Here is a 121,896-nt window from a genome sequence, read left to right as displayed (position 1 = left end):
TCACATAATATTACGTGCCATCTGTACGGATTTGGGATGGAGTGGAGGCACAGTGGTAAGTGGACTGCATTACGAACCCAGCGAACTGCTTTTGATTCTTGGCTAGGGACTAACAGCGGCGAGCGATGTCATCACAGTGCAGCAAATTAGTTGTCGCACTGCACTATGACCATACTGAACATTATGAAAAAAGAGTTTCACAGCTCATCGCATACCTCCGGTGTAAATACAAATGTATTCTGATTCTGTGGTCCCCGCCTTCACGATCCTGCAATGACCATCACGTGAAGTATGGTCAAACAACCACCATGACCAACACGGCGTTGAGAAATGGGCTGTACGTTATACACGTGATCCTGGTTGTATAACGCTTGCAGGCCTGACACTTTTCAAAGGACTATAGTTATTTACTTGTGAGACTTAAATGCCTTGGTTCTCATCTAGACAGCCACCTGCAAAATAGCTGCAGTGAACTGATAACTGCACGCAAAAAGTACAATCAATTGCTTCGTTTGACATTTCCAAACGTCGAGTATTTGTTTGCCAGGGTCAGATCATTCACACCTATAGAACACATTTTAGAAGCTGTGGCAAGCTAGGCTATTCAAATGTCAGAAAAATACTGATGTCACTTTTGGATCGTTGCATGTTGTGATGTACCTATTTAGTGGCAGTTCGTTGCTCTCGGCTATAGAGGCAACAAACGTCCGTCTCGGGATGTGAGTCTCAGGTGCTAATGTGTGCAGTTGCATTCATTGATAATTGTACCACAGAGGCAGTATCTGGTGGTAATGCTGCACCATTGTTGGGCTCCCACCGGACCGGTTATCCTGGGAAGCTGCGTGGGCTGTTAGTGCGCCTGTCCGGTGGAGGAAGCGCTGATGGTGAAGCCACTTGCCAGCTCATTCCAATTTCTCAATGAATCCAGTCGAGGAAGAAGATAAGGCTCGAAAAGCCAAGGTGAACTTTTTTTGCCTCTTCAGCCGAGAGTGACACACCGACACTGGCTGTCTTAACACTTTTCTTGCAGAGGTTTGTGATAAAAAAAAAAGTGTGCATCATTCCCTGCCTATCTCGCAATAACACAATTGGAATATAATTGATTGAGAATTAAAAAGCAAAAAAAGTATCGCCCTTTTGTGTACAGTGTCTTGAGATGCAGTCGCTTTATGAACCAGATCTGCATTGTATTGCAGACATTTTCATGTACTTATGTATACGGATTTATGTAAATCAAGAACTTTTACATGATTTTTGAATGACTGATATTGTACCCCTGCTAAAGTCTTACCAACAATTCAATTTCCTTTCGTTTCGAAAATCAGACTCTCAATGGTTCAAATATATTCATAGTCGTTCTACTAATTTCTGAGCATGAGTGACCTTGATAATATAACTTCTCCTATCTACAATATTGGGCTTTGCTATAACGCTGTTATCGTGTTAATTTTATAACACTGTCCACTTTTGTCTCTCTCCACTTGTTACTTTTTCGTTCCGCTTTACCAATCATCAATCATTTCGACTTTTTTTACCATCACTCCTATAGCTTTGTGTCCAACATACTTTAGTTTCCATATTTCTAACTTCTAACTTTTTTCACCAGTATCTTTTACTACACCTGTACTGGTTCTTCTTGCTGTCGATTGGGTAAACAAATAACTGATCGTAAAACATAAAAAAACAGAGGCTTAATACAAAGCTGCCCAGAGGTCCCTTCCATCACGTAATAATAAGTTGGTATTTAATATAAAACACTGTGTACAGGTTTAGTTCAGCAAGCAATATTTACGTGACAAGGCTAACAGTGCCTCAGCAAAATCATGCTGTAGGTACCGGTCTCTCATGTCATTGCAAATTATATTCCTTCTGGCTAACATCATCATCAGTGAATCTTTACTTTTTTTCTGCCACCGGTGGAGATGTACGCTCCTGAAGGAAAGGTTCTGCAGTATAACCTTTAATTTTTCACGGTGACTTGGATTTTTTCCCCCCACAAATAATGGAAAAAAAATCTCACCTCAAATTATCGCGATTTCAGCTGATTAATCGAATGGCCATGGCTTTTTGTACGTTAGAAAATTGACACCTTATATAATTCTACATTAATTGACAGTAAAACAAAACAGAAATTAAAATAACATATCTTTATTGGTATTAGGTCGTTTTCAGGCTGTATATGGATTTTTTTACAACACAGCAAAATGAGACATGGACTGGTACGCTAGCTTTTTTATATTATAAGTGGTCCAGTGAGCTATTTTGAGAGATACCTTTCTGAAATGCACAAACTATGCATGGTACATTGAAATCAGATGGTTGTTTTGATAGCTCCATGTCGATTGTGTATTCCCAGCAAAAATTATATTAGACCCAGGTGCAGAAAACTATTTTTTAAGTATTTTATGTATATGTAAGGTTGCGGAATTTATTTTTTCCGTGGCTGCAAAATATTTTATGATGAACTTGCATCTCCAGAGTTGGGCATATATGTATCAAATTCCAAACCTTATACTATCCTGGTGGCTGCTGTGAAAGACAATTCAAAGTAAACATATGAAGCGATCATCAACAATCTTTACATGCAGCTTATTTAGGCCAGAGTTCAGGTTTTTCAATTTTACCACAAATGCTGCTTATTGCTATGTCGGCATGGAACCCACATACAAATCGCAGACGAATAATATTCTATTTCAGCTTTTAGAGAGACAGTCACAGAGGCAGTAATTCACAATACATTTTTAAGGTTAGGAAAAAAGTGTATATCACAGGATAAAAAAGTACAGTATAATAGACTGGAAAGGTGAAATAATATTATATTATGATTGATGTTAAGCTTTGCAACAAAATTAAAATTGAAGAAAAAAAACTTTTTCTTGAGATGTTTTTGAAATTTTTAAATGGAAATGTATACAGCTGGAAAAATAGTTCTTTAAAGCTTTGTTAATTTTATCTGATTGATACTTTTGCCTGTGAAATTTTATTAATTAAGCTATATACTGTTTGAGACTAGGCTCTAAAGAAAGCTGTCTTTGGTGTGGACCAATCGGTTTCAAAGACAATGCATCATATACTACCAAAGTATGTTTTTTGTTTGCATGTTCACCACAAGTACACGTGGTTAATTAAGACATGATTACTTGCAAAAGGTTTCTGTTTGGTGTTTCAACATCTTAACACCTGTTTTATTTCAAGAAAGGGTAAAACCTATTGTTATATTTTTAAACTGGCAAGGGAGATCCCATGAAGTAAACCATTAAAAACATTATGAACTGATTGGAATAAAAAATAACATTCTACAATGTACATCGCCACTCGGGAAACAAAGACGGTCGGGCGTGATGCTGGTCATCCACCCCGTCGTAGGTGGTGCCAGTCTTCATAGGTGCTCGTTAACAACACTTGACTCTTTAGTCTGTTAAGGCTATGTGGGGCATCTTTGTTTTGTATCTGTCTGAAAAGGGCCGAAAATGCTTTCCTGAAATTGTGATGGACTAATTTGCCTTTTAGCTGAAAGTTATGTTATAAGCCTTGAACAGACAAGAAAGACCCATTGTCTGCAACGTCAACTTGCATATATAGTTTATTTCAGTTTAAAGTAAGGCCAATTAAAAATAAACAATGCAAACCAAATATATTTGTCCAAAGTGAATGCAAAGGCCAAGTCCCAGGATTCTCAAAACTATGGGTGCTAATGATGCATCGATTAGTATCTATTCTTCCGTTCCCAATACCATGCATCAAATCCACACGTGTAACAATCATTTTTTCGATTTAATTTACCTGATACGTGATGGGGGTTCACTTGACCCCCTTATAGACACTAAAAGGCCGCTACATTTATCAAAATGTACAAAAATATATGTGTAGAATCAATTCTTGAATCGAATTGTGACTCGGATCGCGAAAAGGGGAGGAAATTGTTACACGCCAACTCAATACACGCTATGCACTCGTTTCCATAGGCGGAGTTAGACTGATGTCCTTAATCTAAGTTGTCTTGTGGTTGTTGTTTGACTTGCATCCCACTGGGATTTTTTGCACACAGCGTTGGTGTACGGTGCTTTTTTTCATGAATATTTTGCTGGTTTTTCATGGATTTCCTGTTTGCACAGTCACATAGTCACTTTAAGATGTTTCTCTTGTTCGTGTTTTTTGTTTGTTGTGGTTGCACCCGATTCAAGAGCCGAATGGCTCACTGGGCTATACCAAAATAAATAAACTGAAAACTGAAACTGTTGTTGGCCTTGGAGCAAGGCGCAGAAAGGCAACAAGCAGGGACTTTTAACACCAGCAGTGATTGCTCGGGCAGTTTGGAGGAAACTTAGGCAGCAGCACTCTTCAGATAAACTATTACTAAAAACTATACAACTATTTTTTTTACCAGGTAAGGCCCACTGAGCTATATATAGGTACTTGCTTCTTTGCCCGTCCTAGGACGGAAGCCATAATATTTACGACAAAAATTCAGCAGAGTATAATTGTATCTTGTGTAAATTTGATGGCAGTGAATCTTGCACAAAAGTATGTCACAAAACACCTCACTTCATGTCACTGTAGCACTGTATATAACTGACCTTCAATTTGTTCAAATTCACTGCTCTGATACTTTATTCTCTTCTGCTTTGGATCGCTGGGGTTGGAAAAAATAGGAAATCGATACAATATCTGGAAAATTACCGAGAAATGTCTATTTTACCATAATTTAAAAGCATAAATTAGACTTACCTCTTGTCTCAAGTGCTGAAGAAATAAATAAAGACACCAAATACATTTTGTTGCTGCGTAGAATTATTCATTAGATTCACTTTCAATTTGTGAAACGCCAAACTTAAAGCGAAATTGCGAAGAAAAATGTTCTTTCCGCTCGAGCGTCTTCTGAGTGAGTGTAAAAATCGACCCGCTCATGAATATTAATGACGGGGGTGGGGCGCGGTTCGGCATGTGGAGGAGTGACGTCACGCACGTGACACACAGACATTCTTGGCTCATTAAAGTAGTATTTTTTCAGAAGTGACCTGGCCACAAATGAGAGCTCAAGGAAGTGGCTTATCATGTTGAAATAGAAAGCAGCCAAATACTCTCAAGGCGTGATGTTGATTCTAAATGTGGAGGCAAAAAAACCGGAGGACCCTTAGAAAAATTCCATGCAGCCACGGGGATGAAATGAAAACTCCAAATATACAGCAGCAGGCGTCAGGGTCGGGGTAAAACCCACGACCTCCTGTATACCAGGCGAGGTAATTAACATCTCGCCAACGTGGCAGTGTCCCACAAGTGTATCTGCCATTTGTTCCCTAGACGATTACGAGGCATCCCTCTGTCTTTTGAATGTTTTGTATGGCAGGCATGACGATAAACGTGATGTGGCAGTAGATAATGGGGTGCAACGTGCATGGATTGACAGCACCGGCAACAATTTAACGCTTATTCGGCGTGGCGGTTTGTTATATATATTTTTATCCGATCTACAGAAGCAAAAGCACTTTTTACTCCCGCAATCCCATGAATGCAATTACAGGAACGCTAAAAGCACCATTAATATTAGACAGCTGATGGCCCCAATGTTTATTTATTATTCAAATCACACAATTAGCACGGACATGCTTCACAATGAATGGAAATTGGATTTTCATATTCATATCTATGCGTTTATAGAAAAACTAATGATAATAAGGATGCTTATCCAATCAACTTCTGCGTGAAAATCTTCCCACAGTGTAATTTGTGGGGGCCGTTTGACCATACTTCACACTGGTCAGTGTGGGTTGGTGTGCAGTAGGGTCTAGGACAGCACAGTGTGCCAACCATTGTGCCACCGCTTCACCATTATATAACGCTTTCCAACTAAAGTTGAAAGGATTTTTGCACTAGTTCAATCTCCAGCTCTCTTTCGGTAAGTCTGTCTGCCTGTTGCGTGCGGGTGGTCATGATAATTATTGTAAAGGTGAGCCAATATTTACGACATTTTAGCATCAAGCAGAGTTCCTATTAAGAACTTTCCCTATATAAAATGATTATTTTCACTCTTTCCGTTGTGACCATTAATGTTATAATTTATATCTGTATGTCAGAACAAGAAGTACTCGTTCATTTAAAAATTAAACATTTGCGAGCGCAAATGCATATTGTTAAAGCATTGCAGAGTTCATGCTTTTGCATACCTTTTCATCTTCGTCTGTAGATTTTTGTATAATGCTCCTGATGTGTAATAGTAGAAGTAGGGATGAATGTGGACTACAGTGTTCCCTCGTTATTTGCGAGGGATACATTCCGGAGATGCTTGTGAAAAGAACATTTCTCGGATGATATTGGCCGACAAACATTCTACACATGTGTAGTGGGTTCCACGGAGGCACACACTTGAACTTGGAGGCAACACGTTTGTTCTCACACCCCAACAGGGTAACTACATAAACGTACACTGGTTAACCAGACCACAACGAGGTAACTAGACCACAACGGGGTAACGACATATCCGGGTCAGTCAGTAACACACTGCCTGACCCACGATGCCGAGCGTAAATACCGAAGACCGAGGATCGAAAAGACGTAGCACCGACCGGTTCCATTCCAACAGACAGCCTGGATCGGCTCTCAGGACCTCCCTTTTATGCCCCTGAGCGTGGCCTGGCTCCGCCCTCGGCCACGCCCCCTTCTAGATCCTACTAGAATATTCTGGGCCATACATCACGTGTCCCTCTCGCCCACCTTTTGGCCCCCCTCATTATCCTGTCCTGGTCACGTGTCCTCTCGTATTCACCTAGACTGTCACGTCCTCAACTGCCCTCTCTCTGATTGTCACCAGAACCATGCCCCCTACGGTCCCCTTCCATGCCGTACATAATCTGGTGCCAGCGAGACGCACAGTTGCACCCTTCTCTCAGTAGCTGGCGCTAAACGCCGTAGTGACCCAATATCCGTCACTACATGTCTGCAGATGCTTCTAAAGCTTTGAGAAGCTATCTCTCATTTTTATTTCATCACTTTATTGCATCATATTCTCTCTCTCGTCATTTGAGCTAATCACTTGCTTTCTTTCTCTATCTCTCGATGTAGTCGTGTGGAGCTCCAGATGCGATTCGCGGATAGCCAAAATCGCAGATAGCAAGTTCGTGAATAACGAGGGGATTCTGAATGCAAAAAGTTTGTTTTGAGCGACCCTGCACATCATCGTAAGTGGCAAACATTAATCATGGATGTGCATCAACAATTATTATATATTTAAATAACAGACGGTTCTGGTAAGGAGTTTGGTATGTGTATGAACAAATAGTTCATAATAGACTATTGTGAGGAATGATAAAAAAAACTGCATTCATTTCAATATAAGCGCTTTTAAATTGTTAATGCCATATTATACGTTGTATGGACATACTGTATTTCCAATTATATTTGAAATTAATTCTGATTTAAATTTAGATTTAAAGCTTTCGTGACTGCAGTGATTCATATTCTTGGTTCTTTCGGTAAAGTCACGTAGAAGGGAAACAAAATAATAAAAATATAAAACAATAAAATTCTCACGACGTTTCGACTGTAACACAAACAGTCATCATCAGGATTTCACACCTGATGATGACTGTTTGTGTTACAGTCGAAACGTATTTGACCCCTCTGCAAAACATGACTTAGTACTTGGTGGCAAAACCCTTGTTGGCAATCACATTGGTCAGACATTTCTTGTAGTTGGCCACCAGGTTTGCACACATCTCAGGAGGGATTTTGTCCCACTCCTCTTTGCAGATCTTCTCCAAGTCATTACGGTTTCGAGGCTGACGTTTGGCAACTCGAACCTTCAGCTCCCTCCACAGATTTTGTATGGGATTAAGGTCTGGAGACTGGCTAGGCCACTCCAGGACCTTAATGTGCTTCTTCTTGAGCCACTCCTTTGTTGCCTTGGCCATGTGTTTTGGGTCATTGTCATGCTGGAATACCCATCCACGACCCATTTTCAATGCCCTGGCTGAGGGAAGGAGGTTCTCACCCAAGATTTGACGGTACATGGCCCCGTCCATCGTCCCTTTGATGCGGTGAAATTGTCCTGTCCCCTTAGCAGAAAAACACCTCCAAAGCATAATGTTTCCACCTTCATGTTTGACGGTGGGGATGGTGTTCTTGGGGTCATAGGCACCATTCCTCCTCCTCCAAACACGGCGAGTTGAATTGATGCCAAAGAGCTCAATGTTGGTCTCATCTGATCACAATACTTTCACCCAGTTGTCCTCTGAATCATTCAGGATTTCAGTCCTTCACGGCATAGTGTGTTACCAATTGTTTTCTTGGTGACTATGGTCCCAGCTGCCTTGAGATCATTGACAAGATCCTCCCGTGTAGTTCTGGGCTGATTCCTCACCGTTCCCATGATCATTGCAACTCCACGAGGTGAGATCTTGCTTGGAGCCCCAGGCCGAGGGAGATTGACAGTTCTTTTGTGTTTCTTCCATTTGCGAATAATCGCACCAACTGTTGTCATCTTCTCACCAAGTTGCTTGGCAATGGTCTTGTAGCCCATTCCAGCCTTGTGTAGGTCTACAATCTTGTCCCTGACATCCTTGGAGAGCTCTTTGGTCTTGGCCATGGTGGAGAGTTTGGAATCTGATTGATTGGTTGCTTCTGTGGACAGGTGTCTTTTATACAGGTAACAAGCTGAGATTAGGAGCACTCCCTTTAAGAGTGTGCTCCTAATCTCAGCTCGTTACCTGTAAAAAAGACACCTGGGAGCCAGAAATCTTTCTGATTCAGACGGGGTAAAATACTTATTTCCCTCATTAAAATGCAAATCAATTTATAACATTTTTGACATGCGTTTTTCTGGATTTTGTTGCCGTTATTCTGTCTCTCACTGTTCAAATAAACCTACCATTAAAATTATAGACTGATCATTTCTTTGTCAGTGGGCAAACGTACAAAATCAGCCAGGGATCAAATACTTTTTTCCCTCACTGTATGTGGCGAATGGATGACAACTGCGGACGCAGAACGTGTGCTCACCACTGCGCCATGAACACGGCGACCTGAGTTTAGTTCTCGGCCACGGTTAACATCAACGGCAAGCGGTATCGAAATTAGTGTTGGTCTGCCCCTTCACCAACCCATACTGACAAGCGTGGTCAAGTATGGGGCCGTCCATAAATTACATCACGCACTTAGAGGGGGGGGGGGCGGTCAGACATTTGTGACGATGTGTGACAAGGGGGGTGGGGGGTGAGAAATGTGACGTCACATAAAAATGCGCAACTTTAAATATAGGCAACACGTTCTACTTAATTAAATATATATATTTTTAAATGTTTTCTCCTACAACATCAGAGTGCAGTGCCACATTAAATACGCACTACAATGACAATAGTTTAAAGCGATATGAAGCATATTTTATTTGGGGGGGAGGGGGCAGAGCTTTGTGACGTCATATTTTAGGGGTCTGACTCTTTGTGACGCCGTGTGACGATGGTGGCGGGGTCAAAAATCGTCCAAAATCGCGTGACGTCATTTATGGACGGCCCCTATGGTAAAACCAAACCCCACGACTGACAACGACCGAGGGCCGTTAATCAACAATATTATGTTACAGGCCCAGGCTGAAACGGACAAAAGTGAGTGGGAAAACGGGCGCCGTACAGCCCCCAGGTGTGCACAAGCCTTGAGTGAGCCGACGGTGACAGGTAGAGTTCACGTGGGCAGCGGCAAATAAATCAAACGTCATTAGAGCACCCGTAATTTCTGCTAGATTGTCAGCGAACTTGGAATAAGTCGGACAATGTGACTTTTTTGTTGATTATTTTCTGGCCATTCCATTGCTGATGTCTGCCAACTCGGGATTCAAATAAATTATGCAAAGAAATAAAGAGCATGGGTGAACATGATGTCTTTGCAGCTTTGTCAGGACATCACACGCTCACATTCATAGGAATGATTAGATGATCCAGCACGTTTATTGTTTGGAAAGAATATTCTTAAGGTTAGAAGGATTGCCCCGTGATTGGATTCGGTGGACTCCCGGGAGATCCCAAGACACAAAGGCTGGAGATAATATCAAAGAACTCTCTATTAAGAGAGGACAATGGATGTCACATACAACGTTGTAGCGTTTATTTCTTTATTTTTGCATGACAAGTTTTATTTCAAACAGTGCTAGCACCATGATTTTACGTAAAGTACAGTGCAAAATAGTATGTCAGGAATACAAAAAAACATTTTAAAAATAATTGCTTTGCGGATGCAATATACGCGTGTGAATGCAAAAGATTATTGGTGTTCGATAAAACTAAAACGAAAATGTCCAGAGTAGATTGATAACAAGGCCTCAAGTATGTGAACGGTAAGTTTTAAAAAAATGTAAAAAAAATGTTTACTTGATTAAAATTATAAATGATGATTGACATAAAAGTTTACTTTTTTTTTAAACATCATCACTGGCATGAATATCACCAGATTAAAGTCACTACATTTAATTCGCATGCCATAATTACTTCAAAGTGTGAGATTTCATTGAGTGCATATATCTTTTTGAATACAAACCAATTAGGCCGTTGCAGTTGCATAATTTTAAATAAACGAAACACCTGTACGGGAATTAAAGCACACCGACAGCATAATGGCATTCTGTTGAAAAACACAGATGCCAAAAAACATGTAATTTTCAAAGTCCTCATAGACACTATGACCAAACATTTCAATGGCTGAATAGCACCAAAAGATGTGGCCCTAAGGCTGATGATATTCACCTATAGAACAGAAGTTGGGAACCGATGGCCCTGCGTATTGAATAGTACCAGTGAATTTATTTCACGTGGCCAGGCCTACCATTGCGCAAAGGCCGCACAAACAATAATTATCCACCACTCCAAGGATTTTAGCCACACTAATCGGATGCTAGAGGGGCATATTTTTGACCCGGAAAAAAGCAACAAGTTTTTAGTTTTAGCACGTTTAGCCGCCCTGTTGTCTTTCAAGATGTGCCGCGCACGCACATTCGATGCATACAGTCCTAGCTGTGTGGTGCCAACCAACGTGCGGGCGCAGCAAATGAGTTTGAAAGTCATATTCGGCTCGCAGTAAAGACACGGTTCCACAATTCTCTGCTATAGAATGATTATTGTTTCGGATATATAATTCCACTTGATCAGTGCTGGCCTGCCAGCGTCTTGCACAGCACACATCACATTCATGTCTACAAACGAAACAGTACCTTTGTACCATGTGTGCAATAAATGAACCTTACCACTCCTCCCCCCCCCCCATCAAAAGAACAACCCCAAAACAGTAGCACAACGAATTATACATTATGTGCATAGCTTTTGCATTGACATATTTAAAAAGATTAAAGCGATTATAAGGTAATGAAAATGGTGACGAACAGAAAAACAAACGTGATGCACAACATAAAACAAATGTCAGTCATGCTCTGTGCATGAAGGGAATTTGTTCACATATTTTACAAATTGCTAAATTTTAGTTTCTCCTCACTTGGCAGTATTATGGTCCCTCCGACGTATGTACACATGCCCTAAGTATGAGCATGTTGTGTGTCTGTCATAGGTGCTAGCTAACAACACTTGCTCCAAGTCTCTGTAGCCTCCACGGGGGATCTTTGTATGGGTGGATCAGTGGCGTCGTGGTGATTGCACTACGCTAGATACTCGGCAACCCGAGTTTGATTCCAGTCCACGGCCAGTATCAGTGTTGAATATCTAAAGCAATCCCGGGCCTCCCCTTAGTACGTGAGTATATGACGTGATGCACAAACATCACAGGGGGGAGACAAAGACGGCCAGGTGTTGTTCTGGCCACACCATCCCCTTATCCGTTGCACTAACGGCACTTGCCCCAAATAGCCTTTGTTTTGTTTGTGGACGAGTGTATACACAGACACGTGTGCACGTCACTTCTCTCCTTCAAGGCCACAAATGTTACCGCAGTCTTGACATAAACGCCTCCGGCTGTGCTTCCCGCAAAACAAAAATTGAGAGTAACCGCCACCTGATGGGCCTGAAGAGATAGCAACAACATTGAGGTGCAGCAAAGATGACAGAGCACCTAGCTCTGCAGCCATCTCGGAAATGAAACGTCCCTGAGACCACACGGTAGAACTTTGACCTTCAGAGAGCAGTGAAGCTGCTCGGGAAGAGCGACCGTGTCTGTGTCGGGATGTGGCGGCGACTCGTGGGCTCCTGCCTTCGAGCAGGAAAACAAACTCGGCCCAGGTGGTGTCGACTCGATTACACTGAATCGCAAAATCGTCAACATTCGTCAATCAGGCTGTGTGGCCTTAAATGGAAACCCTAAATTAGGGCGATTTTTGGGGCAATGGACCTTCGTCATAGCACGTAAAACATGGCACGGGTTCTATGAAGAAGGACCATCGCCTGAAGCATTACCCATTATTTATTTTTCCTTTTAGGGCAACAGTGTTATTGACGAGTGTGTTTAGTTTTTTTTTAAATTGCATTTGTGCTTCTGTACCACCAAATAATTTTGTTAATTCAATAATTGGAATTTGGAGGAAGTGGCCTCAGAGCGTTTCCCCCAGCAGATTGGCCCCACTAATCGATGCAGCTTCCTCAAGAGTTCCCATCTGGTGTAAATCCAGCACCGGTGCATTCTTAATCCTTGTTCCTGCTTCTAATTACTGTAGTTAATTAAACTCCTTCCTGCATTGGGGGTGTAATGAGTCGGTGAATCATGCGGATTCAGGGCATGATTTGAATTAAGACGGTATATTTTTTGTATCTCGTTTTTTACGGTCTAGTTTGTATTGTTTTTCAATTACAATTGTTATGACGTTTTTACAGTTTTGTTCACACCATTATCCGAATTGAGACATTAGATTATAATTTGAAGGTAATTAGCATAAACCAAATGAACATTAATTCTTATGTGCACAATTTTTCATGTAACGTGAGCCTTAGGAATCGATACTAATCGATGTAGTTTCACTCCCATAATCCACACGTTTCGCATGAGAATTATTATGCTCACAGCCCCCTCTCTCCTCAGACTGAAGTTACGATGTCACCAGCTGTTGGATGTTTTTTTAAGCCAGACTGGTGACTGGGTAATGTCTCCGTTGTAACAGTTTTTCAGCTTCATGTAATTCATCTTGTGTTTTGACAGATTATAAACTGTTCTATTTCATGTTATCTTTTTCGTCTGGTGTGCAGGATGCCGTAAGTTCAATCCCGACCCTGACGCCTGCTGTATTTGTGGAGTTCTCACCGTGGTCGTGTGGATTTTCTTCTCCGGGTCCTCTGTTTTTTTCACTTTACATTTAGAAACATGCATTTAGATTATTTGACTGATATACATTTGCACATAAGCCACTTCGTTGAGCTATTATTTGGGACCAGGTTGCTTCTGAAAAAGAAGAAATAGCTCAATGGGCATTACCTCGTAAAATGAAAATTGTTTATTTGCCACTTATTCATTTATTTTCAGTGATTTGCTTACCTTTCCGATACTTTACACTCCTATCGGGTTTTTATGGTATTGTTTGTGGTTGTATCTGTCTGAGCCGCCCCCTACGAGACATATGTGGGAAAAAGGAGCTTCATAGCTCATCGGATTTCTCCAGGAAAAATAAAGATTCTAATTATATTTTGACGGAAATAGTTATTTTGTGTCATCGCTAAAAAAAAACCCCAAATAACACCCGGCTGATATAAGGAAAGCCACTGTAGCTGTGCACTTTTAAAATTTGGATTTAAAACTAATTTCTCGAGAACTGCTTTTTGTGTTTAGTTTGTTGTCCTGCCCCCGCACCTCCGATTAGTGCTGTTGGCTAACGCACGGTGCGAATTAAGTTCAACGTACGTACTCACTGCTAACACGCTTGCCGCAGTTCGTTTTTGAAATTGACAGCTAAACTGCGAATATAAACTGTGCAGGAATGGGCTTGGCTTCTGTGGTTGTCTTAATCTGTCAGCGGAAGAGGCTGCTTCGTGCATGACAAACAGGTGGCATTGCTTTAAACCTACGAATAATATTCCGGGTGCAGTGAATCCACCCACACCGGGTTTTTTCTTTGCTCTATAGAAAAAATTAATAAACTCAAACGTGTATTTAGACACTGAGGAAACAATAAAATGTTACATGCTGGTGCACACTAATATTGTTTATTTGGCCCCCCTACCATCGAGGGTCACTGTTGATTAATGTTACGAGCTTAGAGACCACAATGATACTAGGCAGATTCCGCTGAAAATTAATAATGGTATTACTGTGTGTTGTGTTTCAGCAATAAGCAGTGTTTTTTTTTTTAAAGCAAACCAATTTATTTCCTCCGATTGTTGTAGACCTGAAAAACAACCTCAATGTGACGTTTTTTTAATAAAAAAAGTCATCGTTGTTTGAATGCAAATGAATACCTACCAAACCGTGAAATAAATATGGTGCATCGTTCCACTGCATTTCTCATATAATGGATATGCAAAGCAATGTCTGGATGTGCACAATTTGTTAATGAACACTTCTGAGGTTGCTTTTATGATCGCTTACTGCTAACGCTCTTTGCAATTGGCGCCAATGCATCAGTGCACTTCTATAATCGTGAAGATATAAAAAAAACAACAGCTTGCCAGTACGATGAGAGTACACACCATACGGTGTGCTCTTTTGTACGCAATATGTTTGTGATGATTGCCAAATCCCGACGATGTAAATTCAAAGGTCCCCCATGTGCACAACTCGATGTGCACCCGTGTGGCGGCACTGATTGACTGTGCTTCTTCCCTTACAGCGCGACGAGCGGCGTTCCGCAAAGAGCAGCCGTCCGATCGGAATTGATCGACTTTTGACTAAATCGATTGATCGATTCAAACTAACACCTTAACCGGCAGCGAACAGCGAGTGCCGGTGGACTGCGAGTGAGCTGCCCGCTTGTGGAGGAGGAGGTTTGCATGCGATGTGTCCAGAGGTCTCATTTCCAATTTATTTGAACGGCCAGGAGCACCAGGAGGAAGGCCCTTTGCGGGCCAGAGATCGTTCGCTTGATGATATTACCGAATTTGACTATCGACTGCGTTGGTAGTCACATCATCATCGAACCGACATTTAATTCCAAAAAGTCAAGTTGAAACTAACAACAAATTACTCATTGGTTCTTTCGGTAAAGTCACGTAGTTAGAAATAAAATCAAATAAAACAAATCATGACGTTTCGATCGCTTGTGTTGCGATCGAAAAGTCGAGATTTGTTTTGATTTTATTTCTACCTACGTGACTTTACCGAAAGAACCAAAGAGCACGGATTCCTGCAGTCACGAAAGCTTCAAATCAAGATTCAACAACAAATTGGCCAACACTAGTTTAGACGAGGCTTATGTACATGGTGATTGAGGACACGTGAGATTTTGAAACGTACAACACACCGCTCCATCATCACCGGTGTCAAACCGTGCCCGTTGCCACCCTGTGGGAGGGGCTCCCAGCCGCCTCTCGGCGTCCCGTCGCGTCGCCTTCCCCGCCGGCGTCTCCGTGCGGGTGGGTAGCGGCGAGCAGGCGGCACGTGCTGCAGCACTTAGAGCGCACGCCCGGCGCGACGCAGCCCCCGGCGGCCGCCAGCAGCCCGCAGTGCACGGGCGGCATCGCGTCTTCGTGGCACGCGGACTCTGCACGCAAAACCGTCCGGTTGTTTTTAAAAAAAAAATATCACGCGCTTTTTACACGCTTTTATTTGACTCACTCTGTCTGTTGTTGTTGTTGTCGTCGCTGTTGTATCCTCAAATCTTGTAACTCAATTTTAACACACTTCCCAATGTGGTATCGACTGCAGACTTCGTAGACTTATGTCTTACTGATGACAATACTATATGCTATCATTAAAATATATTTTTAAAGCATCTTTTTATACGCTTTCTATTAACTCACTCTGTCTGTTGTTGTATCCTCAAATCTTGTAACTCAATTTTAACCCACTTCCCAATGTGGTATCGACTGCAGACTTATGCCATACTAATGACAATACTATAGTCTACAATAAAAAAAATACATATTTTTAAGCATTATTTTTTATATGTTATGTTTCGGCTTGGGTCTAATTGTCCACGCTCAACTGACGTTGGCTGTAAATCACCACGGTCCCCTTACGTTATGGCAAGCTTCGGGGCCACTTCCTGGAGTCGTGGAGTTATTCCATTACTAGTACGGTACATTTAATTAAAGCGTGTTTTAAAAAAAAGTTTTTTTAAATATTACTTTTTTTTTTGAGGACGGGAATACAGCACGCACTTTCCCGGTTTTTATTTTTGGGTTAGCCATCGAACTTTCGGGCTCGCAATCGAACAAAGGCGGTCGCCGCATAACGCGCTTTCAGATGCGCTTCTGCGGCCGTCTGGAACGCTCTTCCTTCCGATATTGCGAAGCCAATACGGAGCTGTGCACTTTAAAATCTCGATTGAAAACTCATTTCTTTAGAACTGCTTTTCGTGTTTACTTTGTTGTCCTTCCCACCCACCTACGACGAGCGCGATTGGCTACGTACGGTGCGAAAGAAGTTCAACATGAATGCGTACTGCATGGACAATGGGGTTGCCACCTCGAAAAGTACAAAAGATATGTCATGGGAAAGAGAGTAACGCACGACACCCGAAAGATGGGAGCACGACATGTCAGTGCATTGTCTTGAGTGGTGAATCATGATGCAACTGACAAAGTGGGGACTTTCAGTGTTCTGGGAAGACTTTAGAGATTTTCGTATTAAAATCAAGCTCTGTACATTGTAGTTATTTTTTTTTTATTTGGAAGCAATACAAGGGACGTGACTTACACCCCTCAGCATTGGTCTCGGTTCATCATTATTACCGTCACCAGAGAAGAATTGTAACGTGAGCAATTAATGTTTTGACACGCCTTTGGCACAGTTTACAATACCTGCGCTGCATACATTCACCAGAAGAAGAGAACCCCAATCTATTTTGGCTCTCTATGATTTAAAGAGCGGGGTGGGTGGGAACATTGCCTGAGGAATTCGACTATTGTATACTTTCTTTCTTTTAGGGGGGAGTGTTGTTGACGAATGTGTTGGAATGTCTTTGTCATTTGTGCTCGTGCTGACGCAATACCGCACTATGATTTGTGCTGTATACGGTCATTACAATTTTATCATAAACCATGAAAACGATGAAGGCAGAAGCAGATGATTTCACCTGCTATACATTCACAAGCGGAGAAAAATAAAGACATTACAAAGAAAGCTGTCAAAAGATGGGGATTTTGAAAAACAAAGGGGCTTTGTAAATGCGTTTAATCTGTCCGTGATGACGAATTTACAAGCGGCATTTTTTTTTGGGCAGTGTGACTCATTGTTACTCTCCAGAGCGTCTGTACCTCCCTTCGACCGTAATTTCTTCAAGAGCAATTTACTTTCTCATTATCGACTCAATTGTGTTTAATGTATTACCTTTATGCAGTTTTCATGAGAAATATTGCACGCTCGGGGTACGTATATGCCATATATAAAATGGTTATAAAAACATCGCGTGATATTTTTTTTCAGGAGCGTAAAACCATTAGAGAAGCAGCAGAATAACGTTTCGCGGTTGATGTGGTTGTGCGTGCTCGTGACTCAGCTTCAACTGTTATGATGTACAAACGTCGCCACTCGGGAGACAAAGGCAGCCGTGCATGGTGAGGGCCACCCACCCCCTTATGTACCATGCTGGTCTTTATAGGTGGTCACTAACAAAATTTTCCCCAACAGGCTATATGGGGGAGCTTGTATTTATACGTGCATGCAATCTGTGTGACTGAATTGTTTTTGGACTTGCATTTGTCATATTCATACTGTAAATCAGAAAATGATTTAACAGCTCACACGCAGATTTATATTGCAACTTTTGCAATATCCATGAGAAATTGAAAACCGAACAAGTAATTTGCATTCCTAAAGTATAAACACATGATCGAATACCTTAACAAACAAGGCTGTAACTTTGGGCTCAAGATAAATATAAGTTGAATAAAAACGTTTCGCAACTAGTTTTGAGAAACAATGATTTGTTGGAGGGATACAACTGTAAAACATAGCAGATTACATAAGCCTAGAGTATCTATTGAAGACCAATCGGTATTAAAATGATGAAACAAAAAGAGAAACGAGTTGGATGGACAGCTTTTGGAAAATTGATCGGAAAGAGTTAGATGGATTGTGGCATCGCAGGACTGTGAGGGATGGAAATTCCTTCCTGTAGCAGTGGATTTAAAATTACCGATGACGGTGACCACGATGATGACGATGCCATACATTGAGTATTTCATTGAGCTCCTGAACACAATTGGAGTTACAATACTTTTTCAAAGGGTCCTGCTACATCTAAATGTTTGGCCATTTCCATTAACGAGCGGCTTTCATGTGGGAGAAACGTGGGAGTACCCAGATAAAACCCACACACGTACACACGCGAGCGGATAACACTCAAACCTCCACGTAGATTGAATTAACGGACCCAATAGATGCGAACTATTTTGTGCACTGAGCCCATTGTTTCGATTTAAAGCTTTCTGTCCTACCAGACAGTCTCGTCCCTTCACCTGATGAAGGCCGCTTGTGTTGTGGCCGAAACGTCTTGAGAATTTTATTGTGTTATTTTATTTTATCAATTTATGATTTTATTCTCATTCTACGTGACTTTACCGAAAGAACCAAAGAAGATGAGCCCATTGTGTTAACCTGTCATTTCATGGCCACCTCATAGACCACAGACTTGAACTTATTTTTAGAGCAAGAAGCAATGCCTACACAGTCATCCGTATATCTATTTATCTCCCAAAAGAATGAGGCTCGGTGCTTGGATATTGTTGCATCGCTTTGTTCTTCCAGGTAGCCCACAAAGTATGCTGACATATGTATGTAGGTTCAACGTCTTTCTCACCATACGGAGGCCACCGTGCTAATCGGAGCAGGGACAAGTGGGCAGGGACAACAAACAAAACACAACAATAGCACAACTCGTGCCCATGCGATTGGCAACAGCCACGCCACTGGTCTCGACGGAGCGATGCGACGCGATAATCAGTGCACGTCTCTCCAGAGTGCAGGTGCAGCCAGGATTGATCTCATCGGCTGCGTGTGCGAACCCATTGACTCTCCGTTCTGTCACTTTGACCGAACTGGGCAGTCATTGTTTCGATGTTACAGCCTGTCAATGCTGCCCATGGAACATGACATTGTTGTGATTGAGCAATGTCTATTAAAACACGATTGCTCACATGCTAACTTAAAATCGCCTTTTGCAACTTCATTCTCTTGTCGCATTGTTGTCAGGGTCCCACCGAGCACAGCTCAATCTTCAAACACTCAAGTTAGTCAACGTCTCTGCCCACTCTCACTGCTCTGAATAAAGGCCATTACACCAAAAGTAATTTTTTTACGTATTATTTCTGTGCGCTTGAGTGCCATTTCAAACACAGTCAATTTACACATGTTTTAAAAATATAAATGTATGCTGGCAAATGGTGCTTAATGTCTCAGCCAAACAACTTCCCGAAAGGCAATCTGTCAGTCTACAGCAGGACATTTTTTTCCTCTCGCTCTTATTAGAGCTCACGAACATGCCGTTCCAATTCATCTCCCCTGCACAAACGTGCACGTTGCCGCAAAGTTTGCTGGGTCAGCCGGGTACTTTCCGACGTTGCGTGTGGTTCGGCCACCACCAAGATGAATGAATGCACGATGCGCAGAATGAGACTTGCTGCTGTCGCCTCCATCATTACCAGCTGCAACTGTGACCCAAGGGCCCCTCCGTGAACACAGCTTGGCTTCGGACCAAGAGTAGCAGCGCTCACCGCACCACTCGTGGGAATTGTACTTATCAGTGAATGGCCAGGAATTGCAAATGCTACGGGGCAAAGAGAGAGAGAGAGAGAGACCTGCTGACAACGATAGCAAATAATGTGAAAGCTCCTCTCCGATGTGTTTCACGGTTGCGTGTCGTTCGGCACGTTTTCTGATTATTCGCTCCACGGTTACAGGAGGTGTCTTCAAGAACTAAATCAGAACCGACTGAGTCAGGATGCGAATGGACCAACGGAGTCGTTTCTTTCCTGAGGATGCTTACCCCGTGCGTGCAGTGACATCAAAATAAAAATCTTTATTTATCCTGGATAAATCCGATGAGCTATGAAGCTCTTTTCCCCAGTAGGGGTGGGTCAGAAAGTTACAATAACAAACAATACAAACAAAAAACGGTTGGAGTGCAACGTATAGGAAAGGTAATCAAATCACTAAAAATAAATACGGAAAATAAATAAAGTCTATAAGTACAAATTGCAAAAGTATGTCAATTCCTGCCAATTTTTCAACAATAAATACAAGGTTGTGCAAGGCAGCAAAACAACAACAGTCCCAGACATCACGCCGGACAACATGGGGTGCAGCCCAAAAACACATAAGAGAGCTGTAGAGCACAACCGCACGAACATTTACGCAGTAGCAGTAATATACAACGTTCGTAAACTACTCATACGCCCTCCTTTGAATGTTATTTCTACCTGCTATCAAATTTCTTGGGGAATTTCAATTCCAGATATAGAGAAAAAAGTACGAAGTTCTACCGTTGCTTCGAAGTACTGCATTGAAAATGATTGCGAATCCATTTGCCCGAGTGTAAATATTGAACAGGATTTGTGCTTTTCATCCACACATTCATACTGACAAAAAAATTCAAGTCATTAAAATAAAAAAATTAGCAGTTCTGTAATCATTGCTTTTTACTGAAGCTACATTATAACAATTTCACAAATAGAAAAAAACAGCAATTACATTTGCATGTTCTATTATTTCCCATTCCTCTGCAGTCAGAATTGACCAAAGGCCCAATGAATTGCATTTTAAAGTTAAATATGTAAGCATCGATTTTGCTATCTGTTGTATTCTTGTCATCAATCCATCTTGGAGTCAATTTTTAACCATAAATAACATTTACGTTCCAACGATTTATCAATTGCATTTATAATATTTTCACACATCAGATATGCCATATTTCTTTCTGTGTAACTTGTGTCATATCCAAATGTTTTTAATAAACTCTTATCTGCTGCTTTTGATGCAATGATTGACAGGAATTGGACAGAGAGGTGGTGCTGTAGCTCCAAATTAGGCAGGCAGTGAGCCCCACCTTGAGGTTTGTAATTCCAGGTTACATGAGTGGGTTACAATTTAATAGCATGGATAGAAAAGCTGATGCAATGTTTAATTAACTATGTCTGCTGAACTTCTTTCGCACTGTACATAGCCAACCATGCTAATCGGGGGTGTGGGCGAAGAACAACAAACTAAACAAAAAAAGCAGTTCTGAAGACATTCGTTTTCAATCTCGTCCCTAACTCCAGTGGCTTCCTAAAATCGTAAAGGAAGAGCGTTCCATAAAACTAGTTGACTGCTGGCAGACCTGTTATCCTTGTGAGGCCAAATCAATTTCTTCAGCTGGAAAAGCCCGACGATCACTGCCCGCTTGGCGTGAAGCCACGCCATCGCGGTATTAAGATGAAATGTATTTTAATCCAGCAGAATTTATTTTGAACGTAAACCTTTGGCCGAAGTTTTGCTCTTGTGGTGCTCGTCAGCAGTCGCATGTGCAAAACAAATGCAAATGTTATTGGGAAGTGCCATCTCCGTCATGGTTTGTGTATGCTTGTAGTCCACGGATATTAGTGGTGGGATGTCGGAAATCTAACCTATTCAACAAGAAATTTCATATTTGGACACTCAGTAAAACTGAACTTGCACTTTTTTTATATATCTCTATAATCTGAATAGCATAAGACTGACGATGTGTGCTTGTGTGTTTTTATGTGTTGGTGTGTGATGCTGTTCTGGCCTCAGGAGATGCTCAATGATATCACTTGGCTCTGCAATAGGGCACTTGTCAAAAACACCCACTAAAGAACAAACATCTTCCATTTAACCATATAGAACGTAAGGACAATTGCTGTTAACAAGCGCCTATTAAGGCTGGCACGGAGAGCCCAACACTTGCCTGGCCTTGTTTGTTTCCCCGAGTGGCAATGTTAACCATACAATGCCAAGCATCGATTTTAGGCTGAGTTGACCCAGGTCACGCACAGGATTAATTAAAATCACAATTACAATGGGCAATGTGTTTTGGCCACGAATCAAAAAGTGGATAAGTCATAGGAAGTGCAGCACGACGCAAACGAGCTGCCGTGGTACAACCCCTAGGGCCTGTCCATCACACGCTGGAAAATCACCACGTGCACGCAAATGAGAAAACAGGCGGGGGACGTTCTGTAACATCCAGCAGACTCCAATCCCTCCCTGCGCTCCCCGTAACTGCACACGCCACGGACAGAGCCTTCACACTAATGATCCCAGTGAATGCATTTTAACGCGATAAAAAAATTACGTTAAATCAAATTCAACAAGGATGGGTGTGACTTTAGGTAAATCAGCCAAATGTATTTCCACTCTCCACCACTCGCACTCTTAAGAACCACAACCCAATTATGTACAATTAGGCACAGCATCCGTTCTGCTTTTGAAAATGATAACTCATTGTTTCCCCTCCATCATTACCGTACGCGGACATCTAATCGGTCAGCTTTTATTAATGCTTACAATGTTTTTCTCTCCATGATAGTAAAATATGCCAGCGGTTTAAATACAGCGACGTGACAAATCGTCTGCCACCGAATAAATGTAAACCAAGTGTCAATGTTTATCAACATTTCTACAGTTACCTCTTTAAGGTCAAGTCACATTCGTGGCTCTAATCAATACATCAGCGGTGCGCTGAAACTCACGCTCAATCACATCGGAACGCCTTGAAGGACAATTTAGGAAGGGTTGCCAGCAACGTTGGAATTGTTCGCGCTCGGGACCCACCTTGTGAGCGAATGAAACACAGGGAGAACGTCCACCTATCAGGAGGTCCGAGGTTCTACAAAGCTGTACGATGAAGATATTTTAATCATCATCGTCACAATCCATGGGCAGATAGCCCCGAGGTGTCCACTGGACACTTTGTTATTTGTTTCCACTTGTCTCTGCCTTGTGCCAATATGCGCAAGTAGTGTCACATCTTTCTGGCACCAATCTCTGATGTCGTCAAGCCATTCTCTGTTTGGTCTTCATCGCTTTCTTGTTCCTTCCATTTTGTGCGAACAACACACTTTTAATTTCCCTGTTGTTGTCAATCCAACGTAATGTGTCCAAATAGTGCCGGCTTCCTTCTCATCACTGCCTACATCATCAGAGTCTTCTTCGACGTGCAACCTTTCACTTACCTCTACGGCGGTCACTCTTTGGGTCAGGTATGTTTTAAACATACATTATTTAATGACGTGGAAAAATTAAACAACTGCAAAATAAACTCCAGGAGAAGTGATGGATAATAAACATTTAGGGGGGTGGTGGGTGGGGAGTAATGGCACAGTGGTTATCACGCTGCACTCTGACCACAGCACCAACGTCAGTGGCAAGTGATACCTGAACCGGTCGTGCCAACCATTACTGGCCAGGATGGTGAAGTATGGTAAAAAAAAAAACCCTAAGAGCAACATATGAGATTAGATTGACAGAGGGCCATATATTTAGTGTATATATATTTATTTTTAAAAATCGTATATTAACGTATGTATGTACATGGAACTTCTTTCGCACCGCACATAGCTAACCGTGCTAATCGATTTTAACAATAAAAATGTTAAAAAGGTCAGCATACCACCTCAATTCAGAGAGGTGTTTCGAGAATAAAGGATTTTTAAAAAAAATTCCTGGTCGGTCACGTGACGGGGAAGAGACTGACGTTTGCAACATTCGGTTATCTTTGCCAATTACATCGCAACGTTTGCCATCGGGATCATGTCACGATGCAATATACATCATTTCAGAACTCCCATCAGTCAGAAGCACATCGCCTCGTGTCAGCCAGCATGAGACGACAACGCTGGCAGATGTCACCACGGGACTATGTCAGATCTCACTTCATCACCAGGCATCGCTCAGGCAACACGAGAAAGCAATCCTGCGCTGTCGTGTTGGCTGAGAGATGCCTGGTGCAATCCTGAGTCAATGCACCTGGCTGTGGAGCAGCTACTTTGCCCTGTGCATTGGAATGACGTGAGGACAACATGCGATTGTTTTTTTTTGCAGTTTTACTGGTGATCAATTTGAGACCATCAACTTGCTGCACTTGAGAACCTGATTTATTCATGAGCGGCTGCCCTGATTTGAACTCCGCATGTGAGCAGTGCTGGCTCAGCTATGCTCTCTCGCCCGGCTATTACGATCCCCCTCAGCCGCCTACCGCACCTCGAGCACTTGGCTCTTTTGTTAATAGAGTTTGAGACAACGATGTATCGACCAAAAGCCGAGAGTATTGCGCAAAAATGTCGATGGATTTAAAATTGCGTGTAATAATTCGAAACCCCAACAAAGTGTGGCAGGCAGTGGCTTCCTCTTGCCGTCGCTGTGAACGCGCGAAACTGAGACAACTAGAGATGAATCAAAATAAGCGTGGTCACAATGACGAGTAAAACATTCCAAATGAAATATTTCACATGCTCGTTCGATGGCGCCTTTAGGTTTCGTCCAATTATCTGTCATTTGTGAGTCGTGGGTGGAGAGGTGTGCGTGGGAAATTGTGAATATTCATGATTCTCCCAGAGAAGAGAAAGTTCTCCGAGATTCTCTGTCAATATGCGACGGCAATAAAACAAAAAAACTCTGGGGCAAATCTACGCGTCTTTTAAACATGAAAACGATCATTATATTGCATTAAATTCCCGTCCGCTTACATTGCCTGCATGTTCACGTTTCTGTGTTCCTTTTCAAGCGAGCGCAGCCTCTTCCTGTCTCTCATAATTAGGCAAGAATCAGCACTGATGAGCATCCAATTTTTCTCAAGATCTACAAGAGCCAAAATAACAGCTCGCAGATGAACAACCACGTGCCGTTACTTTGTCTACACACTGTGCCTGGCAAATTCATGAATGTAAGCAAAGTGTAAAAACCACACGTGGCAGAGTGAGATTTACAATTTGTCGGAACGTTCAGTGCTGATTTGTCCTTTTTTAAACGGTGATTAAATAATAAAGCGCAGGTGTTAAAAGTTATTCCGCAACACATTATAACGATACAGATCACTTCTGCGAGCACGCCCTTTCCTCAAGAGGTTTGGGACACCGTGCATTGTGCAGTCACATAGCTGCCCAACCACCACTCTGCCAGCCGTCTAAGCCTCAGCGTCTACAAACTATAAACTAACCTCTTTTTTATTTCACCAGGTAAGTCCCACTGAGCTATGTAGCTCTTTTTTTAGAAGCGACCTGGCCATCACAAATGATAGCTCAACGAAGTGGCTTAGCATATGGACATTTATCGCAGCAGCCAAAAGCTCTAAACGCACTTTGATAATAAATGTGGAGGGAGGGAAAACAACCGGAGGACCTGGATAAAAATCCATGCGACCATGGGGAGAAAATGCAAACTCCAAATATACAGGCGTCAGGGTCGGGATCATACCCACGAACTCTTGTGTCAGTGGAGGTAGTTAACATCTCGCCACCTTGACGAAAATGTTAACTGCGTGTGTACTGTGTGTACTGATCACAGCGTGAGGCTTTCCCCCCACAGAGCAAACACATTCTTTATACATTAGAACGCTGCCGTTGTAAGTTGACCGTTTCGTCACAGGGAGCTGCACTCTTAAGATGACCACAGTTCACCATCAGAGAGCGACTCGTGGCTACATGGAGCTGCCATAAATTGTGATAAATTTGCTCACCCGTCAATGCATCCCTGCCCTTCACTGACAATTGTCAGTCGTCAGTCGTGCAATGATACGGTTTTCTCGGCCACCATTGATAAAGATGTAATTGTCGAGTCATTTAAGATTCATTCAGGATATTGGATTGTCACAGTGAAATGTGAAAGATGCATACATGTTGATTTGAAGCTTTCGTGACTGCAGGAATCCATACTCTTTGGTTCTTTCGGTAAGGTCACGTCGATAGAAAAATAATAGATCTATTATTCTATCTACGTGACTTTACCGAAAGAACCAAAGAGTATACATATACGTATGTACTGTATGTATGTTGAACGTCTTACGCACCGTACGTAGCCAACCGTGTCTAAGCCTCATCTTAAGCCTCATCTTACAGTTATTTTTAAGTGGCGTAGGTATCAAGTGTGCAGGCGGTGCAACTGCCCCAGGGCTGTACGCAGGCGAGACAGGCCCAGGAGCTGGGCTACAAAGACCGGAAAAGGTAAACAAGGAGGGGGCAACGCTTTTCATTCCTTCCACCTGAGGGCCATGCCACGTGTTTAGTTTTCCCTGCACCACCGATTAGCATGGTCGGCTATGTACAGTGCGAAAAAGATCAACATGCATACATGCCACACCACAATGTATACATCTAAAATAATACGGTCGATGTAAAATTGTGCCTCGCACAAGTTGACAAAAAATAATCTGCACTCATTGGTCTTTTGGGTTTGCAAATCTTATTTCCCTTAAGATAACACATGCCAGCTTCATTGCACCACTATACAGTCCACTTTTGATACTTTCAATGATATCATCTCCTCCCAGATAGCCGCAACAATGAACTGAATAATTCACTTTTTTCATGCACTTAATAAGCCTATGTTCAACAATAGCCTATATTCTGGGCAAATGAGATTATATTTTGATTTAAAGCTTTCGTGACTGCAGGGATTCATATTCTTGGTTCTTTCGGTAAAGTCACGTAGAAGGGAAACAATAAAATAATACAAAAATAAAACAATAAAATTCTCACGACGTTTCGACTGCAACACAAGCAGTCATCATCAGGTGTGAAAACCACAGCAAGAAAATTTGAGATTTGAGATTCTGTCAGTGATTGAGCTTATCCAGGACATTGAAGGGGGTGTAATGCAATATATCTAACACAGAAACTATATCACACTGACCAGGTATCGTGTCGCAGGGGTGCATGCCGCAGGCTCTGATTGTCTCCGGACGCGGCAGAGTTCCGCACCACGTCCCGTTTCCTCCTTGCTGCCGCGTCGCCACAATCACGCACTGCACCATCCGCTGCTGAACCCCTCCATCGCAGGAGACGCTGCACTGCAAGAAGAAAAAAAAACATAAACGAATCAGGAAATATTTCCAAAAACTGTGAGCTTATGGTGGTGTTATTATGCCTATTGCGGCCATGTCTGCGGTTGTTTTGTCGAAATTTGAGGGGCGATGAATGGCCTGCAATTCCCCCACTCTATTACTTTGTCTTCCAAAACCGCAATGTTGCACACCCTCTGGTCGTAATTTAATTTAATGCTCTGCGACTCGCAGATGGCAGTGAGGCGGTGCTCGCTGACCTGTGTAAGTTTCGTTTTTGCCTGCTCTCCAGGTCCGGTCACGACCTCTCAAAAAACTAATTTGCATTTTGGAAACGGTAATTCTTTTTTTTTTAAGATGCTTTACTTGATTGATCATTCTTGAACTACTTTGAGTTATAACCAGAATCACAGAAAAAATTATATTTTAACAAAATCAATGATGATCCAATTTTGTACAGGTTACATTGGGTTTACTCAGCATATGTGGTTGCCAATGACTTTGTAATCGCCTTATTTGCATCTGGCCTCATTCAGATACTATTTGGCACTGCTGTTCACAAACAGAAATTGAACCTAGGTCAATGGGTTTATGTTAGAGTGAGATAGCCATCATACACATATGCGAGATGATAATAACAGTTTACAGCTCTCTGTCAGTCCACTTCGGGATGGAGGCTTCCCTACAATGTATCAGGCATGGGGTTGTTTTACCATACTTCACCACACTGGTCAGTGCAGGTTCCTGAAGGGGACTAGGACCGGTTCAGATATCACTCACCATTGATGTTAGCCATAGCAAGGACTTAAACACAGGTCGCCGGGCTCATTATGCCATGCAAAGCATCACTCCGCCACCCCTACTGTATGTGTGTATGTGTATGCCTAGATGTAAGATATATATTGCTGTGTTACATTATGACACGCAACCAATGAAAGTATTTTTACTGATTTACAAAAAAACAACTTTTACAGCAGACGTTTATATTGTTAAGATCCAAAACAAACCTCCATTTTAATTTGGTTTAGTTTCAGCGTACAGGGAATCCTCTATTTACGAACATTCGACTTACGAACTTTCAGAGATATGAACTAACATGTACGTATGTCCAGTTGCAGCTGTTCAGACCGAGAGTTCGTGAGTTCAACCACCGCGCAATATATGGTGGTTGTGGCATCTACATTTGCAGAACATCAAGAACCAGTGGCATCTACATCTACAGGAAATTATACAACTTTTAAAGCCATTCCCCGTGTTTAGTGTACATGCCGCACAACATGTTTGGAATCGACAGGAGTAAAGATGGACTTACGAACAAATCCACTTACGAATAGACCTCTGGAACCTAATTCGTTCATAAGTAGAGGAGTCCCTATATTGTATAGTCTTTAACCAACATAATAACCCATATCCCACACACAGACATTAATGCATATTTACAATCCGTGCCAATACATTTTTAATACTTGGATTTGCCTTTCAGCTTGGATGGGAAATTTAACAGATTACATTTGTGAACACGTAACCCCGCGTGTAAATGTGTGCTGCTGTGTGGGCCGGGCAAAACGACCCCAACCGCTCTCGGCAAAACTCAAAAAGAGAAACTCATCCAGTTAACCATCTACTTCACACGCGCAAAAAACTCAACACATCCGTCAATAGCACTCCGCACTCAGGCTCTCTTGACACAAACGCTCGCGGGTCTCTCAACAGACGGATGCCTCAAGCGCCAAAGACACAGCACCGGCATCTCTCGCAGCGCAATCGAGAAAATCGAGTCAGCTGGCGGAGAGGGCAGATGAAGCACAGAAGCATTTACAGCCACCACATATCGTTGCTCCATGAACCGCCTTCAAGTGCCATTTGTCTTCTGCACTTAGCGACCTCTCTTAACCACTTTGGTTAAACTCATGCGGTTGGATGGCCAATGCCCTTTGACGTGCGAAGATTGATCCGCGACACCCTATATATATATTTTACTCCCCTGCGACAGAGCTCACCTCTCCCCACCGTCCGACCGTCCACTCGAGACACGGTTGCGGATTGCAGGGGCGGAGTGCAATGGGGGGGGGCTTGGGACTGCCGTCGCCGTCATCGTCACACCGATGTCCCGGGGGGCACGTCACCGACCTGTGCTGCCAACCTCCGCCGCACTCCCGCGAGCACTGGGCCACGGGAGCGGAGAAGAGCGAGGGAAGGCGGAGCGTTGCTTAAGCAAAAGAAGACACGGGTGCTAAAAAAAATAATCAATCACGTCCTTAGGCAAGAGACCCGCCGAGATAATGCATCAGCTTTGTAAAGTGAGATTTTAAGAGACGAAAAAAGCAAGCTTCAGATGGAACGCAAGAGGTAAGAAAAAACAAAGCAGTGACCACAATAAACAAACGTTTAATAGGATACACCCACTTCAAATTCAATATCCACCGACACAAGAATAATTCCTCTTCCCAAACAATTCCGGCGCCACCACAGGGTGCCGCTTTGTCAGTACACAGTTAACATCTCGGCAAGGTGGCGAGATGTTAACTACCTCACCTGGTATACAGGAGGGCGTAGGTTCGATCCCGACCTTGACGCCCTGTATATTTAGAGTTTGCAGGTTCTCCTCATGGTTGCGTGGATTTTTCTCCGGGTCCTCCGGTTTTTCACTCCCCATTTAGAAACAAGTGTTTTGAATATTTGGCTGCTACAAATTTCAACATGATTATACACTTTGTTGAGCTATCATTTATGGACAGTCACTTCCAAAAAATAGCTATATATCTCAGTGGGCCTTACCTGGCAAAATAAAAAATAGTTTAATTTTATAAAAAATAAAAAATAATTTTCTTTAGTTTCCTTAACAACAGCACGATAAATATCTTCACGTTCAAAATCAATGTCCTCAAAGATGTTTCAGTTTTCAGTTTCATTTATTTGGTATAGCCCTGTGAGCCATTCGGCTCTTGAATCGAGTGCAACCGCAACAAACAAAAAACAAAAACATGAACAAGAAAACATCTTAAAGTGACTACGTGACTATGTGCAAACAGAAAATCCAAGAAAAGACAGCAAAATATTGCAGAAAAAGCACCGTACACCAACGCTTAAAAGAATAATCATAATTCGTAAGGTTTTGGCCAGGGGGTGAATGTTTTGCTTTTGTTGGTGTAATGCCTACCATGCACATTCTTCTAGGGGTTGTTTGACCGGTCATCATGCTTGGTGAACAACCGGTTCAAATATTACCACTGATGTTAGCCATGGCCAGGAACTTGTACGTGGGTTACCGGGTTCATAACACAGCGCACAACTAAACGAATAGATATCTTTTTCAGAAGCGACCTGGCCACAAATATCTCAACGAAGTGGCTTATCGTGTGGAAATGTATAGCAACCAAATACTCTAAACACATGTTTATAAATGTGGAGGGAAAAACCAGAGGACCTGGAGAAAAATACCAGATGATTACGGGGAGAGAGAGAGAACATGCAAACTCCAAATATACAGGCGTCACAGAGTCGGGATTGAACCCACCAGGTCCTGTATACTAGGCGAGATAGTTAACATCTCGCCACTATTGCATCCAAAACAAACCACTGTGCCCCTGTTTAACCCCTGCACAGCTTTTACTAATACAGCATCCGCAGGATGACAGGCAGATGGACAGACAGACAAAAAACAATAGAAACAGCAAAGACAAAACTAGCTTTAAAAAAATCAATGGTGGAAAATCCAATTCCATACTTGGCTCCAATTGCCGGTGCTCCACTCGGGGCAGGGATATGAGTTGCAGGCGAGGCTGGTGGGCGGCGTGTATCCCCGTGAGTGGCAGTGGAACGGACGCAAGGCCTGGCCGGGCTTGTGCGCATCCACGCACTGCACCACACGCGTCTTCACCCCGCCGTCGCCGCACTCCTCCGAGCACTGCGCTTCGATCGAGACCAAAATGCCGTCAAGACCAAAGCGGTTGATGCCACCGCACCTCGCCGACGCTTTCTACCCCATGCCATATGCCGTGGCTTAAGACTCCGCAGAATAGATTTAAGAATCCATCGCCATGTGACCATGTCATCAGTTCACGTGCAGGCACTGGATAGATTGTTGCATTGCAACCATTGTTAAAAGGCGGCGGTGGCGGCTCGGGGAGGGCCTTCATCCAGCAGTGGATTGATCATGGATGATGATGATGATGATTTCCATTTCTTGGCCACCTCGCAGCCTAACTCTACAATACCTGCTCTTCTCAGAAAGTCTCCCATCTAAGTACTAAACTAGGCTCAATCTTTTACGTGTGTGTATATATATTGAACTTCTTTGGCGCCAAAAGTAGCCAACCATGCTAATCGGAGGTGTGGCAAATGTTGCTTAGCCTCCAAGACCGGATTAGAATTTCAACCACTGGCTCAAGGCTGCCAATTTCATTGAGCACCACGCAAAAAAAACACATGCGCATGCGGATATATAAAACAAATCAGAGCTGCACATAATTACCCATGCTTTGGGCATCTTGGCACACTGTGACACATTTTCCTCTCCACAAACCCCTATGAGAGCACCGTGTTTGTTACGACATTTGTTTTGCTCATGAATAACTGTGCCGAGACAATAAACTCACATCACTTTAGGACCTTGTTAAACCTCGGTTGGCCGCTAAGATTCATAGCCATGATCTCAGTGGTGCTGGCTCAAGAGTCTCCAATAAGAAGGGTTGTAAAAATTCACCCCCCCCCCCCGCAAAGATTAGATGAATTGTAACTCTTCACGGTCGTGATTCGATTTTATAACTGACTGTTCTGTTTCATCCTCCATCGTGCCGTTTTGCACGACTCGCCTGGCTCCAGTTGCCCACGCTCCAAACGGCGCAGGGGCGGACGTGGCACCGGCGCGCCGGCTCCGGCCGCTTGGCCGCATCGCAGTCGTCGAGCCGCCCAGAGCTGCACCGCACGGCTCTCCACATGGCTCCCAGCCCGCAGCTCACAGAGCACTGAGCGAGACGCAGGGCAGCAGCAGCAGCAACAGCAATAGGCCTTTGCAATGCAGGCTCCAAACACAGCTTCATTCAGCAATACAGTATACAAGATAACTGGAGATTTGTGGGTTCTTAACATTCTGAAATTAAAATTTAAATCGTTTATGCATTCGATCCATCTGACTGTCTATCTGTCTGTTGTTCGAAGGCAAAATAAACTCTTGTAAACGTGATCCAATATGAACAAAAACATTACTGTCTCGTTATATTTCTATGAGGGCACTGAAAACTGGTCAGAATGATCAAAGGGTTTTCTTAAACTTAGAGATATAAACTGGAGCAAAAAGGACATTTTACATATGTGCAAACGCAATTTGCCCAGAAAGATGCCCTATCAGCTTTCGTACCATTGATTAAGTATTTTCGAGAACAAATGCATATTGGAAAGGATAAACCGTGCATTATTTTTCTTAACTGCAGGTATTGTGGTTAATGCAGACATGAATCCTTGTAAAAAGGTTTCAGTTTTGTTGCCAGAAAAAAGGGGAAACACCCTATTATTACATTTTGGTACTGGCAAAGGACGTCTAACGATGTATAATACAACTACTTTGCTTTTCAGGCTGCTGTTTAACTGCTACCAATTATCTAGGAATAGAAATTGTCACTCTCACTAAACTCACGCTATTGTACAAATAACTACAATCAACATATTATTTAGTGGAGTTTGTTGTCAAATATATTGGAAGTCTGAAATGAACGTAACAAAAATAAATTATCTAAAAGCCCCTGAAGTCCTTGAAATACATTTTTAAAAATACTCGTGCAAAAATTAAATTGGAAAAAAAAATGTACATACATTATTCCTTTGAGATGTAATGTGTTTCTTATCTTGTACTCTGGGAACGCATACTTACAAAGTTTTTTTTCCCCTCTACACCAATTGCATAAAAGCCAATCTCTTTTTCACTCGTTGCGGGAAATATTTCACTCTTGGTAATATAGTTCGTAACAAAAACACACACACACACACGTGTCACGTGTCACGTGTGTGTATATATACCTCACTCCAGACACCAACGAACCAGTGTCCAGGCAAAGCGGGACTTTCGTTTGCACGATTGGACTTCTCAAACGAGGAGGTAGCAGAAGGTTGCTTGGTGGCCAAGGGCGACGTTGTGGATGTGGTAAATTCATCCATTTCCATCCACCAGTCTCTTTCTGGAGGACTAGAATCACCATCAATTTGATCAATGTCAGTGCCACCACCACCACCCTCATCATCATCATAGCCGATGATATCATCAAATATACTTCTTTGGTTTAAAGAATCTTTAGTTGCAGCAACATCCACACTTGCGTTAGTGAGTGTGACTTTATTGAAGTCTTCCGCTGGTGCCTTGGGCCCCACTGTGAGACGTGAATTTGACCTTTCGGTTGTGGGGGTTTCCTCTGTGCTCTCATCGTCCACGCTCTCTGACATCGGCACTGCGCCCGGTGCTTCGATTTGTCCGGGGCTTTGTGATGAAGCTGACCTGAAACTGTTGCCGTCAGGCGCCGACGTGGCCACATGAACGCCCCGCAGCTCGCGCAGCCCTGCCACTGTCGTGGCTTCTTTCCCTGGACTCTTAACTGTGACGCTTCGAGAAACGTCAAGGGCTGGTAGCCTTTTACTCCTGGCCATCGGTGTGCTGCTGGGTGACGGCATCTCAAAGGTGTGTGCACCTGAGCTTTTCTCTGCCGTGGTTTCAGTGGGCGATGTTGGAGGGTAACCATGGGAATGCATGCGGCTGGGGCTCTCGAATAAAGTCTTCGCAGTGGCAGAGTCACTGAAGTGGGACTGAGCGGTATATTCATCGTTAATAATACGGACGGTAGAGCTTGTTTTTTGGGATTTGCGCGCAACATTCGTCACTATATCGGGCGGCGCAGTTCCAGATGCTCCGAGCCTTTCTTCCAAGATGAACATATCATCCGGAGTGCTGCTGATAATGAACTGCTCCTGAAAAACATTTCTCTGGTTTCGCTCTAAGTGGTCTGACTTGGGAACAGGACCAGCAACCTCAGTGGGTGATACGGCTTCATCTCTCAACAGCATTAATGGCGCATCTGACTGGGAGCCTTTCAATGGTGTCACCTGCAAAGCCGTGCTGGCCCCGGGTCCGTTCTTATAAAAGTCTTTGATGAGCAGATCTTCGTGAAAACCAATGAAGTTGTAGTCATAATCGAAGAGGTCCACCACCACGTTGTTCTTCAACTTGTTTTTCCCAATGCCCTTTTGATGCTGGTGGTAAAGCCTTCCTTTGATGGAGTTGTCGCCCTTGTCTCCCGAAGACTCCGGTTCGGCAGAAGGCAGCTGGTTTCTCTCGTGAATTTCCCCCGACCCATGACCCTGGCCGGTGCTCGCCGGTTTGCCGAAACTATCGAGGGGTCCGCCGTTGCCACTGGGCAGCAGCTGGTCTAGTGGTGGGACAAAATGTGGACGCGGTTGCAGCTCGTTGGACATGTCCCGCTGCCGCCCGGCGACGCCATGCTTCGGCACGCTTTGGTGCCCGTCACTGGCGGACGGGCACTCGGTGAGATTGCATTCTTCCATGGCGGCAGGCCGGGCCCTGCCCTCGCAGGCTGTCCTGTTGCGGCGATCGTCGCAGTAGGTGGCACGCGTCCTGTGGCCCCCACCGCAGGACACGGAGCACTGGGTGGAAACAAACACAGAGGTTGGCGTAACCGATGTTCCGCCTTTGTTAAAAATGGGTCATGTGAATGAAAAGCTGGCTTTTTGTGCCATTTGTCACTATTTGTTTACGGAAAATAAATGCGTCGATGAAAGCAACAATGATAACCCTGGTGTTTATGCAGTGTCGTTGATAAAGGAGGCATCTTTCAGTGAAATGTAACAATTTGGGTCTCTGAATACAACTAAAATATTTAACAAATTCGCACATTTATAGCACAAGGAACAATTTCGAGTTATTTTAATAATAACCATTGTGGTTGGAAGCAAAAATTAACAATTATCAAAATAAATTAACGTTTTTATAAATGCGTACATCATTAAAAATGGTTATTAAAAATTCCACATTTCCTCTCAGAGATTTCATCAGCATTCATTACCACAGTCAATAATTATATTTGCCTCCCCGGTGTACAGATTCACAGTTCAGTGAGAGATTGGGAGAGGCAGAGGCTGGGTAGCTCACGGAGTGAACCCAGAGCACAGAACCTGCACCTTCATCTGAACATAGCTGACCTATATTCTTGGTTCTTCCTGTACATTAAGTTTGCATGCATTCATGATGGCAATATAAAACCAGGCCAAGTATTCAATTAAGACTTAAGGTTGGGTTACAAGGTCAAGGCATTATTACGGAGCCACAGTAATATTTCCAGCACCTGGGACCAGTCGCCGACGAGCCAGCGGGCAGGGCAGGGCATCCCCCGGTTGCAGGGGGTGCGAGTCTTTGGCTTGGGCCTGTGGTAGCAGTGGGAGTCTGGGAGGCTGGGCTCGTGGGGCCCAGCCGCTCTGCCGCCACGCTCACACCGCACGCTCCGCTTGCTGAGGCCCAGCTCCCCGCAGGTGGCCGAACACTCCTGCCACTCTCCAGTCCACCAGCTGTGCTCCTCGTGGAAAAAAAAACAAACCCCCACAATGCAAATTCAAAAGTTGCAGAGGTCAGCCGCTGATGTCTGCAAGATGTGCACTTTTAAACTTTTTTGACACGATGAAACGTGTCAGTCTTGTGACGGAAACAATGGCTATCTTGTAGATTTCCTCCCAGAACCATTATTACGAAGGTGTATGTCCGCAATTAGGGCCAATGCGTGTTATTTGCAGCCTTCGTTGGCCAATGGGGTATTCTATAATAAAATAAAATCAATAAAATTACCGTGTAATCATTCTAGTCTTTTTTTTACCCCGCATTGCATGGTCTAAAAGCTTTACTTTAGATATTTTTTTCACAAATTAGAGAAGTAAATAAAAAAATTACAAAGATGCACGAATCCAGTACAAATTTTTGTGAAGTAGCTCCTAATTGTAAAACCAATTTGGTCAACCGAATTGATTGCTTTACGTCAAACAAAGCACAGCACTCAGTCGTATAAATTGAAAAATTACATAAAAAAAACAAAGACCATTAATCGTCAATATAAACATTTCGGTACCTCCTGATAAATGGATTGATGCAAACACAATTATTGATGCTAAGCGAGCACGCGCACACTTGTAATATTTGGAAAAAGCACGATAAAATGATTCAATGCCACGCAGAGCCTCACCGTGCAGGGCAGTCCTGTGTGTTGCATTCCTTCCGCGTGTCATTGGGCAGCGTGGCGGGGTCACAGAACCTTTTCTCGACAATCCCCAGCGACTCCTCCGTGCAGTGCGGCTCCCTGTACTGAACACCTACAAAGACAAAGACCCCCGCCCCCACCCGTATAGCCTTAACAGACCGCTGGGGCAAGTGGCGTTAGCGAGTATGTTACCGATGAAGGCCCGGCACGGCACGCGAGGGGGTTGGGTGGCGAGCACCACGCCCGGCCGCCTTTGTCTCCCCAGCGGCGATGTTTACACACCGCACCAGGTACTCATTTGAGCCTGAGTCAACCTAGGGGAGGCCCAGGACCGGTTCAGAAAATCGTCACTGGTGTTGGACGTGAGCGGGTATCGAACCCGGGTCGCCGTTTTTTTTTAGCGCAGCGTGCTCACCGCTACACAACCACTCCCTACTACGGGTTTGCACACACACACACAAACACGCGCACGAACATTCGTTAGAGTACAAATACAAGGCATAGGTTATCAAGGGCAAAGTGTCTCGTAAAACAGGTGTCTTGTATAGGTCCGTGAATTCAGTTAATCTTTAGGAACTAACTTCAGTTCATAATCTTAGTTTTTTCGGTAAAGTCACGTTGAAGAGAAACAACAAAATAATAATATATATATATAAAACAATAAAAATTCTCACGACGTTTCGACCATAACTCAAACGGTCATCTTCAGGTGTGTTGGTTCGCTTAAATTTATTTTTAAACGGCGCATTTATTTATTTATAAAAACGTTAGCGCCACGCGCAGCGATTTGGCAGTTTACCCAGGACTAGTCCATCTATTTCTTAGTTTTTTCGGTAAAGTCACGTTGAAGAGAAACAACAAAATAATAAAATATATATAAAACAATACAAAATTCTCACGACGTTTCGACCATAACTCAAACGGTCATCTTCAGGTGTGTTGGTTTGCATAAATTTATTTTTAAACGGCGCATTTACTTATTTATAAAAAACGTTAGCGCCACGCGCAGCGATTTGGCAGTTTACCCAGGACTAGTCCATCTATATTCTGAAAAGAGGAGGGGGGAGACGAAATTTTTTATAATGTATGCTGTCTGAAAGCCACTGTAAGCGTGAACAATCAATTAAGAACTGAAATGGTTTATCAAATCTTTCCAATGATTGCTAAGATAGAATCCATCTTCTCGGTTGAAATTGTCTCTGTGCTTGTATATGTGGATAGCCTCATGAACGAATCTCTCATGGAAGCCAGATGGCTTACAAAGAACCTCTGTCTTGGAAAAGTCAATGGCATGTGAGCCTACTGAATTAGAACAATGATCTGCTACGGCCGAGGTGTTGGTCCTACCGTGTTTAAGGTCTGCTTTGTGTTCACGAATACGGTCCGAGACATGGCGTTTGGTTTCTCCAATGTAACTACTACCACAGAGGCAACTTAGTTTGTAGACACCAGGGTATTGTATGTCCGGAATCACATCTTTTACAGACGGAACCAGATCACGGATTTTATGTAATGTGTTGAAAAAAAAATCCGTGATCTGGTTCCGTCTGTAAAAGATGTGATTCCGGACATACAATACCCTGGTGTCTACAAACTAAGTTGCCTCTGTGGTAGTAGTTACATTGGAGAAACCAAACGCCATGTCTCGGACCGCATTCGTGAACACAAAGCAGACCTTAAACACGGTAGGACCAACACCTCGGCCGTAGCAGATCATTGTTCTAATTCAGTAGGCTCACATGCCATTGACTTTTCCAAGACAGAGGTTCTTTGTAAGCCATCTGGCTTCCATGAGAGATTCGTTCATGAGGCTATCCACATATACAAGCACAGAGACAATTTCAACCGAGAAGATGGATTCTATCCTAGCAATCATTGGAAAGATTTGATAAACCATTTCAGTTCTTAATTGATTGTTCACACTTACAGTGGCTTTCAGACAGCATACATTATAAAAAATTTCGTCTCCCCCCTCCTCTTTTCAGAATATAGATGGACTAGTCCTGGGTAAACTGCCAAATCGCTGCGCGTGGCGCTAACGTTTTTTTATAAATAAATAAATGCGCCGTTTAAAAATAAATTTATGCGAACCAACAAACCTGAAGATGACCGTTTGAGTTATGGTCGAAACGTCGTGAGAATTTTTATTGTTTTATATATATTTTATTATTTTGTTGTTTCTCTTCAACGTGACTTTACCGAAAAAACTAAGAATATGAATTACTGCAGTCACGAAAGCTTTAAATCAAAATTTTACTTCAGTTCCTCAAGAAGCTCCCGGCACGTGGAGAGAAACGTCGGACATCATGCCGAACACGAGGGGACAATCCAGAAAAAAAAAAACACACTGGACAGCTATACAGCACAACCGTGAAAACCTACGTACGTATGTTGAGCTTCTTTTGCACCCTAAGTAGCCAACCATGCTCATCGGATGTGCAGTAGTAGCAACGTGTCTCGTCTTTGATCGGTGGTGTAGCATAGTTGTCATGTGCCCTGGAATATGGAATGAAATGTGGGCCCCTGTCAAATTCCTTCCCTCTTCATTGCCTGGCACTTGCAAATGGCCCGCGATCCCCTGATGCAGTCGCATCGTCTACACACTCGATCGCTACACCGCTGACTTTGATTCTGCTCGGGGAAGATTACCACCACGTCCTGCTGTAGGAATACTGAAGCGATTGGGCCCCGCGCAGATGTAGTTTGTCTGGTTGCAAGGAAGAGCTCGAGACAAAAGCCCACCACGCTTACGGATGTGTGCGATTGCAGAGCATCAGGTTGCGTGCAGTCTTCCATTGCCTTACTTTGCACATATACGTATACGGGGTGCTTAACATTTTTTTAACACTTCTAAGAATTTGCAACAACAGCACGAGAAATGTGCTGCTGCCTCCGGGCTCTGGAGACCACGTGGAGAATATTCCAGGGCCACGTGTTGACAACGATGGCGAACAAGTGGAGAGACTCTTTGACTTTTTGAAGCTATTAACATACATTTGTTATCGTGTTACAGTGTATAATCCGTTCTTTTTGCCATTAGAAACGGTAGTCCCATGTAAGTGTTAACATTTTTTGAAGCACCCTGTATAACGAGTGGGGGGTCCGCAAGGACTGGAGTTGAGACTGCTCTCTGGTCTAGCTGTGGGTAGCACGTGTGTTCTCTTGTACGTGTCTCGATATGCCGGGGTAGTTGACTCTGGTGAGATGTCCTTTATTAGTTTTGGTTGCTGGCTGCTTTGCATCGTAGACTCGCGGGCTCGGGATTAGCAACTGACGTTTAAAAATGTTTGAAAGTAAAAAAAAACAGAATGCACATAACATGTCAAGAGCCACGAGCTTGTGTTCTTCAGTCAGTCAATGTTGGCAGAAGAAACGTTAATGTGTTTATCGGTGCAATTCTGGATTCAAGTATGATCATTTACAATACCTTGTCACTCCACTGCTGGATGAATGCCTTGCTATGCTGTTATAGGTCAAGGGGGTTACCTGACCAAAGTTGACCGCACTGGTCAGTACAGGTTGATAAACACGTGGTCCGGAATCTGGTTAAATTTTCACTCGCCATTGAAAATATCCCTGGCCTTGATTCTGATGTCGCTGGAATTATAGCGCAGTGCGCTCAACCACCGTTACACAGGGCCCTTCCCAATGCCGGCTAAATCAGGTAGCACAAAATAAATGCATCCTGTTACGTGTGGGAAGTGAAACGGAGGGCAATGAAAGGATCGAGGTTAAAGAGGCGCATAATGGTTCCATCAATCAACCAATCAAAGTTCTTCATTTAACCAGGCGAGATATCATTAAAATGCATTCAAGGCAAACACCGGTAGCTATAATCGTGTAGGGTTATCTATTAACTCCTGAACTTTTGGTTATGACGTTGGCCCATGTACTATGATTAATTTCCAATTGCACGATGCCTCTCTAATGAGTGCACTTTATTCCAGTAATGTTTTTTTTTATGTTTCAGATGAATTCATTTGCGTCCTAAACTAAAATAGATTATGCTATAAATTAAAATATCATTATCATCATTAGCCACGATGTATGTACCTACGACTGCATGAAGGCTTCCTTCTGCAAGCCGTCACCGTTTCTCAGGGTCTCGCGATGCAACAATCCATCCAGGTCGCTGTGCAATTATGAAAGCAAAATGCTGCGAAAAGGATTTTAGAATATTAATTTCCTGGGTTTCCATTTGTAAGTGGGGTTAAGCATGGTACTAATCTAGATTTGAAGCTTTCGTGACTGCAGGAATACATACTCTTTGGTTCTTTCGGTATAGTCACCAAAGAGCATGTTACTAATATAAATATACAGTATATATTAAAGTGTTTAAAAGTTATTTTCAGTGCCATAGTCTCTGGACTATAAGATGCACTTTTCCCCCCGTGTGTTTTAAAATAAAAGTTTGGCTGCCTCTTATAATCCAGCTGCTGTGTGTGTGTGACAATATCTTTATAACTTTATTGACAATAGGCACGAATTTGGAATGAGTCTTACTTTCGGGAGCATGCTATAACCTGGAGGATATGGTACTCTTATTCATGTCAGGTAGAGTAATTCACTCTCGTTGATTCCTCCGACCCATGCTGAGCGCTACCAGGCAGACGTACTCTTTTTGTCTCATGCACACTGCTGTGGAGGTCACACCGGAACACGCCAGGATCGATTCACCGCAATCAACCACGACACTGCAAGGGCCAGAACACTTCTCTCTTCGTGCTTCTTCCATCACACTTGCTCGACTTTGGAATTCCCACCCACAATCTCTTTTTTTTTACCATGTCCTTATAACCATTCTGAATTCAAGAAAGTAATGAATTCACCTTGTACACATTGAATAGTGCTGTTTTTTGGCTGCCCGCTCAGCATCGTGGGCCATTGGGCCTCTGCTGTGCTCAGCAACAGTGATTTAAAAACAAATAGATATATAGCCTCAGTGGCACACGTGTGGTGTCCACGAGGCTACAAGGTCACCTGTCCACGCTTTTGGATATGACGAGAGGACAGGACGGCAGTCATCGTGGGGACCGGGGGTTTATTCCTCCCATTGGTAGTTGCTCAGCGGGGAGAAAACAAAAATAAACCTCAGCAGATTTGACAGGAATTCTTATTCTTCTTCCTCCTCCTCCTCTTCTTACTCGCCTTGTTTTTTTTTTTCCAGCGGCGCACAATGTGAGCCACTCGTAACAAGTCGGGTGAAAACCGTCAGACCCGGGCTTTGTCCGAGTGCTTTGAGAAGACGCCATTTTGTCAACGTGCGCGTCGTCCAATTAGTAAGCTGCGTTGTCGTCAACGCTGCAGCTTACTGGGAACGACATCGACTGTGCTTCGTGCGAGGCAAGTGACACACAGGCAGCACGCCCATCGCGGAATGAGCGACAACGCAGCTTGTGGAGCTTTCCGAAAGGGTCCTGTGACATGTATGCGTAAATAAATGTATTCATGTTTTGCAAAAGCGTCTGCGCATATTGTGAAAGTAAGTCGCGTGGTTTGTTTTTACCTACAGGATGGATTAAAACAGACACCATTGTATTTCTTGTTAAAGGGTGGTCAAAATGTTTTACACATACTTAAACGATTGTACTAGGCTACTCAGAGTGGTTCTACAGGTGTGGTTGATCATGAGGAATCATCATTCCCTTAAGCAGCAGCAGCAGCCCTGTAAGAATTGGCTCAGATGGCAGCTGGGTTGTGTGTTTACCCCTGATGAAGGTCCTTAAGTGCGGCGCTGATGAATGAATAAACCCACGTTGTTCCAAAACTGTCTGGGACTAAAACACAATGCATCGTACGGACATGCACTTCTCCCTTCTTCTGGTGTTCTGAAATATTCCATTTCCCATTTGTATGGCCTGGTTTTGTTCCTCACAGGTGGCAGCCTACATCTGGGGCCTGCAACTTGTTTCCAGGGTGCTCGTGAACATTCACGAGCACTCTGGAAGCTACGGATGAACATGCGCTTTTACTTAATAATGGAATTTCCCTTAACGGCAATACTCAGCCTGTTATAAGATTTAGCACGTACACAGATGGGCGTTCAAATCAAGCCCTCACACCATGCGAGTGCAACTTCTTAACATGTAACATTTCAAAATACGCCTCAATTCTATATTAATCATATTAAAAAAAGCTATTAAATTATTACAAATGCATTTTCCCCACGTTTTTGCTAGCATTGTGAATGGCTACGTATTTTGCTAAAGCTTGTGAAGGCACAGTGTTTACGCACCCGTGCAATTATTGACCGCCCATTAAGAGAGCTTACTGCTTAGGTCACTTGATAGAAGTGGAACAATGGCATCGAATGACAACGCAAGGGAGCACGGCTCCTTTAAATGAATAGCCTGCTCTTGTTTACAACGCCTCTTCGCCATCCCCCCCATCCAGAGTAAAAATTGCGATGATTGAAAATCTCACTTAAAAAAAAACCTTTCTTCTCGGGTTAAACTAAAGCTTTGATTGCCTCTGACAGTTACCTAATTATGATAACACATTGCGTTTATTTTTGACCCACAACTCTAGCTGGTGGCGTCACGGCGATACATTCACTCAGCACATTTCTCCATAAATACTTTACGACGTAAATATTTGATTTAGTATACATTATTTATTTGATTGACTTTCTTTTGGTGGTGAAGTGGCATTGCAGTGGCTGGTGCACTGCACCATGAACCCAGTGACCTGAATTTTGATTTAAAGCCACGACTAACACCACTGAAAATTATATCTATACCAGCGCGGTAATGAACAGGTCAAACAATTCCTATGACCTATAACAGCATGCAGAGGCCTTCATCCTGCAGTAGATCTATACGGGCGGTGGTTGTGGTGCGTGCCTGCAATCCAGGACTGTGGAGGCGAAGGTTTGTGGAACACACAAATGTTGGGAAACCCCATTCCTGTGGACGTTGAGGTACCACACCCTGGCTTTTTGAGAAGGAGTACAACAAAGTGCGGAACTGATATCATATCCCATCTGTATGGGTAGAGTGTTGCTCCCTAGCACTCGTGGATTTTCTCCAGGCGCTCTAGTTTCCTCCTGCGTGTATAAACACTCATTAATTTGCTGAAAATTCCTTAATCAACATGCGACTGTGTGTGCGTGTGTGTGCGTTACGATTTGTGTTGCGTTGTGAGATTCAGTTTGCCTACTATATAAACACGTTTGTTATTGTTATATTCACAAAGGGCTACACGTAATTATGATAACTATCATAACTGTTATTTGAGTGGAGAGTGTATTTTTCTACGAATTTGATGCATTTCCATTTCAACAAATGTCTTTTACAAATTACCGAATTGAAATCCCGCATGAAAATACAATTATTTTTATAGGGAGGAAAAAAACACACATTACAGTGAACCTTTTAAAAATACCACTTAAAGAAACAACCAACATTCCTTTCCAGAAAGCAGGACACATTTGTATTTTGATTACGGGATAAGCACAAGCCAGGCTTTTTGCTCACGTGAAAAAAATTCTGAAACCAGTCATTGAAACTTCGAAGCCAATACTTGAAGGTCAACGACAATTACCGGCCAAAAACACCCAATCTCCTTCAATAACACAACCTGCGCTCGCTAAAACTTCGAGCTGAGGCCGAATGCAATCGGCGCGTTGGTTAAAATGCAGTCCTCTGATGTTTGCGGCATACTAAGCATCGGAATAACGATCAAAGCAAACTGCCAGAAGCCCCCACTGCTCGTGGGAGTTCAGCGCGGAGGAGACCACCGGCAATAAGAGGGCAGCCTTTCCGGAGGAGAACCGCAATCTTCCCAGCAGCCACTGTTCATCAGCCTACATTGTCGGCGGCGTTACAAAGCCCGGCGGATAATTTGACATCGATAAATAAGCATTGCTCTTGTTATTATGTTCATTTGTTTGTTTCAGCTCCTGGCCACTGACCCCCCTCTTCGTGTGTTTCCTTGTGGGGGTAGTTTGTGTGTGGAATGGTTGGCGGAAGAGCAAGAATGAGAGCACTGGCTGTGGCCTTCACGGTATTGACAATCGGTCAGCCTTAGCCACAAGCCATTTGTCCCAGACATACTGAGCTCCGACACACTTTCTTTTTACTTCTTAACAACATTCCTGTGGATAAATTGGAGTGGTGGTGCAGCGATCAGCGCATAGCGACATGAAACTGGCGACCTGAGAATATGGATAAATGGGATGGGAGCAGTTGCGCAGTGATGAGGACACTGCATTATTAACTAGGCAACCTGAGTTAAATTCATGGCCATGGCTAACATCAGTCGCGGGTGATATCTGATGGGCCCATTCTTTACCAGCCCTCACTGACAAGCATGGTGAAGTATGGTCAAGCATGCCCATGATCGACAAGAAGTAGGAAGGCTTTTATCCAGCAGGTGAATAACCAAAGGGCAGGGAATTCATATTTGTGTTAGTTATTCAACAGATATGACAACTGTGGTGGTAATACATGAAATCTCTGCGTGATGTTGCGAAGAAATTGAGTTCTGAATTAACACATAACACGTCTCACTTGGCATGGGGTGGCCAGCAGTGGATTGAGAAAAGGCTGCACACACACACACACATCCACATTCCCTTTAGTTAGCACCGTGGGCAGGAGGTTTGGGAGATTTCTGCCCATGCTGGAATTTATTGTGTATGATGGAAAATGCTGAAAATGGGATGTCTAGTTTTGATAAACCACTGAAAGAGTAAAAATCTTGACTTAAAGCTTTCGTGACTGCAGGAATTCATATTCTTGGGGTCTTTCGGTAAAGTCACGTAGATAGGTTCAAAGAAAATAACAAAAAAGAACCAAAAGCTACGATGTTTCGATCGCAACACAATCTTCTTAAGGTAAACTGTTTATAAAGGTTTGAAATGGGCATAGCCCAAATGTCAGCAGCCAATTTTAATGTAATACCGAAAGACTCAAAGAACACTGAAAGAGTGTGAATACAATTGGCGGTCACACGCAGAAATAAATGTTGAAGATTAAGTTGAACAGGTTGATGGTGGGCTCGGCCTGGTCACCATGACATTGTAACAAAGATAATATTACTTTCGAAAGTAACATTTAAAAACAAGGATTAATTTTAAACGACTTGTAAAATGCAGTGAAGGTTCATTATTATTTTTTGCTACTAACGAAAACCGAAATTACGAAACAATGTTGCATTATATTATTTCACAAGGAAATAATATAAAAAACAAATGTAAAGAATTCCATTTTCCCTGCCAAGAATATAAGAACATTCCGTTATAAAAGCAAAAAAGGACACGAATAAAATATAACTGCTATGAGCCAGGATGCCAAGTTAAATACTTAAATAAATGCAATGTTACGATGAACATTTCAATAACGTTGTTTGCAAATTGTAATGATAGGCGAGAAAACTTTCCACCATTTCAGTCGCAAACACGTTATACATCGCCTGTCTGCTTGCTGTCTGGTTTGGTGTCGGGCGGGATGACAAATTGTTGCTTTTTTTGTGGCCGATGAGACCAAGAACCATGGAAAAAAAAACATTCAGAGCGGAATTCTCCCGCAAGCCACCGGGGCAAAAAACAACAAAGAAAAAAAGAGAGAGAAAAAAAAACCCTTCTAGCTCAATACCATGCCCCTATCTTTTTGGAATTCTCTATCCCTGTACTCGCTAAGCATATATCAATAACCCCCGAACACTCTTGACAGGCAAGGTAATGTGAGCTAGAAGATGGCTAAAGAGTGATGGTGGTCTCCCCTCTAAGCGATGGGACATGGCCTTACCTCAAGTGGCAGTAGGGAGGGTGATCCACGGATACCCACAGGGGGGTGGGGGAAAGCGTGGGCGGTGTGCAAAGTGTAGAGTATAATGAGCAGGTGAATAGCGTACAGTATTTTAAGGGTTTTTTTCCTTTTGTTGTGTTTTGGGACGCCAGCCTCTCCGACCCCTAAATGGTGAGCCGCCACTGCACACTGCGAAGCCACCGCGCAGGGGGTTACGCGAATTAGAAACGTGAGAGGAAAGAGAGAAGAAGGCAGGGTGTGTGCTGCACCATGTATGAGACCACCCAAAGCCGTTAAAAATATATAGGGCGCCGCGGTGGCTAGGAGATGTTAACTACCTCGCCTGGTATGCAGGAGGTCGTGGGTTCGATCCCGACCCTGACGCCTGCTGCTGTATATTTGGAGTTTGCGTGTCTCTCTCTCTCATCATCATCACGGTGGCTAGGAGATGTTAACTACCTCGCCTGGTATGCAGGAGGGCGTGGGTTCGATCCCGACCCTGACGCCTGCTGCTGTATATTTGGAGTTTGCGTGTCTCTCTCTCCCGCCGTGGTCGCGTGGATTTTTCTCCGGGTTCTCCGGTTTTTCCCTCCACATTTAGAATCAACATCACGCCTTTAGAGTGTTTGGCCGCTATAAATTTCCACATGATACGCCACTTCGTTGAGCTATCATTTGTGGCCAGGTCGCTTCTGAAAAAGAGCTGTATAGCTCAGTGGGCCTGACCTGGTAAAATAAATATGTGCTGGAAGAAGCCGATTATCAATTATGAATTTGAGTTTCATGGATCTCGGGCGACGGGTCTTAAAATTCCACATCAAAGTGGTGTTTACAGTTGATGGTGACAATGCAGTGAGGAAAGGCAGTTGGGGGTGACCTACTCGTGTACAATTAGAAAAGGACAATTTGCGACCCTTTATCGTCAATCTGATGCAAGATGAAGGCCTCCCCATGCCATGTTGGTCATCGACGTTGCTTGATCAAGCGTACACAGCCAACGGCCTGCTATTTACCCGTGGGCCACAACAGCATCGCCCGTTTGCAACCCCAGACGCGATATCGGTTTGCCAAGGAAAACACACGTGTTCAGTTGTTTTTGCGGAGTGATTGTGGGTCGCATTGTGTGATAACACACGGCCGTTTGTTCATCAGCTGCTGGATGTTAGGCCTCCCCGTGTCGTTTCAATCGTGGGGGTTGTTTTGAGACTACTTCACTACGCCGGTCGGTGCAAGCTGGTAAAGGGGAGGGGGGGGGCAGAACCTGTTCAGATATCGCCTGCCACTGTCGGGAATCAAACTCAGCCCGTCGGATTCGTAGCGCAAGTTGACCAACTCTTGCACCCCCACTTTTCTACCGCCCCCAATTATGTTTCTAGCTGTAGATAATTTGCATCTATAATTGAATGATATGAAGGTCAAATGCAGAAGAACTTGGGGCCCCCCGTTGGGAACCAATGATGAGGCCCTCAGCTACTTTAAAGCTACATAATAATCGGCTAATCTATATGTATGTATGTTTGCATGTATGTTATAGCGGATAATTCCTCCAAGACCACACCACCAGAGTCATGGTCATTCATGTCCGTCAAATATTGTGCACGTTATAAATAGCGTTATAATTTATTTAATGAAGTGCCCCTTGAAGGCCAATGATATGTATGGCATGCGAACAAGATCAACGTCGCAACAACAAACTTGAACCTTTCACCAAATATTCTAGCTGATTCATCTTGTTGTTCCCCAGCTCTATTTGTATACAGGCAGTGATGGGTGTTGCAGTGCCAACCGTGCTCATCGGTGTGTACTGCAAACACACGAGGGCATGTACACGTGTGTGTGTGTGTGCCATTGGTGGGCGGCAGTGATGGGTGTTGCAGAGTGGTCCGTGCGCAGCGCAAGGATTCCGTTTCGAACACGGTTCAGTGCGTGGCCACTTGCAACGAGAGCGGCAGTTGTTATCGGAAAATGGTCTGCGCCTCCCCTAGATTGACTTAGCCTAAAGTAAGGACGAGGGAGTGGTTTGCCAGCATCAGCAACAGAGACACAAACGTAACCAGACAATCACGGTGATTGCGCAATGCTGCCTTCTCCCCTCCCCCCCCCCACCACGGCCCCCCTCATGCGACATACTGGTCTTAACACGCACTCGCTAACTGCATTTGTCCAAACACTTCTGTGCAACATTATCCAACGAAATTCGAATCCACAGGTTTTTTTTTACGAAAAAATAAGAGACACCTGTGAAGATGTCGCAGCAATAAACAAAATGACACACTATTCTCGAAGATTAAAGATAACACATTGGTCAGATTTATGGATTTAAAAAACCCTAATCGCATCTGCAACTCACAGATGGGCGCTATTAGCTTCATAAATTTGTGACAGGTCTTTTCTTAGAACTAAAACAATGAAAGGGGCAAAATATATCCCAGCTGTTGCCATGACCACCAATGTTTGAAGGTAATTCAATCCCTGCTGCTACCCAGTCATTTTCCAAGGGATTAACAATGCTCAGCAGTTGCTGAAGAGTGGCTGTTAACATGATGGGGACGTAATTCACAAGATAGGGTAGAACACAGTTTGCTGGCGTCTTAGCCCACCTTCAAATTTTAACGGAAGATTTCGTGCATTTAAAAAGGTTACATTATTAAAGCATGTTCTCTAACTCTGAATAACCAAGACTGTTTTGTTAAAAATTATGAAAGTAAACGGGCTCCGCCCCCTTGGTTATGGTTAGATAAAGACATCAATCAACAACAAATTTGCAGTACCTTCTTCACATAATATTACATCCGTGTTGGCCTCCCTGCACTGGCTTCCAGTTTAACATCCTATTGTTAACTTACAAAGCAGTGCATCATCTTGTCCCAGCCTACATCATTGACATGCTGCACCCATGTGTCCCCTCAAGGTCCCTAAGATCTGCATTCCCAGGTCGAGGTTTCAGTCTATGGGTGACCGAAAATTTCCCCGTGTAGCCCCCAGGCTATGGAACGCTCTTCTACGAGATATCAGAGGGATCTCTGAGTCTGTGGACATTTTTGAAAATGCGTCTTAAAACATATTTATACGCTTCGTAAATGATTCTTAAGATATATTTATGATAGATTTATTTTCATGCTGAGTGTCTGCTGCTGCTGTGTCCTGTACAGCACTTTGAGACCCTCAATGTAAAGCGCTATTTAAATGCAAATATTATTATTAATAACCGCGCAAAAAGGACAAAATCCTCCCACGCATCATGTTTTAGCTCAACAACAGCGTTTGGTAAGTTATTTGGATGATTTGGTCGCGATCTTCTGAAACAGATGCTGTTGTGGTGCAAATGGTTAGCACACGCTGGACTTGCAATACCAAACTTCCCACTTTAATTAGACATCCTGGTACTTGAAGTAGAAATAGGTTCACCACCATAGTCGGCCGATTGGGAGGTCATGTGTGGTGGGCTAAAGTGTGGCTCCTCGTAACCTCTCCCAAAATATGGAAGAGTATGCCAAACTACCTTGCCGAAGAGATCTCTATAACTGCCGATGGAAAATCAGCTTCTGCCAGCAGTGGCGTTATGGGATGCTAACTACCTCGCCTAGTATACAGGAGATCGTGGGTTCGATCCTGACCCTGACGCCTATATGTCTGGAGTTTGCATGTTCTCTATCCCCGTGGTCACGTGGATTTTTCTTCGGTTCCTCCGGTTTTTCCCTCCACATTTAGAATCAGCATGCATTTAGAGTAGCGGTCCCCAACCTTTTTTGGCACCAGGGACAGGTTTCGTGGAAGTCAATTTTTTCATGGACCGGGGGGGGGGGGGGGTCATCATTGGATCTTTCCCCTTTTTCAAAGATGCTCTCCATTTTGGCTAGGGTTAGCTTGTGGGCTTACCAAAACTGTGACTGAGACAAGCGCGCAGTGCGGGAAAGAGGCGCGGACAGAAGTGGTAAATAATAAAATAATGGTGGCGGGCCACGTGCGGACTCAGCGCTCTCACCTCCACCTGCTGTGCGGCCCGGGTCCTAACAGGCCACGGACCGGTACCGGTCCACGGCCCGGGGGTTGGGGACCCCTGATTTGACTGCTCTAAATTTCCACATGATAAGTCACTTTGTTGAGCTATCATTTGTGGCCAGGTCGCATCTGAAAAAAAAAGAGTGGGTCTCACCTGGTAAAATAAAGTAAATAGTTAAAATAGTTTACAGTGCGTAAACAAAAAAATGTGCACGGCTGCAACCCTTTCCCCGATTTCATTGCATTGCGTCGCACATTACCTGATCCACAGGTGCTTGAGCATTCGGTCCAGGAGCCATAGAGCCAGGAGAAGCTTGGGCGCGAATTTGAGGCTCCCGCAGCACCTCCGCCGCGCACCGCCCACGGGCTGTTTACCGTGTACTGGAATCGAACGCCGGGGTTCCTCGCCTGGTACAGGAGCTGGTGCGATTTGCGCGTTTGGCCAGCCAGACGAGCCAGTGGGAGGGAGGGGGGGGGGGGCGGGGATTTTCACGGATTGCAAACGATCGGGACGAAACACATCGACAAAGAAAAAAGGATGGTCGAGAGATCTTTTGTTCCCAAATAGGTGACACCGGTTGGGAGATAATATCAGGTTATATTAAGGAGAAGTGGCCATGTTTTATGGTACGCCAGAGAGACAAATTGCACAGTGGTGCCGCTTGCTTCCACCCACCTGTATCCAGATGCGCTCTTGCGTCGGTCCCGGCGCGCTCAGCCTCTCGTGGTTCTGATGCCGCTGGTAAGTGAAGGTGGTTCCGGCCAGCGGGTAGACGCCACTCCACTGGATGACCCAGCCGGCGTTGAGCAGCGGCCGCCCGCCCTCGGCGGTTCGCAGTGCCAGGAAGTTGCCGGCCTCGGCTAGCTCCTCCACCAGCACGTCGTACGCGCCCACGGGAATGAGGCCCACGTCCACGTACCCTGCAGCAGCGACGGGGTAGAGCAGAGCCGTGTCCGTCATTGTGACCACACACGTATGTGTGTTGAACTTCTTTTGCACCGTATGTAGCCAACCGTGCTAATCGGAGGTGCGGGGGAATGACAACAAACTAAACACGAAAAGCAGACGGCTGTCGAAGCGCATCCGAAAGCGTGCGATGCGGTCCCCGTCTATGTTCAATGGCTTGTCAGAAGCCGCTGTGAGGACGACCGGAGTTCGCGTGATGGTTTATGTTCCTTGACGAGATCAGCAAGGTACTGTGGTTCATTTGTGACAAGCACTTTGCAACGGTCAGCGGCCCAGACACTATATCCACAACCAGCGCACCACATCCAGTATGCCTCTCGCTTTGGCTATGGCTCCTGGTCATGTGCCCAAACCAGTTGAACACGTAGTAGGCTTTCGCGACCAATATTACTCATAATAAAGTTTTTTTCGGTTTAGATCACGTAAAGCTGGTTGTAGTCACCTGTGGAACGCCGTACTCGAATTGCAAATGCTGTGGGTTTACCCTCTGAAGTAGCAACTAATTGACACGTTTTGTTCACGTGACAAACCTTACTAATTGGCTGTCGGGTGTTGGCGGGTTTAACGACACATTTATATTTACACCATTTTACCAACAACCCAGAAAATATGTTTTGCACACAGCACACCACATCCAGTATACTATCTCGCTATGGCTGTGGCTACTCGGCACGTATGTACTGTATGCATGTTGATCTTCTTTCGCACAGTACGTAGCCAACCGTGCTAATCGGAATGCGGCCACCTACTCCAGCCTATTAGCAACCTGTAAAATGTAAGTGAGAATACAAGTGCTTTTTCATGGGTAAGAAGTGAGGGGCATGGGTAAGAAGTGGGGGGCAGGTGGGTGAAGGACAATGCAGATATCCCCATGGATATTATCCGTGGCAAGGAATCAAACTCAGATTGGGAGTATAATGCGCTAACTACCGTGCCACCGCTCCGTCCCACAAAAAATGGGTTTAGCTTTAACTGTATGAGAGCCAATTGAGCTAAAGTAGCTCAGTTTTGAAGGTGGTGGTTGTTAAATTGATTAGAACAAACATTTGCAGGGTGATTTTTCAAAGTTCCGATTTGACTTGTAAAATCACACCAGCTGACGGTCTTTAACATCCATGATACCAAGGCTCGCTTTGGTGTTTCCCCGCAGAATTACCAAGCGGCTATGATGACAGATGAACTGTCGACCCGAAGAACACCTGCCCATCGGCAAGCATGCTCAGTAAAGGCTTTCCATCCCATTAGCTTGGGGAACATGTGGTACCGGTGTTTAGCATTTCAGACAATTTATGCTTGACCTTCGTAAATGCAGATATCCCACTGCTAAAAAGGAAGAAAAAAACCTACATCTGAACCCCCAAATGATAAGGGACGACACATTTACCATATTTCATTTCCATTTTAACTGCATTTTAAAGCAACGGCCATCTGATGGAAGGGACATAAATGTTTGTTAATTAGGACACTGGCTCGCGTCTTTTTCAGCCACATTTTCTTTCGCAGGAGATAAAAATGTATTTGTTCACCACGGCTAGTTGTGGATTCAGAAGCTTCTCTTTCACGTTTTATTTCTACCCCATTTGGATTGAAGATTCAAGAAGTGTCAATATCAGGGCAGTGAGCTCAGTGAAGCATTTTTATTTTTTTACTCTTGTGTTACGTGATATCAAGCTAGCGTCTGCGACCAAAAAACATGAACTATTTACCCAGTTAAATTTTGATTTAAAGCTTTCGTGACTGCAGTAATTCATATTCTTAGCTCTTTCGGTAAAGTCACGTTGAAGGGAAACAATAAAATAATAAATGATATAAAACAATAACAATTCTCACGACGTTTCGACCTTAACACAAACGGTCATCATCAGGTGTGAAAAAACCAACGGCAAGAAACATTTGAAAGAAGTGTCGGTTCGCATTTATTTATTTATAGCGGCGTCCACATTTATTTATTTTTTTAACCTTTCGCACCACGGGCAGCGATTTGGCAGTTTGTTTAGAAGGACGAGTCCATCTATGTTCTGAAAAGAGGAGGGGGTAGACAAAACATTATGTATGCTGTCTGAAAGCCACCGTAAGCGTGAACAATCAATTAAGACCTGAAATGGTTTATCAAATCCTTCCAATGATTGCTAAGCCAGAATCCATCTTCTCGGTTGAAATTGTCTCTGTGCTTGTATATATATTCATATATATTTTATTATTTTATTGTTTCCCTTCAACGTGACTTTACCGAAAGAGCTAAGAATATGTACCCAGTTGATAGATAACTTGTTTACGTGAATAAAGCGGGAAATATGTGCATGCAATAGGGCGACATCAACTGTGTCATTTGACGAGCTCTTCCTCTACTTTAATGGTATAGGAAACAGGAAGGGCCTTGTACATCATGATTGTACATTGCATATCCTGATAGCTGAGACCCAGAGCAAATTATTCTGAATCTTGTCAGATTTCAGAAGCCGAGTCTTGGGTAGTAGGCTGCCTGGGGATAACCAGTTTGTTGTAGGCTTGGGGCTCCAAATTTGCCAGGTGGTGTCAATAAACCAAATTAATTATTAAATCTATCTGTGCAGCACTTGGTTATTCCTTCATACGTGTGGGCTTTCTGGCGGTGCTCTGCTTTTCTCCCCCATTCCGAAAGACTCATTAACGAGCCTCCTGAAAGATATTTTCAAACTCAGTGAGGCCTTCCGGCATAGACAAAGGGTATTATTGTGATTGTCGTGATTATATTTAAGGCATCCCATGGACTTGCACCTGCATATCTTACTAAGTTCATCACATGATGCGAACCATCTTGAGCACTCAGCTGACCCTTATTTCCTAGCAGGTTCTGCTGACTGCATATGATCATCTTCTATTACGGCTTTGGTTAGGAATTGATACGTCTGATCTTAACCTGTGTCTCAAATCATGGCTCTTTCATTAAAAAAGTATCAATCTGAGCACAGATTATGAGAAGCGTGCGCATGTGGTGAGTGGTTGCAACGCAACACGTGAGAAATTTTGCACGACCGGCAGCTGATGGTGTTTTGGAAAATGTGCGAAGGATATGTGGCATTGTAGTGCTGCCGTGAGTGGCTTTTCAAGAAGAGGTGCGGTATAATGGTGACTCGCTACTTTTATCGTCATTTTTTTGCTCACGCTTTAAATTAACAGAGTCCACTGCTGTAAAGTAAAAACGCATTCCGGCGAAACCACAGCAGTGTTCACCATTTATTCGGGGCCTTGAATAGGCTCATTCGTTCGGCAAGGTCTCCTCCCACGATCCTTCTGGCTTCAAGACTGATCGTTTATTCCAAGGGCTCCACTTGCCTCCACTCATTCACCGGTGGCTCATGGTTGCTTACAATGATTTAGTGCTGCACCACTAATAAAGAGAACTTCAGCCCACTTTCACGGCCAATTTATATTTTCTGATGCCTGGCATTGATCTTAACTGTCTATTGATTCATGGCTGTGTTGAGGTCAATTTTCTGTAAGTGTTTGTGCCCTCTGCTTTCTGATGAAATGTAAAAAGGACTTTAAAAAAAAACACATTTATTTTCATTGTGACTTGATACTGTATTGAATAGTGTACATTGTATATATATTAAATATTTTACGATTTGAAGTTAAGGTTTTAAACCTTTTGACATCTAGCCGAGAGCTTTCCGGGGTGCAGAGTCAATTTCAGAGATGTTTCCGGGAAATTAATACAAGGCAAGCATTGTTTATCGAACTCCCCAGCAAGATTTGAACCAATAGATGAACGAAAACAAATCACATTAAAAAAATGTATAATCAAAATCGTTAACTGCCAAAACAGAAAAAATGCTGACGTCGTTTGCAGGTGACCAATTAACCGTGAGATATATGAAAGCCCCATAAATAACGGATAAAGAGTTGGAGCTTACCAAATCCCTCCTGCAGATCAAAGTTTCGCGAGATGGTTCTGCAGGTGGAGTTATCGCCTTTGCAGACGCCACAGCGGTCTTCTGTGGCCAGGGAGCTGATCACAAAGTCACAGCCCAGCTTCTACAGCCAGGAAAAAAAAAACTCATTTGATTTCTCACCCCTTGACGTCTTATTTGTAGAGTAATACGGGCAGACAATTATGTATTTTGCATTGAATTGGCCGGCACTCAAAGCGAAAGATTTAACCAACACATTTGTGGCAAGATGATAGGTGAATTGATGTTATTTTGCTACCAATTGACCAATAATTTTCCCCTACATTTTCATTGCGCGTCACCTTATAAAACACAAGCGCCACCTTTTCAGATCACAATTACATCGTGTGATGACACCATGTAAAAACCGATGGCCTGTTATTACAACAATAATAAAAGCTGTAATTTAAAGCTCTCAATCAATCCACCGCTGGGGTTGTTGAGCTATACTTCACCAAAGCTAAACGGTGGTGGTTGTTGAAAGGGTGGCCCAAGACCTGTTGAGATATCACTTGCCACTGATGTAAGCCATGCCTGGGAATTAATCTCCGACGGCTGTATGGTGTAGTGCATAAACCAAAACACAATCACTCCATGCGTTAACAGCATTAGGTATCGTTTATCCTTCGTTACAAAAACGGGCTTGTGTGACAGACAAAATTAAAATGTGCAGAAAATAATCAGCATATTATACTGAGTAGAGCAGATTCATGTCCGCGGCTCACGTGAGTGTTAAGTGCAAGGGCAAAAACGGATTTGCCGAGCAGATCTCAATCCCTGCGACACTTCATCACAGGTTGCTCGTGAATCTTATGAGGAGGAGGCATATGCATGCGTGCGTCATTGTTTTAAATGCATCATGAGGGTGAATTTTAACACGGTTCAAATTTCTGTTCAAGGGTTGATTCATCCCATAGTACCTTCAAGATTGATTTAAAAAAAAAAAACAGATTACCACCCTGTGGAAAGTCAACCGTGGTTGTCCTGGGGAGAGACGAATGATCCTTGTCACCATGGTGCTCATTTGTGCACGGAGACCCTTTACAGTTTTCACTGTGGGCAGCCGCTGGATATTGTGTGAATTAATAATTCCCGAGATTCTGTCTTCCAGTGCTGCAAAATGAACTGGTGCGATTTGTCAACGACAGACATGGTATACACATCTTGATTTAATATTATTGTGCCAATCAAAATAATAGTAATGATTATAATACACATGATAAAAGGAAACGTCCTTTACGAATGATGATACGAAGACTGACTATGAGTCGGCGCTGCACTTAGAACGAGTATTTGCAGAACACAAAATACCATAGCAGATGACCTCATGGTCCTGACTATAATCTCAGAACCTTCTTGATACAGTCTACGGATGTTCTTGTGTTGCATTGAATGACACGCACGCGATTGCAGTTTAACTGATCAAATTGGGCCAAATGAACGGTTGTTCCTTAAACGCCGGGAATATTGACGATCACTGAGCATACACATAAAGTCAACACGGCCCAAAAGCCTGCAATTACCCGTCAGTGGCAAAAGCAATTGGACAGGCAAAGAGAGCATAGCTCATTTGCAACCGCCAGATAGTGTATAGATAGTGTATCTATGTTTACCCAGGAAAAAACACGCATTATGCTGTTGCGGAGTAGTGTGGGTCCTGTTGTGATAATACACAGCCGCTTGTTCATCTACTGCTGGATGTAGGTCTCCCCAGGCCATCTCGGTCTTAGAGGTTGTTTTGACCGTAATTCACCATGCTGGTCAGTGCGGGTCAGTAAAGGTGGGGAGGAGGTCCAGGACCGGTTTAAATGTCACTGTGCCAATGATGTTAGCCGTGGCAGGAAATCAAACTCAGATAGCCAGGTTCATGGCGCAGCGTGCTAAGCAGGACTGGCACTAGACGGCTGCTGGGATGTGTCCTGCATCACCAAAGTGTCCCTTTGGGCAACCCAAGTTCAATCTACCTTGTAGTAAATCTCTGCTACGGTAGCCCACACACAACAGCTACCATAACATGAGTTGCAGCTGGGCTTGGCACTAACCACGATGGTGCGGCTGCCCTCCAGTGCGGGCAACAAGTGACGAAAATCTGTCTCTCTGCGTAAAAAAAATACTCCATTCTAGTCCATCAGCCAATGGGTCTTCTGGACCCAAAAATGCATTAATGGGTGTCAAAACCGTTTCAGGAGGAGCGTGCTTAAATACATATTTTTTCTTAAATAGTTTTGCATGTGGAAGGAAACTAGGGGGGGGCATACTGCCTGGATGTGACACCCTGCACAGTTAGAGGAGTGCTCTCGCAGACAACAGCCGCAATACGGCAGTGTATGTGTCACGAGACTGGCTCTGCTCATCATAAATTTGACAACCAATCCGTGGTGTGCATACTTTAAACAAATGCTGCCGGACAACATTAGTCTGGAAGACCAATTGAGCAGCCAGGCTAATAAAATATATTTATTGTGCGATGAGACCAACGGAGGTGTTTACATTTTGTTCCCCCACCCCCCCCCCCCTTTTCCACCGGACTACGACATTATCAGCGTCCACTTCGGTGGCACAGAGCAGCACCATGACGTCCTACTTCGGAGAGGACATTCGCCACGCGTCTAAAAACGCCAAGCGACGAGGAATCGACATTGAGAACGTGAAAGTAAAAACGCATTGCTTTGTATGTCTTAGCAGCGGCGAGAGAGTGAGGACAGACCGTTGCGGACGTGGCGATACCTTACAGATACCGTTTATGCAGATGCTCAGGCCTTCCGAGGGCAGGCCGCACGGCGTGCCGTCGGCAGCCGAGTCCCTCAGCCGCTCTGAAAAGCGGCCATCCGTGGGGCGGCAGTGCAGCTCACAGGGGTTATCTGCTCGCCATGGAGACGGTCGGCAGGGAACACGGAGATCAAGGGGCCTCCACGTTTCGCACAGCGAAGGGGGGATATTTCAACCCCCCCCCCCGACCTGAAACCAACGGGCTCCACCGCCTCTTTGCATTTGTTGTTTGCCAAGGTCAACTGGTGCCTAACCACCGGTGATAGATGGGTGTACGACGGCTACGACTGCTGTGCAGGTCGGGGCACCGTCCCACTCACGCGCTCGCCGAGGAGTCCTGTTCCGTGACTGTATGAGTGTGTGGCAGCAATGTGTTCGGGAGATGCATGCCAAATGTCGGGGTAAAGAGAGAGTTTGTGTCGTTTTGCTGTTCCTCCTCTGTTGAAGGAGCGCAGCTGACAGCGGTTTACTATGTGGTCCAAAGTTTGGGTTGCATGGCCATAGTCGCATTGTGGCTGAGGCGAGATGTTAACTACCTTGCCTAGTTTTCAGGAGGTCGTGGGTTCGATCCCGACCCTGACGCCTGTATATTTTGAGTTTGCATCTTCTCTTCCCGTGGTCGCATGGATTTTTCTCTGAGTCCTCGGGTGTTTCTCTCCACATTTAGAAACATGCATTTCGAGTATTTGGTTGTTATAAATGTCCACATGATAAGCTACTTCTGTTGAGCTACCATTTGTGGCCAAGTCACGTCTGAAAAAGAGTTATATCGCTCAGTGGGTCTTACCTGGTAAGATAAGATTTTTAAATAAACGTGTTTAGTTAACATTAGGATAAGGATTTTCGTTTATCATGCACTTAGATGCCCCAAAATCTAAAAGCGTCTCACGTAACATTTCATCTCAATTATTCCAATGCCCAGTAATTGTATGCTTTACTTATTTTGCCTAGGGGAAAACTGTCTATTTTTCCTCGTGGCACTTCCACAATTTTGGTATAATCGCAAGGTGGAATTTTACATGGGTATAGTATGCCAACTAATTGGCAATGCGATTCAGATTATGTTCACCTTTCTAAAATAAAGGAGAAATTCTCAGAAAATACAGCGGTGCAGAACGTACTGAGAAGATCTGACATTTTTCATCCACGCTGAGATAGGGATCGTACATTCAGTTTCATGTACCTGTCAAACCATTGACATAATTCATAAATAAGCCATATTCCCTCAAACTATAATTATCTTCGAAATGATACCCCGTATATACTGGTCGAATGATTTTGAACTTTTGAATGCGAGATTTCGTCATTTGCGAAACTGACTTTGCAATTATAGAATGCTTAATGACTGTGCACACGTTACTACGTTACAGCTCGCCGAACTGATTCCTTGTTCAATCATAAAGACTTTTGAAGGAAGCCTGAGCTGAAAAGGAGGGTCCCATAATGGCTTTAAATCAAGGACGGCCGTAGTTTTATCCATCACTGGCTGACGAGAAGCTGGTGGGCGCATCCTATCGCTGCCAAAGCCTCGCCAATAATCATTTCTCAACGCAATTCAACGTGACTCCGTGCCAACGATTGGAAGGAAAAATGCATGAATGTCGCATTTCGCGGCTCTTTCCGCTGTTAGCCACGAAACTTTATGCATTAGAAAAATTAAACTTGGTAAATGTACAATTTAAATAAGCGGATTATTTGAAGTGTGACCGTAAGAATTGGCTGAATCAAGGAGGGAAAACTCAAGAAGGATATAAATTGGAAATGTGCCGACTGTTTTTTTAAAATCTTTTATCTTACTCCACATTTTGGACAAGTGGTGAAGCGGTCGCGTGTGTAGCTCGCGCTCGGAAGACTGAGTTCAAATCTCGGGGAAGTGGGAAACTCATCCCTTCGTCATCTCTCTAGAGCCAGTAAAATAATGACCACTTTATGGGGAAGTCAACAGCAGTTGTTATATGGAATAAATGCTCCCCCCCCTCCTCCACCATGGGAATGTGGAATTTCCAGCGCTGGGTTAAAGTTGTGAACAAAAGATGAGCATTGCGTGAAATCACGTATTCTTTACTCAAACTCTACATCGTTCAGTCAAAGCAAATCTCACCTGAAAAATTACATTTTTTAAAATGCACGTGAAACAGACTGCGTGAGACCAGATGGAACCAAAGTGTGAAACGTGAATGACGAATCTCGGCTTGGCGAACTTTTTTGTCAGAAAAAAAAAACCTGCCACGTGCAGTTCATTGGCAGAGATGTATGTACGTATGTTGAACTTCTTTCGCGCCATACGTAGACAATCGTGCTAACCGGAGGTGCGGCGGTGGGGGGGGGGAAGGACAACGAACTAAACACGAAGAGTAGTACCAGATTTAAAAAAATGCACAGCTCCAAGTTGTCGGGAGACCGTCACGCCATGAACATACCGGGGTACGGCACGGACAGCCAGGTGTACATCTGCCGCCTGTAGGGAACCTTGTCGAACTCGCTGCACTGGAGTTGGCGGAAGGAGGTGCCGTTGAGGGGGCAGGCCTCGGTGTTGCAGACGCGGTACCGGCGCCAGTCGCCCGTGCAGTATTCTCCTCCGAACCGCGGGCTGTGTGGCACACGGCACCCCACACGTGGCATTCACGAGCCCCTGCCACTGACACCCATGCCGTCAACCGTAGCCGCTGCGGTGGGAACGCGCCGCTGTGGGTTATTTTTTATTTACTTTTTTTTTGTCATCACGGTTGCTGAGCACAGGGCCAAAGAATCAAAATGCCTGTTGCCAGCAACAAGCAGCCAGACGGAGAAAAATGACCCCCGTGACGCATTGACAAAGTTTCATGCCTGAATGTAGTTTTGTCTATTTAGGTCGCCCGTGGCATTTCATGTATTCATCACTTTCATGGAAGTAATTAACTTCAAAAATCACTACAGCGTGTTTATCCACATTCTGACAGTAAATAACATCGTGTGTTTTTTTTTGTCCAAAGGCACAATTCTGTAACTGAGAGACAAACGGCAGCAGGCTTCAGTGGAAATTACGCCAATATCGACGATCAGTGTGGCCCCTTCAATTGACACAAATGCACGTTCAAGAGAGGGACATAAACAAGTTCAAGTTTCAAGATCAATTCGTGTAACTGGTGGAGAACTCAAGAGACCAGGACAGGAGTCTCATTGCAAGAGTGACCTTGACCGCCAAAATGACAAAAAACTAAATTACAGCAATGTGGTAAAGCGATCGGGACAAAAACAAAAATTGAGAAACGAAGTCGGCTCCATTGGTGAGGGCATGAGGAGCGTTCGGAGTCCACAATCAGCGAGGCGCCCAACAAACCTCGCCGTGTGTGGCATGCACTCACTCTGTCGTCTCGCTTCGCGACCTCTGTGTGGTGGTCACTGACTGCCGCCGGAAGCTGATGGAACCGGGGGAGTTGGGGGAGGTGGGTGGACGGGGGGATGTGAGCGGGGGGGGGGGAGTGAGGAGCAAATCTCACGTGGGGTTGTTGCACTGCCGCTCCATGCTCTGGGCGCCCGCGCCGCACGTTCGCGAGCACACCGACCAGGAGCTCCAGGGACCCCACGTGCCGTGCACGTGCATGGGCCACGTTCCCGCCACCACGCACTCTCCTCCCATGCACCACTGGCCTCGCACAAAGGCAAAGATCCCCCGTATCGCGTTTGACACTGTTGGGGGCAAGTGGCTGTTCGCGTGTAGCGACTATTACGGCTGGCACCGGTCATACGAAGGGGGTGGGTGGCCAGCACCACGACGGGCTGGCTTTGACTCCCCAATGATGTTTACTAACCGCACCAGGTACTCATTTTAAGTCTGAGACGACCTAGGGGAGGCCCAGAACCGGTTTAGATATTTTCACCGATGCTGGCTGTGAGCGGGAATAGAGCTCGGATAACCGGGTTTGTAGCGCAGTCCGCTCACCACTGCACCACCGCTCCTCACAAGCACACATCCACACACACACATGGACCAACACACCCACGCAACCACACACATATGGATGCACATTGGGAGTTGGAGTGGTGGTGAGGGTGGAAATCAGCAGGTGATAGGTCTTAAGACATAAACTGTTCTGTAACATCTCCCTGGCTTTCAACGGGAGTTGATTCAGGAACAATTGAGTGTTTTGGATGAGCCCTGCGAATAATCTAGGGAACTTGCGGCGGAAATGTTCGCGTTAAAGGTTGCACTATGAACACGAGATGCACGCAGGCGGATTATGCGAAATGGATATCTACCGATAATTTTTTTCATGACAAATGTACAATGTAAGTAACTTTACGATTTGATTGCTTTTGCACTGCGCGCATCGATTAAATTGGAGGAACAATTGCTCAAATGCTAGCTTAGTACAGTGTACGATTTTCAGTTAGGAGGCAGCAATGATAAAGTAACCAAGGGATCCGTGCTCCCCTAAGAATAGCAATCCCCCCTTCCCATTCAGAGACAGCTTCTCCTTGTGGCAGAAGAGGCCCTAAAATACGAATTACAGAGGTCATCGTGACTAACGTCATGCATGCCACCGTGCCTTGACATCAACTTCCTTCCCTCTGTCAAAACAATTTGACAGAAGCAGCAATTACACGGCCGACACCAACTTGACCTCCAAAGTCCTCTATTTAGAGTCTCGTCCTAATCACGCAGCGTTTCACTGAGGGTGCGAATACAGAGGCCCCTGCATATTATGAGCGTTAATCTTACTGTCCTCTTGTTCAGCCTCAGGTTGTGCCTTCGCACTGTAGCCCCTCGTTAATCCACTGCTTGATGAAGGCCTCCCCACTGAATGTCGATCATAACTATTTACTTTAAACCATTTTTTTTTTAATTTCAACAGGTAAAGCCCACTGAACTATATCACTCTTTTTCAGAAGTGACCTGGCCACAAATTAAAAGCTCAATGATGTGGCTTATCATCGTGTGGAAATTTATAGCAGCCAAATTCCCCTCCACGTTTAGAAACACGTGTTTCTAAACGTGGAGGGAAAAACCAGAGGACCCGGATAAAAATCCGCACGACCACGGTGATAACATGGAAACCCCAAATTTTCAACAGGCGTCAGGGTCGGGATCGAACCCACCACCTCCTGTATACCAAGCGAGGTAGTTAACATCTCACCACCGTGGCGCCCTATGGGGCTTGCTTGACCGTACTTCACCGAGCCAGTCAGTATGCGTTGGTGAATGTGTTGGCCTGGGACCAGTTCAGGTTTCTCTCGCCACCGATGTTGGCGGCGACGGTCATTTGATTATGGGGACCTGCGGAGCGTATCTCTGGGTGCCGTGCAGGGCAGCTTGCAGCCTAGCGGCTGGCACACCTTGTTGTCGCCGCACCACGTGCCGTCCACCGGGGCGTCGTACTTGGTGTAGCAAGCGGTTCCCACTTCGCACCACAGCGCACGGCAGACATCCTGTCGGCAGGGGCAGGGGGAAGAGAGGGAGGAGATGGCGTGGGGGAAAAAGCCAAAGGGGTGTGTGGAAGGCCCTGGAGAGGTGAACTGGAAAAGGGAAAAACAAACAACGAAACTTTGGGGGCTGGGAAAATAAAATAAATGGGAAACCAAAGAGCAATTAAACCCACAGGCGTTCATTTATGGTTTGTTTGCAAAGGCTTGTTAGCGCAAATGGCAACAATTCAGGATCTCTTGAGTGAATATATAGGGCCATATAAATTTGGGCCATATAAATTTGGGACAAAGCCCCCGAAGCTCTTGTGATTGAGTGTAAACAACAGTTACATACCCATCAACCACACACTGCCCTAGGTGTATTTTCACACGGAGATATAACGCCCAGCAATCCTATATCGCTGTAGCACACGTGAGATAAAAGGGCCATTTCTCATTGTCACATTGATAGGGGAACAAGAAGTGACCAGCTCAGTCACACAGTCCATTCACGCCATCAAACCCGGTTATTGGATTATTATCGCCTAACGCCTTACAGCCAAAAAATAGTAATCTCATTGGTCAAGGATATAGAATAATGAGCCTACGAGTAAGCCTGGTGGGTTGATTAGAAAATGATTCGAGTTCAAGAACAATAAATACAATTTCACATATTACAATGAGAGGAAGGACTTAATCTCACAAATCGTCTTTAAATATGTATTATGCACACGCTGTACTGCGTGTGAAAATCAGACTGTTTAAATGTCAGCACTTTCGATATATCAGGTTTGGCAGCGTGCTGGTGACACATGTCAGGAATTGGAAATACAGCTGAGAAAACAGCAAGGGCCATATACAGTAGGGTAGATGGTCAAATGGTATGCAGGCCTGTCCTTAGGGGGTAGGACACTATGACAACTACCCAGAGCATAAGTCAGTGGAGGGGTGCCGCCAAAAATGTATTGGCATTGAGAACATTTGTTTTTATAGTGCAGTGTGAGAACCACTGTGCCGCTGCTATTCGGTAGTTTATATGAATAGCATAGGGCAATCACCCTTTCAAAGGGTGCTCTTTCTCAATCTAGGGCACCAGTTGCATTAACACTGGGCCTTAGAGTAAGAAGCATTAAGAGGGTTACATGTTATTTGAAAACGGTCACAAGGTGGGAGGTCAAAGGTTAGGAAGACGTGAGGTGGAAACACGTGTTCTGGAGGTTAAGTTGGCGCTACTCTGGAATTCATTTCAGATAGGTCCGTCCGTATCTTTTTACGAGGAAGATATTTCCATACCTTGCACACCACGTCCGATGTCCCTCTCCACTAGTGGCGCTGGCTACGAATCATATGCTTACTGCAGCCGGCACCTCAAATCAGCGTGGTTGGCTACGTACGGTGCAAAAGAAGTTCAACATACATACATAATGGCCGTCTGGAATGCTCTTCCTTCCTATATTAGGACGCCACTGGAGATAAGCACTTTTAAGTCTAGATTGAAAACTCTTTTCTTTATAACTGCTTTTTGTGTTTAGTTTGTTGTCCTTCCTCCCCGCACCTCCGATTAGCATAGTTGGCTACATACAGTGCGAAATAAGTTCAAGATACATACATGTATACATAAAAGAAACCCGAGAAATATTAGGTAACAAATTTAAGCCCTGGCTGGCGCCGCTCATGGTGCGTTGCGGCGTGCGGCGCGACGCACCATGAGCGGGAGGCCCCCCGCCGATTAACGAGCCGCTGCGCCGGAAACTCACCCCCATCCTGGGGCAGTGGGCCGACGTGGTGCCGTACTGTAGGCGGCACTGGTGGCTGGCATCGTAGAGCACTCCGGGCGGCACCATGGGCATCCCCGTGGGGACGAAGTGGTGGCTCTGCCAGTCGTTCAGGCAGTGGCCCCATCCCCGGCTGGTGTCGGACAGAGGCGTGAAACAGCGAGAGATTTAGTTCCATAGTTCCATTTATTTGGACTAGCCCTGTGAGCCATTCGGCTCTTGAATCGGGTGCAACCGCAACAAACAAAAAGCTAAAACATGAACAAGAGAACATCTTAAAGTCCAGGAAAAAACATCAAAATATTCCTGAAATAGCACCATACACCAACGCTGTGTGCAAAAATCCCAGTGGGATGCAAGTCAAACAACAACAACAACCACAAGACAACTAAGATTAAGGCCATCAGTCTAACTCCGTACTACAATAAACAAAAACATGGCCAAACCAAAAAACGTCTTCGAAATCACCAAAATAAATCCATAAATGCAATGTAACAGTGATCATAGGGACTGTGACCGATTTTTTTTTACAATAAACTACATAAATAACATGTAACACCAAACCCTAAAGCCATAGCTGCCTGCATGAGTCACTCCACAACAACAGGAACATCAGTCGGAGTATCACATTTATCAATGCACCTTTAAGATCAGCACACTAAATCAAAATACAGATAATACTCTGCAGCGGTCATCTGGAGCGAAACATTTTATTTTATTTTAGGCCACTGAATAGCAGTGGCAGCTAGGGGTGTACAACTCCTCTAGAGCAGTTTTGAGTGAAGATCTCATAGGTAGTGATTCAAGTTGCAGTTTATTTGGAATAGCATTCCAGACCCTGGGGGCATCAATAGCAAAGGCCCTTCCTCCAGTTTTTGTACGGCAATAGGGAATGTGAAGCTGGTAAATGAGCGAAGACCTGAGGTCAAATTTGTTCTTTGAAACAGAGAGGAGATCCAGCAGGTAGTCTGCGGATTTTTTTGCAAGTACATCGTGAATAAATAAGATCTGGTGCACAAGCCGTCGAACATTAAGAGATGTTAAGTTTGACCAAATGTAGAGATCACAGTTGGTGAGTCCTATATGGGCAGTTCAATGCAAATCTTAAGGCCGAGTGATATATGGAATCAAGCTTCTTCAGTACAGTACTTGATGTGTGTGGTGCACTAAGCACTGACTGTTGTGCATCTACATATGCACCAATCCACTGCTGGACGAGGGCTTCCACATCACCGTACTTTACCACGCTGGTCAATGCAGGATGGTTAAGGCAGGGAGCATTGATGTCCAGGACAACAATGAATTTTGCTGATCTGCCTTTCTGCTGACCACCACGTAGACTCGCAGCCCAATGGGAACCTGTTTTGTGCATGAAGAATGGCCATTGTCCAATGCGTCACCGAAACATATATTTTTTATTTTAAGGTGGTAAGGTGTTGTTGGCGGCGAGTGTGTTGGTGTTTTTTTGTTAATTGCCAGCAGCATGGCCGAATCAACTGTTTTGTAGATGATGGTCACCCCATCCCAGACGCTATCCAGGCTCAACCCTGCTTGTCTTCCAAAATCTGACAAAAATCGGGTGGATTCTGGGTGATGTGGTCAAAGGCAGTTCACGTTATATTATTCTTCACACTCGCTGTGGCGGTCTGGCATTCGCCCGATAAGCAGATGTGAGGGCGTTGACGGGTTAATTAGGCCCCAGAGCAATACTCTGCTAATGTATCAATGCTAATATTAGCACTAATGTGCTATTATAATGGTCATTATTTTGGGACCGGGATAGACAGAGAGGGGCAATGGAGTGAAGTCCTTCGGGACGCTGCATAACATTTCCGTGCCACCTGTTTTTTCTCCGAGCATGTTGGCCCTGTCAGTATCTACAAACACAGCACCGGTGCATTGGGTTTACTTGGAACGATTCAAGTCGTTTTATTTTTTGTCCGAGGACAATTACCTTCGTGGCATAACAGCCAGCTGTCTAAATTGTCGTTGCAGCGTTGTCTATTGTCATCGGTGTTGCACGTGGCCTTTAAAATCGGCCGAAGCTGCTTCACACAACCTGTACCTCTTTTTCTTCCACTGGAAATGACTGTTCACGTTCACGAAATTGTGTTAAAGTCTCTTTTGAAGTTTGATACGGCGGGTCGTACACGAGACGTTATGGCATCTGTTTTAAATGAAAATATGAAAACCGTACCCCCCCCCCCCCCACCCCGTTTCAGGTTTAATAAACTGCTGGATTTCACTGCTCAGACCGTACGAACGTACAGGAAATGCTTTAGATATCTCCTTGTCTTCAAAATGTATAGTTTACTGATGATCCAGCACGCACATTGATTCACTCCGGTGAATTTCTCAGCAGTTGGTCAGTCACATCCTTCTGACTCTTTTATCGCTACTACCACGGTTACTGTTTCTGTGAACTTTTCGCATTTCCAGTGCCCATGTTGGGCACTCGGTCTTCCAGAAACTCACTGTTTCATCTCACCCACACAGTGTTCAACCACCGCACCACAGCTCCCACCACTTCTCTTTCTGCTTCTTTCCACTCGCTGCTCGACTCTCTGTGCTTCCCTCCCATCGTCTCTTTCCCCCGAATTCTCAGCACCTTGCTCAATTCATGAATGGTATTAACTCATTATCGATTGGAACTTCCACGGCGCCGTTTGTTGCTGTTCGCTCGGCATTTTTCGTCCTTTTGGGCTTGCGCTTAGCAACCTGCGATTTGACACGGTTGGCTACGTACGGTGCGAAAGAAGTTCAACAGACATACACAAGTACATATATATATACACCCAGATCTCCCTTTGGAAAAGCGACGTGACATCTCAACGGCCCAGCGACCGAGGATTAAACAACAGGCAAATCCTTCGAACGATCGGAGCAGACAGAAGTGGGCCCTGCGTGCGGCATGGGGGATGAGGATGGGCTCACTCGAGGAAGCGCGTGATGTACTGCCGGCTGCAGCTCGACCAGCCCAGGGAGGCCGAGTCGTAGACGATGTGCGGTGCCATGACGAGCGGGTGGCCCAACGCCCCGGGCTCGCAATCGTTGCCCTGCCCGTCGTGGCGCATGCCCAGGCTGCACGCCGACACGACCGCGGTCGCGAGTCACCCACAACCAATATTAGCAGTGGCAGCAGAATCGGAGCTGCAACAACCGCCGGAAACGGTGCCGCTGCCGTTGCCGCTGCCGCCACCTGCGACTGCAACCGCCAGCAAGTGTCACCGGGACCGGAATCAGCACCGCCCGCAACTGTCAGAATCGGTACGGCATCAAACACGGCCACCGGCATCAAAGTTGCCACGACCGCCGTCAGAATCTGTGATATCATTATCATCATCATTATCACAATCACCACCAATACCAACAAAATCACTTCAAATGTATGTATGTTGACCTTTCATGCCGTACATAGCCAACCGTGCTAATCGGGGGTACTGGGGGGGGGGGGGGACATCAAATTAAACACACAAAAGCAGTTCTAAAGAAATTAGTTTGCAATCTAACATATCTGTTGGAGGAACACAACTGTAAACAAACCAGAGTATGTATACTTGGCGCAGTTCCTTAAGGCAACGTTGAATACAAATTATGATGTACAGAAAACAGGAGGGGGTTAGAGTGCTTTAGAAAAAACCAAAGTAAAGACGATGAGTGGCGGGTGGCGAGCGGAGGACGGAGGGTGGTAGCTTGAGCCGGGTAAGCGCATGCGGTGGTGCCAGGTCGAGGCGCGGTGGAACCGATTGGGTGATCGCGGCGTTTCTCACTTGTGCCCCAGCTCGTGCGCCACCGTGTAGACGAGGGGCAGGCCCATGTCCTGGTTCACGTTGCAGCTGCGCTGCGGGACGCACATCCCCGAGAGGTGCGACAGACCCAGGGTCCCGCACGGTTCACCCCGCCCCGCGCACAGCTCCCTCCTTGGGCGAAAGATCGGCACCGCCTCTGTCACCATCGTTATTATCGTCGTCATCATCGTCGTTCTTCTTAGCATCATCATCGTCATCGTCATCATCATCACTGTCATAATCCTCTTTGTCATCATCGGCGGCATCGGACAGCAGCATTTTATTGTTTGCATCATCTTCATAAGTGTCATGATCATCAGCATAATTATCACCGTCATCATTGAATCATCATCATCATCATCAATCAGACACATCATTATCATAGTTGCATCATCATATTTCTCATCATCATTTTCATCAGCATCATTATCACTGACGTCTTCATAATTATTACAAACATTATCATAACTGTTAGCACTGTCATCATCAGTGTCATCATCATGATACATGTTTTCCTTCTAGTTAATTGCAATTGTGCAATCAGTGTTATGTCATGATACAATAACTATCTGTTCAAAACTCTCACAGCTAGCTGTGTACAACCACGAGTCAAAGTATGACCCAGAAAGATGATGTCAAAGACCTAATTATGAGTCACTAACAAAATCTTGCACTGTGGCTATACCTTTATATGCCCTGAATAGTGTTCATTGCATGCCTGTCAACTCAGAAAGTGTAAATCTCAGAACTAGAATAATAAAAATCAAGTGCTGGAAAGCAGTTTGTGACTGGACTAAGACACATCAAATGGCTACACTTCAGAACCCAGGTTAATCACCAATGGCTAAAAACTAGATTCATAGCCACGATTTTACTGATCTTGGCTCACTTCTTTGAGATGATATACAAAATGATAGCTTACAGAGCAACCCGTACACCACCATTATCATCTTTAAAATGGTATTATTATGCATTTGTACGGCATTTTTCGTGTATTTGCTTTGAAGTGCTTTACATGCCGCAGGGAAACTTACTTCAAAGAAAAGTAGGTTCGTCTTATAATCTACCATTATGCGTTGTTTCTTTTTCATTTCATATACAAAAAATGTCCTAATTTCAAATATGGTGGTGGCCGGGGTGGGCCAGGGAACGGAACTGTGCTGTGAATCCAACAATGTGAGTTCAATTCCCAGCCACGAATATCACTCGCTACATTAGTAGCATAATAAATATCACTCGCTACATTAGTAGCTACATGAGTAGCGAGTGATATTCGAATTGCCCCTGAGCCTCCTTGGTGTGGCATCGTAAACATTCGCACTGGGGAGGCAAAGGCCGGCCAGGCACGGTACTTGCTAAGGCTAAACGATTAATCGATTTCAAATCGAAATCGCAATTTTGGAACAATGCGATTAGCAAATTGCAAAGGCTGCGATTTTTTGCGATTTGAAAAGTCCTGTTACTTTCTTATTGGAATTTTTGTGTTATTATTAATAACTTTATTTATTTAACTTAACAATTGTTCTATCTTTGATTGTTTTATTTCAATCAAAACATTTCAATAAATAAATGATGGAAGCAATTCATACCTGTAAGTTCTCATCCCTGCATTAGAATATATAGAGAGCAATTCATATTTTGATAGTATCATGTGGTAATGCTCCATCACACGTTTTAAATCTATTACACAGTGAATATTGAACTGAAGCTTGTCTTTAAAAAATGGAACCGCAAATGATATCGCAATATCTGTCAGAAAAATCGCAATTAGATATTTTCCCCAAATCGTTCAGGCCTAGTACTTGCCACACTCCATCCTCGAGCGCCATGCCCGGCCTTGCAAAGGAACACTTACGCCACCACTCAATGTAGGCTATGAGAGGAATCTTTGCTGCCTTTGTACTCGTGTGCATCTCTGTAAAAGCTATCATATACGCATCTCTGGTGTGGTAGTGAGAAGACCGCACAAAGATCCTGTGGGGTTGAGTTCAGTTTTCTGAGCATGCAAACATCTCGACCGTGCTCAAATGACTGTTGGATGAAGACCTCCCCAAGTGGTCACTATCTCTCATGGTCCCGCCACATAACAAAGTTGATACGAAACCTGCTTGGGCCTCTCAGCAGTTGACCCAGCCAAAAATGTGTACCTTGTGCAGTGACGTGCGCGATTACGAGCACCAGGTGACAGAGGCAAGCAGTGTTCAGTGAGGTTGTGTTTTTTGTGCCATGCCGCTCAGCACAACCCAGCGTTGCTCGGCTTCCGCTACGCAATATGAGCTGCACTAAAGTACCTCCAGGCAAGTACCTCCAGCAAAAAGTAAATATCTTTATTTGCTTGCCGGGATATCAGTGCCCTTCACTGCAAATAATCCCATTGCCATGGGAGTGAGTGACTTCGAGAAGTAAAGAAGTCTGCATGAAGGTGTCAGAGAACGTACATTGCAACCCGTAATCTGATCCAAAACAGTCCTGACAACCCGTCTACACGTATTTTGCATGAGGAAATTTGCCGCAAATATTATGAGAAAAGCTTTTTTTTAAAACACTTTATTTGTTTTTACGGGGTACGTTTCTGGCGGTAATCTGAGCAAGAACACACTATTTAAATTGGGAATAAATTACGAGGCGCCTCTCTGCACGGAGCTGCATGGAGTTTGGTCGTATCTATAACTTTGTTTTCAGTGGGCACAGTGCGTACAGCTGTGTGAACATGACCATACACTTTCTGTCCTCTTCTCTTCAGGTTCTCGTTCATAACTGATCTTTGGGCTAGGTCACGTAATTCATCTGACCAAACCTGTGTCATTAGAAACCCTCCACCCGACACAGCAAAACAAATTCATTAGCACGTTGAACAAGTATTGTTCGCGACAATTGCTATTGTTTCTGCTTAGCCGAATGACAATCTTGACAACTGAATGCAGTACTCAAATACAATGTGTGTATTTGATGTATCAAATATGTATCAGTGGGTGAGACGTGGTGGCATGGTGTGTAGAGCTGCAAGCTGTGAACCCAGCGACCTCAGTTCGATTCACAGCCTTGGCTAACATCGTTGGTGAGTGATATCTGAATAGATCTATGGTCCCGCATTTTACCAACCCGTATTGACCAGCGTGGTCAGTACAGTAAAAGCAACTCCAATGCCTGATGTGGCATGGGGAGTCCTTCATCCTGCAGTGGATTTTCAAGGATTGTAACTTAGTGAAATCATAATTGTTAACAACCCTTGCACCTTTATGTGCGCATATGTAAGTCGTGGGGAGCGGCAGTGTAGCGGTTAGCGCTACGAACCCGGGGACTCGAGTCCTGGGTCTCCCTTGGGTCGACTCAGCCTCAAATGAGTATCTGGTGCGATATATAAACATCGCCACTCGGGAGATATAGGCGGCCGGGCGATATGGGGGGGGGGGGGGGTCTTTGTCTTTGTCTCTTTGCAGTGATTATCACGCTGCGCTACGTACCAAGCGACTTGATTTTGATTCCCGCTAATTACTAATAACAGCGTCAAATATTTGAACCAATCCAAGGCTCAGCCTTAAACGAACACCTGGTGCAGTGTGTAAATATCAGCACTGGGCGACAAAGGTGGCTGGGCATGGTGCTCGCCACCCACCCCTTCACATCCCATGGCAGCATTCATAAGTGCCACAACAGTCTATTAAAGGCGATAAGAGGGATATTTGTCTTCGTACTCAGAAATCCTACATAGGTGCTCACTGACATCCCTTGTCCCAACAAGCTGTTGAGGCTACTGGGGGAATCTTTAGCTTCATTGTTGTACTCATCAAGGGCCAATAACTTTTCCATGCCATGTATTGCATGATTGCTATTTATAATTACATTGCCAGAAGCAAAGGTGATTGTTGTGCATAATTAATTGCTCTTTATATAATGTAGAGCACAAGAGAAATTTGCACAACCATTGCTTGAATGATCGCATCTAACTTATGCTGCACTGTATATATATGAAAAAAAAAATTAGTACGTCCCGATACACTTTAACAAATTGCTAAGTATCTACGGTTACCGTATTCTCCGGATGATCAGGCACCCAAATCTTGTGCCCGGTGTCAATAAAGTAAAACAAAAATCTCATCACACACGCACACACGCGCACCTAGCAGATTTTAAAACACACTCCCCCAACTTTTGCTTTAAAATACCGAGGAGGGTGGGGGGAAGTGTGTCTTATAATTCCGAGAACACGGTATACAATTCGTTTTATTGCTTACAAATTGCAATACTCTGCACTTCAGATCGCACAATCATTTGTCCCATAGCCACTGCATAGTCAACTAACAACGATGGTCACATTGACCCACGCTGATCAATTTTTCGGGGGTTTTTTGTTACGAGCCCCTCACGAGCCTACCGACCACGCGAAATTCAAGAGTGTGCACGCGTGTGCGTGCATTTGTGTGTGGGGGCAGTGATGGCCCGATGCTTTGTGCCACTGCGCTATGAACCCGGCAAACCGAGAACCAATTTCCCAGTGTCGGCTAACATCAGTGTTGAGGGATATCTAAACCAGTCGTGGGCCTCCCCTAGGTCCATTCAGCTTTAAATAAGTATCTGGCGCAGCAATTTGGCAACACAAGTCAGGCATGACGATGGTTACATGACTCCATCATGCAACGTGCAGCCCTTAATAGGTGCTCGCAAACAGTAACCATCTTCATCGATGCAATGTACTGGGGATCTTTGACTTGTGCGTGTATATGAGTATGCTGGCATTAACAAGTGGTCGCAAGCAGCGCTTGCTCCAACAGTGTGTTAAAGGCTACATGGGGAAATATTTGTCTTTGTACCTGGTGAGAAGAATGGCCACATCGTGATGGTTTGGGTGTGAATCATCTCCGACATTAATGTTTTTCTGCCACTTGCAAAAGCTGGCCAGAGTTTTCTCAGCATTCGTGACGATCTTCAGGTCTTGCTGATTGCACACAAAAGAGAGGCATGGGAAACACAGGGGGGAAAAAAACACCAACCGGGAAAATATATTTGTTTTTGTTAAACCGGTATTACCAAACTGCATGATAATAAATGAAAGAGTGGCCAATTAATTATTATTCTTATAATACAGAGCACGCATCCATTTTAACGTCCGTTTAGATTTGCAAACGTGAAACAGGAAGGAAGTAAATAAATAAAAACATATAATTGGGTGGTGGCGAGAGAGAGAGAGAGAAAGAGGGATGGGGGGGGGGGAGATTTCCTCTGGGAAATCCGAGTGTCGTCGTCTTTGGTGGGAAGGGGGAAGAATATTTCCCCTCCTCTTGCCTCCACTGGTCACTCCGCGTCCGGGCCTCACCTCCTCTTGCTCAAGAAGGATCACCCGCACCAGGACCACCTTGATGAGGTTCCCGATGCTCGGTTCACGAAACAATCCAGCGACCTGCGGGGGCAGCCCCAGCTCCGCTCAATCACCGGTCTCATTAAAACTCTCTCTCTCCTCTCGTGCCGTATGCCAGCTGTCACTATAGGTACGCCTGGCAGAAGACAAATGGCGAGAGAGCGGTTCTGCTACACGCTCTCAAGGATTCACAATTTCTGAGGGCAGCTGAAATTTCAAGGATGGACTTTGATTAAAATATTTTTTTTTACAATTACATGTTCCCTGGGATGCAGTCTCAGCTAAGGCGAGGTAGGGATTCAAGCCGTGTTGTAAAATATGCGATTGAAACTGGCAGCAAAGGCATCAGCCTGAGTAGGCTGGGGTGACGACAGATCATAATATTAAATATTATTTTTTTGGCATCCTCCAATATTTAAGTGAAATCCCTGCGTCTGTAATTTTATTTCAAGCATCGCTGATATAAAATACCACTTCAGTGTCGTGCCTGAAATAATTATTAAATCACTCCACCGCAGGTTTATACTCTCGGAGGAAATAGCACTTGATGAAACATTCACTCACGTCGGTTTAATTGGGGGTGCGATTTAGATATGACATCTATGGATTTGCCCTGGCAATGACCCAAAAAGTTTCAGGCAAACGGCGACCATGAACGCGTAATTAAAAGTGCAATTATGAAATTAACAGTACCGCACAAAAGTATTTCTGCCATATTAGAGCCCAAAAAGGCACGTAAAGTGGAATTTTAATTAAATCCATCTTATTCAGAGTGCGGCACACTGATGAAAATTGAAAATCCATCTCAGAATTCCGATCAGGGTTGCTCGCTTGCAGATTCATCGCCTTAATTCGAGCGGCTGCACTCCATCAATGATGTTTGAGCTGCCCCTCGATGGCACGCCCCCCGACTCAGACCCACGCCCGCATTTTAATCGCAAAACACCTTACGGTCCTTACATACCTCAATTGATAGAATAAAATGGCAAGATAAGTTAATGTCACGTTATAATAACAAGTAATAGTGTGCAGTTTATGGACTAAGCCAAAATTAATATTAGGTCTAGTGATATTAATTATGCCCTTGAGCCTACAAAGGGCTCTTACCAGGCCTTTGACGGAATGTAATGGGTGGTTCCTCTTGGCCCTGAAGCTGCACAACTGTTAGTCTGTAGAAACGTTGGCCATTTAAACAACTCCAGGCCACTGCTCTGGCAGTTTCCACCAATCCGAGCGATTCTGTTGCTTTCTCTGCATGGTTGACAATAAGCTGGATACTTGACCATCAGGTGGTTCCGAATTATGTTTTTCTCTACGAGCAATACAACAGAACTGCCTATGAAGGTCATTGTTCAGTACGATTTGAGCAACTTTTAATGATATTCATGGAATATATTCTCGCAGTTTTCCTCACAGGCTTGATCCGATTGTGAGCACTCCATGACCCCGTAATCGTTCAAAGATTGTATATGAAAGAGTGGGAGGAAAAACAGCCTTTTAAACTTTTTTTTTGCAACAAAGCACCGCCACGTGTGATCCATTGTATGTTTGCGCAGGTGCAGCGTAAATCATGAGGCCTGTGGTGTTTCCTGTGTTGTTTTAAGTGCTTCTGAAATGAACCAAACCTTCGCTACGATGCCACCCACAGAGCGAGCTATGGATCACTAATATTCGATCAGTGGTCCAGCAGGGATTTAAAATAAATGCTTTCAAAATGCAGAGGCTCCTTATTTTACGGTGATTGTTTGAGTTATGCTGCGGATGAGTGTATCAGTTTTTATTGAGGTGAGGCTTAAGAACGGTGGTTCTCAACCTATTTGGTCTGGCAATCCCCAAAAAGGACCACTTGCCTCAACATCTAAAAAAAAAACACAACTAAGGCTACTTTGTCCACAGTACAGCAAGATCCCTTGTGCACGCCTCCAGTCGGGGTGATGTTAGCAAGGCAGGCAATTGTTTCAGTTGTGCATTAGTGTGATTGTCGTCACAACGTGGTGTTGACGTTCGTGTTGACGTTCCCCACGAACACTGAAATGTTTCTCTCGCACGGTATCAATGGCGCAGCCTGCAGGTGCCATTTGCTACTGTCGCAGCAAAATAGCACCGGCAGATAAGGGCAACCTTTCGTTACTTCCAAACTTGCCTTTGACCCCGACTCCTTGCGGGTGAGGTTTTTAGACATGGTCTTGGCATTCGACCAAGGCCCCTGACTTTCAAGTTAAGTTTACGTTGTTAGTGCCTTTGATTCACCAATGCACCTGCTCCGCTGACTGAGTTAATGCATTCCACGCCCATATGAAACTTTGTGTGACTTATGAGAAAACGTGGAGGAACGATCAAAACATGTTGAGAGTTAGTTTATGTTACGTATACTTTATCTACTTACAATGTAGCGAGCCCCAAATTCAATTCACTTGTTCCATCGCATTCGTAAAAACTAAAATGTTAGGCTTTTATGTATGTCGGCGTTCATGTTTATTGCTGTTTTTCTGTCTCTTAAATGTAAATGCCTCATTAGATTGGCAAACATCCTTTGAAATCTTTCTCAAAGTCGAATTTGGCAACGCACCATAACTTATGCACAACTGCAGAGCAGTGATTAAAAAAATATATAAACAACAATGGAAAGTCTTCTCAAGTAGGGAGTGAGGTGTGATGAAAGGCAGGGAAATATAAAAAAACTGATGCCCCATTTAGCCTCAGAGACGGAGAGGGGAAAGTGCTCTTATAAAGCACCTATTAAGGAAATATGGCACACAAGGGAGTGGTGTATGAAACAAAGAGACAGAGATCCCTATAGAATTTAGTAGACTCTTGGGGCAATTGTCTGTGAGTAAGGATTTATTTAGGGCAAAATGGCAGCTGCCTCTAACTAGCCACTAGTGTCATTTGCAAGCCTCCTCCACAGAGGCCTATCTTGACACCGCTGGTAGCAGTCGTCAGCAAGTCCACCCCAGCTCCACATCCTCCTGTACCACATCAGCCCATCTCGTTCCCTGCCCATGTCGTGCCTATTTAGCCCCCTCTATCCAGCCAGAAGTTGCTTGGGCATGTGGAGATCGGACATGCGGTTCATATGTCCCAGATAACGCAACCTCATCTGCCCGGATATATCTCACACGCACATACACACAAGACACACAAACACGTAAGTGACCTCCACTTTCCAAACAAAAAGAAAACACTCAGATCAGCACTGCCCTTGCTCCTGGCGCCGCACCATATTCATGATGGTGAAGACGTAGGCCTCGGTGCTGCCCTTACGGTGGTAGTCCACCATTTTGTCATCGGCGACGACGAGGGCCTCCACCCAGCGCTCGTGGCTGACCTCCCGCGAGCGTCCCACGATCTTCCTCCCCGGCACCATCGCCCGCCTCCGCCGCTCCTCCCAGCGCTCGCGGTGCAGCTCCACCCGGTTCGCCTCCACCGGCGAGTCTGGCGGACGAGGACAACGTGGCGAGATGTTAACTCCCTCGCCTGGTATGCGGGAGCTCGTGGGTTCGATCCAGATCCATGACGCCTGCTGTATAATTGGAGTTTGCATGTCTCTCTCTTCTCGTGGTCGCGGGGATTTTTCTCTAGGTCCTCCACATTTAGAAACAACGTCCGTTTAGAGTAAAATTCCACATGATAAGCCACTTTGTTGAGCTATCATTTGTGGCCAGGTCGCTTCTGAAAAAGAGCTACATATCTCAGTAGGCATTACGTGGTAAAATAAAAATAAATTGTTTAGTTGTAATAGTTTATTTTTAATAGCTGCGCACAAATCCTAAGTGTGGAAGATTGTGCTGAAATTTGTTATTTGCGCTCGTGTACCATTGCCAATGCAGTATCACAATTGTTATGTTTTTATGGATAGTGGACAACCATCCAAACAATAGCCAGGCTCAAACCTGCTTAGCTTCCAAGGTTTGATCAGATGATTTGGTCAAACACAGACATCAACATAAGCACAACATTTTGATGCATCCTAATACATCTCCGTTCACGTCTGTAGATATTTTGTTTAAAGTGACATTCATTCACTTTCGCTAAAAATCTATACATTTAAAGTGAAAGCCACGTTAAATTGCTTATTTATAGTATAAGTTCTGGTAAAGTAACTATCATTCACTGTCGTTAAAGAGAATGCCATTTACTCTCATAGAGATCTTCTCGATTAAAAGCGAAAACCGTTCACTTCCATATTTATTTATTTATTTACGTGAAGTCTGCAGCTATCTACTCCGGTGATATAACCTCCACAGCGTTGCATTGCATTGTGGTGTGGCCATGACACTAATCCGTAAGGTGAAGATGGCTTCGGGCTGCAAAATATAGACCGATATGGCAGCTGCTGTAATCAATCTGTATGAAAGCAGATAAGAGATCGGTAAAAAGCAACAGAAGTGTCGATTTTGCACATTTTTTTGTCCCACGGGGTCATTAACGGACAGGAATTCCCAGCAGTGGTCCTTGTCTCGTGGGGAGATCTGATACCCCTCAGAAACTCACTCACCTCTGGCTGTTTCCAATGTTCGGTCTTGACCCCCCTCCTCTTCCTCATCCCTCCCCCCCCCTTTCCATACTTTTCCCCCCACCCCCTATAAAATGGTAAGTTCGTATCACAGGTGATGATACGGGAGGAACCAAACTGAAAGCTCGATTTCCCGCCAACATGTTTTTTTTTTTACTGGTTCTGGTCTCTTGTTTTCTTGGGGGGCTCAGTCCACGTCGGCCTTCTATTGCCAGCCCAGCGTACCCACACACACTGAGAAGTGCTTCCACTCTCGCTGGCGCAACTCTCCTTCATTTTGGTTGGAAATGTCGATGAATAACTCATATTTTCACGGAGCACCAGCACTCATTTTCAGTGAGGCATAACCTAAGTAGTGGGGATATTTTTTTGGGTTGTTGCTGCTGCAAATATTAAACTTGTATGCCCGCGTAGCTGTGTCTGCGCGGAATGGTGGTACAAGTGGCTCGTAAACTGAGTCACGAACCCAGTGACTTGCATTCAATTTCAAGACATGGCTACTATCCAGTGGCGAGTGGCATCAGAACCTGTCCTGGGCTTTCCCTCGAGCTTGACTCAGCCGATAACGAGTACTTGGAGCGGTGCATAGTGCAGTATGTTAGCGTCAGCACTGGCTGGCCACATCACCGATGGCCTCAATATGTGTTCGCGAACAGCACTTGCCTCAACAGCGTATATGGGTAATGTGGGAGGACCTCTTTAATTGTGTTTACGTGCAGCACATTAGCAATAAGGTGGGTGGGGGGTTGCCTTGCGTGCCACAAAATAAACACCGGACCTGAAGGAAACTGACAAAAGGAGGCTGGAAGTGGGGGGGGGATCAACAGCTGACTTGATCAAATTCCACCTAAATTACCCCAATTACAGCCACCGGGTTTTATGTTTTAATTCCCCTGGGTAAAGTGGCCACTTTATTACACCCAACAAGTGAGTGGGAAATTACTTGATTGTTATTGAAGTCCACGCTAACATCTCCGATGTTGTTTTGAGTGGCGCAGTTTTCATGGAAGCCGACCGGCGACACACGATGCCCGCAGATATGAACACCAACAGTGCGTGACCCTTCCAACACCGCTTGGCAGTTATGAAATCCGTGGCTAAACATGCAACTTTATATATATTTTTCAAAAACTTCATCCCGATTTTGATATCGCCATTGCGTCATACGAGAAAGAACCCATTCGACACTCTCGCAGGGCAGTTAATCTGTCTCACGTTAAGAGAATGGTCCACAGAAGCATACATCAGAAAACTGCTTCTAGATCTCATAAAGGTGGCCTCTCATGCAGACTAGGTTTGATTTTAAATGCTTGGCAACAGAAAACAGCAGTGGAGGGCCTGTATATGCACAATTGTATACTGTTTATAAGGTCTGTATGTACGTTGAACTTCTTTCGCACTGTATGTAGCTAACCGTGCTAATCGGAGGTGCGGAGGAACGACAACAAACGGAGCACAAAAAGCGGTTCTAAAGAAATGAGTTTTCAATCTAGATGATTTAAAAGCGCATAGCTTCAGTGGCTTCCCAATATCGGAAAAGCGTTCCAGACCGCCGCAGAAGCGCATCTGAAAGCAACCGATAATAATGTACAACCCTTTGGTAAATCCACTGCTGGTTTGGTCATGGAATTCTGTTTGACCTTTCTTGTGAATCATTGGAGGCACCGGTTCAGATTGAACTATCTACCAGTGATTGACATCAGGTCACCAGGTTTGCAGTTGAGTGTGACCTTATTTCATTGTCATGTATTAATTCATGCTTGTTACCCAGGGAAACCGCACGGGGTTTCACGTTGCAGAGGTTCACGGTTCAAATCCAGTGGCCGCCGCCGGCTATGACTTGGTCATTTGCGCGATTTTTTTTAATTGGAAAATTTGGAACATGACGCTGGCACACAATGGCCTACACTTGGCGAAGGACGTCACGGGATGTTTAACGTCCACTGGAAAGCAGACAGAGCATAGTATTTTTACAGTTAATTTCGCTCGCAGTGATAACCAGGACAGCCACTGGATTCGAACCGTGAACCTCTGCAACAAGCAGCTACCGCTAGCCATGTCTCATGTACGTAATACAAATAAGTTTTCCCATTGAACGTCGATGAAATGGACACAGGCTTGCACAGCGAGTGCTCTTTCTCAACCAATCATAACAAGTTTGAATTCAATGGATAATAGTAATTTGTTTGCAATTTCACGAGAATGGGGCCCAGACATTGTGATAGTGACACAACAAATGTATATTGACAAGTGAATCATTGTCACACTAAAAAAGCCACACACACCCTATCAATGGTGCCTCACATTCGACCATACAATGTAAAAATAATTTATCTGCGGCGCACAACAAAGCTTTCTTGGATGATCGATATAAAAAATATCTTTTCCAGGAAAAATAACAACCTTGTCGTGTTTATATATAAAAAAAACTTCGTGAAACTAAGGCTTATATTTTTGTATCTCAATTGATAGCAACTCATAAGCACTGTTTATACAGAGATAATGAGACCGTATGCGGGGTGTCTGATGGGTTTCATATGAAGCAAATCATAAATGTTACAACTCTTTTCGGAAACTCGCAAAATGAAACATGTCTCTTAACAAGAACATCCTGTGCTATTTATCGCGGCTGTGGTGATTATTTATGCACTTACAAATCTACATATTTATCTAATAATGTGACGTGAAGTAGTGCCCGTTAGGCAACCCGAGAGATGTTTACAGTGGGGCCAAGTGGGTTTTGGGGAGCGTGACATCGTGTCCCCCAGCCGTTGTTGTTGTTTTCAGTGAAACCCGAGCACAAAACAGTTGCTCGATCGAACACCACGATGGAATACAACTTGCCGGAGGTTTTTTTTTTTTTGCGGTCGTGCTGAATAGCTCTCTCGTGTGTTTTTCGGGTTGTAAGCTGCACGATGTCACCAGAAGCAGCCGCGGTGGCGAAATGTTAATTACCTCGCCTGGAATACAGGAGATCGTGGGTTCGATCCCTACAACAAACGCCTGTATATATGGAGTTTGCATGTCTCTCTCCCCATGGTGGCGTGGATTTTTCTCCGATTAGAGTATTTGGCTGTTATAACAGGACAAACCACTGGTGGCTACCATGCACCTAATGGTGCGACCTCAACAGGCATTCTTCATTTTGTCATAACAATAACAACAATATGAATGTCCTTTAATGACCAAGAGCCAGACTGGGTCTCAAGACCCAGTTTCAGGAGAGTCTTGCCATGGGAAATGAGATAACTGAAGAAATTTCACGGATATGAAAGGATAAGGTTCAATGCTCTGCACAGATAGATTTAAGAATGTATTGCTCATGGTCACCTCTCAGCCGAAGCCTACATCACCAAATTCTATGGGATAATGATGGTGATGATGGGATATGCTACCCCCTGGTCAGGAATCGATCCTGCTGCTCAAACCAAAGGACAATTACGGTGGCGAGATGTTAACTAACTCGCTTGGTATACAGGAGGCCGTGGGTTCAACCCTAACCATGACGCCTGTATATTTGGAGTGTGCATGTTCTCCACGTGGTTGTGGGGAATTTTCTCCTTCAGTTTTTCCCTCCACATTGATAATCATGCGTTTAGATTATTTGGGTGATTTAAATTTCCACATCTTTAGAATAAAAATCCTCTATGGGCAGTAATAAAATGAAATGAAATGTCAAATTGGGTGGTATGGGAGGCTTTGTAGAGTATGTTTGTTTGACAATTTTTATAAGTTATCTATGTGTTTGTGTGTCTCTCTATTAGCACACTCCCACCATAATCCTGACACAGAATGATCACTCGTAGCCTGAGCTGCGACTTCCTGTAATTCACTGGGTCATTGTCACCATTACTCTTGGCCGAGGAATGTTTATTAATTTCCTTTCCGAGGGCAAACAGTGTTTGTCCCGTGGCTGCTGGGCTCTTAGTTTCTTTGTCTCAGACACCCATGTGGGCTGCGATGTTGGCTCCCGGTCCTGATTAGGAGTTGTTGACGCGCCGCCCGGGTTATTAAACGGAGATACGGAGTACCCTCACACTCCTCCACATCATTAAACAGCGATGCTCACAGATGCAAAACCCTTGACAAAGCAATGTCTGGGAAAAAAATAAAAATGTTTTAGAGAGTAAAAAAAAAACCACCCCCGCAGTTTACACGATTGGGACACAAGCTTTCTAAATTCAAAGCCCATCATCACGTGAGAAGTTACATCGCTTCTAAATCACACAACAGCTGTTCTGATACTGCGTTGGCAGCGGTGCACAAGCACGATTAACGAAAACTCAACACAACCGTCCTTCAACGATTGTGCGCGTACACCGGCGATGCCGCGGCTCGCCTGCTACACAGAGCGACGAGATTGCGCGACGTGTGCCCACCGGACACACGTCTCAAGAGCTCACTTGGCGCGCGCTTTGACAACCCAGCCGTCATGCGGTGACACGACGGCTCACCTGCCACGGGCACTGTGGGCAGCTCAACGAGCGGAGGAGCAGCATCGCTCGCTGGCGGTGGCCACGGTGTGAGGAGCGCACCCGATGACAACAGCTACAGCTGCGGTGCGGTGGATGTAAAAAAATCTCCACAATTCGGATGTCACCTGGCACGGCGCACGTCCGGTTGGCGCGCAGAGGGCTGCTGGCCCCGGCGTGCCGGCGGTAGACGGCGTGCGGCCGCCCTTGGCTGGTCCCCTGGCCGGGAGGCTCCGTGAGAGGCTCGATGAAGTAGTCGCCCCGAGGCAGCCGAATCAGCCCCGTCTGGTGGTGGACGGCACGAGGATGTAAGGGGCAGGGGAGAGCTGGGTGGCGTGGACGAAGAAGCCCCGACGCATGCCAACTTGCAGAAACAAAGCGCTGCTGGAAAAAACAAAGGTGTCGCCCCGCAAATGTTTGTTCACCCCACCACTGGCAGAAAGGCCTCCACTATTGGGAGCTCTTAAGAGCCCCTCCTCGAGAGGGTATTTGAGATCTTGGAAGAAGTGAGAGTACGCACACTGTACCCCTACGTGCTTAGTTGGGTTGTCCGTCCCCCGTACCTCCGATTAGCACGATTGGCTACGTACGGTGCGAAAGAAGTTGAACATACATACATACGTACAATCTACGAACTGTGGCGCACCCATTTATACTGCTGGTTGGACAGAGACAGGGCATTTAAGAAACTGTGTTTTAACTGCATCACGGGGCGATCGAATCGGACCGGCGATCTTTGGATTGAAATCCAAGAAACCTATTTTACGGATGATATTGGTCGCGAGAGCCTACTTCGTGTGAAACTATGACTTGAAAGTCCACCGTGCTAATCCTTATGTAAGGGATGCCGAGAGGCAAACCCTATTAGGAGCCAAATGAATGTACACCCAAAGCGTCTAACGGTTGGTGAGTTCAAATAGCGTGCTCGATTCTTTATGGTGACGAGCTATCACAGGTGGACCCGACGTAGGGCATGGCCAATTGGATTTGAATGTGGAGAACATTAAAAAAAAGTGGAGAACATTCAAATCGGATTGGTCGTCAGGGAAAACTAAGTGGAAATGAGGAGTCGGCTGGGAGACCGTGAGGAGAAATGAAGGAGATTGGTGGAGAGTCAGCATTTTGAAAAATTGGATAGTCTTATTTGAACAGATTCTGGTCAACCCCCCCCCCCCCCGTTCCCCAATTCACAAAAATCCATATTGACGGGCGTGGTGAAGTATGGTCAAACAAGTCACATGACCACGGTGCGGAGAGGCCTTCATCGTAGAAGGGGAATTACATTTTGAAGCAAATGTAAAATATTTATTAACTTAAAAATAAAAGTAAAAATCGCGTGCAAAACATGCTTCTTCAAGTTTTCAAAGGCTTCATGTGGCCTTTAGAGCACTGTGCATCAGTTATTTATACTGAACCTAAATGCATGTGATGTTTGCGACTGAAGACTGTATAAAAATGATGTGCATGGCGTTTACAATGCCTCTTCTAAGATGAGGTTCATGATTTAAACAACAGCTGAGCGGTGGTGACTACTGTGGCGGTAGTAGCTACGCACTGCGCAGGCAAGGGTTGGTGGATCGCACAAATGTTGTGAAGCTCCCTTCCCGTGGGTGTCGAGGTGCCGCACCCTGCATTGCTTGCCAAGATAATTCGTTAAAGCGAAAGCGTGGAATAATATCAGAATCAGAATCTTTATTTATCCAGGAGGAATCCAACAAGCTATGAAGCTCTTTTTCATAGTTGTCCATTCGGGGCGGGTCAGCAAGTTACAATAACAAACGATACAAAAAACTATAGGAGTGCAAAGTGGACAAACGTCAAGCGTGTCACGAAAAAATAACTTCATATTATCTGTCCCTTCTGTATGGGAACTAGTGTTGTCCCGTCACATGCTTGCGTTTTCTCCGGGTGCTCCTCCCACATGTATAATTACTCATTCATTGTCTGAAAACATCTTAATATATTTAGAGGACCACAGAGCTTGGAAAATGTTAAACATTAATATCATATCATTTTGTAATGCGGTTTTGTGATGCGCACACGTTTTGTTTTTTTCCTTCCAGAGAAGATTTATATTTGCTCCTGGCCACTGTCACTATTGGTTGAGCGAACTGATCGGTTGTAGTGTGCGGCACGTCGTTTGGCACGATGTTCTACGTTTCGCTTCAGTACCAGAAGTTCTCGAAGATGTTTGCGCACACGTCGAGAGAGACATCCAGACAACGTGTCCAACAACATGCAGCACAACTCGAAGAAGAAAAATACACATCGGCAGCGATATTGTTAAAATTGCCCATCGCCTTCAAAGCAAACGAATTCTCACGAGGACAAAATGTGTCCTCGTGTCTGATTTTCACACCTTAATGGGCGGCTTGCTAAACAGGGCCCGCTCAGACATTCTACGGCGTGACATTAAATACGCGCAAACATCCCCTGTATTACCTAGATAACAGCTATCAAGCTTTACTGAAGTTAATTCGTACTTTGTAATGCGTGGACCCGTGAAAGAAATTTAATTATATAAGTGGGGCAATTAACTTTACACTGTTAATGTTCCCCCGTTAGAAAACGTTATGTAAACATTATATAAATTGCATTTCCCTTCACTCTGTTTGAACATATTATGAAATTCTATTTAATCGCATTCATGTAAAACATCGTCTGTTCTGCGTAATAGTCATCATTCCTCACTTAATGGCGACATAAATCATTGCGTGATTAAAACATTCTGCGCATAAAACAAGTAATATGTTGCAGACGTGCATTGCTGTTGTTTCAAATTGCACAAATTAGTGAATGTAATGAACCTTCATTATAACCATTTTAAGGATGGACAGGCAGTCCTCCTTAAAAGTTACATAACACACCTGAAAATGTGTGGTGTGGGGCTACTATGGTGTAGCAGCTAGCGTGCTGCTCTACCACCTGAGTTCGATCCCCGCTCACGGCCACCAACACCAGTGACGAATATCTGAACCAAACCTGGACCTCAACGAGGTCAACTCAGCCAGTAACTATATACGTACCGAGTGCGGAGTGTTAAAAATAATCACTGGGCGTGTGCCGTGGTGGCCTTCATAGGTGCTACACGCTAAAAACACTTGCCCCAATAATCTGTTCAGGCTACAGGGGTGAATCTTTGCCTTTGTGAGTGTATGAATGGTAAGCTGGAGTGTAGCTGTTAGCACACCGCACTATGAACACAGCTATCTGGAAATGTTTTTCACAGCCTTGGCTAACACGAGTCACAATTAGTCCTGGGCCTGCACTAAGTTGACTCAACCATAACTATCTGGTGCGGGATGTGAATGAATATCAAGTACAGTGCTGGCCACATTACCCTCTCGTGTGCTCACAGAATTTGCCCCAGCAATCTGAATTCCTAATACCGTACAGGAAATCTTCATCAGAATCTTTTTTTTCTTTTGCGGGGTAGAGATATAGCGGCAATTGAGTGCGCTGCACTCGGGATTCCAGAAACCAGGGTTAACTTTATACTCATTCATAACACAACTGGCAAATCGACATTTAAACCCAGCCTAGGAATTTCCCCGAGACATCTCAGCCTAAAATTAGTACCTGCTGCTGCTGCAGTGTATGAGCATTAGTAATGGAGAGACAGAGGTGGACTTGTGTACATGGTGAAAGGGTGCTACAGTACGACGGTGGTGGATAGCCTTTATTGCAGGAGCTCACTGAGAGAGCATTCACAACCATGACACTGTGACCCGGGACCTTTGTAATTTGGCTTGATTTTGTTTATCACGCACCGGTGCGGTAATTATCCCATCGAAGGCAACCGCACGCAACGATCACCTTACGCATTTAGTTAACACACACACACACGGTCTGAAATAACCATTGCGGAAACACACGTTGGGAGCGTTACATCTCACGTATTAAAATAGCGACGTGTGTCCTTTATTGAACACAAGCACATCTTTAATCGTTTACGTACACACTTTGCTTTATTCATTCACTTTGGCCGAAGCTTTGTATTACTATCACAGCGTTACCATTAACCGCTGTACTCTTGCGCTCGGTCTCAAGTAGAGCGATATCCCAAAAACGGGGTGCGGGTAAACGCGCGCCCGGCATAGCGTGTCAACAACTGTGGCCTAAAATTAATGGAAGGCAAAAGTGGAATGTCGTCCGTAGCGGTTTATATGCCCACGAGCGCTTCGCATATCTCACACGCGCCTATTTTTATCCGCAGTATTTTCAGCCAAGCCAAACTCCGCGAGTGCCGAGAGCTGCAACGGCAAGGGGGGGGGGGGCCCTGCGAAACTGCCAGCTGCTATGGCGTCCAACGTGCTCTTCATCACGAAGAACGACGGGAAACACAGCACACACGCACAACACACGCGGCACAAAGAACCGATCGGGATCTTTTTTTTCCAATAACGAATCTTTTTTTCTTTCTTTTCGGAAGAGAGAAATAAAAGTATGTACCCCCGTAGCCTAAACAATGTTGGGGGGAGGGGGGGGGGTTTAGAAGCCTACAAAAAAGATGTCAAAAGGAAGTGCAGGTTCATAACATGTTAACAGCCAAAATTGAGTTCAGCCGTTTCGTTGGGGGGCGGGGGGGGGGATGTGTACGATTTGCCGGTGGTAGTCTTTTCTTCTTCCTCTCGACGGGGCTATAAATATTCGCGATGTTAAAGCGTCACGTGTTTTAAGTGTCGTGCTTTTCGTCACGCTTAAAGAAAACACTCATTGCCCCGGTTACTTGATTTGTAAAGTGAGGGAACAATAGATGGCGACTACACGAGATTAGGACGGTTGGATAACGTGCGGCGTGAAAGAAGTTCAACGTCCATACATACAGAGTAAAGCTCTAATGCAAGAAGATGTTTTTGCTTAACATTTGGGCCATTTCAAAAATGTATCTGCCATAAAAAAAAAATTTCAAAGGGAACTGTAGCCCGCATTCATGCTACTTATGGTTCCTGCGAAGGCGACACAATGACCTCATTGAGAGTGAACTCGGGGCGTAATGAGCTTTAATTCTTAATTAACGCAGACCCTCTGACCTCACGATACGCACATCACACGGTATGCAAACGAGTTTACAGCACCCCTGCAGCCGCTAGAGGCTGCTACATTAACTCATTTTTTTTATGAATCACAACCCTTAATTGTAGCAATGAGCTGAATTGGAGCACGGGACTCTCTCACACAGCGTGACAGAGCACTCCCCAGTGCTGGATGAGAGAGGTGTATTGCAAAGCAATTGTTCTTATTGTCATCTTTGCAGCGCTATACTCTTGTTAAGAGGCGATGCTCTGGAGTTACACAAGTATGTTGATTTGCCTTTGTGCCCCAGTACCGCTCTGTGACTCGACTACTTGCGATGATTCGACTTACGAACTTTCAGAGATACGAACAAACCTGTCCGTATGTCATGCAGATGCCACATGAAGAACCATTGGCATCTACATCTGTAGAACATGAAGAACCAGTGGAATCTACATCTACATGAGATTATACACTCCAGCGCTGTCCTACCAGACAGTCTCGTCCCTTCACCTGATGAAGGCCGCTTGTGTTGTGGCCGAAACGTCGTGAGAATATTATTGTGTTATTTTATTTTATCAATTTATTATTTTATTCTCATTCTACGTGACTTTACCGAAAGAACCAAAGAAGACCGTTCCCCGTGCTTAGTGTACACGCCGTACAACATGTTTGGAATCGACAGGAGTAAAGTTGGACTTACGAACAAATCGGCTTACGAACAGACCTCTGTAACCTAACGCGTTCGTAAGTAGAGGAGTCCCTGAGTAGTTAAAAACAAACGGATTCACAGTCGTGAATGCAAGACAAAGATCCCCCGTATAGCCTTCATCGACTTTTTCAGGACAAGTGTTGTTAGCGAGCAACTGTGAAGATTGCCACGGCACATTACGGAGTGGGCGGCCAGCATCACGCCAGCCCGCCTTTGTCTCCCGAGCGGCGATGTTTACACACCGCACCGGGTACTGATTTAAGGCTGAGTCGACTTACAAGATGCCCAGGACCTGTTCAGATAATCGTTCCCTGGTGTTGGGCATGAGCGGGAAACGAACTTGGGTCGCCGGGTTCGTAGCGCAGCGTGCTAACCACCGCTCCGCAGCGCGAGTCATCCCACCTTTGTGTTGAAAAGCAAATTGCACGACTCTTTGTTGTAAGGCGGCTGCTCAACCGCTGCTCCTCGCAACCTTGGCGCCGGCCCAAGTAGGCGTCCACGTGGTTAGGAGGAAAGATACTTTTACATAACAAAGGGGAAGAAGAAATAAAGAAGAAACACGTTGCCCAAATTTGGATGTTACCAAATCCACATAGGCAACCAGTGCAGGATGTATTGTTGGTTGATCGCGGCTATAGACTGCAGCCCATCTCATAGCTATAATCCTGTGGGCACCATCGTCAACGGTAGCCTCTCGCAGGACAAGGCAAACAACACCGCGCACACCGAGACCAATTCACCAGCAAAGATTGTAAAAAGAGCGACAACAGTTAATTTGTGTTTATTATATCCCCCTTCCCCCTGGTGTTTATTGCCTCTCGCTTGGAAATGGGAATGCCTCCCCTTCAAAGCGCACGGCATGGCCTGCTCCGGAAAATGATTGGAGAAAATAAAAGTGCTACTTTTGCGCCACTGGAACTGAAGGCGCAGAACGAAACGGCGTGCGGGAGCGCCGTTTCGAAACGTGTGCGAAGTTTAATCATTTGTAAAAGGGAACGACAACACGGGTTCACTGAAGGCCCTTCTCTGGCCCGAAAAACAATTCATCGCCCGTTTTGATTCTGCGGGATCCTACCGTGGTGTGATGGTTACCACACTTGCTGCTCGTCCGATCTCCTGCCGCTCATATCCACCCAACAGTATTAAACTAAACTATATTTATTTTTCGATTTAAAGCTTTCCTGATCGCAGGGATTCATCTTCTTGGTTCTTTCGGTAAAGTCACGTAGAAGGGAAATAATAAAGTAATAACAAATAAAACATAACATAAAATTCTCACTATATTTATTTTACCAGGTAAGGCCCACTGAGCTATATAGCTCTTTTTAAGCGCCCTGGCCACAAAATGATAGTTCAACGAAGTGGCTTATCACGTGGAAATGTATAGCATCCAAATACTCTAAAAAGCATGTTGATTCTAAACGTGGAGGGAAAAACCGGAGGACCCGGAGAAAAATCCACGCGACCACGGAGAAAGAGACATGCAAACTCCAAATAAATAGGCGTCAGGGTCGGGACAAACCCACGACCTCCTTTATACTATGCGAGGTAGTTAACATCTCGCCATCGTTTAAATGGGGAGACAGTCAGTCTATGATCGGGCAGGCCACGTGTGGTGGGGTAAATTGTGTGTACTCCCACCTCAAGATATCTGATCAGCATGGAAGGGAAGGCCAGAATATCCTTTAGAGGGGCTCTCTGGGGCTTCCGCGAGTGGAGGCTCTTCCAGTCAGCAGTTGTAGTTGCAAGAAATTTCACGGCTGCACCTTTAACGCTTTATATTTTTGCTAAGTCATGTATATGCATAAACAAAAGTATGGACCTAGTTTTGGAGAAAAATATTAACCGAAAAACATTGCTAATTGTTGTCGTAAGACATATCTCAAATGCTTGCTGTTTGGAATCTGCCCATGCTCTAAAATCTTTGGCTAGAGGACTGGGTCATAAACCAGATGCATCATCATCATCATTATTATTTATAGAATGTTTTTATCATTGAGCGGTTGCAAATGCTGCAGAATTTATTTGTCTAGCAGCCCAATGGTGCTTCTCGTAACGGTGGTTTTATCGTGCTATGCGCATTAGACCTTAAAACGTGTTTTTTTTTTCAACTAAAAATCACGTGGAATAATTTCCCACAGAACTTTTTTGGAACACTCGTACAACACGGAAATACCTATTTTTGTGAAGCCGGCAGACACGGTTGTTTAAAAATGAAACGTGTTTGCATGGAAAAAAAAGGCGAAAAAATGCTTCCCTCCCTGTTCTGGAAAAATTATAAACCGGCGAGACCAAACAGAAGTGCTCTTTAACGTAAACACACGGTGGCTGCATGGCGACAGAATGAGAACTGGGGTGTTCGTGGCGGTCGTGGTGGCGGCGGTGATGGTGGTGAGTAATGGTGGAGAGGGGTCCCTTATGTGACCAGCTGCACACGCCTGGCAATATTTTCTTCACCCCCTCCACCTCCACTCATCATCGTGAGCCACGTTTTATCCGCTGCTGGATGAAGACCTCCCCAAGCCTTCCACCATCTCTCTTCTGACATTTGAACGCGCTGTGAACTGTTCCCATCGCCTCACTTGCTTGGGGTGGATGGCCCTGCCGGGCGTGTTACGTCCTCCGGGTTGGCACTCCATCGTTAGCCTCGACCGGTGTGGGATGCAAAATACTCGAGCCAGTGCGGACTGCAGCCTTGTCACCAACTCCTTGGTTTCCATAACAAATGGGAACTGCGAAGCTACTGGGTCGACATAGCAGCCCTTTATGGCTGGTACGGATCACGATGGATTGTAGAAACCTGGTCATCGGGCTCCCTGCTCAAGCCCCACCACTCACCTTTATACCTGGCCCAGCCCGGAACCGTTTGCGACATCACGCGGCGTGGAGAAACCCGCCTCGCGGACCGCCACAAACTTACAGCGTCGCCGATTTGACGTTTGTTACAGTTTTTTTGGCGCGTAACGGGGAAGAGCGTGAGAACGTTGTCCTGTACATTGCCACCACACTCACGCACGCGCGCGCGCTTTTGCAGGCGGTAGAATTGGAATCCACCTGGCAACCCCGTAAATCGCTGAATGGCTCCAAACTCAACACACAGTTAGAATTTCAGTAAAAAAAATGGCTATTCAAACTCTGTGCAAAAAGAAAGACAGCCTTCCCAGCTGAGTTCATTAAAAAAAAACACGGACAAAATCGTTTTCAAAAATAACTTAAAATGCAGCAGTTTCTAATCGAGCCCATGCTTCTGATGAAAGTGCACTTGATCATTTTTTTTCGTCGACCAGCTCATTATGCATCACCATGGAGAATTACGAGCAATACCATATAAACAGACCTCCATTCTGTACACATACAAATTAAACGTTTTAGTCCATCGGCCTATTGGCTTCCTATTGGCTTACCTATAATGCACCATCATAACGCATAATGAGTTTGTATCCATAATTGCTCTTGGCGTTGAACATAGCCACGTCGTTTTACACTAAATGCTCTTGTCAATAACACCTGAAACCCAACGCTATCTGTTTAACAAGCCTGACTCTGGTGATCAGCCCCTGAAGGCTGAAACTGGTCCAGAGTTTGCTTGCTTCAACAAATACTGCTGGATAGCGTTTGTCTGGAGAGCCACTAAGCGGACGACTACAACGTATTTTATATTGTACGTGGAGACATAATATAGGGGTCTGAATAAATACGTTACTAACGGTATATTTATAATTGATTCACAGTCATGATTCAGCCGTGGAGGGTTTGGAGAGGGCTCGATGGAGCAGAAGGAATGGGCCTCATTGCTCGATCTCTAAATGATTCTCCACCCCCGTGATTGAATTATCATGGTCCAGGGTCACCATTTGATTCAAGAATCAATTACTTATTTTATGACTGCGGTGAATGTGGGCTGTGGCTTCAAAGACCTGTGTAATTGAAGCATAAGATACCGTTTCACTCAATGAATCGATGTATTTGTTGCATGACTGTGCATTTCCGTGTCGAGTGTAGAGACCCGGGCCTTGGCCAAGTTGCTCTGCGTCATTTCTGGGCTCTTCGTGGGACAATAGAGCTCGCTCCCAGATTGCCATGGAAACGAGGCAAACGGGAAGCTCTCGACACATTGGCTTTGAGAAACCCAGAACCACAACAGATGTCATGTGACCGCCAACATTGCATGTACAGTGCTTTCACCCCTTGCAATGTGGTGGTCATGTAACGGGAATTCAAGATATGATGGGAGTTGTCCCTCCTTGCCGTTTGCGAATACACTGCATGAGATGCACCGGAGTTTTTCACGCCGTATCAAAAAACAAAAATCTATCTATATTGTTATAATCATCACACGTTTGTGTTCATGTTGGATTTGAAGAACCACACAGGGGCAGCAAGGGGCAGCAATCTGAACGAGGACCATTGGGACATCAGCAAAGACTGTTTGGCTTTCTGCGAACAAAAAGTGTCGTACATAGAAAGCCCCATTCTGCTGGGGAAAGCGAGAGTTACATTAAACATGACTGAGTAAAGTTGCTCTATGTAACTAAAGGATCTCCTGGGACCAGGATAGTGGCTGTTGAGACAGCCAGGCCTGAGATCAAGACATGTGGCACTATACAGACCAACACAGCTGACACGCTGTATCAGGGATTGACCCAGATATTTGCGGCTTGGCAGTGAGGTTGGGGGTGAGGAACGGGTGGCGGTCTACGAAGATGGATTTCCCCCCACCCCTCGTTCTTTCTGGCACAATGCCTATCTGCGTTCTCCCCGTGGCACTGCATTTTAAAAAGAAATTTAAATAAACATGAGGAAAACAATCATGCGTGTTTATTTGTTTTGTTGAAACAGTGTAGTCTGGCACACTTCAGGAATATATAATATGCAAATTAAAATTAGATGCATTCGAGATATGCGGAAGCAATAGAAAGTTTCATTTGAAACTCCGTTTTCAGCTCTCTATATATTAACAGGACCTGTCAATAGTCAGCAGCGCACTGTGCTTAGCAAAAGGAGCGCTCTGTTATGTATCAGGCTAGTCAGAGGAAGAATAACCCACTTCTGGATTGTGCCATCATTCCTGGAGGCTTCAAAATGCTGCTTGTGGACAATACACAAAGCCCATCAGGTTAAAGGAGCAATATCCAGGGTGTAGCATATCTGGAACCATTGAAGCAAACTACACAAAGGCACAGATTAAAAAAAAGTTCTATGTGAAGCAAAACGAGAAAAATATGCTTCCTGCTGTCAAAAGATGCCCCCCTCCTCGTGCGAACACATTTGAAGTTCGGCAGTCAAAGTCAAACAAGCCCCTCCTTATTTCTGAGCCTCGATCCAAAGGGCTGCACGCGGGGCTGGGCCTCTCTACCTCTCTCTCTCTCTATCTCGTTATTGCCGGGCCAACACAGACCTTCTCCTGATGCCCTCGGCTCAGTGGGCGGTCACTCCCCCTCCTTTCTGATGAGCATGAAACGAATGCTGTAGCCCCTTCTTTAGACCGACCCAAGAGAGGAAATGCCACTCCTGCCGAAAATCAATCCTTGAGAGAGTTTCGTCTCAGTCGGGGATTCTCAGTCTTTCAAGCTTTGATTCGTAGGCGTAAATTGTACCCTTCAAAACCCCCTTATTACCTCAGCCATTGGCAGTCGTGCAAACCACTTTGGTCGCGGAAAATAAAATCACTGTGAATGCGCCAGAGCTCATCGGATCTCGAAAGCTAGGCAGGATATTGGGCCTGATGAGGACTTGTGTGTGGGTGACTGCCCGGGGAATACCACGTTTCGTACGTACCCTTGGGCGGATAGGTCATCGGGAGTGGGCGATGCAGCAATGGATTCTTAAATCTATCTGTGCAGGGCATTGAGTGTTACCTCCTAATATGTGGGATGTTTCTCCGGGTTCTCCGGTTTCCTCCCACAAGCCAATTACTCACAAATGGAACTGCCCAAGCATCCAAATTCAGTGTCCACCTAAGACTCAGTGAAACTTTCCGGGATAAATAAATAGTGTTTGATATACATGCTCGCCCATATAACTAATCTCTTTTTTTAGCTCAATTTCCAACTAACGGCAACAGGAGATATCTGAATTGGTTCTGGTCACCTCTTCTCCTCCTTCCTTCGCCAGCTCACACTGACTGACCAGCTTGGTGAAGCACGGTCAAAAACTTAAATGACCAACACGGCACCTCCGATTCGCACGGTTGGCTACGCGCGATGCGAAATAAGTTGAACGTACATACTTTGCAGCAGATTTTCAAAGGGCTGTGGATTTCTGTTGTTGCTGTCGTTATTCGGATTACATAGCAACGTGTTTTGACCATCGTTTGCACAAAATCCCTCTGCTCTACACATCCCGTTAACGTGAAGAGAACATCTGTTACATTACCCGGTCGCACGGTCACCCACCTCCCCTTGACCAAGCCGCTCCACTCTCTGTCGCATGGCATCCTCGAGATGCAATTGCACTTTGATTCTTTATAAATCCACGGTGTATTGAGTGGCGCCCTGCTACAGTCTGCGGATCAGATCGTTGTGCTGTCTGGCCTCGCAAACCAATTAAACTCATCCGCTGTCGAGAGCCAAATTAGAATTTCGTCTGCTCGAAGGCATCGCTGGCCATGTGAAATACCAGCTTGGGCAAGCCTCTCCCCATTGATAACTCAATAATAAATCATTCATATGGAAATTATGTTGTGTGTTTTGCATTAAATAAAGGGACCGAGCTTGCCGTTTAGCTACTTAAGCGTAAAGGATCAATTGGCATTTATATGTTTGCTTGTACAAGGTAATGAATAAAAATCACGTAGAGGCGGGGGGGATTCATTAACGGAGTGATGAGATGATAATCATTTGACTGCTTAATCCAGAAAAACCTCACGGAGCCTTCCAGGGTTTTTTTTTCAAGTGGGCCCCGTTTTCAGATTTCTAAACGATATGTTTTTTTGCATGTGGAACAAAACTAACGAGGTCAGAGAAAACCGCGGGCATACGCTAGCAGAATAGGTATAAGTCATAAGGCTATTTAATGCAACTGGACGAATAAACGATACTGTGTTTTACCACGTAAATATTTAATCAAACAACATTTAACTGCATTGAACAATGAACCTTGCGTACAAAAGTTTTCCAGCAGCATTTGTTTAAGGAGGGGCGATGAAATCGCCTTGTATGCAGGAGCGAGGTAGATAGTTGCATCATGGCTTATTATGATGATGGGAGGAAGAAACCGGAGTAGCTAAAGCAAACCCTCACCACACGAAGAGGATAACACTAATTGCTTTTATTTTTTATTCTTGGTTCTTTCAGTAAGTCACGTAGAAGGGAAACAATAAAATGATAAAAATATAAAACATGTCTATGTCTACCTACGTGACTTTACCGAAAGAACCAAAGAGTTATAATTGCTCTGTTTAACACGTAGGCCAGTAATTACAACTAGCTTCATCAGGCGACAGCCAGATTGTAATGTTGTGGCTTGGCTCTCCAATACACCGGTGTGCTGTACTAGTGACGAATTGGCATGTTCTGTTTACGTGACTACCCTTACTAGTTGGCTGTGTTCGGTGGTGGCGGGTTTTAACTACACATTTTTTTTATTTATGCGATCTAACCCAAAAAAAACTCTATTATGGATTAATTGCTCTGCACATACAGATTCAAGTATGCACTTAACACGCCACGTTACCAGGCCAGCGCAGGTGCTGATGGCGGCGTGGCCCAGATCCTTGCCTCCCTCCAGCACCCGGCCTAGGAAGTGGCACGTGTTCCCCTTGCGGGGCCGCTCCAGGCTGACCCTCGCAGACCGGTTCGTCATGACGCCAGCCGGGCCCCCCGTGCGCCCGTCCATTCGGCGCTCCAGCAGGAACCCGGGCGCAAGCAGGCCTCGGTTGAGCTCCATACGCAGGTGGAGGTGCTGCCCGCCCACGCTCAGGTTGTAGAAGACCGACAGAGGCTCCGGGGGTTTCGGCAGGCTCGGCGGGTTTGGGGGGTCCGTGCCGGCTGGCTGATCGCCGGAGTGAGCGTGCCGGCGCTTCGGGCTACGGTTGTGGGGTGGCCGGGCATGGTGGCTCACACGGTGGGACAGGAAGCAGCCCGAGGCGGCAACGCGGACAGGGTGGACAATCTCGTAGTCGTCCAGCGCCGCTGAAGGAGAAATGAGAGCGGGCGAAGGGGAAATGTTGCGCTGGGATTAGCGATGTCAACAACAGGCAAAGAACAAAGACGATCGCCGCATCGCGCACTTTCAGATACCCGTCTACGGCCGTCTGGAACACTCTTCCTTCCGATATTAGGAAGCCACTGGAGCTATGCACTTTTAAATAATCTAGGTTGAAAACTAATTTCTTGAGAACTGTTTTTTTGTGTTTCGATTGTTGACCTTGCCCCGTTCCTCCGATTAGCGAGGTTGGCTATATACGGTGTGAAAGAAGTTCAACATACATATCATGATGCAACACAGCACCAGTACTGGCCAATGCCTATTAATAATTCTGGCAACCATAAAGGATACTTGCAATGTTGTTTAATTATTTTAATTTTGTTGATAAAATGCTTTTATGTTATTTGAAGTATGCAGGGGCTATTTCACAGATTTTTTAAAAGTATTTTTTATACTTTTTCATGATTTATTGTTAAGGTTACGTGAGTTGGCTCTACGTTTATTTATGTTTCCATGCTTTTTGTAGTTGTTGTCTCAAATAGCTGGTTCTCAATAACAGGAAACCTCATGACATTCCCACTCTGGGCATTTTTCTATATTTAAAACCCCATTTTAAAGTCTCAACAACATTCCCCGTTGACACAATTCCAGCAGTCCCCTAATTTAACGTTTTCCCACATCTAACAATTTGACTTGTCGCTTGCAAAACTTGACAGATATTTCACTCTATGTCCATGACTGACCAGTAAGTAATACAATACATCACAGCAGAGAACCACTAAACACATATAGCAATGCCAATACAGTATACGTAAATATGTACTACCTGGTGATTTGGCATTCCAAGTTATACACCTTGTAAACTTCTACCCTCAGAGCCAGGTTAGTCTAACTTATGTCCAAAAAAAAAGAAATTCGTGTGCTTTCTTTGCAGTGGCAGCACTGAGACTATCAATAACCACGCACTTGAGAGCCAGGCTAATCACACAGGTGGCTGCCCGGATTAGATATCCAGCATCTCAGTGGCCTGTGATGCTCGGTGCTATCGGAGTGCCATGACAAACCAATTACTAACTCCCCACAGCCGCCTCGTGAGAAGTCGCTCCAACATCATCCGCCGCACAAGTAAAAACTAACAGAAAGACAAGGGAACTGCTATAACAGTACAAGAAAAGCACGCATATATACTTTATTTTACCAGGTAAGGCCCCACTGAGCTACATGGCTCTTTTTTCAGAAGCGACCTGGCCACAATTGATAGCCCAACGAAGTGGCTCATCACGTGGACATTAACAGCAGTAGCCACACACTCTAAACGCGCGTTGACTCTAAGTGCGGAGGGAAAAACCGGCGGGCCCCGGAGAAAAAAAAATCCACACATACGACAGGCGGTCAGCTCGCACGCAACGCACGGACGCGTGTCCCTCAATCCAGAACGCACACGGAGTTTCCACGGGGGTCAAAGGGGGGTCGGGCACACCTGCTCCTGGGCTCGAAGTCGCGTCGGCCGAGTCCCAGGGGCGGCTGTCGGGGAGGTCGCCTGCAGCGAGCGCCCCAACACCCAGGGCGGCCAGAAGGGTCACGGCCAGCGGCACGAGGGTCGCGTGTGTTCGGGGGCCCGCGGGCCGCATGCCTGCGGGTGCGCGCGACCCTCGGGTGTCCTTTCACGTGTTGGTTCTCCTTTTGATCGTCCGCCCGCTCGGTTGGTCGGCCCGGAACCACAACAGCTGCCGCCGGTCGGTCTCTCGGTGCAACGGGGGAAAGTGTGTGTGTGTGTGTGGGGGGCGGTGGCAGATGAGCAGTAGTGTGGGGTTTCGGGTGGCTGGGTATGCGGAGCGGGGTGGTGGGTGGCGTGAGCCGTCTTTGTTTTCAAAAGTTCAACAACGACCGCCGCCGCTGCTGCTGCTGCTGCTTCTTCTCCGCCTTCCCGACGGCTCTGATGAAGCTCCTGTTTGAGACGGTCTGCACACACAGAGGCTTGAAGGGCGCACCCCCAAACCGAACTCCCAGATTAATTAAGTGAGCTCCGTGAATCAGGTCTCTTGCCAGACCACAATTTTCATGCAGCGAACTTGAAATAACCCAGACGAGCCAGACTTGCTTGGAGGTGGTGGTGGGGTGGTGAATGTCGGGGGTGGTGGCGGGGAGGGGAAGGGTTGCTCGCTCGCTGTCGCTCTCTCTCTCTCTGCGAGACGGAGACTCTGAAAAGCAGTTATGCACGTCGCCCCGAGACCCACAGAGTAAAAGTTTAATAAGTGCGGCTGTCTGAAGGGCGTCAGTCAGTCGGGACTCGGGGGTGGGGGAGAAGACCAAGGGGTGTGTGCCGAGAGTCGAGCTGCGGCTGGACAAATCAAGAGAGCGAACGCTGTTTGTGAGTGGGCTGAGCTTGCGTGGCCGTTTGTGTGGGGGAGGTAGGGCAGAGGGGTTTGCATGCCCTTTATGTTTTTGGGAGGCTCGGAGCCTCAATGTGCCGCTTTGTGAAACGGAGCAATCCGCAGCTGGTGTGTGTTTGTTTGGAAGGGAAGAACAGGGCTGGGCTTGGGGAAGGGCTTTGGCTGTACGTGTGTGTGTGTGCAGTCTGCGGTTCGAGTTGGCCCAACTTAACAAGGCAGACGTCATGTAATACCGACGGATGGGAGGTGGGGGTAGAGAAAAAAAAACAGCGGCAGAATCCGATCTGAATATTTTCATTCCCTCTGGAGTGTTTTTTTCGAGCACAAGTGTTATTTTTTTTTCGTTTCTCGTGAGCTGCTTTGCAGCAAAGCTCCGTGGTTGTTACCACTGCTGAATACAACAACAAGCGTCTTCCATGAGTGCAATTCCTTTGCGCGCACACGGTCTAATTTTTTGTTTACTTTTTACTAATAAACAAAACATTTGCACGGCTTTGGGGAGGTTTTCGTGCAGCAGTGGATTGACCATGGCTGCTGATGATGACGACAATGATGAATATATACAGATGTATTGGTATACAGTTTTCTTAACTGAACATATGTATGTATGTTGAACTTCTTTCTCACCGTACGTAGCCAATCGTGCTAATGGGAGGTCCGGGGGAACGAAAACAAACTAAACACAAAAAGCAGTTCTAAAGAAATAAGTTTTCAATCTAACATATCTGCTGGAGGAACACAACTGGAAACAAACGGGAGTATGCATGTATGTATACTTGGCGCAGTTCCTTAAGGCAACTTTGAATGAAATGTATGATGTACAGAGGACAGGAGGAGGTTGGAGTGTTTTTGGAAAACTGCAGTTAATGAAACGCAACACCCCAACGTGCCTAAAGAACGTGTTCATTCGGTGCGTACTACCTGGTGTGACGTGGATTAGAAACATTCACAGACAATTTGGAACACAAGCTGAAAAATCTGAAATGCGCGTGCAGAGATGCATGCTTGGGATTACATTGAGAGACAGAGGAACACATGGACCCGGAGAACGTACACCAGTTACATATATCATATTGACTGCTTAAAAATAGAACCAGTTGCTAAAACAAACAATAGCCAGTGTTTGCGACTAACAATAGAGTTTTCTATTTATTTAAATATTTAAACTGGAAAATCACACGAAGTGGAAAATCATTTGCAAGGGCATCCAGGGTACCAGCAGTCAAAGAAGGAGGGTACAGCTCCTTAGAGAATGCGCACCAGAGAGACGGAGTGATGAGATCGGCTCATGTGCAGGAGATAAATGGATTGTTGCATCGCAACACCATGAGTGATGGCGACAGCTTTCTTCCAGCCATGGATAAATCATGCCTGATGATAATGATGATTATTATTTAAATAACATTATCTTAGACATTGAGGGAACTGAATATTAGCAAAAATAAATGATTGCTTACAGCTCTTTTGTCAATGCACTACTGGATAAAGGTCCTTCCATGCCCCTGTCAGTAATAGATTATTGCGGGTTCGATGGAAGGCAAGTCTATGGCCAATTAAGATTTCCCTTGCAACGAATGTTAGCCATGGCTGATAACAAGTGTGCCATGGTGGCGAGACGATTACTACCTTGCCTGGTATACATCAGGTCGTGGGTTCGATTCCAACCCTGACACTTGAATATTTGGAGTTTGCATGCTCTCCCCGTGGTTGCGTGGATTTTTCTCCGAGTCCTCCGGTTTTTCTCCTCTACGTTTAGAATCAACATCACGCGTTTAGAGCATTTGGCTGCGAAACATTTCTATGTGATAAGCCACTTCGTTTGAGCTATCAATTGTGGCTCGGTTGCTTCTGAAAAAGAGATACATAGCTCAGCGGGCCTTACCTGGTAAAATAAAAAGTTTTTATAGTTTCAGTTTATAAACTTGTGTCGCTATGTTGTCGGCACGATGTGCTTATCACTGCACCACCCCTCTCCTTCATATGAAAATTGTATTAATCTCGAAGTGAGCTTCCAGATACACGCCTCCATAAATCAACTTACGACTGCCATTGCTTGACAAATTAAATGGTCCCGAGAAAATGTTGCACTTTTAAGAGAATAACGATTTCTTATATCGATGGATCAGGAAATTGCTCACCAAGATAGTTGACCTAAATCCTGAATTAAATTGATTCATCAATGCCGCCAGATGTGGCAGTTGCACACGTAAAACACTGACAACGTACCAGCGTTAATTGGGGTTTTGCCCGGGTATTGAGTCTCTGCGTTGACAGCTCCGATTAAGTGGCAGGAACAGAATAGGGCCCGTGGACACCGCGGACTTTAACCTCGCTGGAGCCGTGGAGGTTTCTCTGGCGAGCGGTGTCACAAATAACCCCCGCGAACGACTCCCATTCAGTTTTTGTTTTTGAATTCCGACACAAGGGATAAGTTTGTGCCCCGTTGCTGCCTGTAGTACTGCATTTACACAAACCTTCGCTTGGAATTCCGTGAGTTGCGGGCTGGCCTTTGGAGAGGAATTCCGCTCCTATTAGGGTACTGACATTCCTGGCTGACTCTCGGGACGGTCGAGTGCAAAACAATATATTCTGCATAGATGTAGACTATAGCCAATGACTATGGCTACGATTCGATTTTGGAATGTTGATATTTAGTGGAATTCACAGCCGAGGTACGGGATACAAGCAACCTTTCACGGGGGGGGGGGGTCATCCCCCCGCCCCCCCTCCCCCCATTCCACCCCCCACCCTTCCCCACAACGTACAGAATTTATTTAAAGGAAATAAAATAAGTTTGGAATCCATGTGTGTCTACAGTAATATCCAAGATTGTACGGGCCTTAGTTAAATGCACAATTTCCGTAACCGCCGTGCCAAGATTGAAGTCTTTCCGATGACCACTCATTCAAAAGTCAGTATCCTAATGCTTAAAACAACGTTTGGGTAGTGAGGTCCTGAATTGAGCAAGCAGTATTAAATTCCACATTTCCACGGTTCCATTCATTTATTTCGTATCCATCATACCGACTTAGATCAATGATGGCCATTTGTGGCCGCACAGGTCTGAGCGCGGATAATAATGGAGCTAAAATCATCAGCTCTGCACCGGTCCCCTTGCAGCTGACACTCGAGCAGATGAGTGAGGCATCATCTACTCTTGACCGCAGACGTTCGTGTTCTGGTCACGATCGACATAGTTGCACTTCCTACGGGTTGCTATGCCCCAGCCAACGTATGTCCCTCTGTCCCTGATGGAAGTATTCACCACTCACAAGTCTACGCTACTTGCAGTTTCATATCAGAAGCTGCCGATGTGTTGCCTGCCCGCAGTGGCGCGTTCCACAGTTGGAGCCGCGTGCTCTCCGGAGATGAGCTGAGAGGTTCCGCGGTGATGGGTAAAAACCCTTCCACGATTTGTGTCGACTGACAGCAGGAAGTGTATATGCTGGTATAGTGACTGCAGTGCCGTGACCGTTCTGCATGGCTGGTGACCGTTCTTATGATGTTTGAGGATGCCGATAGCAGCCAAGGGGTTAAGGCTGTCTGCATCGGTCGGCTTGAGGCAGCCGGTAATGCTCCTGCAGCCTTCGTTTAACACCGGGTCGATTTTCTTTGCATGTACGGACCTCTCCCGTGCAGTGCACGCGTACCCTGCTGCTTAGTAGCAGGGAGCCAGTGCAGGTGACCTGAGTGCAAGATGCATTTGCTCTCCGCTTAGTGTTGACCAATTTTCGGAAGATGTTACATCGCGAGCTCACCTTCGCCCTGGCTATTTCGACGTGCGCCTCGCGTATCAGAAACCGGTTGAGTGTTACGCCCAGCCAGACAGGATTTGAGCGACGAGTCTATTTTGCGCCGTTCCATGTGACCTATGTATTGTGTGTTTGTCGAACTTCTTTCGCACCGCACGTAGCCAACCGTGCTAATCGGAGGTGCGGGACGTTGACATCTCACTTAGCATCCCTGTTCCTTAATTGCAAGGTGGGTACTTGGGTCTAAATTAGGTTGGCTCGTAGTTGATTTCTGTTGGCTGAGAACAGTCAATCCCTTGGATTAACAGAGGTAATTGACTTCCCTCCAAGTGGGGCAGCCTCTTAAGACGGTGGTGTCCATTTTACTGGTCTTGTAGGAATAATAATTATTGTTATGATAGATTCGTATTGCGTCGTTCACGATAATTGCATCTCACAATCGCTGGGGAGCCACAAACAAGCAAGAAAGTAGTAGTCAGGTGGTGCGAGCCAGTGCCACAATTTTCCCAAGTTCTGTGGTCCTATACGTAACGATGTTTTAAGTACATTTTGTGAGTGTTAATACATGATAGATCAAGCTGCGCCTGGATGGAACATGAACTCACGGACTCATGATTTGGGAGCCCTACTTACTCAGAAACGGAGCTGAATTCCAGGCGAGGTATATATCGGTTACAATGGACAGCAATTTATTATAATTGAATCCATCTGTATGGAGCTTTGAGAGCTATCCACTCTGGTGTGTGTGTGGGATTACTCGTGCGTCCTTCCACACACACACACAATACCCAATAATAAATACTTTTCCCAACGCTAAAATGCAGTAACTTCTTGCAAATAAACTTCTTGAAAATAAATGTAGGTCCTCTGTGAGATCCACTTACACATAAAACAACAGGTAAAATAAGAATAATGGGGGTTAACACTTTAACTGAGAGGAGAAGGAGATCTCAGTCACAGTAAAACAAACCTGTTTTTTATAATACTCTTTGCTTCTTTCGGTAAAGTCACGTAGGTAGAAGAACAATAATAATAGATCACGGCGTTTCGATCGCCACACAAGCAACCACCTGCAGACGGTTGCTTGTGTGGTGATCGAAACGTCGTGATCAATTATTATTTTTCTACCTACGTGACTTTACCGAAAGAACCAAAGAGTATAGATTCCTGCAGTCACGAAAGCTTCAAATCAAAACTGTGTGTTTTTTATATTAATTAACCTATTATTATACGTATTGCTATGCATATTATGCACCAGCCCAACAGATAGTGCACAATACAATACGTGAGAATCATAAGACACGCTGAATATGGAAATTGGTCTAATAATTATATTTGCTCATCCAAAGTATGGGTTAACTGCATAGGGTACTGATTAAAATAAAACGAATGCGCGTCTATGAGTATATATATTATTCTGATGCACCCACTGTTTCTAGTTTTCATTATGTCTCTCAAAAGGGTATTCTTAACCCGTGCCCTGTTGCACTAAGGTGGTATTTAAAAGCCAAAGACAGTATGAAATCTCCGGCACTTTACGAGCGTATTATGAGCCCGCTGGAAATTGCTCTCCATACATCACTGTCAGTGTTGTCGTGAACATTGCATTAATATGCGCAATGTACTCCGATGAGCCCTTTGGAATGAGTCCCATTACCTGTGCCAAGTATTACCACAGTAGCCATCAATCTGCAATCTTCAATCGGGTGATGCGAGCCACGGCTTCAGTCACAGCTTGGCTTTGGACGTGGCACTGTTGCTACGGTTGGGGACAGCGCTGTTTGTCGAGCATCCCGCTAAGGCTGGCACAGCACAAAGTCAGAATCAGAATATTTATATTTCCTTGTTTTCACAGATGTCCAACAAGGGGCGGGTAAAAACGTTTCGGCAACAAACAGGACAACAAACGCGATAGGAGTTCAAAGTATAGGAAAGGGGAACAACATCACTTTAAAATATACAAATCTTTTTTTTTATCTTACCAGGTAAAGCCCATTGAGGTATTAACTTATTTTTCAGAAGTTGACAGTAAGCACGGCTGCCACGGTCTCCCCAGCGCCGAAGTTTAAACCGGGCACCCAGGGACGTGCGGTCAGGGGAGGCAGGGGATGGTACAGCCTCACCTGCCATACTCCAATGAAAATAGCTGTTACGAAAAGTAACAAAAATCATAAAATATTTTTTTTCCCACTGATCTGTGTTATGTCATTTCTGTATGATTCTAATCATTATTATAGTCAAAATCGCCAAATATGCGGAGCTCCGTTGCAAATGCAGGGACAGACGAGCTCAGCCTCCTCCCCACTGATTGCGCAACCCCTCAGACACTGGAACAACAAAGCGCGTGCCTGTTCCTATCTCTCTGTAATGATTGGAATCATGCAGAAATTACATTTATAACATAGATCAGTGGAATAATCTTAATTCATATGTTTTTCGTAACAGCTATTTTCATTGGAGTATGACAGGTGGTGTGGCTCTGCCTGCCCCGTACCCAACGTTCCTGACGCCACCACTCGACCGCAGGGATGACCAGGATATGTTCACGTAAGAGCCGCTCAGTGCGGGCAGATGCATCCTGGCTAATGGACTGCATTGTACTCCTGGCGATCTGGATTCAATTGCTGCCCACCTGCAGCAGCAGCAGCAACAACAACAACCACAACAAGCGCTCATTGTGATCCACGGAAGCTGCTCAAAGCCCAATCTTCATGTCTCCTACACTGAGTCTCAATCTGCCAATCCCGAAAAGGTGAGCGCTACGCAAGATTAACAGAGACGGGGGGGGGGGGGGCTTTAGCCCTTAAGCCATTGATCGCAACCCGTTCCTTCCAAGCTCTCACCGCCGCCGTCACAGGCAAGTAAACCAAAAAACGACGAACGCGTGTAAATTGGTTACGGATTTTGTGGGGGTTTTCGTGCAAAAAAACAAAGCCAGCGTGGCGGGCATTTTAAAACAACACCACTTGTCCTGATTTTGGCGTCGCAGCAAAGTCAGATGCCATTTCCTCGCTGATCGATTCGCTTAAGTAGCTCCGCAATCAGAGCTCGTCGATGACTCGGTCAACACGCAACCCCCACCCCCACCATCACCGTATTTGCGAATCACCGATGGTCGATTCGACCTTGTTGTGTTTGCATGCCTTCATGAAACATTTCAAATATATAGGTGCCACTACACAGTTGTCACCTCAGAATGCTCCGAGAGCTCAGTTGACAACTGTGTAGCTCTGAGATGCAATTGCTGTGAAGGGCAAAAACCCCTACGTGATGTCCACATCCCCAGAGCATTTCGAGGTGATTTGACCCGTCTCGGTTCACTAATTTTTCGAAGGACCCTTTTTTTTCAATAAGTTACGCTTTTTTCCTGAATATTTCCCAATTGTGCTCATTAGCATCACATAATGGAAACGTTTCCATGCGTAACTCGGAGAGGAAGCATCATCCCATGTTAAAAAGAGGTCTAGAAGGGCTTCACGCTGAACAACTTACTTCTCAGATTCCCTCAATTGCCTCTTATCCACACGTTTCTGACTTATTCACATATCCCATTGAGATGTTCATTGTGTGGTAGTTAAACTGATATGCGTTGTAGTCCTCAGAGTTGGCACTTAGCCACATTAATGATACAAAGTAGGCAACAATAATTTGGCACACAGGACAATGGCCATATAATAGAGTTTTTTTTTTAGGTTAGATCGCATAAATATATAAATGTGTCGTTAAACCCACCACCACCCGACACAGCCAACTAGTAAGGGTTGTCACGTAAACAGAACATGCCAATTCGTCACTAGTACAGCACACCGGTGTGTTGGAGAGCCAAGCCACAACATTTACAATCTGAGTACGACGTTTCGCCAGTAATTACAACCAGCTTCATCAGGCGACAGCCAGATTTGTGGAGAAGTCCACCTGTTTCGTTCCTTACATAGAGGCCTGGATGTGATGACAACACTTGTGCTCTCTTCTTGCGCAAAGTGGGGCAGGGGAGGGGATTAATGAATCGATGTACATTATGCGTGCGCATTACGCGAGCCCAATGTCTCGTTCATCACCCGAGCACAAGGGGGCTGCTACGCAAGCATCTTGAGCAGGGCTGACCTCACAGCTACGATGCACTTGCGCTGAAGAACACAGAGCGTTTTGGAGGAGGGAAAAGCACGACCAAACATCGCTTCCACTTTTGATTTAAAGCTTTCGTGACTGCAGGGATTCATATTCTTGGTTCTTTCGGTAAAGTCACGTAGAAGGGAATCATATGTTGTTTTATAGTTGTATTATTTTATTGTTTCCCTTCTACGTGACTTTACCGAAAGAACCAAGAACATATTGCTTCCACTGTTGGTTAATGCGCGATAGATATACGGAGACCACCGAAAAATAATTACACCGGAACGTCGTTGAATGCACGTAAGCCTTTGATCCTGCTTAGCGGTAAGGGGCCACAGGCAATAATGAGAACACGCAACTCAAACTCAAGAATTTTAATGACAAACACAATCGTTCTGCATGGTGCTCGTGGGTTAGCATGCATATAAACTGACAACAACAGCAAAAACTCAACACATTCTTCAATAGCACTATGGCCTTAAATAGAATATATACTAGGCAACGCTTCGGGCACTGAACCTTCTTCATAGCACATCAAAGGAAGAGGGCAAGAACAGGCAGACCAATTGTCAAAGATTTCAAAAGGACGGCAGCATCTCGCAATCCGGAAATACGTGCATAAGAGAGCAAGGTGACGATAATAGGAGAAGCTGGAAACTCACACCTGCGCAGGTGTGCAGACGATGCAAAGGGGGCGACCGTCACAGATGGTGGACGATCAGCATCGCTGGTGAAGAAAAAGGATTTCTGCAATGGTTTTGGACACATGGCGTAGAAATGAGGGAATATCCAACACGATCTTACAGGGCATGAGAAGAAGAAAAAAAAGAGAGAGGATGACCCAAGATCAATTGGACGACAAATGTGATGACATGAATTGATAAGCCAGCGCAACACCTGACAAAGGCTGTGAAGGAGTTGACAGTGACCTCCCCAAGGCCGCTGCGCTTAAGGGACGAAGAGGAATAAATAAATAATGATACTCGGCCTTTTTGTCAATGCACCTCTCAATGAAGGACCTCCCCATGCGCACTGCCAGTCGTAGGGGATATTGACCATACTTCAATGCAAGGTTGGTGAAGGCGGAGTGCATGACCGATTTTGATATCACTCGCTACTGATGTTAGCCATGGCCGGGAATGGAAATCAACTCTGCAGATTCATAGCGCGGTGCACAAACCACTGGGCCACCGCTCCATCACAGCCCACGTTAAGAAAGATACCACATTTAGCGGGATGGGTTATTTTTTCGTGCAAGCATTGGTGATTTGGACTGATTCCATCAACGGACTACACCGGAAAACTTGGTTTAGTCATGGGCGGCTGAAACCCCACATTTGAACTCGGGTTTTCAGTGGTACCAGCTCAGAGTGCTCCGGACAAAGTATTGGCCCCCTGAGCCTCCAGACGACCTCGGAGTGCCTCACCTTGATGATCCATTTTTCAGTTGGGACGACTGACAAATGCCTGGGCAATTCGCTACTGATAACACTTCGCTGCATCGACACCCGCCGGTGGCTTAATTGTTTTGCGGTGCATTCATTGTAATGATTTTTTTTGCCGTGGGTCAACTTGGTAAGGCGGTTGCTCCCGATGCCTATTCATAGCACTGACCATACGCAGACCATTGTACCAAATACAAGGACACCGATTGATTGAACAAATAACCCCTGAGTGTTACAAATGTACGGCAAATATTAATACTCCGCAATGTAATCACCGTGTTAGTAGCTTAGCGACGTGTCTGACACCGATACTAAGGCAGCCCAAGGACCTGCGCAGGCACACACAGCACTGGACTCTCGGGAACAAATATTAGACAAACCTGAAAGAGAGAAAGCCGTTCTGAATCGTGCGTGTCCTTTAAAACGCAATACGAGCTGACTCGAATGTGTCCGTATCCATTTATTACATAGCACATTAGTCCCCACTGCATTACAGCACGCTGATAGTGAAGGTTACAATTATGGGGATAAATTGAGATATAACGACTGACATCCTAAACCCATTCATCGGCTTGCATTTGAAACAAACGATCCCGGCATTCCTGGGAGACGTCCCTCGATGGTATTGTTTCGTGAGAGAGAGAGAAAAATATCCCGTAACATTATCTTGCATTGGTTAAACGTCCCAGAGTGTCCACCACGCGAAACGTCTCAACATCATTATTATGCGTGCGAATGTATGGATATCAACGGGGCTTCACTACGGCGGTCCATTCAGTTTAAAGGGGCCCCTTTGCAGGCTCGAATCGCGTGCATAATGCAGGAGGCCACCTGCTGGTCAGGCACGTGGGACATATTGCAATTCTGCGCACGCGAATGTCATAACTTCACCAGGTTTAAGCCTTAACAGACTGTTGGGGCAAGTGTTGTTTGCGAGCACCTTGTGAAGGCTGGCACGGCACACGAGGGGGTGGGTGGCCAGCACAACGCCCGGCCGCCCTTGTCTTCCTAGTTGGCAATGTTTTTTTACACACTGAACCGGGTGCTCATTTGAGGCTGGGTCGACCTCGGGGGAGGCCTAGGGCTGCTTCAGATAATAATCACTGATGTTGGTGGCCGTGAGGGAGAATCTAACTCGGGTCGCCGGGTTCGCAGCGCAGCGTAGCAGCTAACCCGCTGAGCTACCGCTCCCCATCCCTCACCCCGAACGTCCCACCGACCAACAGCCGCTGCACGCACGCACGGAGCGCGCACATTCCCGACGTGCGGTGTCACAGGGTTAGCGCAGCGCGCGCCTGGTGGCATTGCAGTGGGGACCCGGTGATCGGCTGCCCCCCCCCCTCACCTCTCCCCTTTGGCCGCCTGAAAAATATCCTGTTCTCCAAGACCCCCCCCCCTCACCGCCAAATCCCCCTACCCAGCCACAACCCCCACAAAAGCCACGGGAGATATCGTGCGGCGGTGTTTTGCGACGAGATATTGGGAGAGGTTGTGAGCCCCTTTCGCGTTGGGCTCACCTCCTCCTCCACCGCTGCTCCTGCAAATGTGATTACCCAGGCCGTGAGCCATTGCTGGGCGGACGTGGTGGTGGTGGCGGTGGTGGTACATTTTGCAGGGGGGGGGGGGGGATTGAAACCTCGTCGGTCATGTGGCTGCGTTTGTTCGGACGTTTTACCAATGCGGGCGTTCAATGACGTTTGGTGGACCTTCAGAGTGTCTAAAATAGACATTAGCCAGACCGTAATCGCACGTTAACAAACAGTTTCAGTTTATTTATTTCGGTATAGCCCCGTAAGCCATTCGGCTCTTGAATCGGGTGCAACCACAAAAAAAAACAACACGAAAAAGAGCAACGAGGCACGATAGCAACTTCAGTCATGACAAAGTAACGCCTTAAATACTTTTGGGGCAAGTCCTGGAGGCTGGCACAGCACACAACGGGGTGGGTGGTCAGTACCACGCCCGGCCGCCTTTGTCTGCCTCGTGGCGATGTTTACACACCGCACCAGGTACTCGACCTCGCGCTTGGCCCAGGGCCGGTTCAGATGATCGACACTGGTGTGCTGGTGGGCCATGAGCGGGATTCGAACTCGGATCGCCGGCTTCGTAGCGCAGCGCGCTAATCGCTTACAGTCTGACACCTCTGCACATCCGATTAGCATGGTTGGCTACGTACGGTGCGAAAAAAGTTCAACATGCATGTGCGCTTGAAGAGCTTGCAGACCACGGAAGAGATAAACGCCAGGCGGCATACGCATCTTGAGATAGTTGCACGCACTAATCGAATTGCTGGGGCACTTTTAATAAACAGCGTGCGTCAAACAGTTGTTGAGTGGGCTGATTGCGCCGTGGGGGCTATGGTAAACATTTTCACTTGAAGCGTTCGTGAATGAGAGAACATTCAAAAGGTCACGCAATTTACCCATTGTACCAATTTCACGTCGTTTGAGCCAAGCGTATATTTTACTAACCAAAGACAATGATCCCCGTATAGCCTTAACAGACTGTTGGGGCAAGTGCTGTTTGCGAGCACCTATGAAGGCCGGCATGGTTCACGCCCGGCCACCTTTGCCTCCCCAGAGGTGATGTTTACACACCGCATCAGGTACTAATTTGAGGCTGAGTCGACCTAGAGGAGGCCCAGGACTGGTGCAGATAATCGTCACTGGGTGTTGGCCGTGAGCGAATCGAACTCGGGTAACCGGGTTCGTAGCGCAGGGCGCTAACCGCTACACTACCGCTCCCGACTATTTTACTTAACAAAGACGTGATTTGGTGTGATTAGTAAAATAGCCAGTGGTGGGCCCGATTGTCAAGAAAGTGTTTCTTCTTCTATATGTGTTAAAGAAATAATGAATTACATTAAGATTATTGGTTATTGATGCATATACGGAAATGTACGGGAGTATGTAATGCATATACTGTCCGAGAGGTGTAACAATGCATTTTTCACAAACGTATATCTACTCTTAAGCTCATGATACACATATCAAATGCCGTTTGTAACAAATTATGTGTATGTATGTTAAGTGTTTGTGAGTTCACGTGGTCCTTCACCCACTAGTTTATGCTACATTTACCCTAGTGGCGATGTTTACACACCGCTCCAGGTACTAATTTGTGGCTGAGTCGACCTATGGGAGGCCCAGGACCGGTTCAGATAATCGTCACTGGTGTTGGCCGTGAGCGGGAATCGAACCCGTGTCGCCGGGTTTCATAGCGCGCTAACCGCTACACTACCGCTCCCCACAGCGGCCAAAATCCACAACTACACGTCCCCCGGGCTCACCCAAACTTGCATCGGTTTCTGCGTCTGTCCCTGGGAGAGGGAGCGAGGGAGGCAGTGATGGGAGCGAGCGTTGAGAGTGTGATAGCACGAATGACATTTTTGCCAGAACGGTTCCCGAGATTTCTCATCGTCTTTGTTGTCACGGCACGCTCGCGCCCCGTCGTACAAATCCGTAGCCAGAGGGGGGCTCACACCGTCATCCAAACCCCCAACCACCATGTTCCCGCAAAATGAAAAGCTAAACGGTGCCGAAGTCCCAGCGAGACCCATACACACACACACACATCTCCACTCTTCATGAAAGAAAGGGGTGACCCCGTTACCCGCGCGAATAGCGCGAGCAACCTTCAGCTGAGCTCTACGCACGGGTTCTCTCTCATTGGGGAGAAAGCGGACGATTTTGAGATCGCAAGGGTTATGGGTTCAAATCCAGTCCCAGGATTCGATCTGCCTTTCATCCCACCTGGGTCTATGTGATCGGCAACGCACGGTAAACTAGACATCTTGGTGCGATATCAGCAGCTATACTTTGCTAACGATGCATTGATTCGAAGGTTGACATTGATTTCTATTCTCGCAAATGCATTGTTCGAATGGTGCTCGAGAGAATCGATTTAGAAAATACATATTTACGGGTGACGACATTTCGCAACTTACATTTAGGTAGTTGGAGCTCACGGAAAATAAAACACTGCCGAAATGCGAACCAGGCCATTGGCTTACACTTGTGTTTCAGTGTGCTTGCTTAGAAAGTGGCTACGTGTGACGATAAAAGCAGTACGACGGAAACACTTTACATACATTCACCTGATTAAATAAAGGACGATGATCTACAACCTTGCCTCTATAGTGATATAATCCAATGTGTATGTATGACCGTGCGCTCGAGCTGAAGCCTCCGTTCTGCGGTGCCGTTATCTGCGAGATACCGTAGCCGGTGTGTGGCCCTGGTTGGTGGTCCACAGATCCCAGATTACCCCCTTTTCGTGCGAGCTGCCACATGGGTACAGCCAAATAGATTCGAGAACGAGAAACCCGGCCGCCCGACTCGCGAAGGACACAGGTTTAAACTGGGGAGGGTGATTTCACACTTACTTGCCTGGACATGTTTCGCGAACAGTGACCCCTTCCATTTGCTTCGAGTGTCGTGTTGTTGTTGTTATGAATACACTTCTACATACGTACCTGTACGGCCCTTTGTCGATCCACTGTTGAATGATGGCCTCCCTACACCGTGCGGTTTTTGGGGGTGATTTGACCATACTTCACCATGCTAGATGAGGGCTTTCCCATGCAGCGAGGCCTGTTATGTGACTATACTTCCCCACGCTGGTCAGTGTGAGCTGTTGAAAGCAGGAAGCGTAGAAGTTGGAGCACAGAAGCAGAGTGCAACAGTGAATTTTGCTGCACTGCCAGTCTGCAGCCTGCCACGTACAGCTACCGTGTACAGCATATGCATGCGTAAGCCTTCCACCGGGTTTTCAAATGGGAGTTTACCAATGACTGATGGCTACTTAAGAAACAACCCAAACTAAATCCCACTCCATCATGAGACCTCCTTTGCCAGTACCAAAATATGAGAATAGGTTTTTCCTACTCTTTGTTTTTTTTTTCGGTAAAGTCACGTACTGTAGGTAAAAAAGAAATAGAATCAAATAAATGAAAACTAAATTGAATCACGACGTTTCAGGCGCAACACAAGCGTCCTTCGTTTTTTGTTTGCATTCTGACCACAAGTATCGTGGTTAATGTAGACATTATTCCTTGTAAAAAGGTTTCAGTTTTGTTGCCAGAAAAAAGCGGAAAAACCTATTCTTATAAAAGCCACTCCTTTCCAACGGACGAAGCACACTGTGGTAATCTAATGATTGATCATTACTCGGTTTTACTTTTATGGCCATCTTGACCGGGTTGACCTTGTAAAATTGCCTATGTAGGCCTCTAATTACCCATGTAGGTAAGTTCTTACCGGCCCAAAAATAAACTCTGATGAAATGGCAGGTAATTTTGGAGTAGTATTTGGGAGAGAGTCTCCTTCAATCCCTCCAAGTCTATCCACCCCACGGCAGAGAGTAGGTCGCAGGTGTCGGGGTAAGGTCTGGATACTTCATTGTCTCCCAAGACATCTGTCCAGCGTGGATTTAATGTATGAGAAGGAGTTATCTTAGATCTCACTTAAGTATAAGCCCGTTTACTGCAATTTGTGTAAGCATGCAATTGCAGGGTTACACCTTTACCTTTTGAAAGTAAAATTAGTCTGCCGGTCAATTTATTTTAAGATGTACATCTACAGCGTTTCTGTCAATCCACTGCTTGATAAGAAATTCCACACACCTTGTGGGCCGTCGAAAATAAAATAAAAACATACTTCACCCACGCTGGATGAGCTTGATGGCAACAGACAAGGGGGGGAATAAAACATCGATAAAACTTGCCTTTAATCAAGTAACTTGAATCAGAAAAACTGCAGGATTAAAGTTTCATGGAATAAAAAAAAATCACCAACTGCGTTTTACGTAATTTTCAAAAGTGTGGTCGGAAGAAAAAAAAAAACCCACCCCCAATTATAATCTGCACGAAGACGGCAGAAATCGGCGTGACTGGCCGTTCTGAATAAATGAAGAGAACGCGCGAGTACTCTGGTGCAGCAGCGCAGCGCGTTTGGGAACTTCAGCTCGGACACACCGAGGGCGGCGGTGGCGTCAGAGGCGCGCGGACCGCCGCCTATAAAGGCACGCGAAGCGCGAAGCGCAGCTCCACAGCAACCGAGGCGACGAGCGAGCGATCGGCTCCCCGAGCCCCTTCCCCCTTTCTCTCTTCGCCTTCCGAGCGACACGAGGCAACGAGGGATGGACGCGCGACGGAGTCGCCACGGGAGCTGAATAATTACACGAAGCCCGCCCGCCTGCCTTCCGGCGCTGTTGTTGGGAAAACTGCGCGTCCGAATTTACAGACCCCGACGTCCTTTAGAATATTGCGAAGAAATCGGAATTGTTGCGAATGTTTGAGTGGCGAGGCATGCATTTTTCAGTTGCGTTTACCAATTACTGCAAAAGCAGATCCCTCCGCTGCTCAAATCCATGGTATTCGCGTGCCTAATTGTTCTGGTTGCTAAGCCTCGGGGTGTTATCGGTTTCTTTTTTTCCCTCAAGGAAGTGTTTGTGAAAAGCCCTTTGCTGCCCGTACCAGCGACGGGTTGATCTGAAGGGTAACCACCGCATCGATCACCGACACGAGGTGAGTGGTGTTTTTGGTGTAACCATTATAAGACAAGTTTTTGGCCGATCTATATAATTATGTGCTTTACCTGTCACACTATAAAATTGATGTTATTGTTTTTCTTTGCAGACAGTCATATCTCAAGGAGTAGATGTTTTGTTAAATAGCTATTTCTGCGAGTGAGTTAATCGTGAAATAGTGTACCCATTTTTGAATGACGGATCTTATTTTTGAGTCATTTTTCACATACATCGGATTTGATTTACTAAACGTATATTGCGTGCTGACACACGTATGGTATATATATTTACAGACTCAACAAAAAAATTAACCCGTGAGCAGAACGATATTTTTAATCGCGTGAAATTATTTTATATATTTCTGCGATATACGTGGTTCAAATGGCACAGCTTATGTGCTTGCGTAATTTAATTGGGGCAAGCCAGATGCTCATATAGATACAAACGGAGCAAGGATAAAACACTACCCGAATTTAAATGATAACAAAATGTGTACACGTCCAGCCTGTTTTTGTTTTACGTCAGTCCACTGCTGGATGAATGCATCCCCACACATTGTGGGCTGTTAGCATAATATCATCATACTTCACCACGCTGGTCAGTGCGAGGTGATGTAGGCGGGGACAGGGCAGAAAAAACTGCCCTCTGCTGCTCATGACACCTATATAACCCCTGCCTTTGGGATATGTTGGTCACCCATTCCAAGCGCTGATCCACGCTCAACGCTGCTTAGCTACTCAGATCTGACGAGATTGAACGTATTCCAGGTGATTTGGTCAACGTTGACAAGCAGATAAAATCAGCAAAAAAGGGCAATACTTTGAAAAAATAACATCTGAGGGTAAAGGCCCTCTGAATGCTTTGGCAAGCAATAATTTAGCCATTCATGGTTAGCTGAAGAAATGTCCAAATTCACCTCTTTCTTAGCCACTGCTGAGAATGTACGAATGAAGACAGCTTGTTTTTACCCACGCACTGTTTGGGTTTCTTTGCTGATAAAGCTGCGATATACAGTACGTATGTGAAAAAAAAAAACCCGTGGTATTTTGCTCCACACTCGCATAATATTTTTTTCGCGAACCCTTTGTTACATCTCACCAAGTGTAGACATTTGAGATGTCTGACATAATCCATAAAATTGTGGTTTTTCACGTCGAGGAAAAAACATTTCCATAAAAAAAAAATATTTTGTGCGTGTTGGTTTTTAATGGGAGAACATTGGATCTTGGTTTAAAGCTTTCGTGACTGCAGGAATTCATACTCTTTGGCTCTTTCGGTAAACTCACGTAGATAATCTACGTAGATTATTGATTTACACATTGTGTGTTCGGTCATCCTCACAGCAGCGGCTTTTGGCTAACCATCGAACAAATACAGTCACCGCATCGCGCGCTTCAGATGCGCTTCTGCGAGCGTCCGGAACGCACTTCCTTCCGATATTAGGAAACCACTGGAGCTATGCACTTTGAAATTTAGATTGAAAGCAAATTTCTTTAGAACTACTTTTTGTGTTTAGTTTGTGGTCCTTCCCCCCGCATCTCCGATTATGTATGTATGTTGCATTTTGAACTTCTTTCGCACCGTACGTAGCCAACCGTGTTAATTGGAGGTGCAACCTCTATGTACGGTACAAAATAAGTTCAACAAACATACATTCTGAATCATTTTAATTTGATCTACATTCAGCATTGAAAATGCATCGAAAATGCTGAATGTAGATCAAAATAAGGGAAATATCTGGCCGTGAACGAGAAGTCTATTTTGCTGCGAAAGACGGCAAAGATTTGTGAAGCATTTGATGCACAGCTGCCGATGGATTCACACGATTATAGGTAAAAGAGCGACCCTGTAATTGCTCGCTCAAGCTACTGCTGGCGGAGGGGCCTCCACGAGAGGGAGCTCTCGAGGGTATTTGGCCTACTCTTCCATGCTAGCTATAATTTCTAGAAAACGTGGGAATACTCACGCTTTACCCCACCACAAGCGACCGTACCATTGCTGTGCACCCATTTACACTCACGAATACACAGAGTCCCGGGGGAATTCTAGGAAATTTAACTATCGTTTCAAATAAACGACAAACTAAGCTATTTTTTATTTTACCAGGTAAGGCCGACTGAATGATATAGCTCTTTTTCAGAAGCGACCCGGCCACAATTGATAGCCCAATAAAGTGGCTTATCATGTAAAAATGTAGGGCAGCCAAATACTCTAAACGCATGCGTCTGAATGTGGAGGGGAAATCCGGAGGACCCGGAGAAAAAAATTCCACACGACCATGGGAAGAGAGACACGCAAACTCCAAATGTACAGGCGTCATGGTCAGGATCGAACCCACGACCTCCTCCATATCAGGCGAGGCGATTAACATCTCCTAGCCACCGTGGCCCCACGCTGGGGGATTGAACTGAACCGGCCACCTCTAAATTGCAATTTCAGTGCTGCTAAATATTACAAGGTGGCAACATGTCTCAGAATTTGTTTCGGAACAAATTGTCAACTTTAATGTGGGGGAGCTGGAATTAAAGCTCTTCATAAGCAATTAAACTCCAAGTTCTTACTATTGTGATGTAAAGTTGTTATTAATATGGTTAAAATCCGCTACAGACTGCAATAAGCTTTCGGAGATTTAAGAAAGCGATTAAAATATTACATTCAAATGTAGCTGTCTACTGTGCATGTGTAATATAACAAGAACAAAAAAACCCCAGCATGGCACAGAAGATTAAGCAGATGTTGGATGAACACAGAGCTCGCATGGGGAATGTCACATCTCGTTCAGATCATGGTCTGTTTTTTATTCCGCCAGGCAAAAACATTCGTCATATACTCCGAAGGACGTTCCAGAACAAATCTCACGCTCCAAAAACAATATCGCACAAAGCAAAAGAAAAAAAAATATTCGGGGATACTCTCAGGGCCCGCATGATATGTCTCTGTTGCTCAACCATTCCCTCTCGTGTTGTTCCACAGGCGGCCGCTGCCAGGGTTGTCTCTTGCCAGTCGCGTGGGGGGATATTTTCGTACCTGATTGCATGAAAGCTGCTCCGCGTGCTCCAATTAAAGCACCGGCGCAGCGAGGTGGAGAGAATGAGCGTGACCTCAGGGCCCGAGATGAGCGCGGTCACCGAACCCCCGCTGCCAAGGTCCCTACTCATCTCGCTGTGCCGGGAGCTTCCCTCGGCGACCCTCGACGGCGCCAACGGCAGCAACGCGTCGCTCGGATACCGCCCGCCCGACAACTGCAGCGACGAGTTCGAGTCCGAGGTGCCCGTCGATGGGTCGCCGGCTCTGCGCATCATCATCTCGCTGGTCTACTCCGTCGTGTGCGCCGTGGGGCTCGTGGGCAACCTGCTCGTCTTCTACGTGATGCGCAACAAACAGGCGCGCAAGAAGTCCACAATCAACTACTTCGTCGTCAACCTGGCCATCACCGACTTTCAGTTTGTGCTCGTGCTGCCCTTCTGGGCCGTCGAGACGGCGCTCGACTTCAACTGGCCCTTCGGCGACGTGCTCTGCCGCCTCGTCTCCTCGCTCACCGTGCTCAACATGTACGCCAGCGTCTCCTTCCTCACGGCCATGAGCGTCGTGCGCTACTGGGCCATCGCCTCGGCGGTGCACTCGCGGCCGCGCCCCACCGGCTGCTCCCCGCGCTGGATCAGCCTCGTCGTGTGGCTGGCGGCCTCCGCGGCCAGCGTGCCCACCGCCGTGTTCTCCACGGCACCCACGGTGTCGGGCGTGCCGCTCTGCCTGCTGCGCTTCCCCGAGGGCCAGTTCTGGCTGGGCGTATACCACGTGCAGAAGATCCTGCTCGGCTTCCTGCTGCCCCTGGTCATCATCTCGGCGTGCTACCTGCAGCTGCTGCGGTTTCTGCGGCACAAAAACCCCGCGGGGGCCCAGCGGACCGGCCGGCGGTCGCGCGTCACGCGCTCCGTCACCGTCGTGGTGCTGTCCTTCTTCGTGTGCTGGCTGCCCAACCACGCCATCACCCTCTGGGGCATCTTCGTCAAGCTTGGCGCCGTGCCCTTCGGAGACGCCTTCTACACGGCGCACGTGTACGTGTTCCCCGTCACCGTGTGCCTGGCGCACGCCAACAGCTGCCTCAACCCGCTGCTCTACTGCCTGCTGCGGCGCGACTACCGCCAGGCGCTCCGCCAGGTCTTCTGGCGCCCCCCTTCCTCGCCGCCCACCGCCACCACGCACACCTGCCACCTGCGACCCTTCTCGGGCACCTGCCGGCCCGAGCCCGAAGTCGACGACCTGCAGGCCGTCATCCAGCTTCAGCCCATGGACGGGGACGAGAAGGGGCGGCGGCAGTCCAAGCAGCAGCAGCAGCAGCGCAACGTTGGAGTGGCGTGCACGTCACGCCGCAACCTCCACCCGCAGCACCTCCACCCCAACCGTAATCATGTCCAGCAGCAGCAGCAGCTGCATCTGGGGAGTAGGACTCAGTCGCAGCTCGCGCGCACTCACACGCGCCCGGGTGTGTACGTGGGTTGCCGGGACGTGGCCGTGTCGGCCTGCTCCACCACCACGTACCTGACCGGGACCTACCGGTCCTGCACGGAACGCGCCGAGCCACTGCCGGCCGTGGCATCGGTCGGGAACACGATTTACTGAGGGTGGTCTGGAGTGCACGGCACCGTTCGGTCCGACAAAAGTGGGCCCGGCCGGACGGCTGGCCGACCGTCACACGGAGCTGTGGAGGTCGAGGTTCAATGTCCCTGCGGTGTACTGCGTGTAGCTGGCGTTCAGTGTAACGCTGGATGACGATGGACTTTGAAGAGGGGCCATACGCAGAGCACCGCGCCTTCACCTTGGACCACGAAATGTAATTTATTGTGTCTTACGGTCGATTTCCAAGCGTTTACAGCACACGATCGTGGCGATAGATTATCGGAAAACGTGTGATAACGTTTAATGTGTATGTCTACATTATAATGTAGCTGTTTCGGCTATCCCGGAGATTGTACTGTATATACAGGTTTTGGCATAACAAAAACGTATTCGGCATACCTGTGTATCTTTTCCTGGAATTTAGTGGTAACCCGCTACACTGCAGGTGAAAATTCTCCACCTTTCAAGGAGCAGAGTGGCGTGTCCGTGCGTGCGTGCTTGTGGGGAGTGGTTGTGCAGCGGTTAACACGCTGCGCTACGAACCTGGCGACCTCAGTTCGATTTCCACTCACGGCCAACACCGGTGGTAATTATCTGAACCAGTCCTGGGCCTCCCCTCAGTCGACTCAGCCTCAAATGAGTACGTTGGCACGGTGCGTAAAAACATTGCCAATGGGAAGACAAAGGCGGTCGGGCGTGGTGCTGGCCACCCACCCCCTCGTGTACCGTTACGGCCTTCACACGTGCTCGTGAACAGCACTTGTCGAAACAGCCTGTTAAGGTTAAACGGGGGATCTTCGTCTTTTTGCGCGTCCGTATCGGAGCTGAAACTGCAACATTGCGATTCGGGTCACATCATTCGAGCATAATGGATGCGCATGAAGTTATACCACAGCCGCCCACAAGTGGTTATCAAACATACATTTTACATGCTCTACATTCACGCGTGCGCGGACTCAATATGTGGCCAAATCTAATTGTGGCTTGGTCACTGGCTGCTTGCTTTCAATTACCATTCCTGCGGCGGAGCAGGTCCTGCGCAGATATGAAGGAATTTCCCCAAGATATGACGGGCTGTGGTATTAATGCGATATAATGCGTAGCCACACCGACTGCCGTACGGTACTCGCGGTGGGGGGGGGGGGGGATGTCGTTTTCTTCTTCTCCAAAATATATCACGATGCACTTTAACGACGTGGTGTTTGATCTTTGTTTCTGATCAGAAAAGCACCGCAGCGTCTGAAGCAGTCTCCTAATGTAATGTATGTAAGTATGAATATAGCCCATAGGCCATTTATATAATACGAGCAGCATTGTGCGAATGACATGTTTTGCAAAATAACAGATGTTTTGCACATGAGGCTATTTATGACCCACAATAAAAAAAATACAATTCATTAGTAAGTCATTATATATACGCATATCGGTGGAGGTGGGGAAGGGGGAATGGGGGCGGGTGCAGTGGTTTAGCACATTGTGCTAATAGCCCAGCGGCCTGAGTTGTATTTCTGCCTTTGGACAATATCAGCGGTGAGTGTTGTCTGATCAGTTCTTGGGGTGCCCTCCTTCGCAAGCCCACACTAACCAGAATGGTGAAGTATGGTAAAAAAAACTCCATGACTTATACGGTGTAGGGAGATTTTCACCCAGCAGTGGATTGACAAAGGGCTGTAAATTAATATCATTAATATTTTTTCACATATCTAGAACATTATACATCTTGTACAACTTTAAGGAATAATTTTATCTTGCCGAAAAGAACGTGTGAAATTTCGAGCATTTTGTAGTTCATGTTTCAATAATAATAATAAAGGTCGCGGCTGGCAGAAATGTGCGTCCAGTGGCTGCGTGAAGCGATTTGAAAGAGTTCGGCACGAGTTCTATCCCCGCAATAATTACACAACCACTGAGCTTTATAGATGTGAGCACTTCATAAATTGGGCAGACCAACAATTGTATCAAATCCTTGTCTTGTCATCTGCAACAGGTTTCGGGGGCCATTTTATACTCGCTTAAATCGCTCCATGAGGCAGCTGCTAACGCTGCTCTGACCTTTTCCCAACGGTTCCGAAAATTGCACAGCCCCTGAAATTATTCGCTGCTCAGCTCTTAAAAAAAAAACTACCGACGTGATAGCATGCGAGCGCGTTTGGTC

The 121,896-nt window shown here is 45.4% G+C and overlaps 2 protein-coding genes across 2 annotated transcripts in view; one reads left to right on the top strand and one right to left on the bottom strand.

Annotated features, from left to right (window-relative positions):
- Positions 1-10,070: 10,070 nt before the first annotated feature.
- LOC116940051 (A disintegrin and metalloproteinase with thrombospondin motifs 7-like) lies at positions 10,071-99,425 on the bottom strand. Its single transcript, XM_032949325.2, has 24 exons — positions 98,374-99,425; positions 96,420-96,877; positions 83,146-83,302; positions 77,250-77,464; positions 73,988-74,071; positions 73,485-73,609; positions 68,656-68,805; positions 67,820-67,966; positions 64,868-65,018; positions 63,042-63,134; positions 61,205-61,350; positions 60,146-60,315; positions 57,684-57,817; positions 54,921-55,041; positions 50,734-50,978; positions 50,318-50,477; positions 36,292-36,418; positions 35,407-35,626; positions 33,077-34,708; positions 31,876-32,028; positions 30,789-30,968; positions 29,062-29,226; positions 26,914-27,070; positions 10,071-15,607 (listed from the first exon to the last, which is right to left on the bottom strand). The coding sequence occupies exons 1-24, from the start codon at positions 98,522-98,524 to the stop codon at positions 15,387-15,389; spliced, it is 5,562 nt and encodes a 1,853-aa protein (XP_032805216.2). The 5' UTR covers positions 98,525-99,425; the 3' UTR covers positions 10,071-15,386.
- A 14,749-nt stretch (positions 99,426-114,174) lies between these two features.
- Positions 114,175-121,896, top strand: part of LOC116940048 (relaxin-3 receptor 1-like) — a 9,921-nt gene continuing 2,199 nt past the window's right edge. The window contains exons 1-2 of the mRNA XM_032949309.2: positions 114,175-115,122; positions 118,098-121,896. The exon at positions 118,098-121,896 is cut by the window's right edge and continues 2,199 nt beyond it. Coding sequence (XP_032805200.2) covers positions 118,215-119,744 — 1,530 coding nt within the window. The 5' untranslated portion in view covers positions 114,175-115,122; positions 118,098-118,214 and the 3' untranslated portion in view covers positions 119,745-121,896. The remainder of the gene's footprint in view (positions 115,123-118,097) is intronic.

The sequence above is a fragment of the Petromyzon marinus genome, chromosome 1, assembly GCF_048934315.1.
Source record: "Petromyzon marinus isolate PM22_M1 ecotype Great Lakes invasive population chromosome 1, UKy_Petmar_22M1.pri1.0, whole genome shotgun sequence".
Classification (NCBI taxonomy): domain Eukaryota; kingdom Metazoa; phylum Chordata; class Hyperoartia; order Petromyzontiformes; family Petromyzontidae; genus Petromyzon; species Petromyzon marinus.
Note: the sequence above shows the minus strand (reverse complement) of the source record. Positions and strands in the feature narration are given on the sequence as shown.

Coding starts and splice junctions, on each gene's coding strand:
- LOC116940051 (XM_032949325.2), bottom strand. CDS start 98,524: ATGCGGCCCGCGGGCCCCCGAACACACGCGACCCTCGTGCCGCTGGCC. Junction 34,709..35,406: donor TCGTCGGCGACTGGTCCCAG/GTGCTGGAAATA, acceptor GTTTCCACCCAG/TGCTCCGTGTCCTGCGGTGG. Junction 30,969..31,875: donor GCGTGGGCAACTGGAGCCAG/GCGAGTCGTGCA, acceptor ATCGAAGCGCAG/TGCTCGGAGGAGTGCGGCGA.